At 33.6% G+C, this 140,632-nt stretch overlaps 17 protein-coding genes, 1 non-coding gene and 1 pseudogene across 27 annotated transcripts in view; 8 read left to right on the top strand and 11 right to left on the bottom strand.

Moving 5' to 3' along the window:
* LOC106773821 (metalloendoproteinase 4-MMP) overlaps positions 1–872 on the top strand; it is a 1,200-nt gene extending 328 nt beyond the window's left edge. Inside the window, exon 1 of the mRNA XM_014660577.2 lies at positions 1–872. This exon is cut by the window's left edge and continues 328 nt beyond it. Coding sequence (XP_014516063.1) covers positions 1–826 — 826 coding nt within the window. The 3' untranslated portion in view covers positions 827–872.
* Positions 873–11,265: 10,393 nt separating this feature from the next.
* LOC106773923 lies at positions 11,266–12,299 on the bottom strand. Its single transcript, XM_014660690.2, has 2 exons — positions 12,141–12,299; positions 11,266–11,870 (listed from the first exon to the last, which is right to left on the bottom strand). The coding sequence occupies exons 1-2, from the start codon at positions 12,236–12,238 to the stop codon at positions 11,585–11,587; spliced, it is 384 nt and encodes a 127-aa protein (XP_014516176.1). The 5' UTR covers positions 12,239–12,299; the 3' UTR covers positions 11,266–11,584.
* A 16,519-nt stretch (positions 12,300–28,818) lies between these two features.
* Positions 28,819–31,035, top strand: LOC106773582 (pentatricopeptide repeat-containing protein At2g17670). Its single transcript, XM_014660288.2, has 2 exons — positions 28,819–30,298; positions 30,589–31,035. The coding sequence occupies exon 1, from the start codon at positions 28,913–28,915 to the stop codon at positions 30,293–30,295; it is 1,383 nt and encodes a 460-aa protein (XP_014515774.1). The 5' UTR covers positions 28,819–28,912; the 3' UTR covers positions 30,296–30,298; positions 30,589–31,035.
* Positions 31,036–31,774: 739 nt separating this feature from the next.
* Positions 31,775–33,315, top strand: LOC106773852. The gene is made up of 2 exons (XM_014660610.2): positions 31,775–32,001; positions 32,929–33,315. Exons 1-2 carry the CDS (start codon positions 31,871–31,873, stop codon positions 33,080–33,082), a joined length of 285 nt encoding a protein of 94 aa, XP_014516096.1. The 5' UTR covers positions 31,775–31,870; the 3' UTR covers positions 33,083–33,315.
* A 1,336-nt stretch (positions 33,316–34,651) lies between these two features.
* On the top strand, positions 34,652–55,872 carry LOC106774010 (CCR4-NOT transcription complex subunit 1). 4 transcript variants are annotated; one of them, XM_014660799.2, is made up of 51 exons: positions 34,652–34,867; positions 35,938–36,235; positions 36,494–36,722; positions 37,041–37,377; positions 37,484–37,597; positions 37,696–37,824; positions 37,899–38,090; positions 38,184–38,378; positions 38,618–38,755; positions 38,915–39,037; positions 39,127–39,380; positions 40,206–40,309; positions 40,845–40,939; positions 41,019–41,258; positions 42,645–42,830; positions 43,151–43,235; positions 43,336–43,403; positions 43,611–43,756; positions 44,535–44,643; positions 44,737–44,883; positions 44,967–45,014; positions 45,094–45,222; positions 45,309–45,548; positions 45,635–45,775; positions 45,877–45,962; positions 46,034–46,139; positions 46,358–46,453; positions 46,563–46,715; positions 47,481–47,663; positions 47,747–47,961; positions 48,050–48,179; positions 48,260–48,382; positions 49,175–49,219; positions 49,365–49,442; positions 49,612–49,728; positions 50,207–50,333; positions 50,417–50,517; positions 50,589–50,714; positions 50,844–50,927; positions 51,818–51,964; positions 52,063–52,191; positions 52,275–52,304; positions 52,402–52,548; positions 52,844–52,905; positions 53,836–53,989; positions 54,176–54,367; positions 54,466–54,570; positions 54,789–54,923; positions 55,066–55,302; positions 55,398–55,499; positions 55,589–55,872. In XM_014660799.2, exons 1-51 carry the CDS (start codon positions 34,748–34,750, stop codon positions 55,721–55,723), a joined length of 7,212 nt encoding a protein of 2,403 aa, XP_014516285.1. In that variant the 5' UTR covers positions 34,652–34,747; the 3' UTR covers positions 55,724–55,872. The 4 variants fall into 4 exon arrangements, with proteins under 4 accessions (XP_014516285.1, XP_014516286.1, XP_014516284.1 ...); XM_014660800.2 differs by having other exon boundaries at positions 42,642–42,830; positions 50,589–50,690; XM_014660798.2 differs by having other exon boundaries at positions 42,642–42,830.
* A 3,224-nt stretch (positions 55,873–59,096) lies between these two features.
* On the bottom strand, positions 59,097–62,150 carry LOC106773775 (putative receptor protein kinase ZmPK1). Its single transcript, XM_014660523.2, has 2 exons — positions 60,911–62,150; positions 59,097–60,801 (listed from the first exon to the last, which is right to left on the bottom strand). Exons 1-2 carry the CDS (start codon positions 61,860–61,862, stop codon positions 59,276–59,278), a joined length of 2,478 nt encoding a protein of 825 aa, XP_014516009.1. The 5' UTR covers positions 61,863–62,150; the 3' UTR covers positions 59,097–59,275.
* Positions 62,151–64,992: 2,842 nt separating this feature from the next.
* LOC106774208 (putative receptor protein kinase ZmPK1) lies at positions 64,993–68,638 on the top strand. The gene is made up of 2 exons (XM_014661115.2): positions 64,993–66,305; positions 66,879–68,638. The coding sequence occupies exons 1-2, from the start codon at positions 65,369–65,371 to the stop codon at positions 68,348–68,350; spliced, it is 2,409 nt and encodes an 802-aa protein (XP_014516601.1). The 5' UTR covers positions 64,993–65,368; the 3' UTR covers positions 68,351–68,638.
* A 126-nt stretch (positions 68,639–68,764) lies between these two features.
* Positions 68,765–74,956, bottom strand: LOC106774207 (vacuolar-sorting receptor 1). Its single transcript, XM_014661114.2, has 12 exons — positions 74,272–74,956; positions 72,960–73,658; positions 72,319–72,407; positions 72,160–72,229; positions 71,997–72,080; positions 71,755–71,831; positions 71,568–71,649; positions 71,383–71,465; positions 71,223–71,289; positions 70,745–70,873; positions 70,346–70,452; positions 68,765–69,474 (listed from the first exon to the last, which is right to left on the bottom strand). Exons 1-12 carry the CDS (start codon positions 74,561–74,563, stop codon positions 69,379–69,381), a joined length of 1,875 nt encoding a protein of 624 aa, XP_014516600.1. The 5' UTR covers positions 74,564–74,956; the 3' UTR covers positions 68,765–69,378.
* Positions 74,957–77,396: 2,440 nt separating this feature from the next.
* On the bottom strand, positions 77,397–79,376 carry LOC106772888 (protein ROOT PRIMORDIUM DEFECTIVE 1). Its single transcript, XM_014659509.2, has 2 exons — positions 79,295–79,376; positions 77,397–79,214 (listed from the first exon to the last, which is right to left on the bottom strand). The coding sequence occupies exon 2, from the start codon at positions 79,167–79,169 to the stop codon at positions 77,613–77,615; it is 1,557 nt and encodes a 518-aa protein (XP_014514995.1). The 5' UTR covers positions 79,170–79,214; positions 79,295–79,376; the 3' UTR covers positions 77,397–77,612.
* A 3,252-nt stretch (positions 79,377–82,628) lies between these two features.
* On the top strand, positions 82,629–82,702 carry TRNAT-AGU. The gene has a single exon. It is a non-coding gene; the product is annotated as a tRNA-Thr (tRNA).
* An 851-nt stretch (positions 82,703–83,553) lies between these two features.
* On the bottom strand, positions 83,554–87,321 carry LOC106774308 (transmembrane protein 87B). Its single transcript, XM_014661259.2, has 5 exons — positions 87,022–87,321; positions 86,004–86,943; positions 85,677–85,772; positions 85,394–85,530; positions 83,554–84,160 (listed from the first exon to the last, which is right to left on the bottom strand). The coding sequence occupies exons 1-5, from the start codon at positions 87,186–87,188 to the stop codon at positions 84,004–84,006; spliced, it is 1,497 nt and encodes a 498-aa protein (XP_014516745.1). The 5' UTR covers positions 87,189–87,321; the 3' UTR covers positions 83,554–84,003.
* Positions 87,322–92,689: 5,368 nt separating this feature from the next.
* On the bottom strand, positions 92,690–93,985 carry LOC106773231 (probable WRKY transcription factor 70). Its single transcript, XM_014659941.2, has 3 exons — positions 93,737–93,985; positions 93,223–93,330; positions 92,690–93,134 (listed from the first exon to the last, which is right to left on the bottom strand). The coding sequence occupies exons 1-3, from the start codon at positions 93,979–93,981 to the stop codon at positions 92,690–92,692; spliced, it is 798 nt and encodes a 265-aa protein (XP_014515427.1). The 5' UTR covers positions 93,982–93,985.
* Positions 93,986–99,285: 5,300 nt separating this feature from the next.
* LOC106774373 (phospholipid-transporting ATPase 1) lies at positions 99,286–105,133 on the bottom strand. Of its 4 annotated transcripts, none has more exons than XM_014661351.2 (8): positions 104,967–105,133; positions 103,159–104,863; positions 102,221–102,569; positions 101,261–102,050; positions 100,990–101,113; positions 100,572–100,791; positions 99,679–100,137; positions 99,286–99,594 (listed from the first exon to the last, which is right to left on the bottom strand). In XM_014661351.2, the coding sequence occupies exons 2-8, from the start codon at positions 104,552–104,554 to the stop codon at positions 99,396–99,398; spliced, it is 3,537 nt and encodes a 1,178-aa protein (XP_014516837.1). In that variant the 5' UTR covers positions 104,555–104,863; positions 104,967–105,133; the 3' UTR covers positions 99,286–99,395. The 4 variants fall into 4 exon arrangements, with proteins under 4 accessions (XP_014516837.1, XP_022641938.1, XP_014516839.1 ...); XM_022786217.1 differs by having other exon boundaries at positions 103,159–104,860; XM_014661353.2 differs by having other exon boundaries at positions 104,972–105,133.
* A 501-nt stretch (positions 105,134–105,634) lies between these two features.
* LOC106774104 (serine/threonine-protein kinase STN8, chloroplastic-like) lies at positions 105,635–109,122 on the top strand. 3 transcript variants are annotated; one of them, XM_014660950.2, is made up of 5 exons: positions 105,635–106,328; positions 106,723–106,896; positions 107,098–107,502; positions 107,723–108,090; positions 108,520–109,122. In XM_014660950.2, the coding sequence occupies exons 1-4, from the start codon at positions 105,729–105,731 to the stop codon at positions 108,071–108,073; spliced, it is 1,530 nt and encodes a 509-aa protein (XP_014516436.1). In that variant the 5' UTR covers positions 105,635–105,728; the 3' UTR covers positions 108,074–108,090; positions 108,520–109,122. The 3 variants fall into 3 exon arrangements, with proteins under 3 accessions (XP_014516436.1, XP_014516433.1, XP_014516435.1); XM_014660947.2 differs by having other exon boundaries at positions 108,517–109,122; XM_014660949.2 differs by having other exon boundaries at positions 108,514–109,122.
* Positions 109,090–112,496, bottom strand: LOC106774105 (mannan endo-1,4-beta-mannosidase 6). The gene is made up of 6 exons (XM_014660951.2): positions 111,352–112,496; positions 110,992–111,268; positions 110,574–110,768; positions 110,328–110,450; positions 110,000–110,211; positions 109,090–109,764 (listed from the first exon to the last, which is right to left on the bottom strand). The coding sequence occupies exons 1-6, from the start codon at positions 111,498–111,500 to the stop codon at positions 109,332–109,334; spliced, it is 1,389 nt and encodes a 462-aa protein (XP_014516437.1). The 5' UTR covers positions 111,501–112,496; the 3' UTR covers positions 109,090–109,331.
* A 10,256-nt stretch (positions 112,497–122,752) lies between these two features.
* LOC106773230 lies at positions 122,753–125,918 on the top strand (annotated as a pseudogene).
* Positions 125,919–127,611: 1,693 nt separating this feature from the next.
* Positions 127,612–129,970, bottom strand: LOC106773625 (transcription initiation factor TFIID subunit 11). Its single transcript, XM_014660347.2, has 4 exons — positions 129,639–129,970; positions 129,477–129,564; positions 128,058–128,157; positions 127,612–127,901 (listed from the first exon to the last, which is right to left on the bottom strand). The coding sequence occupies exons 1-4, from the start codon at positions 129,935–129,937 to the stop codon at positions 127,774–127,776; spliced, it is 615 nt and encodes a 204-aa protein (XP_014515833.1). The 5' UTR covers positions 129,938–129,970; the 3' UTR covers positions 127,612–127,773.
* Positions 129,971–130,469: 499 nt separating this feature from the next.
* LOC106773580 (thioredoxin H9) lies at positions 130,470–133,629 on the bottom strand. Of its 2 annotated transcripts, none has more exons than XM_022786371.1 (5): positions 133,320–133,629; positions 132,687–132,753; positions 131,528–131,650; positions 130,986–131,108; positions 130,470–130,756 (listed from the first exon to the last, which is right to left on the bottom strand). In XM_022786371.1, exons 2-5 carry the CDS (start codon positions 132,705–132,707, stop codon positions 130,604–130,606), a joined length of 420 nt encoding a protein of 139 aa, XP_022642092.1. In that variant the 5' UTR covers positions 132,708–132,753; positions 133,320–133,629; the 3' UTR covers positions 130,470–130,603. The 2 variants fall into 2 exon arrangements, with proteins under 2 accessions (XP_022642092.1, XP_014515771.1); XM_014660285.2 differs by having other exon boundaries at positions 133,301–133,623.
* Positions 133,630–134,552: 923 nt separating this feature from the next.
* On the bottom strand, positions 134,553–137,840 carry LOC106773037 (putative uncharacterized protein DDB_G0290521). The gene is made up of 5 exons (XM_014659721.2): positions 137,445–137,840; positions 137,192–137,291; positions 136,522–136,639; positions 135,178–135,948; positions 134,553–135,094 (listed from the first exon to the last, which is right to left on the bottom strand). Exons 1-5 carry the CDS (start codon positions 137,545–137,547, stop codon positions 134,705–134,707), a joined length of 1,482 nt encoding a protein of 493 aa, XP_014515207.1. The 5' UTR covers positions 137,548–137,840; the 3' UTR covers positions 134,553–134,704.
* Positions 137,841–140,632: the final 2,792 nt, after the last annotated feature.

The following is a 140,632-nucleotide window of genomic DNA, read 5'->3' as shown; positions in this document are numbered from 1 at the left end:
GGAATCTGCTCTGGTTAGATACCAAGGAAACCTTGGTCTCCAAGTAACCGGGAAGCTCGACTCCGACACGGTTGCTCAAATGATCACACCAAGATGTGGTGATCCAGACACAAACGCAAGACACCAGAATCATGTCCACAAAGTGCATTCTTCAAAGAACTTCGTGTTTTTCTCCGGGAAACCACGTTGGTCACGTTCAATGCCGATGACACTTACCTATGCTTTCTCACGTGAGAACATGATCCACAGTTTGAGCATGAAAGACATAAGAGAGGCGTTCCGACGTGCATTCTTGAGATGGGCTTCGGTTATTCCTGTTAGCTTTGCTGAGGTGAGTGACTCCGAAGTTTCTGATTTGAAAATAGGGTTTTACAAAGGGGAGCATGGTGATGGTGAACCCTTTGATGGGGTGCTTGGGGTGTTGGCCCACTCCTTCTCGCCGGAGATCGGGCGCCTCCACCTTGACGCGGCAGAGACATGGGCGGTGGACTTTGAGGCCACCGTGTCGGAGGTGGCGGTGGACTTGGAGTCGGTGGCCACACATGAGATTGGACACTTGTTAGGATTGTCTCATAGTTCTGTGAAAGAGGCTGTGATGTATCCGAGTTTGAGGCCAAGAGATAAGAGGGCTAATCTCAACATTGATGACATAAAGGGAGTGCAATCTCTGTATGGATCAAACCCTAATTTCAGATCAGAGTGGTCACTAGAATCTGATATCTCGGCAAATAAAGCTTCCAACTTTCTCAAACCTTTGAGATTGGCTTCTACTTTGATAATTATAATTTCTCTCATGCATAGTTTATGTACATTATACTTCATTTGAACTATTTTGGACACTTATATTTTGACAATTTTTTTTAATAATTTTTTACAACATGTGTTATTATTTTATTAATTTATTTGAATTTGTGTTTAAAAAAATATTTGAAATAGATCAATCACGTCTTACATATACATTGTCAAAAAATTGTTAAAATAGTATTCTTAAAAGAATTTTTTGAACTCTTTTTTTCTCCTTTTCTATGTGCTTGTACTTCTTTCCAACTTTTTATTCCTTTATGGTTGTCAAGTAGAAACTCAATGATGATGTGGGGTCGAGTATGAAGAGGTACGAAGACCCTTATAAGGATGATATATATATATATATATATATATTTGAGTATAGTAGTTGACATATATATAATGAAAGGGTTGTTGTTGTGATGGTAATGATAGTGGAAGAGAAACTAATGTTATAGTTGTTTAACTTGAGATTTTGTGAGTAATTGGTGTCTCCTATTTCTCTTTAATCTAATATTTTTATCTCAATTTTAATCGATTTTATCTAATTGTTATCTATATCACAAATGAGCTTGGAGATCATGATTAATGAAGGATTTATATATGATTTTATATATTATATATATGTGTATTGAAACATTTATGGGAGGTTTACTATATCAAAGTTTAATGACTATATCCCATTAATTAAAGAACTGAATATTGTTTCAAACGAGAGAAAGAAGGAAAACTTAAGCAATTCAATGTTATTCATCTCTAAAAAAAAAGTTGTGAAATTATTAATGAAATTATTTCTTAATAATACACCCCCTTTAAGAGCTTTATATAGTCTTTTATACCTACCAAAGATGGAAGGTATTGAGAGCCATTTGATTTGGCAATAAGCATGTTACTTTTTAGCAAAAAATTCTTTCATCTGAAGGAAATTTCCGAGGATGTTGATGGAAGCTTGGAAGGATAAAACATAAAAAGAGGTCTTTATTATTCTTTTAACAACCGATTGGGGGTCCTCTCATGAAAGATTAATGGAAGGTGGTGGTTGTTAGAATTAAAGTTTAAGATTTTTTAAATACTTTAGCAAACCAGAAATGTATTTAAATCCAAAAAATGGTAACAATATGATCTTTTAAATGTTATGATCTGATATGACTTGAATCATATGATATATATAATGGTACAATTCATATTACTTGCTATATAGTACTTTTGTTTCCTCTCAATCACAACATCTCTATGATCATCATCTTCCTAGATGTGATCACCTATATTGCCTAATATTGTATGTCTTTCACTGGAGATATCATATAACCATGATTTTATATATGTATAGGGCTTCGTCACGATTTTTTTGAAATGATCCTAGCAACATACATGGTTAAAGTTTAGGCAAATTCTTACGTTTAGGGATCATAGAAGACATATTGAAGGTTGAGAATATATTAAGTAACTTTTCATAAGTGAATAAGGATATAAGAATGTTTATAGCATGAAAGTAATACGATTATTAATGTATTTTTCTCTTCATCAACTTTAAGTAAACACTTTTTGTACCGGTTATTTTAGAGATTATGTTATAATTTTTTAATTAAAGTATATTTAAACAAGATAAAAAATATATAATTTTAAGTTTTCAATTCATAATTGAAACTTATTATTTACTTTATGTTTCGATTCTTTTTTAACCAAAGTGTATTCTTATATATTTTTTTTCAAAAAAAATATTGTTTTAATTTCTTTTCAACCTCACTTTTTTATTGTAGAACCACCATAGAACCATGGTGCTATCCATCAACAACAAATAGAGTCACTATTATACCTTTCTCACCACCATATTAAATAGAAGAGATTAAAAAAAATATTAGCATTAGGAAAAAAAGAATTATGAAATAGAAAAAAAAATGTTAGACGAAAGAACAAACCTCTAATCGTTTTCGAAACTGGAGAAAAGGGATGCTGGTAATGATAGCACAGTGACACACTTCACATTGACTATAAGGAAAGGAAGGAAGGAGAGTGAAGAAGTGATAGCAAAAGTGGTAGCGTGGTTCGTGTTTAGCGACGAGGAAGGGAACAAAGTAGCTCTTGCAATGAAGAACTAATGCAGCAGTGCAAATGGAAAAACTGGGTGGGAATGTAATTTTAACTCTAGTAAACGAATAGGTCTCAGTTTTTTAAAGAGTCGAAACATATATCAATATAGACTTCGGTTATTTTAGAACAAAAGCCTATAATTGTACTGAAAAGTTAAAAAAATTTCATTACAATTCATTTTTATTAAAACTAAAAAATATTAAATGATTTTAAAAGTTTTTTTTGCACTAGTGATTGTATATATTACACATATCTAATTTGAAGAATATTAATATCCTATATGTAATGGGTGTATATGTGATAAGTTTACTTTCGTCAACTTTGAGAAAAATTAACTATAACTTGATAGGAAGTTATAGTGGTTATGTTATTTATTTTGTTATTGTAGATCTTTGTATAAGGGTTGAGTATCCCTCGTTTACCTTATATTTTGTTTGCCTTGATCAGAAAAAGAAAAAAAAAACATGTATACATTTGTATATCTCTCTTAATGCAACTCATTATTTTTTTTTATAAAAAAGTCTAAAACATTAGTGCTTCATTGATATCTTTTATTTATATGGTTCAGTAATTAATGTATTTTTTTTATATTTCTCTTTTTCATTATATTTGTTAATAAGTAATAATAAGTTAAGACTATTAAGCGGGATTAGTTTTATATTTTTTTATTTATTTCTTACATAGTTGAAATGTAATATTTCTTCATCGTAAATATATGTTATTTCGCTCTTCACTATATCAACGATATACCTTTCTTAAATTCTTGTGACTTTTTGTTTTAGACAAGCAGTACAAAGATAATAATATGTCTAATTGATAGGCTATCCATTTTGGTGAGTAAATTATAACAACTCATAAACTTTCTTTTCACAATTTCACTAATATAACATGCCTTTATTCAAATTCGATCCATAACTACTTATAACTACTTAGGTTATAAACTTTGTGAACATTAATTATGCAATGCATGATTCTAACTTTTGTAATTCAAAGTAAGGTTTTACCAAAAAAAATATTTTCATAATTTGTTAACACATAAAAATTAAAGTTATTATCTTAAATTTGATACACTTCATGTCAAAATTTACTAAGGATTTATTTTGACATTACCAACGATTTTAACCTAGCTAAATACATTTCTTAATGTTATGAAAATCGTCAGGAAAAATAACGTCGATAAATACTTACTGATAGTTTTTCGTAAAACTGCTGCTACTTTTGGGGGTTTTTAAAATCGTCACTACTTACAAGGGTTTTACAAAATCGTCGGTAGTTGCTAGGGGTTTCTAGAACTATCGCTACTTTAGGGGATTTCCAAAATTGTTACTAATTACAGGAATTTTTCCAAATCGCCAGTACTTGTTGGGGTTAACAAAATCGTCAGGACTAAAAATCATTTTAATAACTTTACATGGGAGTTAAAGGAAGTTATGAGAGTCTTATCCTTCTTTAGTAAGCTTTTTGAGGTCAAAAATTTTATGGTTAGGGAGAATGTAAGAACCTAGAAATTAGAGTATTATAATTGATATGAGTTTTAAAACAGTGAGACCAATTATTTTAATGTTAAAATAATTCGATAATATAAATAGAAATTTATAAACACGTATCATTATCTAAAACATGTATCATCTCTCTAGAACTCTTTCTCTATACTTCCTCTCCTTCCTCTCTAAGATTTCTAACTCCTAAGTTATCTTTTTGACGATCAAGAGGTATCTAGGTAATCACAACAGTGATATGTTCAACTTCATCTAATCAATCTTTTAGAAAGAGTAAGTTAGTATCTACTCTTTTTCTCAAGTTGAGTTTCCTTCACACATGTAGAAAGATTCTTTATTGCATGCATATTCCTAGAGTTTTTGTGTGTTTTATGTTGATCATTAGTCCTAATGGTCTACCATGATCAAAATTGTATGATCTGTAAGTATAAATAGAGTTATCTAAGTTGAGGCATGGATAGTTTGCTTTCTAGAGCTTTTTGTGCCTTCCCACCAAGTAAGGGAAGTTAACATTTCTTTAATCTCATGTTAACAAGTATCAATGTTTGTTTGACAGGCTTTAAGATTTATGTTTTGATGAATATGTTATCTTTACAAAAAACGTGTTGAATACCGAGGGCCTATAACCAACGGCCCCAATGCCTTCGGTAATGATGGAGTGACATAAACTAATGTCCACGATGATTTAAGTCACGAGAATTAGGTATTCCTTCATACCTTCCCCCAAATTTTTCAATTTCTCTCCTTTTTGTTCTCATGTGAAGCTTCCCCCTTTCCCTTCCCTATTCTGCTGGTGCCCTCCATTGTGCCTTCCAATATCGATTTGAAGAGAAATTATGGGAAAAGTGAGGGTTGGTTGGTTGACGCCGGTTCGGGGATTCTTTGGCTAGGATTAAAGACGACGGTTTGGGGGTTCTGCGCCTAGGTTCGTTGAGGTCGGTTTGGTGGTTCTGCGGTTAGGTTGGTTGACGCCGATTTGGGGGTTTTGCGGCTAGGTTCGTTGACGCAAGTTTCGGGGTTCTACAGCTAGGGTTTGCGGGAGATGTCCGGAACGTGGTGGCAACGAGAGTCTCACCGTCTAGGGAAGGCTGGTAGATCTGGAGCGAATAACGTTGCGATGGTAATGGAGGTAACGAGACACGTTACGACTGCTTTCGTGGTGGCTCTGCCATACTGCAAAGGGAATAAGATCGCGATTCGGTGACTTTCGTAGGGGGTGTGCTTTCTGTGTGTTTCGTATTTCTGATCTTGCGAAGTCGGTGGCATAGGGAAGATGACGACTTTGGAGCGACAGCAGCGAGGGAGATTGAGGGTGGAGGGGAGGCACGATGGTGATCCGAGATGCATCAGCAACGTCTGAAGCGTGACAGTGATGACGATGGGTTCACCGGATGGACGTCGATGAAAGGTGCCTTGATGCTTTATTCTGTTTGTTCTGTGCAAGTGGATGATATTGATATCAGATGGGGCTTGTTAAATGGAGCTATGAAACCTTAGAAGACTGGGTTCAGATCACTCTTGGTGCTAAAAAGATTTTAGCACAAGCTGGATTGACTGGGTAGGAGGGGACTTAGTGGATCCAGTGGAGATTGATACAGTGGCTAGGATGGGGCCGCAACAGGTATTGTGAAAGTGAAAATAATGTACACAATCTATGCTTTTGATGCAAGTGAAAAAAGATCTTGAGATAAAATGAAAAGGTTCGTTTTACATCTCATTTTGGGTATCTATTGGTGCTAAAAGGGGTTGAAAATGAAATTTGGTTCATTGTGTATGACAGGTAAGATGGAGCGCATTTGTGTTCTGGAATTATAGAATCCCTCATTTTGTGTTTTGAAATGTTGTAGTATGTACCTTTGGTGTTCTGGGTTCTTATTGCTTATTAAGGATGTTGCCTCTCTGAACTTTTATGTAATGAAATCAGAGATGTCTCCAAAGGTAGCCTCTCCAAAGAAGCTACTGATATGTTTGAGACGTACATATATACCATGGGTGACCGCCCTTATGCATTGGAGATGGCTAAGCTACTTGATCCTCAAGGAGAGTACTTCTGAAATCATTTTATAGAGTTGATTAGTGACTGCATTTTTTATATACTTGCACTATAGATAACTAATCTCTGCATGTTCAGTAAGTTTTACTTTCAATATTCCTTAAATGACTTGAAGATTTCTTAAATTACAATTTTAACAGTGCACAATTGATCTTATGTCACTGTCATTTAATTTTATTTAACAATTGTAATTAAATTTTGTTGCAGGTCTTGTTTGCGGCATGGGTGGAAGGTTAATTAAATATTGCTAATACTTAACTTTATTTCATATATAAGGTTAATAATCAAAATCCTTACAGATTTTCATAGACCAACAAGAGGACTGGAAGCTTCACTTTATGGTTTAGGCACAAAGGTACTTTATTGGCATTTTGTTTCCATTGCTTATGTTATACGTATATCTAATTTTAAAATTTTTTTTCTTTATATTTCACAGCTAGAGTTTCAGAGTCAGTTGCATGAAGCCAGAATTATTTATCTTGAAAATGAATCTTGTACCAATTTAAGTTGGGATGGAAAAGGTGTACCTGATATCATTGTGAAAAATAATATCAGCAGTAAGAATGTAGTGTTGGTGATTTCTCATTTGGGGTGTGGGACTCGAAATAGTTAGAGTATAGGAATGTTGGGATGCTTGGGAATGAAATATTGCAAAGGTCGTCGGTAATGTTTCAGACAAGCAATTTACCGACGGCTTTTTGGCTGTCGCAAGACCGTCAGTAATTACCCTTTACCGATGGCTTTTGGTCATTACCGAGGGATTTAGGTCGTGGGTAAATCCCTTCTTTAGTGTAGTTTTTTAGTGATGTTTGTGTATGGATGAGTGAATGTAGTTTATTGATGAATATTTCTATGTATAATGTTGAATTGGTACTCGTGTGAATATGTTTTGGATAATCTGTTATAGAATTTATAGTAATGAAAAGGGAAGTGTTGTGAGGTTTTTTTTAGTCTAAATCAAGGTTTTAGGGAGGTGAAATTCTAGAAGAGAGACTTTGGTGTGGTAATTGATGTTCGGGATCTATTTTAAGGTCATTTAAAACTTGCATAGAACCTTAGTTAACCCAAAAGAGATTATGTTAAATTGGGGAGTTGTGATTTGGAAAGAGTTATAAGCTAGTTTGGTGCAAAATATGGGTTTCGAAATTCGAAATTTTGAGATAAGGGTTGGATAGATAATCTTGAGGTTTAAAGTCTATTTTTATGCTTTTTAGGAGTTGTTTAGAGGTTGATTTTACTAAATTGTGATGAGGAATGTGTAGGATTGAATTATGAACTGTAGAATGGTGTTTTAGTTTGAGTGAGTTAGAAATTCGTGGAAAAACAAGACTAATGGTGTTTAAGTTGAGTAATAAACAATTATGAGTTCAATTAAGGTTTAGAATAACAAATAAGAGTTGTAAGTGCATATGGAGGTGTGGGAGTTAGAAAATTTGAGGTTGACGGGTGTAAATTTTGCATAATTGATGTTTTGCAGAATTCTGCAAACTAGTCGGGCGAGCTTGAGATCGTTGGACAGGTACATAGTGAAATTTGGCAGTGAGCTTCAGGGGTTGGGCGCAAATTCTCGCTAGGACTAGGGAAGCTCTTTGTTTGTGTTGTCGTTGGGCATTAAGGAGTAGCTTACTGGGTGAGTAGTAATGCGTTGAGCGCCAGAAGTCTGGCACTGGCGCCCCATGTACATGTTTGATCTCTCTTGTTTTCTTTTCTTTGTTCCTTATGGATGAAAATGTTTTGTTGCTTTAAGGTTTGTTTAGCAATATAAATTCAATTATATGATGATTTATGTATGTATTGAAGTATGGTTTGAAGAGAGTTTTTAAGGTGGAATTCTTGATGGTTGTTCAAAGTAGAGTAATGTGTTAATGTAGGGACTCAATCTTAGAAGTTATCCTAATGCTCTAATATCCCATCTCAAAATCTAAAGATGTTATCATCATTAGTTTGGTTATTTATTTTTAAGACACATAGTTTTACATTTTGTTTTCTATAACTATTTAACCTTTATGTTACTATTTGATACTTTTATTTAATATTTGTATAATTATGATTTTCTTGTTAATTATTTAACATGGAAAAAAATATGTATTTTTTTTAATATTAAATACATAATAATATCATAATTTTTTTATATAATGTATATTTTTATTAATTAATTTTGAAATAATAAATAAACATATACAAACACATATATACTCATTCCTTAATAGAAATTATCTATTAAATGCAAAAATAAGTAAGAAAATAAATATTTACTTTCTTACCCTCACATTATCATACCTAATCTAAATCCCTTGGTATATAAATTCTAAATATTATGAATTTTGAAAGTTTTGATGTAAAACTTGAACTCCTGAACTTATATTAATTAACCAAATTATTCAAGTAAAATTAGGTATGCTTTTTTTAACAGAGAAATTATATTCATGACAGCATAAATGAAGCTTCTTCCATGATCTTGTTTCCGGGAAAATTAGGTATGAGCTGTTTACCATGATATCACTCTGACAAAAAAGAAACCCTGATAATTTTCATTTTTGCATGATAGAAGCAATTTATGTAAGTTGGTACCATTGGAGTGATTAACTTTTCTTCTACTCTTATCTGTTGTGTAGGGCTATCTCCAATTACGTGGTTGAAACATGCTGCTGCAATAATACAACCGCATCCACATTAATTCAACAGTTCGAGGCAAAATCATCGGTGATACAGAGGAAGAGTTATAACGTTGTTTCTTCCTCGATATGCTTAAGAAAGCCGTCACCACTGTCAGAACATTTTGGCGACCTTTCCTAGGATGTTGCTTCTTACCACCAAACTCACTTAAATGCTTTCAAAATTACATTCTCCCTTAATACATTTAACAATTTTTTACATAAATATACTGTGAAAAAGTTATTAACATATAAAATTATATATTATATGGACACGTAAATAATGTTCAATTATTATAAATAGTCATGTTTTATTTATTTTAAATTGATATAGACACAATGTTATTATTTATTCTTATACGTCTATCTTTTGAATAAATTCAACTTTGTAAATAGTATTCAAACCAAAAGTTCACACACAACTAAATGAAAGTTATGTTTCCATCACACAAATTCTTCTTAAGGTCACTATAAACTATTGATCCTTTTCGATCTCCATTTCTAACTATAATTTTGAAACAAATATAAATAATATACAGCATAAAAAGACATTTTTAAATAATTACTTTGGTAATTTATGGTTTAATCTCATTAATTCTTGATTCACAATTATAATATTTAGAACTCCCTTTTCAGATTTTATTGCTAGTAAAAAATTTATTTTATTATTGTTTTGGCTATTGTATATATATAAACCAACATTAAAGTTGTAATTGCTCATATTTTAATGTCATTCATGATAGTTATTTCATATCCCACTATACCAAATATTAAAACTTGGTGCAAACTTGTACATAAAATGTTTCTCAAATAAAAATTACAGGAATAGCTCTAAGTTTCACCCTTGTCCTTCTTCAACTTTATTTTCTATCAATTTACAATAAAAACTATCATTGAATAATGGTATATGTTTGATTTTAAAAAGTTTGCTGTAGATGAAAATTTATGAATAATTTTAACAATTAAATTATTAAATTTTCTTTACAAAAAACCTAAATATATGATAGTAAAACCATATGAAAAAAATATTGAAAACTTTTGGTAAGAAGTGAAAATAATAAAGACAATGGAGTGACAAAATGCCCTGTTCAAACAACAATGTCATAGTACATTTGTTTCTCTTCTTTTACTATTTCAAGAAATTGGTCGTAAGACTTTAATGTTTAAGTGTGTATATTAAGATATTTTACACATACAGTTGAACAGTAATCGATATAGAAGATAATAACATAGTTAATGGGAGTTTAATGAACATATATGATGACGATGTTGTCTTGTTTTTTAGTAAATGGTCAAAACAGACACAGTGGATACAAAAGCCTTATCAACTTGTGTGTACTTTGGAGATATTTTTCTCATAAACTTCTACTCAGTACTGTCCAAACTTGTAAGGAAATATCATCGTGATCAAAATGTATGGTCTGAAAACAACCACCACAATAACACTTCATGAATCATCACACCTTTTCCTTTTCTTTTTCGTTATTTTCTCTCTTCAAAATATCAGTAAAACAAAATCCAAAAAGTTCTTGCCTGCATGTATGGCTACCATTTTCTCTCTTCAAATATTACTTCAACAGTGACATAATATTGTATGTAATGAAAGAAAAAAAAAATTGAAGGTACGAGTTCTCCACTATGAAATGGAGACCCTTGATCTTCTTTTGACATGGCCAATAATAGAGAGGGCCTAGCAATTAAAGGTCTTCAATGAATCTGCAAAAGTTTGCAGATTTCAGATACTCTGAATTCTTCTCCCAAAAGGAAAACCAGTGCATTCAATTTAGACTAACTAGGCAAATGGGAGGTTCAATTCAACCCTATCACCATAGTCAAAACTCTCTTTCACATCTATCTTTTATCCAGTTAAAATCAATTTTTTTTTTAAATATATTAACCCATTTTCTTGAATTACTTCCTGATTCTATATTTATTAAAATTACCTTTTTTTCCAAGATAAAAATACTTTCTTTTTTAATGTCTTAGTCCAGAGTACTTAAGTGTTTGTACGTGTATGTCCAATGTGTCAAACTTCATTAATCCTTTCCGTCTGGAATTTGGATTCTATAAAATATAATTTCTCCATCACTTCACAAGTTCCAAATGTCATTCACGAAAGCTACTTCTTTCTTCATGTACCATGCATTATTACATCCGAAAACATGTAATAAGAGAAGGATGCACATGCATGAAAATTACTAGAATCTGCGTTGAAGAAACAATAATAGAAAAGAAGATCAACCCAGAAAGTAGGTCGAAACTAATACATTGAACTTGAAGCTTGATGGTTGTTCTTCTATTCACAAAAGGGACACTTAAAGATTATATAACAAAACAAGTAGAACACGCATAAGCAAAGTCTTTACGAAGCTGCTACTACTACTATTTATAAACTTACTTAACTAATTATTAATTAACCCTTTTGAAAAGCCTAAGAAACACTGATAGTATATATACTCTATTCTCTTGCTGCTTAAGGATGCCTTTGTTTCTTGTTTCCTTTTTCAACACATTACATCCTTCAGAAGCTTGTACCTTCGTGTGGAGGGTCTTGGTGAAGGAATAGGACTCTTCCCTTTCTCCAACCTTGAACCACTCTCTTCATGCTGCTTGATCTTCTCACCGGAATATTCCGATCGAGTGGTCCCTCCGCTGTGAGTTCCGGCCACCGATTTCTTCGAATTCGACCCAATAGTAATACCATGGTGTCTTGTGTAATTTCTCCTCTCACTTTGACACCAATCGCATATTTCTATCTCAACCTGTTCCCGGTAGAAGTTGCTACAATACCTAAAAGATTGATCATTCAGAAGAAGTGCATGTAAGAAGTGATGGGGGATGTATGCGTTTGATGATTATGTATATGAGCATATAAATATATATAGATAGATAGATATATGTATGATGGGATATGTTGAGAATAGGAGAAAGAAGTGATGCAGTTAGATGTAACTGTCAAATTAAAGGTATCTCTTTCCATGAGATGAAAAAGAAAGATGATGCATGTGTATATATGTATGGTGTGTGAGATGATTGAAGAAACTGAGAGAGCACACATACGAGTGTTGGAATCGGTGACGACAATTGCTGCAGCGGAAAAGCTTGTCAGGGAAACCAACGTCACCACACATGCAGCAAACGGTTTGAAGGTCCACCATGGTTGGTGATAGATCACGGAAGATGCAAGATTTGGAAGAGAGAGATGATAAAAGTGAAGCAGAAGATAGAAAGAAAGAGTGTTTATATAGAGAAAGAAGAGGATGATGAAGTCGGTGAATGAATAAGTGATATATAATAATAATAATATTAATAAATAATAAAGATGTTTATCCTGAAATTATATAAAAAAAAAATAGAAAAATGAAATATAGAGAAGGAGACCACAGGTTCTTTGCAGTCGTTTTCAGTTGAGGCAGGGAAGCAAGAGAGAGAACCTTAAAAAAGAAAGAGAGAGGAAAAGACATATATAGTGTTGTGTCCTGTGGCTGAGGTTTGTGTGATGATTTTATGTCCTTGAAAACAGTGTAGTGGTATTAAATGACAGATTAGTTTTCTTTTGTTTTCTTTTAATGTTGTTTATTGTTGTGAGAAGGTGTCATTGTCAGTGTGTTTGTGTTTTGGAATTTGGATATAAAATAGAGAAGTTGGGTATGAAAGGTGGTAGCCATGAGAGAAGCACGGATGAGGAATCAAAGATTCGTGAAGTCTATGGTGACAAAAGCTGTATGATAATAATAAGGCGAAACCCTCCAATCTATGCAATATTCTCAGTCGAGTGTTTTGTACAAAAGGACAGTTTTCTTTTGCTAAATAAGTTTCATTAATAAAATCACTTTTCTATAGCCAAAGTCTACAAAAAAGAGACAATCAATCATGCTTCCTAGTGTCACTTTTATTCATATCATAGGATTTCGATCTATTTAAAAATAAGTTTTATGTTATTTTTTTTTAAAAGATTTTAAATATAAAAATAAATAAACTTAAAAGTAAAATTTATAAAAAAATTGAGACCAATGTGATAAGTAAAAAACATAATAGATTAAGATATAATAATAATAGACATATAAAATAATATATAACATATTTAAAAAAATACAATTTTATACAAGATTATAAACTTTATACATAAAGTTATAAAATTATGGATGGGTCATATGTATACTTTTTTATTGTTATTTTTTTGAATTGTATAGAGAGTTTTTATCAAAATTTATCACTGTTTTTAATAGATGGATGTTAGTAATGTTAATATTAATTAGAATATTTTCATTAACATCAATTTGTTTTTTTATGAAGAACGACATACCAATGTTAATGTTCAGAAGTGAGACTTTTAATATAAAAAAACCATAAATGCTTGTTGTACCATGCATGATAAAGGACTTGAATTAATAACTCAACTTCTAAAAAGGAACTAGAGTTATATCTGATTTATTGATTCTTATATTACTCTTATTTTGCATTTGAATACTAGGATAACAAACATAGTATAATCAACTTCCCATATTTCTTTCATTATACCGTAGTATGTCATTGATCCAAATATAGGATTTTAATCTTTGAATGTGGAAATTTATAACAACTCAACTTCGAGATGGACTCCACTATTTTGTATTGTACTTTTATCATTCAAAGACTTTATATAAAACATGCAATTATTAATTTTGTAGTGTGTACAACATATAACATTAAGCTTCAAACTACTTAGCCACAACAAAGTCTCAAAAGAATGTGAATCTTTCAAAAACCTCTGATTTAAACTAAGACATAAATGATTTGTTATACTCCATCAACTATCATTTCTTATATTGTCTCAAATTTTTATCATTCACAATGGTTTTGAGTGTAGATAAGTAAGGGCTCACCACATTTGTATTGTTCGATATGTATATATGTACTTGCAACAAGTCTAAGCGATTTTTGGTCACAACAGTCACACCTCAGATGTTCTTACTTATAAAATACTTGTTCAACCATGATTTGTGAGGAACTCTTATCAGATTTGCTTTTATTATGTAATTTGAACAAAACTCGATATTATCTTCAACAATATACTTTTCAATCACCGAAGCTTCTGGATGACATTGATTTTTCAAGTACTCTTTCAAAATCTTCATACAACATTCAATAAGATACATCCATCTTAGGTATATTGGTCCACACAACTGGATATCTCTTATCAAATGAACAATCAAAAGAATTAAAAAGGGAGTAATTTTTGGCTTCTGGCTGACAATAATACGTCGAATCCCCATAGAATTCGACGTACTATTGGTGGTTTAAAAGAAAAAAAGAATAAAAGAATGGCGCACTGGTTTAAATATTTACCACCATAGAACGTCGAATTGTGTGGGGCTTCAACGTATTAAATAAAACATCAAACGCCCCAGCGTTAGACGTCAAAAGGTTAGTGAATTAAGTAAAAATTTGAGTGGGAGATTGAAAATGTTCATTCACTTTGTCTTAACGCGCAAGATCCTCTTCTCTTCTCAAACTTTTCTCAAACGAAGTTTTGACAACCATCACATGTAATCTTTCTTTCATTTGATACAAATGCATGTTAATTAACTACTTTATGTATGATTTTCATTTGTTTTGATCGATTATTTTCGTGTTTTTGTCCTTCATAGGCGAATTCTACTTTCTCTCTCATTGGTGGCAACACTTTATTCTGACGAACCCATCTTTTGAATGTTAATTTTTGTTTTCGTTTTGAAGAACTTATTTGTTGAACTTGTCTGTTAATTATTTGTTGAACTTGTTTGTTGTTGTTGTTTGGTTAAACTTATTTGTTGTTGTTGTTTGGTTAAACTTGTTTGTTGTTGTTTGATTAAACTTATCTGTTGTTGTTTGATTAAATTATCTGTTGTTGGTTATTGTTGTTTGTCGTTGATATTACATTTCACTTTCATAGTTCATGTTTTATATAATACCAAAAACTGAAATTTGTTATTTTTTTGCTTTTCAGGTCTCGTAGAGTTGTAAAAAAGAATCACAATTAATTAAAAAAATTTATTAACGTCGTATATTGACAAAATTCGACATTAATTTAATATCGTATATTGATAAAATTCGATGTTAATTTAGCGTCGTATCTTGATAAAATTCGACATTAATTTAATATCGTATATTAACAAAATTCAACGTTAATTTAACATCGTATATTGACAAAATTCGAAATTAATTTAATTTCTTTTAATATGACATCGACCTCGAATTTAACGTGAAAAAGACAAAAAAACACTGATTTATTCGCCAATCATCATTCACATTTATTCGCCAATCTATTTAAACAAACACAAACAACAAAGGAACACAACCTAAAATATGTATATTATGGTGTTTCTGCTGTTTAAGACATATTTTATTGGAATTGAAAGTGTGATGATTTTCTTTCCAAACAAAATTAGTACAGTAAATAAAGAAAGTATTAACCAATTATGAAAATATTATTTTAAATTAAATTTCATTAAAATAATATAATTAGGGTCAATAATTATATATATTTAAGATATTATTCATTTTAAACATTAAAACTTCTGCTAGATTTTTATTTTGAAATATAACTTTAGTCAGGATTTTATTTTAAAATAACATCTTCAAAATTTGTATAAAGAACATATATTTAAATTTTCTTTTACTTTGATTTTAAATTACACTATTAAATATTTTAGAATACCATATAATATGGGTTTGAAGTTGACACAAATTTGATTACAATAATTTGTTTCGAAGGAGTACAAAAGTTTGAATTGGATTAAGAAAATGAGAGATAAATTGGATATTTTCTTTCTTTTTCTAAAGACAATTGTGTTCAAATTTGATATTTTATGACTCTAATTAAGGCAAATATATTAAATTGAGTAAAAATAAAATGAATTCGTGAAACTTTGCAATTTGAGAAATCATTTTAAATCAGAAATATTTCTAATTTAACTAATTATATTATATATATATATATATATATATATATATATATATATATATAATTATTTCTTCTCTTCTTTCCAAAGATAAAATTGTAAAAGATTCATCTTTTTAGGGAATCTCATATTTAGTGGATTATTTCTTTTTCCTCTTTTTTCTTTCTCTTCCATACAAGTTATTCTACACTTTGGAAGAAAGTGGAGAAACAAATTATTTATTAGAATAGTTTCAATAGATTCTTGTATTTGTGTTCCCATTTTTTTTATTTTATTTTATAACTATATATTCATACTATTTTACAAATAATATTTCGTATTTTTCATTTCTTACAAATCTAGTGCAAATGTATGCATAAGTTCCTTTTATTACAAAAATTGTATAAACGTAGCTTTTTTATATAGGATTTAGTATTATTATGGTAAATATAATATTCTTTATTAATTATCAAGTTGAGTGTGCATTCATTTTATTACAAAATTTGTATAAATGTAGTTTTTTTTATAGGATTTAGTATTATTATGGTAAATATAATATTCTTTATTAATTATCAAGTTGAGTGTGCATTCATTTTATTACAAGAAGAAAATGTAATTAACAAATGTTCTTAAAAGAATATCCCACGTCTATTAGTTTGTCATCGTTGAAAGTGATACTGAGTTAAAAAATATAATTTTAGTTTTCAAAAGAATTTTTTTTTATATGTCGACAATTTAAAAATTAATTAAAATAATATACTATATAAGTCATGGTACTATGAAGAATATATTTATGTGGGACATTCTATCTACGGAAAATAAATGGAAATTTAGTAAGTTGAAAATGCATCTAATTTTAAAAGTTGACGCTAATTAATTAATAATATACAAACAAATATATATAAAAAACTGAAAATACTGTATAAATAATAAATATAATTAATATTGGTGGGTCCCTTTGAAGTAATATTTATTCCAGAAAATCACAGAAGATACTGCAAACTAAAAAAGACAAAATCAATAAATGGTTGTCAGAATAATGACAATTTTCTTGAAGGATGGAGCTTGGTGTGCAGAGTAACACAACATGAAAAATTAAATAATTTCATTTGGGTTGAAACATTTTTTACAGCTACTTCATCTTAAAAGAATAAAAAAGCATACAATTCCAAAATAGTTAGTATTATTTCCCTTTCTATTTGAGGAAAAAAAATAATAATAAAAGAACATATTTAACTTTAAATAATTAACATTGTGCACCATGTGATAAATTATTTGAATTTGTTAATAAAAACTGTGAAATGAAAATCTTGAGTACAACTCAACATCTGAAGAACTAATTTTGAATTTTCAGGGGGGAGATACACTCGTTTTAATTAAAAAAGAAAAAAGAAAAAAAAAACTTAATTATGTATTTTTTTCTTATTATATGCCTACAGGATATTTTGTATTTTCAATATCTTTGAGACTTGATATTCAGATATTGCATGTTAGTTGAATGTTCGGTAGTTTTTTCTTTTCAAATATTTATTAAAAGAATTTTCATATTTATGAATGAGTTTTTACTAATAAAAATAAATTTAAAGGAAGATTTTTTGGACAAATTTTAGAATTTGAACTGTTAGTAGATATTTGCATTAGTAATACTCTGTTTATAAAATTTATTAGTAAAATCTTTCAATAAATTTGGATTTTATATTAGTTTTGAATATTTATATCGGTAATGTATTTAATAGTCGAGTTTATCGGTATATTAAGTTTGTAATTTGTTATTTCTATTATTATTAAATATTTTTATTAATAAATTTGTTAATAAAATGAGTAGTGGATTTTCTATTAAATTTGATGTGATTTTTTTTTATATTAAGATAGGACTACCAAGATAAAGAGAAAAAGGAAATAAAAAGGAGGAGGAGGAGGCACAACAATGGTAGTGACATGGTGGTGGTAGTAGAGCGACAACAATCTATCGATTGTAGTGATTAAAGTTGGAGGAGGAACAAGAGAGAGAGAAAGAGAAGGAGAAAAAGGAAAAAAGATGAGGAAAGAGAACTTCAGTACATAAAAACCCATTATACCAATTAAAAACACTTTTTTATACTGATTCTGGAACCAGTATAGAAGTAAGGGATATAAAAACCAATGACTTTTTATATCAGTTCTAGAACCAGTATAGAAAGTTTCACTTTTTATGTTGATTAAAGGTACAATTAGTATAGAAAAACTCAGTCGTAGTTCATCTTCCTCTCTCATCAGCCAAAATCAAGCAAACCATATTCAAACCACTGTTAGCCATTGCAATCCATCATGAGAGTGTCCTTACACCTCGTTCTGCCTTATTGGATCAACGTTGGTGTCTCGTTGGAGCATTACAAGCACATCATTGTCAAGCACTTGAACATGCACGCAGCAAATCACAAGCCCCTAAATCACGCAACCCACAAACCTCGAACAATGACAAATCGATATTCATCGTGCACTTACTATAGCTTCTCAACACAACCACCTCCATGATGAAAATTGTCACACCTCCTTATTGCCTAGTCAGAGAAGGAAATTTCAAAGATCTGCCACCACTAAACACCACTGTTAAACTTGCATCACGCGTCAACAAGAACAAGCATCCCCTTTGCAGATTGTGTAAAACCATTATGAACCCAAAACGCATCTCCATCACAATGCATATCGAACTTCCAAGATGAAAAATGACATGTAATTGCAAATCATGTCACTCCCATTGTAAATTTTAATTATCGACGAAATTTAAAATTTTGAATTACCAACATATTTTAGAATTTTGATTTTCGACGGATTTTTTTCATCGATAAATCTATCCGTAATATATGTTTCATTTATTGATGAAAACAATTTGTGGGTAAATCAGCCGATAATACATATTACATTTATCGACAGAAAATTTGTTGATAGATTCATTGGTTTTATCGACAAAAAAATTCGTCAACAAAAAGAGTGGTAAAATTCTCGCCCAAATCTCATGTTCACAGACAATATATACTGATGTTTTGTTAAAGATGTAGAAACGAAAACTTTCTTCATTTTCTTCCTCGTAGCTCATCACCACTATTGTCCTTTGTCGTCGACGAAGTTCACCACACTGGAGATCGGGGGGGCACCAACAACACTAACAGGATCTTCTTTTCGTTCTACAGTGTTCACATTTTATCTTTTGTGATGAACCCCTACTTTTCTGGCGTTGTAGCTACTTTAACATTTTAACTCCTCCAGCAATTAGAAACACCACTACAGTCTTTATGCCTTGTTTCTCTTTCTCTTTCAGATGTGAGAATACAAAAAATAGGTTGGAATGATAGTTTTCAGTTACTTTTATTCTCTTCGCATGATGGTTGTCGATGATTTTAATTTGCCCAAATAAATACGTTGGATTGATTGAACTTGTTGTTCAAAATTAAAAAATGAAAGAAGGAGTGAAAGGAATAAGGAGGAAGAAAATAAATATGATCACGACATTTACTAATGGATTTATCGACAGATTTTTCTGTTGATTACCGACGAATTTATCCACGAATTTTTTCGTTAGTAATTACCAAATATTTATCGACAATGTTTTTACAAATAGATTTTTCTTACCATCAATAAATTATGTATAATTTTAATTTACTGACGGATTGTATGCATTATCGACGAATTTATACAGTTAGTAATATTTTTTTTAAGTATTAGTTGAGTATTTTTACTCCAAATAATTGTAATAACTAATAGTCACCCGATCTTACGCATCACTACTATAAAATTTTACACATATGTTAACTTTAGATTTTAAAAAGCTAAATTCAATTTTATTTGAATAACACATAATGGTCGGTTTGTGCTTTCTTTAATATATACATACATTTTATGTAATGTAGTGAACCATGATTTGCAATTCTTCTTGTAAATCGAACTAAAGATCAAAAAGCATATATTCTTCTACATTTATAATGTTTGATATTAGTCATAAACTTAATTTGTTTTATCACAAGTTTATAGTAAGTTGCTAAGTATGCTCAAGTTGTAGTAAAACCACGTTCATACCATATTCAAATTACATATCTTATTTTTTGAAGAAAAAATATTTTTAAAATATAAATTTGTATATTTTATATTTAACGGAAGTAAATTTTACCATAATTTTATGGACCACTTTGTTTTATGAATGAAAAATTGTAGATAGAAAGTCTATCATTGATAGCGAAACAAAGAAAAGTTTGGCAGACACCATTTTTGGTACTATTTAAAGAAGAAAAAAGCTTATCTGTAATTTAAAATTATCTTATACTCAAGATAAAAGTATAAATATAGAAAATTCTATACGAATATGATTGAAATTTATTATGTTTCATAAAAGTAAAAGTCAATGGTAATTTAAACAATGTTGTTTTGTTGCATAGATTTCAAAGAATCTGTATTCTGAGTAAGAAAGGTTAACCCATATATTAATAAATCAATTATGACAATGAACTTACTCGTTACCTAACCCTTCAAGAATCTAATTCTTTCTTACATTTACATACCTTATAAAATATATTTATTATTAACTGTTGTGACATTAATGTTATTGTAAGGACAATGAACCAAGAACATTATTAATATATTATTTAGGAATGGAACTTAAAAAAAAAAGGTTTTCTTTTATCTTTTATATATATATATATATATATATATATATATATATATATATATATATATATATATATAAGGATTGAGAAGAGGAAAGGTTACAAACACAAAAGATACAGAAAGGTGAGAGATAAAAACGAGAATACAAAAGAAGGAAAGTAAAGAAAGATAACAGTTGAAAGTAATAGGAAAAGTGGAGTAAAAGCATGAGTACGATGAGGAGAAATAAAAACACATAATTTTCGTAGTTTTGAGAATATTTTATAAATTAATGTTAAGAAATGAAATTTAAATTTAACTTAAAAAATTAATTTGTAAATAAAGTTTTTATTGATTTATATATTATAAATTAGTTTTATTTTATATGTGAGAATAAATATTTATGGATGGTTTTATATTTATCAAGCGAGTGGAACAATAGATTTAATAAATAATAAACTTTACTAAAATATATTTTAATTCATAATTTTGAAATCATAAAAATGAATTTTAAATATAATTTAATTTTACAAAATTCATTGATAAAATAATGGGAGATGTTTTCCATGCACCTCCTCAATTTTATCTTGTACCTCTTGAATCTCATCTTGGACCTCCTGAATCTCATCCTGCACCTTCAACTTTTACCATTTTTTCCTGTTTGACCTTCTGTGCATCTGACAGAGAGAATAAAAATATTAGACTACATAAGATTTTGTTTTCTCATTTAAAAGTTTTTGAAACCCCACACCTTCACCCTCACGCCTCTCCTCTTTGCTTGTTTTTCTTATTTGGCTTTCGCTCTCCCTTCTCCCTTTCTTTATTTCATTAGCGCCTTGCCTTCTCCCTACGCCCCATCGCCATTCTCATTGACGCCTTTCTCTCTCAATTGTCGTTGTTGGATCCAGTGGTGTTGAGCCTCTTTATACAACCAAGATATAAAGTCTTTTTCTAAATCATCTTCCAATGAATCATACACGTGTGCTCATTGAAAATTGTCTTCTCCAATATCTTGAATCATATCTTCCATGTGAGCCTCACAATGTAGATTGGACTCTTGACTTTGAGATATGGTTGGAAGGTTTACAACTTCACTTTACTAGGTCCAAGTTGTATAACTCTTTAGGATACCATCACATGGAAGATATTATCGTATCAACTTAATTTATTGTTGTCTTTTGTTCAAACAGTTAACATAGAGACAATAATACTTTTCATTCAAGAAAGTCTCATGTCATTGAGCAAATTGTGAAAACTCTTCAACTCCATTCTCGTACACATCACTGATTCAAATCACATTCGTTCATTTTTCATTCATTACTACACAACATGAGAACTTGGTTTAACATATCTAAAGTTTTATACTAAAACTATCTCGACTACATCTTAGATTTTTTATATATATCTAAGAACAATATATTAATACAATATCAACCATATTTTATCATTAAAGCCTAATTATTTAAAAAAAATTATAACTCCAATGTAGTTTCAAGTAACATATACAAACTAGTTATTAGATGTAGTCCTTTAAAAAAAATATATTATAACTCAAAAAGATTACAAGTAATACTTTTCAACTCAAATCAAGTTTTCAGTAGAATAGGAACTAATGCAATAGTGATGACAGGGGTAGCGACTCACAAAGGGGAGTGATAAGGTGGTCTCCAAGCTACTTGGTGACCACTAGGTGAAGGAGCTTTAACAAAAGACTCGCCTATGGTGGAGTGGTGTGTGATGCGGCTAGATTGATCCAACAACATAAGTGGAGTGACAATCTAATGCAACGATGGTAGTCCAATAGAGATTGGTGCAAAACAAAATAGGGCTCTTAGGTAGCGATGGAAAGCTTGAAGCCAAAGGGTTTAGTGAAGCATGACAGCAGCGGTGGTGACCGGTGGTGAGTAACGAAGGCACAAAAGAGAAGAGAAGGATCTTCAAGAAAAGTGAAAAAGATCTTTCAAGCTAGGTAAAAAAAAAAAAGGTTTGTTAGAGTGATTGCTTGTTTTAACTTATCTAATACGTGCTTATTGGATTGGTTCCCCTCATAAATGATCTAATATGTGTATATTAGATCGATTATAAAGAGAACCAATCTAATATACTTTCCAGTATCTATAAAATTGTTATCGCTTTTTGCATTACATCAATTCTCCTACAATTGATTTAATAGCTTGTCCTAGTATGTTTATTTTGAACTAATGTTAGTACTTTGATTCCTATATTAAAGGAAAATACTTAATTTTGTTCTATTTTTTTATTTAATTGAGTCTTAATTTTGTTTAAAATCATACAAAGTTGGTCCATCCATTAACTTTACATTTTGTTTTTGTGGATATCACGTGTAAGTATCTTGAGTTTTTTTAGCTTTACTTTTTATTTGTTTGAGTTTATTTATTTTTTAATGTTTGAATTTTTATTCAAAGAAAATAAGTTTAGGAGTTTTCATGTAAAGTACGAATGATATATAGAAAGTGATAACAATTGGTTTTTCTAAAATTATGGATGCATTTAGAGCTTATAAAGATATGAGGCTTGAAAAGTTACATAATTGTTAACAATATTTGTTTGTCAGCCTATGGGTTCTCTTAAAATTGTAGGATTAATATATCTCAACCAAAAGGGGAGTAAATTGGTTTAAAATTAGTTTTACTCTTCTTGAAAAATTTATGGTTTATTATATTGTTTTAAATAAACTTTTCAACCTTTTAAAGAACTAACAGATTATCAAGCAAAGAAAAAGAAAAAACCACACAAGAATTTATATTGGTTCAACTTTTCAAGAGTTTACATCCAGTTTCCTTCCAACAACCTAGGTTGGAAGAAAATTCACTATAAGAAAGTGTCAATATTATAGACTTACAAAATTCCCCTATATAATTTAAATCTTTAACCAAACAAGAATTAACTCCTAAAGATGAGGTTACACACTCACACAATGAACCTTGCCTACATAGCAAACTATACAACAATTCTCACAATCTACAAGAAAAATGAAACCTGATACACTTATAGTGCCAATATTACAAAAAACAAACAGAATCCAGATGTCTCTTAGATCTTCTCTTATTCTTGAATGCTTGCAACCTTGATTTTATTCAACTGATGTTTTACTTCTCCAAGAATGTTCCAAGACTTCTCAAAGGATGTTCTTGTTTCAGAAATGAATGTTCTTAGAATGTTTTGCATATCTGTAAAAGGGATTAACCACATATATATAACAAAGGCACAACACTGTTAGTTTTAATTGATTAGACAAATAACTTAATCGATTAACACAAAGAGTTTGACTTCCTAGTTTACATTCAAACAATTTTAGTCGATTAGATAAGTTGTTTAATCGATTAAAACAAAGAACAAACTTACTTTTATCAGTCTTAATAATCAATTAATAACATCATATATTCAACCCATATTTTAACATTATATTTATTTTAACATAGTTTATCAATTGTTAATCATAAAAAAATATTTAAACATCATTTAACAAAATCAAAAACACTTTAACCAGTTGGATAATTCCCCTTTATCAACATGTTATCGGAAAACAACTTTGATGTCTACTAAGAAAAATGGTTTGACATGGTGCATAATCTATTTAAAATGAGATTTTTGGCTTTTAATTTTTACAAACTCTTAAGACCCATCCAAATAAAGATTTACTAAATTACTATAAATAATTATATTTCATAAGATAAATAATGCTTATTGATTATTAAATCATAATATCTTTAAAGATTGTTTGGTGTTTCCAACTTAAGAGATTTCGATAAAAACAAAACTTTGAAAAAAAAAGTTAATAAATATAAAATCTTAAACTAACTTAAACAAAAACAAAACATCATTGTACTTTGAATGGATGCACAAGCCCATCTCATACTAACGTGTCCACCATCCCTTAAAAAGGACATTTCATGTTGATACCGTACAAATGTATGGAGGGAAAGATTAGTGGTGGGGTCTTCATCGAACTCACCATTGGATTTGCCAATTTCAACATTAGAGTGAATTTTTTTATTTATTAAATATTATTTTTTTACTTTTATTGTTTTAAAAATATAAATATTTATTTATTTTTTAATTATTTTATTTTTATAATATGTATCAAATGTGTCGCTTTACTATTACTCAATTAAGAATGGACACATAATATTTCATACTAAGTGCTATCAACTCAACATCACAGATTTTTATAATTTTTTTTTATTATTACATAGTTACAGTGTCAAATAAATAATATATTTAATAATATGTATATATAGATAGATATATTATGACAGTAGAAATAATGCAAATGGTGAAAGAGAATAAGAAAACCGACCATACTGTAATGGGGGGTCCATCACAACTCACAAGAACGCATTTAGGAATAAAGTTGGAGAGAACGACCTCGAATTAAGAAAATAAAATTTAAAAATATCCATTTTTACTAAAAAAATTAAAATCCAATATAATATTGAAAAACTATCTTCATATAATTATTTTCTATAATTTTATGTTTTTTATTTTTAATGTTGGTGTAACATCTTAAATATTTAGAAGTGTGAAGATTGGGATACAATCTTGGTGGGGGACACAATCACACTTCAAATCTCATCTTATTCCCAATTTAATATTAATTAAACAAACATTAACCACAAAATGAAATCAAATCAAACTTTAATAATCCCACCCATCACCTTCAAATACACCTATCATGCCTTCCATTTCCACCTCTAACTTTTCATATATATACATATCAAGTCATAAAAGAAAAAGTGTCATAAAAATAAGTAAATTTTAATTTTGGTTCTTAGTGTCTAAAATATATTATCACTTTTATTCAATAACTTGTTAGAAAAATAAATAAACTTAATTTATTCTTAGAAAATTAAGTTTGGACATGAGAATTGCATTTATTTATATATCATAAAATTTAATTTTAGTATGTATAGATTCAGACTCCTAATATATTTTTTAAGATAAGTTCCGGTGTTATATATAACATTTTTGTTTTTCTTTGTTTCTTTTAGCATTTAATTATGATAGTATTCGTTATATTTCAGTAATAAAAAACAATTCATTTGGAGAAAGTATATACAATGCTATTATAAATAATTCAAAAATCATTTATAATAACAAATACATATTAAACCTTGATTATTATAAAATTACACTAAATCAAAAGCATAGTAAGATAATTATATTAACGAATGAAACATAAAACTAAATACTTTACTTTACATCTTAGATTCACTTCTTTTTAGCACATGTTAATCAAAGACATCTTCATAAATTCATACCCTTTAGGAGATCATTGCAAAGGAGAATAAGCAAAACAGACAAACATCACAAAGAAGAAAGGATAAGTTAGTTTATCAAATAATACATATAAAATATTTATACAACGTCATTCTTATAATTCAACTATCAACAACCAAACAATATTCATACACATTTCATCATCTAACTCTAGAATGATCATTCGAATAATGTATTGATATCGAACTATAAAGGCCTTGCCTTTGAGGTGGTATAACAACATCAAGAACAACAACATCCTCATCAACCAATCACCACACTCCAAGGTTAATCCTTTCAAGCATCTATGTCTAACGAATAACCAATAGATTATGGACCTCCTACTATTCTCCACTACATAACCATCCTTCTCTTCTTGAGACTAGAGGTTATTGAGAGTGTCAAAATGACCTCTAGTTCTAGCTTCCTATATCAATACATACATCTACACACGTAACCATTTTTAAGGAACTCTCCTGAACTCCTTATAACCATCATTCACATGCCATCACTCCTTTCCATCATGTCACAAAGTATTAAATAAACATTTCACTGAATAAATCCAAACACAAATGAGAAATAGAAAGAAAAAACAACTAAACAAACTCAAACCACTCATCCAGCAAACATAAATAACTCGCCCAACGAGAATCCAAACAGGGAGCCTGCCTAGCCTAGCGATGAAGCTCGCCCAACCCTTAAACTTTACTGCCAAAAACTCCAAAGACTCGTCCAATGAGCAGTTCCCACTCGCACAACGAGAGCCAAAATAGTAAGATCCCTAAGGTTAGCGAGCTGGCTCGCTCAGCCTTTGGAACTCACTATCAAAACTCCTTTAAACTCGCCTAACGAGCCATTCATGCTTGCCTAGCCTCCCTGCATAATTCTCCGCACCAAAATTACAAAATTAGCACTTTAAATCACTCATAACCTATTCTAACCATTTATACTAACTTCTAACACTTCCATTTTGTATTCTAAGCTACAATTGACCTGTCTAAACATGTACGATTCAACTAAAACCAAAAATAAACTCATTTTGTAATGAAATTCTAACTTAAACCAACTAAAACTTGAACCTACAGACCATAACTCCAATTTACTCTTTTAACTCATAACTTGGCCATTTAGGGGTCTCACCAAATAAAAAATGACCTAATAACATTCCCCAAACACTCCATTTCATCTCAGACCACTTACTTTGAAAACTCATTACTTGAAAATTCTAAAATGCACCAAAATTTATTTGAAGACACCACCTATTGTCTACTACACACTTTTAGACCAATTCTTTGCTAATTTACCACACAACTAAGTCTCACATAATCACACAACGATTATTAACTTACCATATCTCCTTCTAGACCATTATTTCTCAAACTCACTTATCAACACCTCCAATTTTTAGACCAAAACTAACCTACAACCAAACTTAACCATTTTTTTCCTAAAATTCAAATCAAATATCATCACTAACTTCTCAACCATAGGAAATTCAACATCAGGATCAATTCCAAACAGATTCATCACATTTTAAAACATTCAATAAAATTCATGTCACTAAATTAACTCAATCAAACATGCATACTACGATAAAACACACAATTCAAGCATCAAGATTAACATACATTCAACTCACATACTATTAACTACCAAAGCACACTTTGTAGCTCAAATTAAAAGAAAACACTAGCTTCCCTTATCTCTTTAGAAGAACAACCTCTTTAGAGATCCTATTCCACTCACATAGCTCAAGAAGCTCTGTCTCTACCTACAGACAACATAAACACGATCAGGGTATATTGTTAGTACCACTGATCAACAGGGAGTCTTATAGAAGACTCAAACATGACATGCAAAATGAGCAGGACCCACATGCAACAGAAGAAAGAAAGGACTAGAAAAAAGGGGTCGAAACTTAACTTACTCAGACAGGGAAACTGATCGTCTGAATTGAAGAACTCGCCATCAAGATTACTCTTACAGTCTCAGTTTTTCAACCAGATGAATACAGAAGAAAAACTTCTAGGGACGAGTCAAAGAAATCTATAAAAGTGATTTCTAAAGATGATATGTTTTAAAATAATGAAACTTATTTATAAAGAAACTATTTATATTACAACCATTTAATATTAAAATAATTGAATTTTACTATTTTTACATCACCACTACTTCTAAAATACCATTTTTAGAATGTTACATTATATTAAAAAATAAATTGAATTAAGTAATTTTTGCAAAATCAATTTATTACATTAAAATTAAATTGATGTAATTGAGAAAATATCTAACAAAAATATAAATTAAATCAGTTATTTTGTTTTAACATTTCTATTAATACTATTACACTTATTAAACTATGAAATGCTTATGAAAGATAGAATAAGTAAAACAATTATATAAATTAATTATTAAAAAAATGAGATAATATTATATATTTTGTACGCATGCAATGCAATAAGTAATTAATTTGTGACTAAGTAATAACTAAATCTCTATCAATGCTTAACTTTTCATTCTAAAAGCTTAGATAATTTCCATACCATCAACTTAAGCTTTCATCAAGAACGGCATGCTATTGCACACAAAATTACCCGCATACAACTTTTTAATATAAAAATAATTATATGCATGAAACGTTTCCTAGTTAAATTAATCAAGTATTTATTTATTTATTTATGAAAGATTAACTAAATATGAAATACCTATAGTTAGGCTAAGCAAGGTTTTTTTTTTTTTTTTTATGTTTGAAAAGTTAACCAAGTAAGAGTAAATCTTGCCTAATAGTTACAAAGTTCACATAACTTTTACCTTGCAAGGAAATTTCATGGATTTTAAATTCAAATGTAATAGCAAATTTGGATGACTCATTTAACCTTAAATCATAAATTCTAAATGTAATGTTTTAGAAGTGTAACATCATAAGAAGTGAAAGAGAAAAAGAAAAAAAAAATAATGTAAAAATGAGTGAAAAACCCTAAACCCTAGTGTTGGAGGTAAACAGTGAAAGAAGCAGAAGAAGCTGCTGCTGCCATGGGGAAAATCCCTCCGTCGTTTCGCTCTGCAATCGGAAACCCTAACATTCGAAACCCTTCTTCTCTGTTCCGCCCTCAACCACCTTCTCCTCCCTCCAAACCATTCCCTCCCACCAAGAAAAAATCCCCAAAACCCATCCCACAACAACCAAACCCTCTCTTCAAATCCCCAAATCTCGAAGATGCCAAGAAAATCTTCGACTCCATCGCCAATTCCTCCAAAGACCCTCGCTTTCCCAATTCCCTCCTCCACTCCTACGCCAAAATCGCCACCTCCACCTCCGACTCCGTCAAATTCCTCCACCACATCACCAAAACCCTCCCTTCTTTCTCCCCCGATCATTCCACCTTCCACATTCTCCTTTCCCACTCCTGCACCAACCCCGATTCCAATTCCAATTCCGCTCTCTCCGCAATCCACCAAACTCTAAATTCAATGCGCGCCGCCGGCGTCACTCCGGATGCTGCCACAGCTGATGTTTCGGTCCGCGCCTTGTGCTCCGCCGGCCACCTTGACCATGCCGTTGACTTGATCAAAGAATTCGCCTCCAAGCACTGCCCTCCGGACACCTACACCTTCAATTTCCTAGTCAAGCACCTCTGCAAAGCCCGCGCCTTGTCCACTGTTTACGCCTTCATCGACGAAATGCGTGAAAAATTCGGTGTGAAGCCTGATCTTGTTACATACACTATCCTGATTGACAATGTGTGTAATGGTAAGAACTTGAGAGAGGCAATGAGGCTGGTGAGTGTGCTTCATGAGGAAGGGTTTAAGCCTGATTGCTTTGTGTATAACACGATTATGAAAGGGTATTGTGTGTTGAGCAGAGGGAGTGAGGCGATTGAGGTTTATAACAAGATGAAGGAGGAAGGGGTGGAGCCTGATCTTGTTACTTACAACACTTTGATTTTTGGGTTGTCCAAGTCGGGGCGGGTGGTGGAGGCGAAGAAGCTGCTGCGTGTGATGACAGAGAAGGGTTATCTTCCTGATGAGGTGACTTATACTACATTGATGAATGGAATGTGTCGGAAGGGGGAGGCTCTGGCGGCGCTGGCATTGCTGGGGGAGATGGAGGGGAAGGGGTGCAGCCCCAATGAATGCACATATAACACACTGCTGCACGGGTTGTGCAAGGCGAGGTTGTTGGAGAAGGCGACTGAGTTCTATGGTGTGATCAAGGAAGGTGGTTTGAAGCTTGATACTGCTTCCTATGGGACACTTGTGAGGGCACTCTGTAGGGATGGCAGAGTTGCCGAGGCTTATGAGGTGTTTGATTATGCTGTTGCGAGCAAGAGCTTGACTGATGTTGCTGCTTACTTGACGTTGGAGAGCACGCTTAAGTGGCTCAAGAAGGCCAAAGAACAAGGGCTTGCTGTTTAATTGGTATGGATGGTTTGTGTATATACTTGAGGATTTTTGTCAAATTTATTGTGTGCTGCCGAGGTTTAAATTTGGTAGTCCATAAACACTTAATTTTGTCAAATATTCATTAAGCTTAATCATTATGGAAAGGTGACCGTTCATTCTTTAGGATATAGTCACTCCTTGAGTGGTCGTCTGGTATTCATGACTCTACAGTCATACGATACATCACTCAAAGTAGTTTCTTACATGTTTTGTTGCATGACAATTTTATGGACGGTAAAAGTGATTCATGGATATATCTATTGCAGGAAATATCTTGTCGGTGCTTCCAAGGATCTTAGGGCAAGTTACCAAGGTTAGGCCCAACTCCATAAGTGCATACCAAAGCTGCAAATACAATTTCTCTCTGTATTTGGTTGCAAGTAATGTAACAATTAGGAAACAAATTTGGTTGCATATATTCGATGGTCGGCATGCAATGCAACAGCACTGTTTGAAGCTTCTTGGTCAGTCCTACTGATGATATTATTTGGCAGTAGCATTCTGGCGGATGTTTCATGCGGTTGACACATCCTTGAAGGAAAACGTGTATTTTTTATGGAAACTATTGTTCATTATTTTGACTCTTATGATTCTCTAATAGATGAAGATAACAAGTTTTGAGTAAACATTAAAGGAGCATTTGATTGTTTCCACTGATAAAGGAGTTTGGAGATGTGGATTTATTCTATTTGTATCAAGATAGTTGGTATCTCTATAAGGTATCGTGGATCCCTGTGTTTCATAGAATTTATTCACATTTTTTATATTTGGAAATGCTTGGATAGGAATTGGATAAACATATTCAGTAATAGCAATACAATAATATAAAAAAGTTGGATAACAACTTTTTAGCTAAATAATAACAAATACTCAATTATTGGGATGGATTTTTTTTTTCTTAAATTAGGGAAAGATGAATAGTCAAAAAATTTATTTGATTTACTTCATTATGTAAGAAACGATTAATTGAGAAGTAGCTGATTAATTTGAAAATTATTAAGGTAAATTTTGAAGGAAATGTATAAATTATTGATAAATTCAAAATAAATAACTAAATTAATCAATTTTCAAGAATAATTTGAATTTGTTGGAAGAGTTCTAAATCACAAAATAGTTCTAAATCACAAAATAATTCAAAAAATAATAATTCATCACAAAATAGTTCAAAACAAATAACTAAATTAATTAATCTTTCGTATCATCTCATTCAACAATAATTCATCTCAAAAGAATACATTGTTAAAGATTTTCTTATATAGAAAAAAAGAGAGTTTAATTTTAAATTTAATAAAATATTTGTAAGATTTTGTATTTTATTTTTAAATCACAATATATTTATATAATAATGAAATATTAGGGAAAGAATAAAAGTATAAATAATAAAAATATATTACTTTAATTTTAGAAATAATAAAAGGGAATAAAACATATGTTTATTTTGAATAGGGTTTTGTCCTTTGTTCAGTGAAGCAATGTCTTTAGGTTTGTGATTTCCTACATTGAATTTGTTTCACTCTTTTTCTTTTGAATTTTTGTTCTCTGATTCTCATGGCGCTGTTGTCGCATTGCACTCGTCGTCTCATCTCACACACTTCCGTAAGATCACCTCTTCGATCCATCAATCATTCCCTTTTTCTCAACCCTACTGTGCCGCAGCGTCCATCCCCATTATTTATCAGGTAAACTCTTCTCACCGAACCTCCAAAGTTACATTCTTTTTGAGATTTTGTTTATACCCAGAAATTCAATCGTTGACAAAGTTTCTTCAATCGTCGTTTTGCTCTGTACTGTATAGTGTAGCTCCAAGAGGGAAACTGAAAATGAATTTTGAAGTAATTAAAACAAGAATGAATATAGGAAGAACTCATGGGCTGATAAAGACAGTATTGGAAAATAGATTATCGCATTCAGTAATCAATAGCACCATCAAGAAGGATAAAGATGGAATCTAGGAGACAAGAATTCGGAGAAACCCAAATATGCAAAAATATGCTAAGATGACAGACAGCTATAACAACTGTCAAAAAACTGCTCATCAGATACAGTGGAACGCAACATTATTTTGTAGACTTCTGGAATTTTAGTTCTGTTGGTCCTGCTGTTCATATTGCATCATGGCCTGTTGTTTTTCTGATTGTAAATACTGTCTTCTGCATTCTGTTATTTCATATTCTTAAGTATTGACAAAGGTTATTTATAAAGAAGTTTTAAATTTTACCAAAGTTAACAGAAGAAGTCCTTCCGGACTAAACTAAACATGTTTATATCTACTTATAAAAGCTTGCTATGTCATTTTTTTTTTTGTGAGTAGGTGTTAGCCTTGTTTGTACTGTATGACTTAATGCATTTTATATTATATTTATTTCCAAAGAAAATAGTCTGTGCACTATTTGTGAACTGATTTTATACTATTACACAATTACAAAATATCACATATAGGTAAGTTTGTTAAGTTTTATACTAATTAGTTCACATATATCTAATTCTTGTTGATCAACTTGTGTGTATACCTTGTAAAATTTTGAAAGCTCATAAAGTTTAAAAACTAAACACTTTTTTTTTTTTAAATGTATTGTGCTGATGTATTAAAGTGTTGTTCTGAACAGAACTTTAGTGTACCAACTAGGAAGTGTGCAGTCACTTTTGCCTCTACATAGTGCAGTGGCTACTTCAAGATTGGTGTCTAGTCTCAGCATTAATTCAAGGAGTTGTGGAGCTCTTTCACTGGCTACCCTCTGCTGCGACTTCCCTGGACCCTGAGATCTTTGTAACTTTGGGCGACTGTCTCCTTTCTTATGTTTCCAACGGGCTCAGTTGAAGAGAATAAGCACAACTCAACATGTGGAGCTCTTATGATTGACCAAAACTAATGACTAGTTTGATTTTCTGATGAGTTGAGCTGCGAAGAGTTTAGCCTAAGTTCATTTTCTTCTTATGGACCAGATGTAACTTTGCTTGTTTATTAATCTTTGTATGGACAACCTCTTTTTGAACCTGTCATGTCATAAATGCCCCCATTGAATCTAGGTGATTCAACCTGCCAAGTGCCAATGCACTTTGTACGAATGAGTACTGCAGAAGAATGTACTGAGCATCTATTAAGGTAAATAGAAAGGTTAAGGCTCACGTTGAAAATTTTTAATGGAGCTTTTTCAGTGTTAATATGAGAGCATCTTGGGTGGATACAGCCAAGGAATTGAATTTGGTTAGAGAATTTTCTGAAACAGTGAACTTTGGGATATGGAGGTTTCAATGTGAAAAAATTGGCCAGACCTTCACTGATATAAGATAAATGGAGAGTCTTTCATGTTAACAATCTTGTAGTTGTGTAAGTTTACTATATTACCAATATTTGAGTGTATTTGACTGACTAGTCAGTACCATGTTAGTATAAAGCTGGTTTGTAAAAAGAAATTAGGTTATGGATCTTTACCTTAATGAAAATAAGAACACTAAATGTAAAAGCAAACAACACCAAAAGAAAATGCAAATGAAACAATTAAACCAAACTAAAAATGTGAATGCATCCTACAATTTAACAACTAACCTAATTACCATGAATGAAGAAAATAGACAAACTATTATCATCATTTAAAGAATTTGCTATATATTTTAGTTTCTACTTACGTAATTTTTCTCTTTTAGAGCTCAAAGATTAAACATAAATCCAATCGCACAAACACATAAAACCAACAAACAAATATCTACGAGACACTATGAACCTGAATGATAATGAGGAAAGGAGATGGAATGAACTCAGATGCAAACCACAATCAAGATAACAGTTCAATCAAAACCATTTGCACATGAAAATGATGATAGGAGATGAAACAAAGTTAGGGTGAAAAAAATACCAATGTTCGCAGACATCAATGGATAAAATCTAGAATATATAGTTGGTACCTCTGAGTAACAGATATTTTAATACTCGTTCATACTACTTGTATCCGTGAAGATAAGTTACAAACAAAAAACTAAAATTAAAATTTAATTTATATTTTATTAAGTTAAATTTAATAAAATTAAAATTAAAATTAATTTATATTTTATTAGATTAAATTTAATTAAAATTAAATTTTAATTTATATTTAATTTAATTAAAACGACTTTGACGAAAATGTCATGTGACATGTTACCATTCTCTAAACGGATACAATATTGAGGGTATTTATGGCCTTTTGGTATTCTATGGAGGTGCGGCAATAAACCATGGGTTACAAGAAAAATTGCCCACAACCAACCAAGAAGGCCCATCACATTAAAAATGGGCCATGGCCTGCAAGATTAGTCTCGTAAGCCCAAGATAGAGGAACAGAAGGAGAGCATGGCTCCTTTCAGACCCAAATCAAGCAGCAAAGTAACCTTCTTCTCACTCGAATCTCACGCATTCTCTTCTCTTCTCTACCATCTCCAGCATTCTCTGTGATGATGACTCTTCCTCATTCCTTGCCATCCATGTCTAACTTTTCCTCCAACCAGATTCGCTTTCTTCTCACCACCTTGAACGAAGTCAACTTTGACTCCGTTTTCCATCAACTCTGTCAGGTCATTCATTCATTCATTCATTCTTTCCCCTTTCTTTTTCTTCCTCCTCAAAAACCCCATCTTAATTTTCACGCTTAATTTTTCTGGGTTTCTCTCAAATTTCGTGTTCGTGCTCTGTGCTTGATAAAGTTTACTCCTTTTTCACCTAGTGCTGCGACAAAATCTCTTTCAGGGAATCCAATTTAAAATTGACTTGACGTTCTTTTGTTTGTTTATGCGTGTGTGTGTTCAATGCTTTAGTTTTGCGACCTTGGTGTGCGGTTTTCGAATATACTGTGTGTTGGAATGATTTTGTGGATTTATGTAGTTTGGTGCTTTTAGGGTTTATGTAGCTGGTGTTACCTTTTCAAATTTACTTTTGTGCGTATGATGTTTGTTGGTCTTCTTTTGAAATGCTATGTTAGATGTTGTTGTCTTCCTGTGATAAGGAGAATAGTCAATCTAGCTTTTTTATTTTACATTATTTTTGCTCACTACGGCGGTTTAGTAAATTGGACTATGAAATGATTTACGTATTGGCTTTGGCCTTTGTAGAAGGTGGTGCCCTGTGTACTGATAATCATTATTTTTGTTGTGTTTTGAGTTTATGCCCAGCTGAAGAGCAGATAGTGTTGTGGAGGTGACTGTAGTGGATAGGATCTGGAGGCTTTTTGCCTTTGGTTTTTAATCATCTGGGATTCTTAAGAGAAATTAATGGTTTTAGTAGACAAAGATAATATGCTACGTTTCATTGTCACTATAATTTGGTAATGGTCCTGTGTCTATATTGCTTCTCCGGTGGTGAGAAGTGACATTTTTCACAATGATTTGTGTGTGCCATTTCTGACCTGTTATTTTTCCGCTGCTTTATGGACTTGCATTTTTGTTTATCTGCTGTCTTGCTCAGTGATCTCTCTTTGCTCCCGTGAACTACTTTAACCTCAGACTAATAGGCAACTATTGTCTTCTGCGCACCTTAGTAGATTTTCATTTTTGTGCTCTTTAATTTTTAATATATTCATATTTGGTACTATCTCTGTATTGGCTGTGTTTTGGATTTGTTATTGACTTATACTTTGTTTGGCTGACAGTTTACTGAATTTGGAACCACTGGATGCATTTTGCTGCTTCAAACTTGCTTGGATCACTATGGTTATGCCAGAAGAGATACAAAAGACATGCAGCACGAGCCAATTCTTGGTGCAGTCATTAAATACCTCTTGGGCAAACCAAACTTCAGTACAGTATTTTCTGAGTCGATGAAGAATATGGAAATCAATGAAAGCTTTTTGGAGAACTTTTGTAATGGATTGCAGTTATCTTTATTGGAAAAGATTATCATCAGTCTTGCGTTATCTGATTCTGAGAATTCTGATTTTAGGCTGTGTGGTAAGTATGAAGTTAGTTTCTAGTTTCAATTCTTTCTTACTGTTTTTCCTATAAACATTTTTCTTGATAAGTAAAATTTATATATTTTTGTAATGTTAGTTTGGTGGTCATTTCTGTTATCTATTGCATCAAGATATTCCCAGAGTATTATGTAGTTTTATGTGTGTGTGTGTCTATATATATATATATATATATATATATATATATATATATATATATATATATTGTTATTTGATCTGAAATATTGCTTGTGTATAGGCAAAACCTTTTGCATGGCTCAGATCGAGGAATTATGCGCCAATCCTGGTTCTTTGAGTTTCCATGAGCAAATTCACGGTGTTATCATGTTCCTAAAGCAGTCCGAGGGTCTTTCCAAGCATGTGGATTCCTTCATGCAGATATTATCACTTGTGGAGTTCAAAGCCACACCACCTTTTGTCCTGACTCCATTGCTTCCTGATGAGATGCATGAGGCTGATTTTTTAAGGTGGTAACTTATTTAGCTATACTTTTTGTATTTGTATGGGTGATATATTTATGGTCAAAAGGCATGGTAATCACAGATTGCTGACTGATTACCATCTATGAAGTTAACTACTCACTGTTTTGTGAATAATATTGAAAACTTATTTTAGCCCTGAAATTAGAAGTTATGTTGAACCGTTTTAATCATTAATTAAATTTTAAATGCTGGTAAAGTACAACTGGTTCCCCTTTTGAATATAACTGTATGTTTGTTTTACATTAGTAATAATAAATGATTAAATTCTGAGATTATGATGTTTCTCTATCTGCATCATTACAGGAATATGGAGTTGTTCCACGACTCTGAAGAAAATGACTTTGATGCTATCTTGGCAGACATACAGAAGGAAATGAACATGGGTGATATTGTGAAGGAGCTAGGCTATGGATGCACTGTTGATGTCTCACAGTGCAAGGAAATATTTTCTCTCTTCTTACCTTTAACTGAACATACAATCTCTAAATTACTTGGTGCTATTGCTTGTACCCATACTGGGCTGGAGGACAACCAAAACACATACTTAAATTTTCGTGCAGCCCATGGATACAATGTTTCTGAGTTGCCGCCACTAAACTCTTGGAATATTGATGTCTTGATTGATACAGTCAAGCATCTTGTGAGTTTTCTTCAATAAATCTTAAAATTTCATTTTGTTATACGCTCTTATTCCTGTTACTGGAATTGGAATAAATGAAGTAAATGATTTCATTTTTCTGATATAGGCACCTCATACCAATTGGGTAAGTGTTATTGAAAATCTTGATCATGAAGGGTTTTTCCTTCCTAGTGAGGAGGCATTCTCTTTTCTCATGTCTGTATATAAACTTGCCTGTAAGGTATGATATCAGAACACTACATATACTTTCCCTTGAGCTTAATTGATATACATGCAAACTCTTATAAAATTCTGAATGAATGGAAATGGGCCTAGCAGGAACCGTTTCCTCTCCATGCTGTCTGTGGATCTGTCTGGAAGAATACTGAGGGTCAGTTGTCTTTCCTTAAATATGCTGTATCAGCACCACCGGAAATGTTTACCTTTGCACACTCTGGAAGACAGCTGGTATGATGATCCTTTTAACGTTTTCTGTTGCTTGTTACCATCTACATATTTTATAGCAATTAATTGCTTTTCAGGCATATGTTGATGCAATTAATGGCCACAAGCTTCAAAATGGACATCCAAATCACTCATGGCTGTGTCTTGACCTTTTAGATGCACTGTGCCAACTAGCCGAGAAGGGTCATGCCAGTGTTGTTCGTTCAATCCTTGATTATCCCCTTAAACACTGTCCTGAAGTCCTACTTCTTGGGATCGCACACATTAATGTAAAACTTAATGGATTCATATTAGTTTGTTCTCAACAGTAATCCATTTCATCTCTTGTCTTGATATGATGTTTTCATTTGTTGTTCATGCAGACTGCCTACAACCTCTTGCAGCAGGAAGTATCTCCAATTGTCTTTCCCATGATTGTTAAAAGTGCTGTAGGCAGTGGGATGATTCTACACCTTTGGCATGTTAATCCTAATTTGGTCTTTAGAGGGATTATTGATTCTCAAAACAACGATGCAGACAGTATTATAAGAATTGTGGACATCTGCCAGGAGCTAAAGGTTGTTCTATTGTAAAGTGTGTATTTTTTCATTTTTATTGTTTTCTTAAATTTGGATTTTAATGCCAGGTATTTTTTTTTTTGTTTAAGTGTAAACTTTGTTAAAATGAGCAGCTTTCACATTTGTTGTGTCCTTTTAGTTATCTTGCAATAAACTTTTAAATTTGTTTTCATAAATACCAATCTCATGTTTCTGTTATTGTTCTTTACCATTTTTAATCTATCATATTTGTTTTGCAGATTTTATCATCTGTGGTGGAAATTATTCCTTCTCATTATAGTATAAGGTTAGCAGCTGTTGCATCAAGAAAAGAATTACTTGACCTTGAGAAGTGGTTGAGTAGCAACTTAATTACATACAAGGAAACCTTTTTTGAGGTAATAATGCCTTCCCTCATTACTTGATTTCTAAATTGTAAAGACAGTAACATTGTAGATATATGCTTTCTGTTGGTTTTATTCATAGACTTTTTAGTCGTTCTTCTCTGAATTTATTGTAGCATGAACATGGTTTACATTATTAGACCTATTCTGCAGGAGTGTCTCAAGTTCATTAAGGATGCCCATTTTGGTGGATCGCAGAACCTTTCTGGCAAATCTTTTCATCCATCTAGTGGTGTTCTGAGTCTATATGCTGAGACAACTGCTACTGTTTTGAAGGTTATACTTTATTCATTTGGTTTCTCTGGCCTCATATAGCCTCATTTGATTTCATTTTTACTGTTGTATCTTACCTTTTTCGACCACAGGTTCTTAAATCTCATAATGACTTGATTGCCACTAGACAACTTTCTGAGGAGTTGGAGAGGCTGCATATATCTATTATAGATTCAAATCCAAGGCTTCAGAATGGCGGGGCAGGCGATTCATCTACTTCTGATGGTTATGCAGATGACATTGAAGCAGAAGCAAACTCTTATTTCCATCAAATGTTCTCTGATCAGTTGACCATTAATGCTATGGTACAAATGCTTGCTAGATTCAAGGAATCTTCAGTGAAGAGGTGGTAACTTTTAAAATTTCCTCTGGTCAATCTGTTACTGTAATACCATCCCAGTGTTGTATTATTTTTGTAGTTCTAGCCTTTTTGTGAATTTGTGGAAGTTTAGTAATCTTTGTATCAAGGTTTTTGGGTCTCACTCTAGCTGTTAATTATGGCTCTTAAAATCTTGCCTGAAGAAAAAGAAAAGTAAACTTTCATGTTTGAACGCATGTGTGTTCTTGTACCTTGTAGGGGGCCAAATTGGTTGGATCAGATAGTTTCTTTTGGATTATAGTGAGTTGGATATAAAAATCCTTCAATCCATGAAAAAGTTGATTGAAAATCTAATCGAATCTGATCCATTTAATGGTAATGCAATGCAATTCATCCATTAATTTTCTTATAGATGAATATCGAATCCATCCATAAAATTAATATTTAAAAAAATTGAAGTTATTTCATTAAAATTTAGAAATAAATTTTGTAACAAATTTAAAAATAAATTTTGAAAACTTTTGAAAAATGTAAATTTAAGATAAATTATGAAAAAAATTAGTTGCACTATTTTTTATCCATTATTGATAGGATGATCTATTGGATATTGATTGATAGCAGGTTGTTCATTAACCATCCTAAAATTAGATGGATGGTGTTGACGTATCCATTTTTTTATATTTTTGTAATGGATGAGTTAGATGAGTTTACTTGTGGATTGCCTGATATATGTTTGATAAATGGATTGCTTTGCCACCCCTGGTCCCTTGACGTATCCATTTTCTATCAATGCATTAACTTTGTGGTGTAAGGTTAAGTGCTAAAGTCCTTTCTCTCTTGGTGAGTTAACAGGGAGAAATCGATTTTTGAATGCATGATTGCAAACTTATTCGAGGAGTATAGATTTTTTCCAAAGTATCCTGAAAGGCAACTCAAAATAGCTGCAGTTCTCTTTGGTAAGTTTCTCTTGTGGTATTGCAGATGGTGAAATCTAACTTCATATGGTCACCAATGAACTGGGGTTTATGATGGTGTTTTGTTTCACCCAATCAACTTTAGATCTGGAATTGGTGAATTTTAAGTTATGGAAAATGTTTTTGTGCAGAGTTGTGCTCATAAATGTTCATCTTGTGAGCACGAGGCTTCAATACTGCATTTAGATTATAATGTACATTAGTAATTCCGTTTGCTGACAAAATTTACTGGGCTTGGTTGAATCTGAGACAGTGCTAGTTACATGCTCTGTTAGAAAATTTATTTCCTTAGGCTGATTCGAACTTGTAAACTTGTTATCCCTGTATTATGTAGTGCATACAAGTTTTTGGCATTTCTTCATCATAGTGTGTGCATTACTAAACTTATGTTTCTGAGTATGCACACTGCTTGCTTTTTCTACCATTAACTGAGCATGGTTACAACAATTTTTCTTATTCTTCGGTACTATTCTTCCATCATTTATGTTGCATTTTTTGTTTTTACCCATTGTACCAGGTTCTGTGATCAAGCATCAGCTTGTAACTCATCTATCCTTGGGGATTGCACTTCGTTATGTTCTTGATGCATTGCGCAAGCCTGCAGATTCAAAAGTTTGTGTTGTTTACAATATTGAATTCCTTAGACATTTTCATTTGATGTAAGGGTTGACAATGCTTCTGAATGTTACAGATGTTTTTGTTTGGAAGTCTGGCATTGGAGCAGTTTGTGGATCGTCTAATTGAGTGGCCTCAGTACTGCAATCATATTCTTCAAATTTCCCATTTGCGTAGTACGCATTCAGAAATAGTTGCTTTCATTGAGCAGGCCCTCGCCAGGATTTCCTCTGGTCATTCAGATGGTGATGGGCAGAGTCATGCTTCCGTTATTACGAACCATCATTCTGCGCAGGCTACATTAGGGCACGTAGAGGTAAACATAACTTTTTATCATTTGTGTTTGTCCCGTAAGTTATTTTCTGAAATTAGGGTCAGATTTAAGATTCTGGTTTTAATTTTATGTTAGAAGTGCAGTTGCACATGGGTAGTCAGTTATTATTTCATTTTATACCTTTTTTAGTTACGTATTATATACTTTTATGTTAGTGGTTTGTTACATATTGTAACAGTTGCCTAAGTTGGTTGTTCTAAACCTAGTTTTAGTTTAAAAGTTTGTTTATTAATGCAGCTATGCTCAATATGGTCACACTTCAGTTTGTGTTTGATTTATTTGATTTTGGGTTGGGAGTGTTGTTAACTATCAGTTATTGTAGTGCAATAACCCCATAGTGTAGTGGGTTTCACCCCGAAATGCAGTCATGGCAGCCTTGCTCCTTGCAGTTGCCTTGCTGGGATGTTGGATCATATCCCAGGATGAGCATAAATAGGTGAGAAATAAAATGGAAGTTACAGTTGATTTGGTGCTCCTGTTGGTGAAGTACTAGAGTGAGAGAGAGTTGATTTGGTGCTCCTTTTGGTGAAGGACTAGAGTTGTGAAGGATGTTTTTGATAAGCAACTGGGAACCCTTAGGGAAACAGGGTCGTTTTCAAAATTTTTAAAATTGGGTGGCAATATAACCAAATTGGAAATCCAAACCGTGAGTTGGGGCAATTGATTTGCTAGCAGCTTGAGCCTGCAAACTAGAACACATCGGGTGGGATCAGCACAATGATATGCTTTGATTTGTGGATTTTAGGAGTAAAATTGTTAGTCCACTGTGATCCCCAATTTTCCTGATCTGCTTCCTGTGTTTGATTGCATGGGTCTGCTCCACTCGCAAGACTGTAGATACTCACATGACTTTTTAACCTCAAAGCCGAGTGTTTTTAATGTTGTCTTTGTTTATTTATTCTATCTAATTTTTACTGATAGACTTGGTTGGGCTTCCGTACTTTTAAGTAAGCCCATAGACTTTTTTATTTGCATTACATGCAACCTTTGCATATCATTCTAATGCAGTTTTTGTCATATCGATCATAATATAGACTACGCTAGGGTTCTGAATAATAGTCATTTGTTCCATTTTTGGGTGGAAGCTCAACTACATCACTTTTAGGTGTTATGTTGTCCATTAGGCGAATCATTAGTATGATATCTTGGTGTTAGTGGTTATTCTGTGGAGACCCATTGCAATAGTATTTTGTTTTACTGAGAGATTTGTGGTGGGGGAAGAAACGTGTTATGATTACTTGCCACTTGATAAGATTATAGCATAAAAACAAGATTATGGATAATAGACATGATATTTCTTTTCCTTTCAATTACTTTTTATTTAATTTCTATTCGGGTAACATTATTAATGCTGTATCCTTATAGCAGCTCGGTGGCTCCACCGTCATACAACCTGGGCAGCAACATTTGTCACTACAGCTTCAACAGAGACGTGAAAATCCCTTGGATGATCGTCATAAAGCTTCTGTGGGTTCATCTACTGATGTAAAACCACTGTTATCTTCTCTGGGGCAATCTTCAGTACTACCTACTGATGCTTCTAATACCAATAAGGTATAATACTTTTATATTGTTGTTAGAGCATTGTAATATTCTGTATTCTTGTATTGTGTAGTGACATACTTGGGTATGGGAAGGCTGCTCGACAGTCAGTAACAGAAGCTGTTAGTTTCTATTGTAACTTGTGGTTGTTGGTTGTTACATAATCAGTGATATTTTTCATATATTGAACTACAAATTTATCAATGATTTTATCAAAGAATAGAATCCAGTTTTTATTTTAAACTGTTTAACTTTCTCAGTTCCCATGTTTTATTGTATTTCTCACTCTTTCCTTATTGTTTTGGGACTTCGTTTTCTTGCTACAATTGCAGTTACATAGCTCCGTCAGCACCTCGTCAATGCTATCTTCTTCTTCTCCTGGTTTTGTTCGCCCTTCCCGTGGACCTACTTCTACCAGTATAATTTTGTTACTTGTTAACAGTTATTGTTGATTAGCATAAAGCCATAACTATTATCCTTTAATTATGCTTTTATTTGGTATGTGCATTTGATGTAGGGTTTGGATCTGCCTTGAACATTGAAACATTGGTTGCTGCTGCTGAGAAAAGAGAAATTCCTATAGAGGTTCTCTAGCCTTTTACAATTAATTTATTTGATTGGCTGGTTTCTTGAGTTTTGTTAATGAATTTGTTCAGGTGTTTAGATTAGATTTTAAATACCTGCTCACAAATAGTTTTGAAGTTTTTCATTGTTTTACTTTAATTCCTTATATGAATTTAAATTGGGTTTCTTTTGCTTGCTGGAATTTAAGCCTCATTTTTTTGCTAACAGGCTCCAGGGTCAGAGGTTCAGGACAAGATATTATTTATTATTAATAATGTTTCTGCTACTAATATTGAAGCTAAAGCAAAGGAGTTCACTGAAATTTTGAAAGAACAGTACTATCCTTGGTTTGCGCAGTATATGGTTATGAAAAGGTTAGGTCTGATCCGTAAGTTATATCATGTGTCATATAATTGCTTAAAAAGTTACACCTTTGTGGGTATATAAACAACAGATAGCGAGTTTAGTAAGGGTTCCCAGGGAAGCTTATGTGGACTATTGGGGCTAATGAATAAAAATGAGTAGGATACCTAAACAGGGATTTGAAGCTATGGAATTTGGTTTTGGATATTGTCTAAGTCCTGTTTTATAGTGATGAAGTGCAAGGAGGTTTAATTCGACTGTTGGGGGTAAATAGAGAATTAAATGTTGTAGAGCACTTTACAGATCTCAGAAGAGAAATTTGCTTTTATTGCATTCTTGACCTGCATAAACCACATGTTGTATTCTTCCATTACGAAGACATTGTGTTCGTACCTATTTTCAGCGTACTCCATTTTCCATACAAAATGAACTGGACCTAGAGTTAATCAAGTTGTTGACTCGGGTTTAACATGGGAATAATGAGTTATTAGATGAAACAAACAACCTGTCGTTAATGTTTTATATTTCTCTCAATTGAATTTTGAGAAAGAATTGAAAGAATTGAAAGATAGAAATTAAGACAGAACAGGAAGCCTTAAAACTTGGGATCTGAAGTGAGTGACTTTGGGAGTTGGAGATGGAAGAAGTTTCATGTTTTACATTATGTTCCTTACTATATGGATTTTTTTTTGAAACTCCGTGTTTTTGGCACATCTTACTCTACAGCTGCTAATTATCTTATCAAATCTAATTTTCGGCTTATAATTACCAACTGATACTTTCTTCCAGAGCAAGCATTGAGCCAAATTTCCATGACCTTTACCTGAAATTTCTGGATAAAGTTAATTCAAAGGCTTTGAACAAAGAGATTGTTCAGGCAACTTATGAAAATTGCAAGGTTTGATGTTTTTTTTTGTTCTGTTCCTTGCTTGATTGAAGTTTAGATGTGTGAAATGTTTGAAATAATGCTTATTGTTTACATAATCTTCAGGTTCTTTTGGGATCTGAGCTCATTAAATCAAGTTCAGAGGAACGCTCTTTGCTTAAAAATTTGGGTAGCTGGCTTGGAAAGTTAACAATTGGCCGGAATCAGGTTTTGAGGGCTCGAGAAATAGACCCAAAGTCTTTGATTATGGAGGTAATTTCCAAATGGAATATATTTTAGGAGTAGATGGCATTTCAAGTTATCATTTGCTTATCAAATTGTTTTCCACATTGTAGGCATATGAGAAGGGGCTAATGATTGCTGTTATTCCATTTACGTCAAAGGTATAATTTCTAGGTGTAATTAATTTTCATTTGTTATATTCAATAGCATTCTACATTATCTTTCAATTTTATGTTATAGGTCCTTGAACCGTGCCAAAGCAGTCTTGCATACCAACCTCCCAATCCTTGGACTATGGGCATTTTGGGATTGCTTGTTGAGATTTATTCAATGCCAAACTTGAAAATGAACCTAAAGTTTGACATAGAGGTTTATTTTCTGTTTCCTTACTGGAGTATCATTCACATACTTTTGTTACTCGTCGACCTATTTATGGGAATAATTGTGCTATACAGGTTTTATTCAAAAATCTTGGTGTTGATATGAAGGATGTCACCCCAACATCCCTCCTGAAGGATCGAAAAAGAGAATTTGAAGGAAATCCTGATTTCTCTAATAAAGATGTGGGGGCATCTCAATCACAAATGATCACTGATATAAAATCTGGTCTTGTACCTCCAGTAAACCAAGTGGAATTGCCACTTGAAGTCACCAATCCATCAAATACGGGTGCTCATCCACATATGCTGTCTCAGGTTTGTCCTTACGTTCTTTTGGTCTATGGTGATAATTTAGTTTTGTTGATTTATAACTATTTCTTTGAATATTTCTGGGTGGATAGTATGCTGGCCCTCTTCATATGTCCTCGGGTGCATTGATGGAAGATGAAAAGGTAACACCTTTGGGATTGTCCGATCAACTTCCCTCTGCTCAAGGACTGTTACAAGCAACTCCTGCCCCAACACCGTTTTCTCTTGGCCAGGTTTGGAACCAAAATCTTGTTTCCCTCCTTTGCTGGATTATTTATAGATTAATAGCATGTTATTTTTAAGCATCACTGGTTGTTACTTCTTCTGGTTACAGATGCAACCACAGATACCTAATATTGGGACTCATGTTATTATTAATCAAAAGCTCAGTGGTTTTGGTTTGCAAATGCATTTTCAGAGGTATGGTGATATCATATGTTGTTCATATTGTTTGAATCTATGTATGACGTGGATCCTATTTTTTATTACAGAGCGGTACCCATTGCAATGGATAGAGCTATCAAAGAGATAGTGACTAGTATTGTGCAGCGTAGTGTTTCCATAGCAACACAAACTACAAAGGAGCTTGTTTTAAAGGTTTACATATTTGTGATGCCTTGCTTCTAACTGCTTGATTTTTGAAATCCCATTTGTTTTAGTTCTGAATTTAATTGCATTGGATATATATCTAAGATGTTTTGGTTTAGAACGTCACCTTTTTAATTGTTTGATATCTTTTTAACTGTTGATTAAATTTGTATAGAAACATATTTTGTAGATTTTTTGCTTGAATTTAATGTGTCAATCATTTGCAGGATTATGCCATGGAATCTGATGAGACACGCATATTAAATGCAGCGCACTTAATGGTCGCTAGTCTTGCTGGGAGTTTGGCTCATGTTACTTGCAAGGTAATGCCCTTAAATATGATATCTTTTCTGTTGCTTATAATTTTATGGTTATATGCCTTTAGACTGCTTTTGTTTTATTTTCTTCTGCCTAATGCATCTCGATTTGTAGGAGCCATTACGGGCATCAATCTCCGGTCAACTGAGGACTTCACTTCAGAACCTAAATATTGCCAATGAAATTTTGGAACAGGCTGTGCAACTTGTAACCAACGATAATCTTGATCTAGGTTGTGCTGTCATTGAGCAGGCTGCTACTGATAAGGTTAGCTGCTAAACGTCTGTGGTTATAGTGATTTGTGGCATAGCTGGGAGCGGGGAAAAAATTTCATTTGTTTCTTTTATTTGGTAATATAATAATTAATTTTAGAGAACATACACTATATTGCTAGATATGGATATGTAAACCACCAATTGGTCACCTCTGTAAAATTATCGGGTTTGTAAGATCAGTATTTATCAAAGTGTAACCTTCCTGGTATGTAATTATTTGATTACTGTGTGAAATGCTTCTTGCGTTATAATTGACTGATGAAACATAAAGGGGATGTAGTAAAAGTACCTCCGTAGGTCACAATTTATATTGGCCTTTTCTTGTTTAATTAACAAAAGAAAATTTCAAGGCTGCAGAAGTATGAAGGTGAAGAATAAACAAAAGGAGTTGCAGTGTAAAATCTACATTGTGTAGGTTTTAGTTTTTTTTTTAATATATATATATATATATATATATATATATATATATATATAAAGGTATTGCTGTCGGGGCCTATGTAGATTTTTTAAATCGTTTACTGAAGGAAAAATAATATTTCATGGTATAATTCATATATAATCTGATAATAGATTTTATTATTAGCCGTTACTGATTTTACATATTGGTTTAGGTGCAACCTTACTTTTTATCAATGATTTTTCAAATCAGTAAAATATTGTTTAATACTGGTGGCTACAACTGCCTTTTCTCCTCTGACTTTGCATTTACACAGAAATCGAATTTAACTGGTTTGTTGTCTGTGATGCTATCTTATAGGCTATAAGCACTATCGACACAGAGATTGGTCAACAACTCTCTTTGAGAAGGAAGCATCGAGAGGGTATGGGTTCTACATTTTTTGATGCAAATTTGTATCCACAAGGTTCAATGGGTGGTGTTCCAGAGCCTCTTCGCCCCAAGCCTGGCCAGTTGTCACTGTCACAACAGCGTGTCTATGAGGTATGCATTTGGCTTTATGCAATGTGTGCTGGGATTTGTGGAGACTTACACCATGGAGTTTAATTTATGTTCATTTATATTAGGACTTTGTTCGGCTTCCTTGGCAAAACCAGTCTAGCCAGAGCTCACATTCTATGTCTGCTGGTGTTGCTGCTCAATCTGGCAATACTGGTCTTCCTAGCACCAATGGTTCTGTATCTGGTCAGGTTAACCCTGGTTACCCCGTGAGCACAGGATATGAAGGAGTATCTCGACCATTAGAAGATATAACAGAGTCTAATTTGGCTCCACATTTTAGGTCCCATCTTTTTATTTTTTATGGTTGGTTTTCCATCTTTATCATCTATAAATCCAAATTTATTCACAATCTGCATTTAATGTTTCAGTGCTTCCTCAATTCACATTAGAGCATCTGATAGTGTTTCACAGCATAGTTTGGAGAAAGAGTCTGTTGCTTCATTTCCTTCAGCAGCTTCCACCCCTGAATTGCATGCAGTGGATTCGTCTGATGTGAAAGTGAGTTTTTTAAATAAAAATCATTGTTTCTTCTAAAATATCATGATTAGAGTCTAAATGTTTTTGAAATTTATGGCCAGGAATCCGGAACTTCGCAGCCACTAGTTACATCAGGTGCTATGGAGCGCCTTGGAAGTAGTTTCTTAGAGCCTTCTCTTACTACAAGAGATGCCCTAGATAAATACCAAATTGTCGCACAAAAGGTTGTTACTAATCTTTACAGATTATTGTGATATTAGACTCTTTGTGTATCCCATTATAGAAAGGTTAATATAGCCAATATATTTCATTTGTAAAAATGAGTGAGAATATTGTTGTGTTTCAAGGAGTGTGTTTCATTCATTTCTACCAGGCTTTTTTTATTTAGTGAATATGAAGTTTGACCACTTGTCATATACATCACGCTCTTATCCAAAGCATGCCAATTAGAGAAGTTTCTTAACATGTTCTGTGTGTATGTTGCTGTTGTGATGGAAGACTGGTCCTAGGTAACTAGGTTTTTGAAGTTATTGGTGAATTGATGCATTTTATAGATAATTTTGGCAATGCCTTCAAATAATTTCTTTCATATTCTGTGGTCTTTTTATGATTAAATGCAAATGCAACGGAGGGTGGAAATTAAGGTGGCCTGTTTGCTTATGCCCTTGAGGTTTTTCTTGTTAGGTTAACCTCTCAGGATAGTTGATATTGTAAATTTAACTTATGGCTGGTAAGGATATTGCATGTGTTTAGAAAGGAATAGGTTTCGCTGCATGGTATACTTTTAAAAATGATACCTCTGCATCAATGGAATCTGCTTATGTTATTCTTTCATTTTTTGTTTTTATTTTCATTAATCTCTGATAAAGCTACAGATTTTCATACTGTAGTGTGGTAAAATAATTTTTGAAGCATGACCATCAATTGAGTCATGGTTTGTTGGTTAAATTAATTAATTATTTGATGCAATATTTGTTTCAGATGTTTATTGACTGCCTTTATGTCATTGGTTTCAGTTGGAAGCTATGGTCAGCACTGATTCTAGGGATGTAGAAATCCAGGTATTTTACTGTGGTTCATATTCAAGTTATACAGTCTGTACTGTTATGCCTAAGATGAATTACTATTACTGGTGTTTTTTTTTTACCTTGATAATTTCTTTTTCACATGTTTTAATATCTGTCTTGGGTTCTTACTTATATTTAGGGTGTCATCTCTGAGGTTCCTGAGATCATACTTAGATGTGTTAGTCGAGATGAGGCAGCTTTAGCTGTGGCTCAAAAGGTGTGCTTCCCCCCACTGAGAATTTTATGGTTCATGAATTTTACTGAACGTCTAATGCTATGTGGTATCATGAATTGATTACTTCAATAATTCGGACGTATTGTCCGTGTCATGTCTGATACCTCCACTTTGGGTTGATGGGATTGACAATTTTTTGTTTTTAAAACAGGTATTCAAGGGTTTATATGATAATGCATCAAACAACGTCCACGTCTCTGCGCATCTTGCAATCCTGACTGCCATTCGGGATGTTTGCAAACTTGCTGTGAAGGAGCTTACTAGTTGGGTATGTTTTGTTGAACTCAAAAAAGTTGCCATGAGTTGAATGTTCTATACATTGTTAGAATTTAATTTTTGACAATTCTTAACTTACATTTTGTAATGTTCTGTATACTTGATAGTTGTTTTATAAAATTGCATATTGTGAATAAAATATTGGTGTTCTCTGTTTTTAAATTTGACAGAGTAGGTAACTTCTGTTGTTTGTTGATAAAGAAAAATTCATTTGAAAATGAGAAACAGCAAATGATTGTTACCAACACTCCCTCCTGTCTCGTATAAAAAAACAAATAATTAATTTACCAAGACCAATTAAAGTAGTGAAGCTAGTTAGTTATAATTACTAATGAAGTATATTTATATTTTTATTCCGAAATCCATAGAATTCAATGATTTAAGTGCTTATATTAAATGACATCTAATATTCAAACAGTTATACTTGCTCTTTAATTTGTTTTAAACTGTCCATTCTTTACTCCTTGTAGGTAATTTACTCAGAAGAAGAAAGGAAATATAACAAAGAAATTACTATTGGGCTCATTCGTAGTGAATTGCTAAATCTTACCGAGTACAATGTTCATATGGCAAAACTTATTGATGGAGGAAGGAACAGTATGTCCGAAGAAATTACTTTTTAATTGCTTTACTTTTTTCTGTGCTACTATAATGAAGCAACTTACTGGATGAATGTGCAGAGGCTGCAACGGAATTTTCCATTTCCCTTCTTCAAACCCTGGTTATCGAGGAACCTAAAGTTATTTCAGAACTTCACAATCTTGTTGATGCTTTGGCTAAGGTTTGTATTTGTACACGAATCTCTACATTCCTTACTGTACCCTCTATTCCTAACAATATTTTATTTTTCAGCTTGCTACAAAGCCTGGATGCCCTGAGCCATTACCACAGCTTCTTGAAATGATCAAGAATCCTGGTGCTTTATCATCTAGCAATGCTGGAAAGGAGGATAAGGCAAGACAGTCAAGAGACATTAAGGTCACAAGAGCAATGTGGTTCAGCTGCCACTATTGTTCATGCACTTTTTGTCTTTTCTTCTGGTTTATTATCTGTTGTTGCTTTTGGTTTTCCTGAAATCTGGATTTTTTGTAACCATGTAAAAAACAGGTTCCTGGTCTGCTACCTGCAAACAGGGAAGAGTTCAACAGCGTGGATTCTATTGAACCAGATCCTGCTGGGTTCCGGGAGCAGGTATCACCTTGAAATTTATAGATAAGTTTGAATTTTGGTTGCTTGGCTATGACACTAATTATGCTAGATACTGACCATAACTGCTCCACAATTTGACTAAGTTATGCTTTTGATGCCTGCTTATTGTAATTTTTTATTGAATATATCATTTCGTCCAGCTGTACCTGAGTTATGACTGATTAGAATAATTCATCTGTGTTAGCTACACCTTAGAATTGCACTCAAAGTTATGATTGTTTTTTTATGCCTTTGTAAGATCTATAAGCTTTGGGAATAAAAGAGTGAGCACAATATGAGAGTTCTATAAGTTTTTTTTTTTTTTTTTTTTTTACATTTTGGATAGTCAGCTTAAAAAAGTGCCTATGTATAAGTTATTTTTATATTTGAGTGGAAAATAAAATTAACCTGTTTTCATATGCTGTTTTGGAGAGCTAATTCGAATAATGAAATCAGCTTAGAGACATATCATAAGTTATGTTATATTTCAAGTCCACATAAACTGTAAAGTAAGTCTTTCAAAACACACCCTTGTAAAGTTATTATGCAAAAATAAATGGAATATTGAGTGGCTCCTTTTAGGCTTAGGAAATGTCATGTGTAGCCAATTGGAAACCCTTAAATCTAATACTATTGCATTTCATAAAAGAAAGGAGAAAATATATTTTGCAAGATATGGTTATTCTGATTTTGTAAGAGCAATATTGTGCGGCAGGCTGAGTTGCATGTAGTTTCATAAGTTGATTATTTTTTTTCCTTTGTTTCTTACCGTTCATTTTTCATTTTTTTAGCAAAGGGTTATTGGCATAAAATCTTTCCTTAATCATGTATGTGTTGGGCCAGAAACAAAATTTGAACTGCTAATGCTTACTTATTTTATGCCCAAATTGTAGGTTTCCATTTTGTTCAAAGAATGGTATAGAATTTGTGAGCTTCCTGGTGCCAATGATACAGCTTCTGCCCACTTCATCTTGCAATTGCATCAGAATGGGCTGCTGAAGGGTGATGATCTTACAGACCGCTTTTTCCGGCTATTACTGGTGTGGCTTTTCTTTCATCATGCTGGTTATTCATTTCTACTGATGACCAGGATTGTCAGTGTAACCTCTTTCCTTGTGCTTTTTTTTTTTTTTTCCAGGAGCTTGCTGTTGCGCATTGCCTATCCACTGAGATGATTAATTCAGGGTCACTACAATCCCAACAGCTGCAGACAATGTCATTTCTTGCAATTGATATTTACGCAAAGCTTGTCTTCTCAATCTTGAAGGTTTTTAACTGTCTATGTTTTTCTTTTCTCGTTTCTTTTTGGAGTTTTTAGCATCTAAGCTGTTCTGTTGGTTGTTGGAACAGGGATCAAACAAACCCTTTCTTTTATCCAAGGTGTGCAATAAACGAAAATTTGAACGCTATCTTTCTATCTCAAGGGCTTTATTAAATGTATAATTTTAGTCTAATACTTCCCATTGCTTTATGATAGATTCTAGCAGTTGCTGTCAGATTCATTATAAAAGATGCAGAGGAGAAGAAGGCATCTTTTAATCCAAGACCACTTTTCAGATTATTCATCAACTGGCTTCTAGATCTTGGTTCACTCGAACCTGTTACTGACGGTGCAAATCTCCAGGTGTTTGTCACTTTCATTTACTTGAACAATTTATTTCTTTGTTTATTTTTTGGGTACAAGCGTGGGTTCAAACTTTTAATAAGCGTTGACATTGTTGATATATGTGTAAATTTGAAACTGTCAGAATTTTATTAGCAGATGGTTTTATTATTTGCTGTAATCACACGTCAATTAAACTGGTTTTGTTTGTGTTGATTTTTATTGCTTTTGCCAATGCATTTCAACCCTCTTTCCATCAACCAATAAGCTTAGAACATGCATGCGTGTTTGACTAATACCACTTCATGAATTGCAGATTTTGACTGCTTTTGCCAATGCATTTCATGCATTGCAGCCCCTCAAAGTTCCTGCGTTCAGGTTAGTAATGCCCACTTCTGATTCATAGTTTGCTGTATTTTGGTTTAAGGATAATGATGTAATGGGATGCTATTTTATTGTGATGTACACTTTTTAACTGTTTGTGTTCCGCTCTTATGGAATTGTTGATGTTGCTGAATTCATTTAAGAATTCCAGATCACATTTTTTTTCGAGAGATGTAAACATTGTTGATTAGGGATCATGTACTTCTAGTTTACTTCGTCAGATATTTGACCCTTTCTCGGTGGAAGTAAAGAGGTTGTATATTTGATTTTCGGGCTATATGTTAAGTAAAATGTTGAACGGGCTCTGAAGACATTAGAAATTTAAAACACATTAACTTTGCTTGTGAATTATGTTAGAATTTGGGTTGATTATATATCGGTTACTTAATGCAATTTCAAAATTGAGGCACATATGACCCAAGAATACATTTTAACTCCAATCTGAGCAGACATTCTTTGACATGCTCCTCATTATTGTTTATGATGACTAATTTTACCGATTTTACTATTGGAAGGTGGATCTCTATCTAAATATAATGTATAGATCTCTATCTTTGGGCAGACAAATATCCACCTGTAATGAATTTACCATATTGTAATATGTCCTCTATACTGGTTTGAATTTTTCCACGTTCTTCCTGTATCATTCTGCTAGACTCTGGACAAATTTTTTGTACCTTTGATGAGTGAAATACAAAATGTATTAGTTTTTTTAGAATGATTATGTATGTTAATTGTCCTGATGCTTGTATTTATCATTTTGAGTGAGTATCTTTATTTAAACTCATTTGGTTGTAAAGTCAACGTTAGCTCTTTTATCAATATATATTTATAGATTCTGTAATGTCTACACAGTCTATCTCTCACACACATCGTTTGATTTTGTTTTTATAACTTAGTTCCTTTGTGGGCATGTTTCTTCAGTTTTGCATGGCTTGAGCTGATAAGTCACAGGAGCTTCATGCCTAAAATGTTGACTGGTAATGGTCAAAAAGGTTGGCCTTATATCCAAAGGTTGCTAGTAGACCTGTTCCAATTTATGGAGCCTTTTCTGAGGCATGCTGAACTTGGAGACCCGGTTTGTGTCTATCTATGCCTCAATTATTTTCTTTCATTGGAAATTCCAAGAAATATCTGATTTCTTTTGTTATAAAAATATATTATCAGATAATTCTTAGGATTTCTAACAGCTTCCAACTGGGTCTATGTACAATAATGCTTCTTACATCTACACTTTTTTTTCTTTTAATTTTGTTGTGATCAGGTCCGTGTCCTCTACAAAGGGACATTAAGGGTGCTCTTAGTGCTACTTCATGACTTCCCCGAGTTTCTATGTGACTATCACTTTACCTTTTGTGATGTTATTCCTCCAAGCTGCATTCAGATGAGGAATATCATTCTAAGTGCATTTCCACGGAGTATGAGGCTGCCCGATCCATCTACTCCTAATTTGAAGGTCTTAGAATCTCTTGTTACCCACACACCCCCAAACGTTTTGTTAAGGTTAAGGAGCATTAAGTTGATGTTACTACTGCCTTGTGCTTTTGTATGCAGATTGATTTACTTCAGGAAATTACCCAATCACCCCGCATTCTTTCAGAGGTTGATGCTGCACTTAAAGCAAAGCAGATGAAGGCTGATGTAGATGAATACCTTAAGGTCCGCCATTCCCTCTTTGAATTTGGTCTGTTTTAATAGTTGATTTGCTATGTTATAATTCTGTAGAATTATCATGTTTGATGCATTTGTTGCTCGTCAACATGTGAATTCATCTTGGTCAAGATTTTCTACTTTTTATTTCCTTAACTGATTCACTCCAATCTATTTTTACTTTGCTACATTTTATTCACAAGCTAACAATCATTTTTTTTTCGCAGACAAGGCAACAGAGTTCTCCATTTTTGTCTGAACTGAAGGACAAGATGCTTCTCGCACCCAATGAAGCTGCCTCTGCTGGGACTCGATACAATGTGCCGTTAATCAACTCACTTGTGCTATATGTTGGAATGCAGGTACTTTAAATGGGAAAATTTTAAGATTGCCATTTTAAATTGGAGTTTCGAAGTTGCTGAGGTTTTTTTGTTCTAAGCATGTTAGATTGTATGTTTATGATCACAATGCAAAGGTCTAAATATTTTTTTTTTGGTATAACAGGCAATCCATCAGCTTCAGGGACGGACTCCCCATACACAATCTTCAGCAAATGCTTTCCCCTTAGCCGTATTTTCTGTTGGTGCTGCATTGGATATTTTCCAGACACTCATTGTGGACTTGGACACGGAAGGCCGCTACCTTTTCCTAAACGCCATTGCCAACCAACTGCGTTACCCTAATACCAACACACACTACTTTTCCTTTATCCTTCTTTACTTGTTTGCTGAATCAAACCAGGTACACCTAAACTTGTGCTATGCCTTTTATCTTTAGCTATATCAGACATACTTCCAATTACTATTTAGTTATATATTCATGTTTTGACATAGCAGGAAGTTATCCAAGAACAAATTACCAGAGTCTTGTTGGAACGCCTAATTGTTAACCGTCCTCATCCCTGGGGCCTCCTCATTACATTTATTGAACTCATCAAGGTATTTTCTTCGTATTTTTGTACATATTGCAGGTTATTAATCAAATTACTTCTCTTATCTCTTTGTAATTTTTTCATGTCATTTGGCAGAATCCTAGGTATAACTTCTGGAACCGGAGTTTCATCAGATGTGCCCCGGAGATCGAAAAACTTTTTGAATCTGTGTCAAGGTCTTGTGGTGGTCCAAAACCAGTGGATGATAACATGGTATCCGGTTGGGTCTGAATGTCTTTGAATACTTGCTAGTTTGTGTAGGTTAGACAGTAGTTAACCCTAACCATGTTAGTTAGGATCATTTCCTCAGTTGTAATCTAACACTCTGTTTCTACATTGTATATCTTGTATTAGTGAAATTTTTTCCCCTGGAATATGCATCTGGTTTCTTCTATACAAAAATTTACATTTATAATTATTTTCAGTAGTTTAAAACTTTTAATAAAAATATACATTTTTAAACTTTATCGTTATAAGTATATACACATTGATACAAAGTACAGAATATATTTTTTATTAACTAAAGATATATGGGCTCTTCTTCAGTGATTCATCACATCTAATTTTGTAATAAAAATGCCGAAAATTTATGCCTGTTTTGTTGCGCAAGATCTGACCCTTTAATAAACATTTTCCATAAAAACTTCTGAGAAAATTTAGTACAAAAAATTTTCTATTAATTAAACAGATTCAAGACCCTGGATCAGTGAGGGCAAACAGCATAATTACACACTCTTGTATTCATACATGGAACCAGAAGGCCAATGTAAGAGGTGGAAAAAGTATCTAAATTTAACATACTTAGTTGTATTTTTAGAAAATTGGAAGTCCTGAGGAATAAGTGAAAAAATGGTTGAAAATTAGTGAGAATTCTTATAAAAAACTTTTTTTATATAATATTTTAGATGTGCTTCGGATAAGTTGTAAATCAACATAAATAAAAGGTCAACATTTATTTGAAGAACAAAGAGAAAAGTTAAAATCAATTGAACCTCACGGGAAGTGATTGAAGCAATTCGTTAACTGGAGAAGAAACATTTTCTATTACGAAAAGGTGAAGAAGCTCTAAAACTATCTCCCTCATCCTCCAACCCTTCTCAAATATATTACTGGAGACAGTTTGGAACTCAGGCATGCCATGAGTGTGGCATCTTAAGCTTTTTTGGCAAAGGAATTTGCACACATAAAAGTTGCCTAATGTGGTCACTCATTTTAACTTCACCTTTTGCATATATAAACTGTAACCAACCATTCTACAATCAATGAGGAACAGAGCTCTAGTTGGAAGAGACAAACTACTGCACAAGAGCTGAATGGATTTAAGAACGCCAAGAATGTTCTGAAGGGGACTGAATCTCAGATGTTTGCATGTGTTGAAATCTTTTCATTGTTGATCTTCTCAAGTTTAGCTTTTGCTTCTCTGCCTTTTCCCTCACTAGGCATATTTTCTTTTGAGTCCTCAGTGAGGCCTTAAATTGTTTCCTCTCCAGATCACTCTGTAATCACAGGAAAAAAAAAGATTAATGAAAAACATGAGGAGATGCTGTTAAACATAGGTTCTTATTTCCTATGATCCTCATCTTGATACATTACCACATAACTAGTACAGTTCAAGTTTGCGTTCTGTTTATGTAAAACAAGCAATTTGATCTTGCACAGTTTGTTTGTTCTTCTACCCTACCAAGGGTATAAACTAGGCACAATCTACATATTTAAAGGTAACATAGATGGAACAAGCTTACATGCCTGAATTTTGTCCATCTTGTCCATAGCTTTTCTTGTTTGCTGCAACTCCCAATCATTTATGGCGTGTTCCTTTCTTCTCATCCTACAAACAGATTTATCTTAAGAACTTGCCTTTTGACTGTCTCAATGACAATCACACCAAGAAAAAGTACCAGGTTTTGAGAAATTTCTGCATAGTTTTCACTCACTTGAGCATAAGTTCAACATGCTTGGCCTTACGTGCATCTCTTTCTGCTTCCTGTTTCCTCCTCCTGACATCATCGAAAAACTCATCATATGGTCCCATCAGTCTTTTTCGTTCATAGCCTCCACATTTTGCTGTTCTGTGAGTGCAGGTAAGGCAGGTCTGGCCTTTGAAAACAGGACTCTCTTCTCTAACGCAGGGTAATGTTATGTTGTGCAGTTCATGATGTTCTGGAGCCACAGGGTAGCTGTTGCACAGTGCTGGGAGCCTCGAGTATTCTTCTTCTTCTTGGCTTCCATTTTGCCCCGAATCAATAGATTCTGATCAAAACAATACAGTAGTGTGTAACAAGTTAGCAGTCAAACTCAGTGGAATCTATCTAAAAACCAATTCTTTCCCTATAAATATTGATCTATAATAAGATATCTCAACTTAATTCAAAATCATGTAAAATGAATCTAAACACACATTAGAAAGCAGGAACCAGAAAGACATGAGATCACATGACAAACCTGTAAGATGGTTAGAGGATCTGCAGAACCTATTGGCATGTTCCAACCATTCATCAATATCTGAGAGGCAAGTGGAGAGCTTGCTGTTGTTGTTGTCGTCATTGTCAATGTTGCAGGCCATGCCATGGCTCTGTGATCCCCAAAAAAAAAAAAAACAACAATTTTGTTCAACGATGACATAAAGCAAACCATTCAACAGCATGCATGATGGTGAATCAAGAAACTTTATATCAATGGCATGAAAAAAGGGGAAACATTTTCAAGAACCCAGAAAAGAAATAGCCAGAAAGAATGAAAAGGAATGCAGGAAGAAAAGGGTAATGCAGAAAGTGATTATTTGGTAGAAAGATTCATTGGAAGGAGTTTCTTGAAGGGTTTGCAGTTGTACGAACGTGGTGTCTTGGAGTGGAGAACTCAGTGGCATGGTGTGTGTTTGGATGAAATGCGGTTGAGGCGTTGCTGCAGATTGTGGAGGGAGATTCTGGCAATGCAGTCATCAGAGAACTCATGCTCCATGCAGAGTTTTTGAAACTTCTTGCTAAACGAGAAGATGAATCAGATTTGTTGGAGCAAAAATGGGACATGTTGGCTTCCTTGTGTGAAGATGGAAATGTGTGCTTTGTTTCCAACATTGCCAATGCCAAATATTCTCTCTCAACTCTCTTTCTTTAAGGAGTTTATCTACTTTACATGACTTCATGTCAAAAACAACTTTTGAATCATTTATTATTTGGAAATGGATTAATAGGATGCAAGATAAATAAGTTTAATATATTTTATGAATTTTAATATTAATTAGGAGCGTTACATGCTAATATTATAGCACAAACACTAATTAAGACTATTTAGAACACATATATAAGATAAAAAAAATTCAATTTTAAAAGGATAAAAAATAGAAGTTATACAAATATAAAGTGGCATTCCTTTTGTTTTACTTGGAATAAAATTATATTTGTTTCATATATAACAATATGTGTAAATTAATGTAAAAACAAAAATTAGTCAATTTAATTTAGTTTGAAAAGGTTTGTAAGAATGTTGTGCTCTGGTTTTGTTGGTACTTCCACTCTCACACAAACACTTTGGTTCATTTTCATCTCATTCAAAGTTCAGTGCAATGGGTTTGAAGTTTCATGAAAAGGTTTCTACTTTTTCACAACCAGAAAAGAAAATGTCACTAATCTTATTCCTTGCCTTTTGGAAGAGTAAAGAAAAAATTCAAACTGGTTTACACACTAATTTAACACAAGAGAACAACATGGTAACAAACAAATCAAAACAAAGATGATCAAGAACAAGAATTGGAGGTGATTTTGGTGTCATAGGAGAGATGCATGGCTATTCTTTGTTGAAAACATCAACAATGGTGTGCATATGACTCTGAAGCTTCTCTGCTACTCGACTCATGCTGGGCCTGGCATTTTTCTCTTCCTCCACACATTCCAAAGCCACTGTTGCCAATATCTCCACTTCATTCATGTCATAGTTTGATCCCAAAGCAGGGTCAACGATTTGATCCACCCAAGATGATCCATTTTCTGATCCTTTCATCCTTTTCTCCCTCACCCATGTCACCAACCTCTCATGATGAGGTGATTCTGCTTCTAACTCTGTGATTTGGACACCTGTTGTTGGGCTCCTTCCAGTGATCATCTCCAAGACAACAATGCCATAGCTGTAGACATCCACCTTGGAAGTGATTGGCAAGTTGAAAACCCATTCAGGTGCCATGTAACCTCTTGTTCCTCTTATCCTTGAAAAGCTTGAATTGTTGAGGTTGTTCCTGTTAAGTAGCTTAGACATGCCAAAATCTCCTACCTTTGGTTTATAATCAGAGTCAAGAAGTATATTTTGGGGCTTGATGTCACAATGCAAAATCCACTCCAAGCATTCTTCATGCAAGTAGGCCAGACCCCTTGCTGTTCCCAGAGCAATGTTATACCTTTTGCTCCACCCAAGTACATTTGAATCTGATGAAAGGTTCTGAGCCAAAGAACCATTCTCCATGTACTCATAAACCAACAACCTATGCTTTCCCTCTGCACAATACCCCAACATGCATATCAAGTTCATGTGGTTAAGCCTTCCAATGATGCTTACCTCAGCCAGAAACTCGCTTTCTCCCTGGTTTGCTACTTCATGCAGACGCTTTATTGCCACCACTTGATTATCTTCCAAGACACCCTTATACACAGTACCTCCAGCACCCCTTCCTATCTCTTCACTGAAACCTTTGCTGGCTTGTTTCAGCTCAGAGTAACTGAATTTTCTGAACCCCGCAGCTGCTGCAAGAACATACCCTTGTCCCTCAGCACCTGATGGTAACGTTCTATTATTCCTAAACAAGAAACACCACACCAGAAAGATGCACACCAGTTCAACTCCTCCCAAGGCGCTTGCAAACCATAGCATGAACTTCACGGATCCATTTTCTCCCCCTTGGACATACAATCTGTCAAGCATCTCTGCCTCCTCACCATCTCCCCCACAAACCAAGCCATTATTTTGGATGGTGTTCTCGAATTCATCACTAGATGATGAAGGAAGTTTCAGGAAGAATGATCCCGTGAAACCCGGTTGACTATTCCCATTACGCAAATGGGTCTTTGGGTAGCACTGAAAAAAAGCATTTTCCACAGAAAAGCTGTGCTGAAACCCTCTGCATTCGCACATCTCCGAGCAGAGATTCTCACACTGTTGATAGGTGTAATTTCCAAAGTAGCCATAGTCGTATCCGTAGAAATCAACATCAGGTATGCGCAAGAAGCGAGACTCGTTCTTGGTTCTGTTGTTGCTGCTGCACAAATGCTCGAAAGTTGGTTTGCAACCTTGAGACCAGTCTTTTCTATCAACCCAAGAATGACCTATTCACATAATTTTTTCATTAAACACTCATGAAAAAAGAACACAATATGTCGTTTTTGAAAACTGAAATCTTGTTTTGGAAAAGTTTAACATGTTTCCTTCTCATACCTGGGAGGCACGAACACTTTCTACCACTGGGAGGGTCGTATCTGCAATAACTGTTAGCCCCACAAATGCCATGAGCGTAGCACGGATGTGAGCGAAATTCCCCCACCATTGTCCACTTCTCTTCCCCATCCTTCTTGCTGTACACCCTCGCACTACCGTCGTGATCCAGAGTCAACCTCCGTTGCAGCACCGTGCCGTAATCAATGGTTCTGAAAGTGAAGTTATCGGAAGAAACCAGGTACCCCAAATCATCAAGCACAGCGACCCTGCTATCGTTGTAAGTGGATCTGCCATTTCCGGCGCCACCGTTCCCGAAGTTGTTGTTCTGAAGCCAAGGGTCCGGCCAATAGACGCTGGAAACTTGAGGACCCTGGTACATGATGCGAAGAACATTCTCGGAGTCGAAGAAGAGCCTGTAGAAACCGGAGGAGTAGTTGCTCCCGCTTCTCGAGGAAACCAAGCTGCCACTCTTAGTCAGAGGTTGACCAGGAAGAAGCGTGTCGGTTGGGAAATCGAAGCTCTGCCATATCACAACTTCAGAAGAACTGTTCCGGCTTTCGAGGAGTACGAGGTTCCCGTTGTCGTACAAACGCAACTGGACTTGGTTGGATTCGGCGGCGGTGTTGGTGGACCACACTTGGAACTGGCCAGCGTCGGTGAGTACGAGGTTACCGGTGGTGAGAAGGGATAGAGTGGAGCGTTTTCCGTTTAGCGGACGGTCCCGGTTGGCCATCCAAACGACGGTGTCCGGGGAGCGCGTGTACCATATTGCGAAGCAGAAAGCGTTTTGTCCGACGGCGTAAAAGCCTGCAGTGAATGTTTTTTCCGGTGATGACACTATGACATCTTCTTTGAAGTTCTCGACGGAAAGAGATAAAGAAGACGAAAGATGGAAATTATGGAAGAATATGAGAGAAAGGAGAAGAGCGAAAGACAGTGTTGAAGGTGCCATTTTGCATGATACTGTGTGCTAATGATGAAGTTGGTGTCATTATTTAAAAGGAAAGAGTGAAAGAAGCCAACATTTTCATCTCCTCCTGTTTTTCTTAGTACTTTCATCTTCTGTTACTCATGAAAATGAGAAGTCAAAGATGTTAATGATAAACAAAGTTGGTTGATTTTTGGAAGGCAAGAAACCAATGAAAAAGACTAATTAAGTGGTTTTTTTGAAGACTGGTTAAGAGCAGAATATTGTTTTGGAAGATAATGTTCAAAGATTTGAAGAAAGTGTTTATTAAAATACGAGTTTGATGATTACTTATAGAATAACGAAATGAGAAGTAAACGCAGTGATCGCCATGTGATGTCAACAGTTGAGGTCGTTCATGAAAGTAAGGATGAAAGTTCAAAAAGATAATCATAGACATCATTTTTTTTTAAATGTATTTTAACACCAATTTTTTCACATTATTTTGACACTGCACACGTGTTAAAATGTGGTTGGGCAATTTCAAATTAAAAAAAAAAAATTAATTTTTCTCTTTCAAATTAAAATCGTCCAACCACATTTTGACACGTGCATAATGTCAAAAGATATGAAAAATTGGTGTTAAAATATCATTTTCTAATTTCAACAACCAAAATTTTACATGGACACTTCTTTACTTTCCAACCCTTTGAATACATTGATTGCTAAGGCAGAAAAAACGACTTAACATGCAATCTTCAGTCATCTATTCACATCAGGAACAGAAAAGTATATTATACTGTTATTCTCTACTTATAAAACCCATTTTCTTTTATTTCATTTCTCTTTTTATATTTTTCATTAAACATTTGTAAATATTACACTTATATTTTACCTTTATCTTTCCTTCCCATCCAATCTAAATGAGTGCATGTTTTCATCTCCACAAATATTTTTTACATTTTATTATTATTGATGAAAAAACATTCAAATTGCAAATTTTTATATATTTTATTTTTGTTTTCTTCTGTTTTTTAAATACTAAATACAATTTTTTTAAGTACACATGTCCTAATTTGAATTTATGTTTATTCTTTTGTATCGGATTAAATCTCAAGACAATTTGGCCTTCACTAGCCTATTACATTAATTAGAACACACATTATAATATCAACATGTTTCTTCTTTAAAAAATATCTCCCAACATCAACCACTTTTTCAACAACTACCATTCATATACAATTCAACAAAAATCAATAATTATTTTTGTCCAAAATTGTTTGCATAAATGTTGAATAATTTTGATGTGATAAACCTATACTATTATACAAGGATGATTATTCTTTTTGATGTTTACATTATTTTTTCAATTTTACCCTTCAAGTCTATATTTTTTTTTCTAATTTTACTTTTCAATTCTATAAATTAAATAAATAAAAATCATCTACAAAATAAATTACAAGTTATCTATAATTAAATTGTAAATATTATTTACATTTTTTTTATAATTATAAATTTATAATTTTTTGTTATTATAAAATGTTTTCACTAGTATTAGAGTAATGGCAATGTAATAATAAATATGAGTATCATCAATATTATGAAAAGGAAATGCAACTAATATAATATAATAAGAAGACTAAGACGAGGACAACCATGACCTATTCTAAAAAAACAACTTTGTGAGATAAGTTTTTATAAATATTTTTTCTTCTAATTATTAGAATATTGTTTACTAATTTATAATTTAAGTTTACAAATTTTTTTAATCTTAAAAAATATGTTAAAAAGAGAACTTTATCATGTCCCTAATTAGCTAAGAGAGATTTCTTAAATTTACAAATTGGTAAAACACTTAACATAACATATTAATTGATTTTCTATTATTTATAAATTAATAAAAAAAGTAATAACTTTGAGTGAGGCCTTGGTTAACAAATGAGTGAGGCCTTCAACAGTTTATTAGTTAATACCAGCAGTAAACCCATTATTACCATGTTGGAGGACATCCTGGTTTACATCAAGCAAATATGAGCAAGAAAGAGGTCAAACATACAATCCTTTTCAGACAAAGAAAAACATTGCTACAACACATAATGAATTTGTCATCCATATTGAAATTACAACTATGTTGATTAGACAAAGAACATAAATCACCCCTATCAACACCTTAATCTACTTTTACTGAATCTTAACTAATTTATCCATATCACTTATAATCTTCCTACCATCTTCCATTTCTTTTCTGTTCACGAAAGAGTAAGTCTTTCTTTTGTACTTCACATTCGTATCTCTTTCCTCAATCACATAATTAGTGCACCATCTGGAGTAATTGCAATCACCATCTTCACTACCATTTTGTAACAAAAAATACCAATTACAACGACTTAGCATTCCAACAATGGCCTATTTTTTTTAGAAAGAAATACCATAACATTCATGTTCTTTTACCTTGTACTTAGGGCAACTCCAAAATTGTTTCCCTCTATTCTTAGGAGTTCTCGCAGTTCTTAAAATCGATTTCTTTCCACAAAGACAAACAGATGATACACCATCAATCCTAGATCCTCCACCATGACGACAAATGAGATTAGGGTTTTCTTCCACCACCCATTACATGTGGAAGACGAACATGAATGTGTCATCTTCAAAACTGTATTACTTCAACCACAACACTGAAAAAGAACGAACAACTACATAATTAAGATCTACCAAGAACATCGAATAATTACATCAACGAAGATCAACACTTTCTCAACAAACGAAAAACCTAACAACCAATATTAAATACCTTTTTATTAGGGATTCAAGAACAACGAACACCCTTGAACAAACACAATGAAAAACATCTACAATCCTCCTTTATTAAGGATTGAAGCAATTAAGGACTCAAAATTATAGATTGCACAAAGTTTTTCCAATCTTTTTTATTTCAAAACAGCTCAAATCTACGTAACTAACAAAATAAGTGAGTCACATCATTTAAAACACTATCAACATGTCAGGTTAATGTTTGTTTAACACTTGATCCAATTCAACGATAATAGTTTAATTGGAACAATTTTACAAAAATAAAAACTTAATTGTGACAAAAAAACTTTGAATATTAAATTGTATTAAAATTTAAATAAAAAATAAACTTTAATTTTATTAAAATTTATAGACTAATACATATTTATTTATTTTTTTCTAAAACCAATTCTCTTTGTGTTTTCTGCCTCTACAGCGAAGAAGAAGAAGAAGGGAGATAGAACTATGGAAGAGGACAACAGCGGTGTTTTGCAAGGAACGATAATATCTTAAGAACAACCACCTTTTCGGGATGGGTATGTGTAGTTAGTGAGACATTCAACACTTTTTTTCCACACCTATTGACTAAGACAACATTCTCTTTCATCCATCTTGAGGCATAATTCATAGCCCAAGCAAGTTGCATCTGTTGTCATGTTCGATTTGATTCTTCCTCTGTTTTTATTTATTATTCAACCACAAGAACCCCACCAAGAAGACATAAAACAGCAAAGCATACCATAACATGAGAAAATTCATCAATGGCAGCTTCAACACTGTGTATCGCTCTTCTCATTCCTCTCATCTTCTTCCATACTTTCCATGCTTCATCTTCCTTCTCCCTCTCCGTAGAGAACTTCAAAGAAGAACTCATACTGTCATCACCCAAACCAACATTCACAGCAGGCTTTTATGCCGTCGGACAAAACGCTTTCTGCTTCGCAGTATGGTACACCCACTCACCCGACACCCTTGTTTGGATCGCCAACCGGGACCAACCCGTTAACGGGAAACGCTCCACGCTCTCCCTTCTCAAAACCGGTAACCTCGTACTCACCGACGCCGGTCAGTTGCAAGTGTGGTCCACTGCCACCTCAACCTCATCCAGACAAGTCCGCTTACATTTGTACGACACCGGCAACCTCGTACTCCTCGAAGATTCCTCCGACAGCGCTGTTTTGTGGCAGAGCTTTGATTTCCCGACCGACACACTTCTTCCAAACCAGCCTCTGAGAGGGAGCACCAACCTCGTTTCCTCGAGAAGCGGGAGCAACCACTCCTCCGGTTTCTACAGGCTCTTCTTCGACTTCGAGAATGTTCTGCGGCTCATGTACCAGGGCCCTCGAGTTTCCAGCGTTTTCTGGCCCTACGCTTGGCTTCAGAGCAACAACTTCGGTAATGGCAACGGCAGATCCACTTTCAACGATAGCAGGGTTGCTGTGCTTGATGAATTGGGTGGCGTGCTTTCTTCCGACAACTACACTTTCAGAACGATCGATTACGGGACGGTGCTTCAACGGAGATTGACCCTCGATCATGACGGTAATGTGAGGGTCTACAGCATGGTAGATGGAGAAGAGAAGTGGATGGTGTCAGGGCTGTTTCGCCCACAACCTTGTTTTATTCATGGCATTTGTGGACCCAATAGTTATTGCACAAATGACCCAACAATTGGCAGAAAGTGTTCCTGCCTTCCAGGTATTTCAGGAAACTGGTAGAGGAAACTTTTTGGATAAACTTCTTATTAAAAGTGGTAAATAAGAAGTTAAAACGCACTGAGTTTCTCCATGAACTAAAAGTTGACTTTGCTGTCTCAGTTTTTGAAGAAGTTAAAAGAAAAGAACTTTCGTCAAAATTGCAGTATGTATGATTATTTTAGCTCAGTTAAGATTTTCTTATTTTCTTCTGTGATAAGTACTTATGGAGAAAGTATTCAAACTTATGCCAAATACTTCATTTTTTTTTATAGAGGTTCTTTCCTTTAACTTTTCCTAAAAACTGGTTTTTATCTTGTGCATAAGATGGTTTTTATTTGACTTTCTTCTGCGTAGGTAAACCCATCAGTTAGTTCTTATGTGAAAAGAAAGTAATGATAAAATAAATTAAGCTTTTCCTATGCATATTATAAAATCAAATCTTGCTATAAAAGTTGATTTGATGTTACAAGATAAGTTTATTTAATTCATTTTACTTCATGTATTCCCCCTTACAATTGTTTATACATATGAATGTCTCCTCCTGTAGTGTTCATTGAGAAATTTATGCTATCAGGTCACAGATGGATTGATAGTCAAGACTGGACTCTAGGTTGCAGACTGAATTTTGATCCTTGGTGCAACACCACTAAGCAAGAGTCTCGTTTCGTGGGCTTAGCTCAGTTTGATTTTTATGGATATGATTATGGCTTCTATCAAAATCACACTTACGAACAATGTGTGAATCAGTGCTTGCAGTTGTGCGAATGCAAAGGGTTTCAGTTCAGTTTTTCGGACCAAGGTGGTTTCGGTAGTCAATGCTACCTGAAGACACAGTTGCTGAATGGGCATTATTCAGTAAGTTTCTCAGGATCATTCTTCCTGAGGCTGCCTTTGTCTCACGACTATGAGAAGCCCATCAGTAATGTTTTGGTTTGCGGGGGAAATAACGGAGGAGTGAAAGAACTAGAAAGACCGTATGTGGAAGAAAAAGAAAATGGATCGGTGAGGTTCATGCTGTGGTTTGCTTGTGCCTTGGGAGGACTTGAGGTTCTGTGCTTCTTTATGGTGTGGTGTTTTCTGTTTAGGAATAATGCTGACAAACAAGCCTATGTTCTTGCTGCGGAAACAGGGTTTAGGAAATTCAGTTATTCTGAATTGAAACAAGCCTCCAAAGGTTTCGGTGAAGAGATTGGAAGGGGTGGTGGAGGTACAGTGTATAAAGGTGTCTTGTCTGATGATCGGGTTGTGGCGATAAAAAGACTACATGAAATAGCAAACCAAGGAGAAAGTGAGTTCCTGGCTGAAGTAAGTATCATTGGAAGACTTAACCACATGAACTTAATTGGCATGTTAGGGTTTTGTGCCGAGGGAAAGTATAGGTTGTTGGTTTATGAGTACATGGAGAATGGTTCTTTAGCTCATAACCTTTCATCGAGTTCAAATGTTCTTGATTGGACCAAGAGGTATAACATTGCTCTGGGAACTGCAAGGGGTCTTGCTTACTTGCATGAAGAATGCTTGGAGTGGATTTTGCATTGTGATATCAAGCCCGAAAATATACTTCTCGACTCTGATTACCAACCTAAGGTAGCAGATTTTGGCTTGTCTAAGCTACTTAACCGGAACAACCTCGACAATTCAACCTTCTCGAGGATAAGAGGAACAAGAGGCTACATGGCACCGGAGTGGCTTTTCAACTTACCAATCACTTCCAAGGTGGATGTCTACAGCTATGGCGTTGTTGTCTTGGAGATGATAACTGGAAGGAGCCCAACAGCAGGTATCCAACTCTCGGAATTAGACGCAGAATCACATAATCATGGGAGGTTAGTGACATGGGTGAGGGAGAAAAGGAAGAAAGGGTCGGAAGTGGGATCATCTTGGGTGGATCAAATAGTTGACCCTGCTTTGGGATCAAAGTATGATAGGAATGAAATGGAGATATTAGCTACGGTGGCTTTGGAATGTGTAGAGGAAGAGAAAGATGTGAGACCCAGCATGAGTCATGTTGTTGAGAGGCTCCAAAGTTACGAGCACAATTCTTGATGGTTTTGAACAAAGAATAGCCAGACATTGCATGGTTTTCACCTACCTTGTTTGTTTATCATCCACGGTTTCAGTTCCTCTTGTTTTTTGGTAGATTCAGCCTATCATAAATTGTCAGTTTGTGCCTCGTGGTAAATCTTCTATTCTTGTGCAGTTTAGTCTTGCTGTTGTATATCATATTCTGGTCCTTTGAAATCGTAAGTTGCAGAATATTTCCATTAATTTCAGCATACTCTTTTGTTCCTTTAACATTATCTCTGTTGTATGATTCCAACTTTATTATAAAATTAGTTACTTATTACATATTCAATCTTAAAATTATGGCAACAATTTTGAAGATATAGTTTTACAATGATACCTAGTTTTGTATTAAGCTCTGAATTGCATATTCTTTCTGGATTACATATTCTTTCTTATAATCCCAATTGCTGTGCCAATGCGGTAGCAACCTTTAGCTAGGGTTAAAAGATACAAAATGAATTATTCCCCTGGAAATTTGAGCTATCAGGACATTTTCCAATCAACCGGCAAGAGCTCTGTTGAAAGTTTAGGTTTGTTTGATCCTGACTCTTGGGAGCTTTGCAATTAATTTAGTAGGTCATTGGCAGCATCAAACTACAGATATTATTCATAAAATTTACAAACTGGAATAAAAAATAATAGAAGAAAGCAAAATTGATCATTTCTACCAAATAATGTCTCTTTCCATGCCGTATCTAACATCCCCAGATGAATAGAAATACGGTGCCAATTTCTAGTTGCCTAAATTAGTAAAAGGACATGACTCTACTCCATATTAATGCTTCCTCAGCAAAACAAACCATCCACTTCGAGGGAAGAAAAAGAGAAAAAACAAGGAAAAGAAACAGAAAGAAAAAGAGATTTGAGGGGTAAGGATGATACTAACTAAGCCTGATGCTAGGAGAGCCTCGGGTTAAGCAGTTTGTCTGTGTTAATAACTAACCAACTGTAGAGAATGTCCAAGATATCAAATTCGTCTTTGCATAGAGATGGGATTCCCATACTTTCTAGACATCTCCTTGAGTTTGAATAGAAGTCTCCGGTTGATTATCCAAGGGCATATATTGGGCCATAATTGCCCTTATCTCAGAGTCCATGTATCTCTGCAGAAAAATGTTTCCTCTTGTAAGTTAAACGAGTTTAGGATGTCAATGCCTAAATTGTGCACTTGTATTATAACTAAAACATAAGAAAAAGTAAGACGGAAGAAACTGATTGTCATTTGAACCAGCAAATCAGGACCAACATAATATGCTGACTAAATGGAATGAGAAAGTATTAATAAAATGAAAAGATGATTTAACAAAAAGTAGTTATATTTTCTTAGAGCTATAGGTATTCTATGTTTTAATTAAAAAAAAAAACAATATTATTGTTGCATTACTATATTGACTGCAATCCTAACTAGATTTGTACCACAATCAGTATTACTTACTCGCAAGATCGAAATTTAAGAGAAAATAATACAAAAGGACTAAAGGTGGTGTGTGACTTCATTAATTCTTTTATTAAACTTCTGATAGTTATTTTGAGACAGTTTTTCTTCTTTTTAGTACTTGATTAGACACTTAATCTTGATGCTGCCTTGACTTATAGCCTTGTCTTAGGTGACCTGCATCTTGTTCCTCCTACATTGTACATCCTTCTCAGAAATATTCTAATGTACCACTTACTGAGTGCTGCATCATCTTGGGGGTGTTCAGTCTTTATTTTCAACTATTATGTTGAATGTTTTGGTATTTACGATGGTGTTTGACCTCGTACATATCGAGTATTGTAGTGTAATCAGGAAGAGTCTTCCACAAATGCAGCATCTTACCTCAACACTGGGAAAATGGATTTTTTATGTTTTGAATACTATAAATACTGAAATAATTCAAATTGACATAATAGCTTTTTATCTAGATCTGCCTTAAGGAATATTATGTCAAAGTCATACTGTTTAAAGGACAATCAAAGGAGTTAGAATTATACCCGGATTCTGTACTTGTAAAATGCATACCCCCCGACACCAGCAACAGCCAATATCAGAATAACCATCCAAACGATGCCCCCACCGGTCACCGAAGCAGCATATTTTCCTGCATATTTGTAAGATATAGCAAATGTGAAAATGAATAAATTATTATTTTAGTCTCAACAACCATGCAAAGATTATCAACATAGATAATTAGAAAGCCCAGAATAAAATTCAGAAACTACATACAGCATGAATAGAAATAAAATGCCAATGTGGCAACCAGTGCAAAGTCATGTTTTCCATGAAGAATCATCTATCGAATTTTAACGAGCGAACAAAATCTGCTGATCCAGTTAGTCCAGCATAAAAAATGGCATACAAACAGTAAGAAAATGTTAAAAATAAAAACTCACCAATGCACATATCATTTTCTCGCGTGTAGAACAAACCATCAGTACATGAGCATTCATAACTTCCCCAAGTATTTTTGCATTGACATTCTGGGCACTGGCAGGCCAATTTCTCCTTGCATTCATCCAGGTCTACAACATAATCAAAACAAGAAATTTTAGGAAACAAATGTCAGATTTCCAGAATAGCTAATGGCATAGCATAACTATTTCACCAAGATTAGTTCATGATTGATGTATTTGCCATTCAAAGGATAGGCACTAGAAGAGTAATGTTATATCTTCATACACTAACCTCCTGCTAATTCTCCTAATATCTAATAATGTATTAAGAAAAAAAAGTAAATATATTTTTATCATGAAAACAAAAACATTCAATGCTCTTTTCATTAGGTTGTAAGTTTTAATGCAGGATGTTGTCAGAAGATTTATAACTACTTAGATTAGAACAGGTCAAACAAAATTTTGAATGTCATAGTACCTTTACAGGAGTTGACTCCATCTCCCTGGAATCCAGGTGGACACTTGCAACCTTTGGTGTGGTCATCCTGCATAGTCATTTAAGAAAGCATATATCAACATTAAAAGAAAAAAAACATACATGCAAGAAAATGGAAAAGAGGACGAAGAGGATTACTTACAATACAAGCAGAGAAAGTCGTGCTACCTCTGGTTTCTTTCCAACAACCTCCGTTGTTGATTGCACACCTCAAGGCCCCTGTAGCTGCTTTGAAATAAAAATGCATGAAGGTGAATTTATATTTTGAATTTATAGCGTGGAGATTATCACATGAAGCAATTGATCTAAATAACGAAAGTAATTTACCTTCACAATGGGTATATCCATCACCAACAAACTGCACATTTTGTATAACTGGGCATTCGCATACTCTTCCTCTGAAAGTGTCCTACAATTTTGAAAGTGAAAAAACCAAGCCTTACTCCACATGTATTGAAGTACACTAATATGAACATTCACAGAAATATGGCACAAGATTGAGTTAACCAAATACCCTGCACGCAGTAATGTTAGCAGCAGCGTCCTGCCAACAACCACCATTGTTCTGCAAACACTCGTTAGTTTCCATGTCTGAAAAGGATAAGCAAAGGTACGTAATATCAATTCTTCTATCCAAAACGACAACATATATTACACATTGCCAGCTGAAAGATTTGATAAGATATAATTTATTGGCTCTTCTCCTAGGATGTTTGGGAGGGGTACGAGGAGAAAAGAAGAAATGCAAAAAGGGACCTGGAGTTAAGCAAATTGATGGCTCGGTAGTTTCTTGGAAGCCTGAACATATTGCCTTGAGTACTGCTGCTTTTGATAGCTTACCTAAAAGTGGTAGAAAATTAAAATTACACAGCAGAACAGGGTTAAAAAGCCACGAAGATATTCAGAAAGGTTATCAAACCTCTATATTGCCTGTTGTTTATAATAAGAGTAGGTAGTATAGTAACATCTCCACGATCGCCGTTACCAATCTGAAACAAAAATTCATTAACCAACAGAAGGGCCTAATTAGAGAACCGAAAAATCCCAGAAGAATGCTATATTCCCTTATAACACAAACCTGTGAATCCTGTTCATTGTTGAGAACAGGGTTGTCGACATTTGCATCAGGATCTCCGACACAATCTTTAACTTTCTTCAAATCAATACCTGTAAAGTATACCAGGAAAGAGTGAACAAGCATGCAACATATCTGTAATTAGAATAATGTAACAAAACATTCCCCCAGAATATTTGAGATGACAAATGAGAAGTTTACTTTAATTTTTGGCAACCGATTTTAAAATGAGGTTTATGTGCAATTATAACTGATGGTATTGATTATATATTAAAATTAGTCTGATATCACATTAAAAAGTAGATAAATCTAATTTAATTTTACAAAATTATCTTATAAATTTATATTTATTTATATATATATTTTAAATTCACTTTATTTCTAGTCCTAGTTCCAACAAAATCATGCAGATATGATAAGTTTGTTGTCTTTTACAGTGACTACCTTTAAAAATCATCTCAAATGTATGTCGATGAGTTGACTGTGCTAATTTTTATACTCAGTATAACTAATAATCTCTTATCATGCGAGCAAAAAGAAAAAAGCCCTATATGAGCTTTACAAGATTGGAGAAGTTCTGGCGTACACTCAAAATCAAACAGCAAAGAGAATCACAAGTCCACTGCAAAGTGTATCCAACATACCAAGAGATTTAATAACTTGGTCTGAGCATTCTTCAGTATACTTATTCTCTCTCATTGGGCAGCGGATTGAAAAGTCAGTCACATAGTCCCACCATTGCCAAGGCTTTCCACTTTCATTTGCCACTTTAAAGAAGCATACTTGACGTAAGTTTTGGATAACAACATCTTTACCACTATACCCTCTTTTGTAATCTAGCTCAGGATCTGGTGCACAGTATCTTCCATTATTTATGCACTGGGACTTGCACTGTTCGCTCAATATAAATGCTTCTGGACAATACCAAGTTATATAGTGAGGTGTAAACTTTGCAAACCCTTTCTGCTCTAGTAATTGAGCTGCCCCTTTAAAACCCTTGACAAAGTTAATTTCACTTTCACACTTTGGTCCACACTCATCATTGCTACTTGTCCAAAACTCATACTCAACTCTCTCATCAGGGTGAGGAAGAGCCTCTCTCCAATCAAGATTCACATTAACCATTTCCCCACTAGAGAGAGAACTCTTGATTTTATCCCCTAGTGATTTGCTGATAAGGGCAGAAGGAATGTTGATCTTCTCAATATAATCGTCTTTGCTGGAGCCAGTTCCTTCTTCAGGTGTGTCCATGGTGATCAATGGTTCTGTCCTATCATCTGCAACAAGAATGGCCGCCGCTCCACCTTTCTGTGCATTCCACGCCTTTAAAGTGAAGTAGCACTCTAACAAAAGTGGCAAAAAGAAGTTATACAAATTTTATCATTATCAACCATTGATATCAACACTTTTTGTACCAATCAATACCCAATAATGTGAGGCATATATAATATGTACCACAATCTTGCACAAGAAGTTAACATTACATTATTTTGAGAATACCTTCCATGTCTGTGATAGCAACGGAAAACTAATGTCAAGATGCATATTCGATCGAGAAAGTTACCACCAACTGTCTAAGTGATGCCATAAATTGCATAAAAGGAAAAGAAATGCATTGCAATGAACAGAAGATTCAAATTTTCCATACGTATAACAATATGGAACTGCATGTCAAAGAGTGAAACATACTCTCACAAATCCTGACAGTTATTCTCTTAATAAAAGCCCATTTATGAAAACCAAAAACAACACTGAATAAACCTACACATTTTACAATACAACAAAAACTTAGATGCAAATCCACTGTGACGAAACTCTAATTCTATTTGAACAAGCATGCTAAAAGCACTTGAGTAACGCCATTTTAAAGTACTTAATGAACCCATCGGAGTCTTATACTTCTTTCCTTTGTTATAATTGACTGAAGACCATTGAAAGGAGTAAAGGGTAGCTAACCTCCTCGATCAATAAGAACAAAGCTGGGGAAGGTTCCGGGCTTGGAACTCAACGAGGAATCAAAGGGTTGACATCCATTCTGATTGGTCTTCGGGTACACCACTGAGCCAATCATGGTTCCTCCATACTTGGGGACCCCAAAATTCCCAATTGCACATTCATATATACCTTTCAATGAATTTGGGGAAGTGATTTTCAAATTGTTCTTCTCCACCACAAACGATCCCAAACAAGACCCACAAAGCAAAATCCATACAAAACACAAAAAACTTTGCTTTATCCTCATTGTCATCAGATGTTGAACACTTCCACTTCAATAGAGAAAGATCTCTATCAACAGAAAAGGCAAAAAAAAAAGAAAAAAAATGTAGTTTTAGTTAACAACACCACTGAAATTGAAATAACATGTTTGAAGTACTGTCTGGATCAAATGGAAAGCTTAGCTAAGTGCAATGCATGCTTTCTGAGAAGGAAACCCAGATGAGGAAAATGAAAATGAAGACCAAAAACAATGGCTTTAGTGGCTGTTACGTGGGAGATGAGAAAATCATCCAAATCTAGAACCAATATGCGAAAGAAATGGACAATGGGGTGAATGGGTTAGTTATATTCAACGGTAATTGCACTCATTGCAATTCATACACACAACTGCAAACAATTACGATGTTCCAAATGTGGTTCAACATTTTTATTCTTTTATGTTCTTTGTGAATATAAAATCTTTACACCTCTATATTTCTTTTCAGACTCTATATTTTGTTTAATTGATACAAATAATAAAAAAAATATTCAAATGCTTTATATTATACACCTTAACATAGTCACTACACTGATATATACCGTATGATTAGATTTATGCCACTAAATATGTCATGATGGTTTATAAAAGTTTTAAAAATTTACAAGTATAAAACTGACAAAATGGAATAATTGAAATAAAATTTAATCATACTTTAATGTATCAAAAAGTAATATATTTAAGGAAAATATATATTGACTACTAAATTTTCACAACTTTTTTACACTTGAGGTGGCTTTCTAGGTGATTGAATACTAGCAGAGAAGTTATTCATTGTTCTTCTTTTTCTTTTTCGAAAACCATTTTCTATACCTTTCTTTTTTTTCTCGAATAACCTCATTCGTATCCTTTTTCTTCATTCAAGACCCTATTCCATTGTTGTCAATGCTGTTAGCAAAATGTTGAAGCTATCTAGTTTTTTTTATTATGACGTCCAAATTCAAGTCTCAAGAATTCACATGGTAAGGAAATCATTATGTATTATTTGTAAAAAGCTTTTTAATAAGTAGAAATTTGTATAGTACTTAGAATAGATTTTGTTTTTATTTATTTTATACTTTAAATTGTTTTTTTAATTCAAAAACACTCAAATAATCAATTAGTTAAAGAAATAATTGATTATCACAGAGGAAGTTTGTTAAAAGTCAAAAACTTAAAAATAACTTCCGGAAAGAATTGATTATGATTTATAATAATCGATTATGGCTAATCGATTATGATTTATAATAATGGATTATCACGACTAGTAATTAAAGTTTTTAAATATTTTTTTGGTCGTTGTACTTTCATTAATTGCAAGTTTTTAAGTATTTTTTTGGCCGTTGTACTTTCATTAATTGCATAATCGATTACTTAAGTGAGATAATCGATTATCACAACGAGAAAAGTCTGACAATAGATTTTGGAAGTATTCTTGAGTGAAGTCATTACATAAAAGTGTTAGACTCTCATTCAAATACATAACATCTCTATTCTGAATGAAAGTGAAGTAACAAATTAGGGTTTTTGCTAGAAAACTTGGTGTGGATAAGAGCGAGAACTTTCACTGTTGGTGTGATTGAGTGCTACTGTTATTGCTAAGTGATGTTTGTCATCCTTTGTGAAGCCATTCAGAGGAGATGTTCATCCCTTATGGTGTTCAGGAGAAGTGAGTATAATTTCTTGTGGTTTCAAGAGAAGTGTTTTCTAAACCTTAAACTTGTTTTTCTGTGTGATTGTAAAGTTTATTGGTTTTGTGATAGTGAAACATCAATCTCGAGGGATTAACAACTAGATGTAGGATTCTTGTGATCTGAACCAATATAAAATTATTTGTGCAATTGCTCAATTTTCTTAGTGTATTATATTTGTTTAAATTATCTGCTAAGTAAGATTAGTTTGAGAGAAAATTTTAAAAGGCACGCGTTTTCGAAAAGAAACCAATTCACTTTGTCTTGGTTTATTGTTAACACGCTAACATTATGCATCACTCTGCCAATTTTTATCCGAGCTTGCTTTGGTAGTAATTCAAATGACAAGGACAACATCAAACCTTTGCTGAGGATGCATCTATGAATAAATTTTCTTTGTTTACCGGTAAAAAACTATGCATTCTAGAAAGTTAAGATGTAAATTTTATGGAATCTATAGTAAAATTTGGGAAACTGTCACAAATAGTTTTTTTGTTGTTAATGTTATTATTAACAATTTGTAGGAACCTAAACCTCGTGATCAATGGAATGTTAATGAAAGAAGATAAACTCAAAATGATGTAAGAGTTCGAAATATAATATCACCTACTTTAACTATTGATGAGTTTTCCAGAATTTTTATCTGTAAGAATGCTTAAGAAATGTGAAAGATATTGAACGTCACTCACGAAAGAACAAATAATGTAAATAGAGCAAGAAAAAACCCTATAATCTAAAAACATGAGATGTTTCGAATGAAACTACAACCCCATTCATAAGAAGACTCTACCTGGTAATCAATACCTTTTACGTCCTCATTTGATTCATTTTTTCCATAATTGGAAACTATACTACTACTTGTAATGGGGACTACAGTACTATGCTTCAAAATGGCTATATGCTTCAAGATATGCTAACATTAATTAGTTAAAGATGTTTTTGTTTCCTATATATAAAACCACTCAAAAGTTAGTGAACACAATCTAACTAAAGAACAGCCAATTGTGTAGCTTTTCTTATAAGCCAATGGAATACATAGTGAAAGATGTGGTTTCTTGAACTACTTTGATTATAGCCATCGTTTTTTGAATGCATTTCAAGATATTTTGTGCATCTCTAGTGTCAAATGTTTACTAAGGCCAAGAAATGCATTTTAATTACTATAAAATAATTTGCTAAACTGCAGAGCTCGCAATTGATATTCAACCTTCTATACAGATCACCTTTAAAAGGAGGATCAAAAAAGTAAAAATAAAGTTGAATACAACAAGCGCAGTGTAAAACATCCATCACAAATCAGCCACAGTACAAATCAAATTTGAAGCCATGGTTTCCTGTATGAAAAACTCCAAGCTTGAAAGGTCTAATGGAGATCACCACTGTTCTCTGGGACGGCCATCGGAGAATACAGGAAGAAGGGCCTCTTCATCATTCTGTCTCGTGTATTTAACTTGTTTATTTGCCTTTCCTTGTCCAATCTCCATTACTTCATCATCGTCATCAAAATCTGGTGGCAAACTGTCATCGTCTTCATCACTCCAGCCATCATCAGCACCATCAAAATCCTCAAATCCTTCGTCACTCACTAAATTATCAACTTCTTCTGACCATGCTTCTTCCCCTTGATCACTTTCCTCTTCTCTGCCACCACCTTCTCTCAAGCTATCTTCAAGGGTCTTGCGAGCAGGTCCCTTGGGGAATCGCGGAACATTAACCAGAACACGAAGCTTTTCCTTTACAAGCAACAACCGATCCTTGTCCACCAACTGAGAGTCCCGGTAAGCTTCCCTCAGAAACACAGAATCTCTATCTCCTTTCAGAGAGACATAAAACATATCAGGATGCCTTATCAACATCCCCCTCAGCTGCTGAGAGAATCTGAACTCCTCTCGAAAATGTGTGAAGTGATCAACAAGCGTCCGCTTCTCAAGTGTGAGACTCAGAATCTCATGAACAACTCCACAAGCATGCTTTTCCTTCTCCCTTGTCCCTGCCCTCAGTGCAGAGAAATCAGAATAAGGCGAAATATAAGGCAAGTCTCTGAATTGCATAATCTTCCTCATCTCACCCTTGGAAAGATTAAGACCCTTAGGAAGCTTCACCCTGTGGAACCTGGGAGGTCTGTCTATGATCAAATTCTGCTCCTCCATTTCCCTGATGCGATTATCCTCAGCCGATAGCTCAGCCGCTGAAACCGCAAGCTCAGGGTCCCAATGAGTTAGTTCCAAGGCAGGGCCACGCTCAGTTGCAACCACTTTGAAGTACTGAGGGTACCTATGACAAATGGTGTCACGAAATCCCAGGGGGAGACCAAAATCAGTCCTGAGATGTGCAATTTTCTCCAACAAAATCCGTTTTTCCAGTGACATCATCAACAACTTCCTGAGTTTGACGACCACCAAGTCTTCCAACTCATTCCTAATCTTCAGCTCCTCAAAATAGAGTCTCTCAGCTTCAGGGGTCATTTTGAATTTCAGAGAGTAAACCCCTTCTTCCATAATCTGAAACACTGCTGGGAATTTCTTCAATATGGCAATAAGTTTCCTCCTTTTATCGAGCCCCAAATCTCTTTTGAACTTGCCAAGCTGCTTAAGCGACATAACCCTATCTGGTTGAGCCACCAGAATATTCCTCACCCTCAGAACGAATTTCAGCTTCTTGTCTCTCTGAATCACGTTGTCAAACGGAATCTCTTTCCTTCTCTTCACCGCCGCTGTTATTATGGGGCTCGCCGCATCAAATTTCGGTCTTCCATGCGGCAATTGTGATGGGACCCAACTCAAATTTCTTCCCCAAAACTGGGACTTTTGCAGGGTGCAATTGAGTTTGACGGAAAGATTGGGTTTTGCATGGAAAGGAAGAGTGTTTGAGATGAAGAAAGGTAAAGGGGTGGATGATGAAGGTGAAGATAGTATGAGTGAAGGCTCCATCTAATCTATCACTCAACAAGAACTAACACAAACAACGGCACCAAACTAGGGGCAGAAAAATGTAAAACTGATTAGAAGAAGAAGAAAACGTTGAAGAAGAGGAAGAAGATGAAGATGAAACTTACCCAGTGATATGGCCTTATGATGTCTGTGTGTGACGATAAACCCCTTTTGCAAACAATATCTTAGGGTTCTTCTCTATCCCTTTGCAAATAAAACATTAACAATTCATTATTTATTACTTCCCTTCAAACTTAATTAAGAAAATTATATTAATTTAATTGAATTCGTATGGCCAAAATTATTATCAAATAGTTTAGTTCTTATAAACATTAGGATTTAATTCTTATCACTAATGTACTTTTAGTTTGTTTTTTATGGACAAAAGCACTCGTGCAATATTTTTTCAAAATTATTAAAGTGATGTAAGTTTAAAAAATATTATAAAAAAAAGGTAAATTGTGTGATTTTGGTACAATTTTAATACTAGTAAAATTGTTTTAGTTTGATTGATTTTAATACGTTGTATTTCTTTCTTAAATTTAAATTGAATTTGTGTCAACTTGTTACAACTTGATAAGAAAAGCTTAGATTTTATACATTTTGATTTTTTATGATGGATAAGTTAAATGATTATAAATGGTTTTAAGTATTCTTGAACAATAAAATGACATAACAAGTGTTCATATCTTTAACATGTTAGTGTTAGATGTTTGAATTCATTCATGATGAGTGAATCAGACCTAAAACATATTAGAAATCTAGTTTTTAGTATAAATAATCGATTACATAAAAGGTGTAATCCATTAGACTTAGCCAGAAAACTAAACATGACTAAATAAGTTACATAATCGATTAAAACATAGATAAAGCCATAATTTGTTATGTAAGTAATATAATCGGTTAAGAATGACAAATTGATGACTAATGAAGTTAAGTGTCAATACAATGAATTATATAAGTTGGATAATAGATTAAAACAGAAAGTAAGGTCTAATCTATTATACAAATAGCCTAATTTGTTAAGATTATTAGAAGAAGCAGTTATAGACATAAGTGTTCAAATAATCGATTATAATCATGAGATAATATATTAAAACAGAGGCAAAAACATAATAGATTATGCAAATAACATAATCGATTATTTTGCGTCAAGATTTGAATTTTCTATATAAACCTGACTTAAGACATGTTTCGTTAACGTTCTAATTTTCATATACTAACAAAGTTTCTGGGTTAAGAATACAGTTACTCTTAAGAATAGTTCTTAGAGGAATTAAAGCCTCATTGGTGATTACACAACAAGATTTCATTCAAGAGTATTTGGACTTAATTGTTTCTGATTCTTCTACACTTTGAAAGTGTGATTTGATCAGGTTTTTCATTAATATGTGATATTGGATACCCGTGCAAATATAGTCAGGGTTGAGAGTTGGTGTTGCTCTTGTGATTTGTAAGAGATTGAATGATTCATCTCTTGTATTTGTTATTTCTTATTTGAGTGGTATGAGGAGTGCAATTGAGAGTTTCATTGTATTATTGTAAACTCACTGGATTCCCTTCAACTAAGGTGGTTGAAGAATGATTGAATGTAGGCTTGTGATAGCCGAACCAATATAACATGTGGTGTTTTGATCTTTCTCTTATCCTTCTTTACTTAATTGATTCATATATATTTGATTATTAGGGTAAATCCAATTCACCCCTTTTTGGATTGAGATATAAGGTCTCTCATTTCTAACCGTGTATTATGATTTAAATTGAAATTTTGTCAATTCGTGTATGCTTATCTGTTTGTTTAGTCTTGATTCATACTTGGCTTGCATAATGCGAGTCAAGCTAGCCTACCTCACATTTGAATTGGCCTGAGAGTCGAGCAACATACTTGATTTGAATTTTTTTTCTCAATTAATAACAAGTTTCCTATTTCACAAAATTTCTTTTTTTCACCTACATATATTGGTTGAATAGTTTTTGTAAATTTCATATTTGATTCAACAATTTTAACAAAATGAAATGGTTAAAACTCTATTCTATTACATTCTCATCAAACTTAAAAGTTGTGCATGGAATAAGGATTTTGCAAAAAGTAAGGTTTTGAATTATTTGCAGACCAACGAGTCAACTTGTCGTAAGCTCACGTGGACTGTGGATTAGGCCATTAAAACTTATATGAACTAGTGAGCTCAGAACATAGCCCACCCTAACTTGATATGACTTCAATATATTGTATTTTTTTTTTTTAAATTATTTTGAAATTGTTTGGGTTTCACACTACTTCAGTTTAGTGAGTTAATTGTGTCAAGTTAGCATGACTCTTTCACATTGTATTAAACTAGCATTGTTATTTTTGTAATTTTTTTAGAATTTGCAATAATTTTGAAAAAATAATTACTCCATTTTAATAATTTTGTAGATTTTTATGTATATAATTGTTATGAATCGGAGATAATATATAGAAATTATTGAGAATTTGGAAATAAAAATCGACTTTGAATATAATATCAATGTGAAACTTGATAACACTCATTTGATTTCTTAAATACTATGGTTTTTATTAAAAAAAATGTAATAAAAATGTGAAAAAAGTAACTTATTTTTAATAAATTATTGAAATCAACCATGAATGTCTTTTATTTGTAGAAATTTGATGCAAATTTTTTAAAAATGGAAAAATTATTAAAGTACTTATATTGTATAAATGTTAAAACCAGGAATCATAAAATGAGTACCATATCGAATTCTTGTTTATGGATTTCTTATATTATGTGTTTGTATTTTTTTTTTAGGTTTAAACCTCTTTTTGGTCCCTAAGTTATGAGCGGATGTTCAGTTTAGTCTCCGCTTTTAAAAATGTAAACCTTTGGTTCCTAAGTTATAAAAAATGTAGCAAATGAGTCATTTTTTGATGTTCATGGTCAAAGTACAAAGAGCAATCTAAAATGCTCTTATTATTAAGAAACAAATCAGAGCAATCTAAAGATTAGCAGTTGTTAAAAAACAACCAAAAACAGTATTTCAAGTCAAGAAAGGATTCATTTGATACATTTTTTATAACTTAGGGACCAAAGATTTAGATTTTTAAAAGCGGAGATTAAACTGAACATCCGCTTATAACTTAGGAACTAAAAAGAGGTTTAAACCTTTTTTTTTATAGATATGTTGCATTGTATATTGAAATGTACATTTATGGTATATTTTAGTTTGAAATATTTTTTTAACCCTTTTTAGTTCATGTATTCGTGGTATTATTAATTGGTGTAATCTTAATTCAAAATGGTTTTTAAAGCAGCACAGTTTGATTCTCATAATTTCATCTGTTTTCTCAGCTGATTGTTTTAATTTTTATACCATTTCATTTCATTGCATTTTCACCCTAAGAATTCATTCATACGAACCAAGAGTTTTATATTTACATTTTATGCTTCATATTTTAACAACTATGGACAATCAGCATCTGCTTTCATAGCTCAGTTGGTTAGAGCACCCGTTTAGTAAGCGGGAGGTCTTGAGTTCGACTCTCAATGAAAGCATGCTGTTTTTATCTTTTCTTCACTAAATTTGGCCTTTTTTTCCTTTTTATGAAATGTTCCAGCAATCAGAGCCATAATGATCAGTAACAAGTGAGGAGGAGTTGAAGAAAGAGTGGTTTTCATTCCGGCCAAAGCAGCTGAAGCAAGGGAAAAGGATGCATCTTTGGAAGGAACTGAGAATGTAAGAGATGCCCAGAAAACAGTGGCAGAAGCAGCATGAATGCAGGAAAGACTGATGCCTCCTTTCTTAGCTTTTGGAGAAAATCAAAACCAGTTGCACCAGTTCATTCATAACTAGAAAAGAGCATAATGAAATATGGCCTTTATCAAAGAAGATTGAAGCTGAATGATAATATCATTTGATGTGAAGAATGAGAGTTAGATTGAATGGGTTGATAGATATAGAGAAAGTTGGAGGAAGGGGACATTCATAATCAAGGACTTGACTTGTGGAAAAATTCGTTGGATGTGATGTGAGCTTCATCAACTCTTAAAACATTTTTTTAAAGGTTAGTCTATTCTTACAACATTGTTCGTTTTACTTATAAACAAATTTCAACTCTAAAAGATTTATTTAAATTTGTTCAAAATTATTCTTATATTTTATTCTAGGAACCATCTTCAATAAAAATAACCATTAGTCAATGTAATCTTATATTTAATGAAATAAAAAATATTAAATAATTTTTCTCTTGAATGGTTTTGCCCCTTTTTTTCTCATTCAATTGAAAGATCATCAGTCCATCTTGTCTCAAATTATAAATTTGATTTTAAAAGAATAATGACTAGAAATCTAAAGAATAATTTCACATCTTTCTTGGGCACTAAGAGTGCAGAAGGAATAACACAATTAGTGCAAGCTAAATCTACTTAAATATATTAGAGGCTGAGAGTCTCAGTCAGTCTCAACAATGTCAGAAATTTTTCTTAAAGTTAACATCCTGGGGCAATGATTTTAAAACTGGGTTTGCTAAGAAAAAAAGCATGAGAGACAGCAATGTAAATTTGAAGGCATGTTGATGGATACATACGGATGATGGTCATCTGAAACCATACAGGGGAATGATTTTATCACACCATCTGTCACGAAAAACTATTCATTCTAATTTCTAATGGCATGGGGTTTGTATGACTTGCAATTAAACCATTTTGATGTATTGAGGAGATTGCCACAGCCTCCCTTGTTTCCCATCACAATTGACACCTGCACCATTCAAAACCGTATCTGCGTATATATGGACATCTACAGACATCCTTGGGAGCAATGATATCATGTGAAACACTACTATACAAGTTTGACATTATTCTCGCTTATCTTCCTCCAGATCTTCTCCAAAGGCAAGATCAGTCTTCCGTTCAAGTTTGGCTGCAACATCCCCAGTTATCTTTGCTACACTGCTTGTCAGAGAGATACCCTCCTCATCAAAGTCATCTCCTGTTTCCTCCAAGTATGCATATCTACAAATGAAGATATACATGCAATCAGTCTATCAAGGAACAAAACAGCACTAAAACAGAAATAAGACCGACCCACCGAGACATGGAGAAGCAGTGTGCAAGAATGAGCAAGAGAAAAAAAGGACTGATTTAATATAAGATTATTGATTTCTTGAATGAGTAAAATGTATAATAATTCACAGCAATTATACAAATACCAAACTAAAAGAAGTGCGATGTTAACATGTGATTGATGGAGAGCAGGTTACGATTTCTCCATCAGAGATAAAGTCAAGTAGTGAGCGCAAGACAAGAATTAAATAGACCCAACATATATTAACAGGGTTAATAATTAAAACCTTTATCATTGTTGAAAAACTTAACTTAAAACAGTGGTTTATAAATCGTATACAAAATATAACCCATGGAGGAGACCAAGTCAGCATTCGTCTACACACACATACACAACCACAGGTCATGCAGCAAGTGCAAGACTACGATTATCTAGGCCCGCTAACTGATTAGCATAGTTAAAAATACTACCTGCAGTGGGTTAAAAGTCATATATAGAAAATAAATAGCATATTGAAACTAATGTGCCCACTAAGTTCTAAACATGGTTTAATTTTAACTTAGGCAACGGGATACAGATAAAGACAAGAAGAACGAAAGTGATTCTTAGGCACTCTCCTTCTGCGAGGGAGTAACAACACTTATGGTGTGTGTGGATGACATATTAGAGACAGAAAACGAAGACATAATATTCACAGCACTGCATGTAAGAGATTCCTACATTTTTTCAATGCTTTTAGGCATAATTTGAGAAGCGACACGTAGTGGCACAACTAATCTCTCATAACATCAAGTTGCAAAGATGGTTTGTCTCATTTTCTACATTAGCACACGCATACACAGATAGAAAATTGAAAGATATAATGAAGGTTAAATGGAATTTAGCATAGGTTAAAGGAAACTAGCACTACCGTATCTAACTAATCTAATAGTATACGATGCAGACAAATAGCCACCTAAATATGCCGTATATAAATGCAAGTTTGCAGTGAAATGAAAAGAAAAATCGGCAAATGAAGACCCGAAACAACTGTTGCTCTAGTAATTAATAATTACTTCTATGCTAAATAATATTAAAGGCATTTCAAATAAAAGGTTAAATATATTTGCATAAAAACTACCTTGTAACTGGCATAAAAAAAACACTGTTCACCACATCAAGGCCATGGAAAGGACAAGTACCTAGTAGGGTTCCGAGAAGGAGCCCAAAGGACACATATCACCAGCAAGAGAGCATATGAAAGCAGACACCAGAAGGCTGGGATAATCCAAGCGATTTGCCACAACTCATTCAATGGATCAGTAGCATTGAAGTATAGCTGGTCGAACACAGAGAACCCAGATCATTAGTAACACTGACTAGCATAAAAATGATTAGACAAATTTTTTTTTGAAACTCCAGCAGAAAGAACACATCACTAAAATTGATAATTTCTGTACATCAAATATATTTTCCAAGAACTACCTCAAAGCCAATCCATGCAATGGACAGTAGCACAGACACCGCGAGTGTGTTTGTAAACTTACGGTAGAGCTCAAGTTTAGCTAAGTTTCTCCTTGTCTGCATCCATAAATGACAACACAATCAAAGAACAATAGGTGCAAACGTTACGAAGCCTAACCATTTCAAGACGGCAAACAAGTCATGCTTGCTGAACCAAACACATTCAACTAGAGTTAACATTTATACACAAAAACAGTCAAAACTCAAACCAAGGCAGCACTCACTCCGTTACCATCATAAACTAAACATAACAACATCAGACTAGAAAACCCAAGGTTTTGGAATTGCCTGCAGTTTCTCCAAGGTTTTGGACAACGATGAGAAAATCCATAGAATGAAGCAGGAGTCAAGGCAAACAACAGGGAGCACCAAAAGCAGCTTGGTCTTCCCGGAGAAGTCATTGATGTTCCCCAGATGCTCAACAAGCCCGAGTGCCTCATAGGCAACAAAATACAGCAGACCAAGAAGCAGCACTCTGTAAGCAATCCTGTTCCCACCGAGCGTGGGGCGAACAACCCCATACCCCATGGACACAACCAGCAGCAGCAGCCGCGACAGCGTTTTCTTCACCGAAGTAAAGGTGACAGCCCAGAGGGTAATCCCCATGGGTCTAGTCCCAGTGGAGTTAAAGTTAGCATACTCGAAATACCACACAGCCATCTCACACATTCCCAGCGCAATAACAGCGGTGATATGATAATGCAAGTGGATAATGTCTTTCCAAAACTGAACAAACCTCAAAAACCAACAAAGACCGAGTAAAAGATAAGCCAGAGACATGAAGCCATATAGGGTCATTAGAGGGGCCATTTTTCCAGGCAGATACCCTTTAGGGTTACGCCACACTGTCCTTCCCTGAATGGTGGTGCCCTTAAGGGAAGGGTCGCAGAACATGAAGTAGAGGTAGTACATACCGGTGGCATTGATGTCAAGGGTCGTCGTATCCATCTGGACCTGTTCATCGGTTCCCTGGAAGAAGGTTTTGATGCGCTTCGGCAACTCGAGGTTGTCGGGGTTCTTCTGGATTATCACTTCACCGAGGTTGCAGATCCGCTCCTTAGCCAGCTTCGGATCGCAGCAGATCAAATCGGATTTCAGGTACGAACCTCCGATCCGGTTCCGATCCCGAACCTCTAGCAATATGGCCTCAACTAACCCCGTGTTCTGCTGCATCCTCCCCTGCGAGATTGCGGATTCACGCGGACGTGTAAACGTGACCGTTTCGAACCTGAATCCAATCAGACGGAATCAGAAAGCATAACTAACCCTAGAAATGAGAGAGTGAGCGAGTGAAGGGGACCTAGACCTGATGAAGGATTTGGCCAAGAGCGCTTCGCTGCCCCCGTGGAAGAAGAAGGCGTCGGAGCGGTGGGTGAAGGCCTCGTTGGAGTAGTCGTGGATAGAGGCATTGATCGGAGTTAGTAACAGTAAGAGGAGGAGAGGAATCGCGTGAGACTCAAACGCCGTCATCATCGCCGTCGTCGCGAAACACGAACATGCAACAAGCAATGTGATGCGATGCGACAGAAGCAATTGAAATTGTGAAGAAACGGAACAACGAATTTTGCAGGTTGGTTTAAACAAAAGTGGAAGTAAAGCTGAAAACGGTGATCATAGTTCTGTTAAATCATAATCATTCCTGAAAACCAAAAGAAAAAAAAAATAAAATTATTAATTAAATTTCAATTTGTGTTTTAGTATAAAATAAATACAAAATTATTTTTACTAAATTAGGCAAAAAAAATTGATAACTTTTGTAATTAACCTGTTTTTTTTAAGTGATGATGGATTTTGAGTTGAAAGATGTTAAAAAGAAGAATGAGCATGACTATGTTGTTTATTTTTATTTTTTTTTTAAATTTGACATGTTACAAGGTTAAGTTGTTATTTTTTAGATTGTAGTGATAATGACACGAGAATGTATATCCAAAACAAAGATTGGTGAAAACAACTTATCAGTGTAGATTAAGAATAAGACAAAGAGCATACGAATATGATTATTTACATTCTCTTAATCTTAATCTTAATTAATTAACCATTCCATTAATCTGTCAACCTCTATTTCCTGAAAAGAGGATGGAGAAATATTATCATAGATTGAAATCAATTTTAAAAGGTTGTTAAACAATTTGAGATATTTCATCGTTGAATTCAAAGGATTCAAACAACCTTTTTTTGTTTTTCAGTGTGAACTCTTGTAAATTTATCAAACAGAATTTTCAATTTGTTTGAAAATTGGTGTGCATGGATGATGATTAAGTCATTGTTTTCCAAATGCTAATATGATACAAATAATTAATATATGCCTTTCATAACATAATAAAAAAGTACTCATATATCCAATGAAATTAATAGGAAAATAAAATATCCATATAGTTTCACATAAAATCTTTAAATTCATGTATGGTTATTATTTTGTCAAGTAAACGTATAAATGTTTTAATTATTCAATATGAATTTGTTCTTTTTATATGGATTTTAGAATTAGAATTTCATCATTTATATTTTTTATAAAAATAAGATTTTTATAACAAAATGACATTGCAATTAAGTAAATTTGACGTTTATTTATTTCATATTTTGATGTTGAAGTGCATAAAACTCTTCCATCTTAATTTAATACAAAACATAAATTTAGAGAAAACCAGGAAAAAAGGTTAACTTCGTACCAACATACATAATTAATCAAGAAAGCTTATTACTTCATAATATTTTAAGCACAAAAAGTTTACATAAAGAAAATTGTTATCATCAATTCTTAGAATACCATATTTTGCATATAAGAAATTAAAAAATTTATGTTACTAATTTTCTCATAACAAAAATTGATATGCTATTATTTTGGTTTGGAATTTAATTAAGATTCAAAAATATGTGTCATGTGAAATAATAGGTCTTAATATTTAGTCAACACTTTATAGAAACATTTGATTTCACATGATTAATTGAATCAAATATATAAAACTTGAGTGACATTTAATCTTATTTCAATCAACATATTTATTTTGTATGAAAAATATGTGATTTCTAATTAAAATATGTGATTTCTAAAACATTTGATTTCATAATTTGTATTTAAATTAGTTTATATGCAATTTATGGTTCAATAATGAAAAATATGTGATTTCTAAATATGTAATATTTTATTGTCTTTTTTCGTTAAGAGTGTAAGGAATTTTTTAATTTAATAATCAATCAAATATTTAGGTATACGTCTTTTTTTATATCGGTTAAAAAGAGTTTTTTATACCCATTCTACAACCAGTATAAAAGTAGAGGATATCAAAAGTATTGACTTTTTATATCGATTAGAAAATGTCACTTTTATATTGGTTAAAAGTATAATTGGTATAAAAAAAATTCGTTCAAATTATTCCAAAATTCCTAAAGTTCACATTTTATGACTAAATTAACCTCATCATAACCTAAACTTTTCTTCCAATTCTAATTTCTTCTTAACAACTCATACAAAAGAACCTCAAATTCACATAATCCATTATCTTTATCAACAACAAAACAATGAGCAAACCCAACAGTCACAAGCACCACTCAAAACGAACTTCACCAATGCAAAATTGCGTATAAATTTGCATTGCGAGCCACGCTAAATGTGAGCTCCACCGTGCCTAAAGCAGATCTCCTACCACGAACAACATATGAAACCAGATTGTCTCGTGCGTCACTAGAAAACGCAACTTCACTAGATCTCTAGCACGCCAACAACCCTCATCGGAGAAGGCAACACTTCCATGCAAGTGACAATGCTTCTATTCAAATATGGTTTATAGTGTGCTAGATGATGAAGGAGAATGAGGTGAGAGCGAGAAAAAGAAAGAGGAGAATGAGGGTTAGGGATTTTGGAACACTTTGTTTACAAATAAACAAAAAAGTAAGAAACTACTTTCTATATTAGTTATGATTAAACCAATATAGATTTTTTTTATTATAAAAATGTCACCACTTCCACTTTCTGTATTAGTCACAATTAGAGCCCATATAAATATTTTTCTTATTTACTACAAAAATGTCACCTCGTCCACTTTTTATACAAGTTACAATTAGAATTGGTATAGAAAATTTTCTTATATATTACAAAAATGACACTGTGTTTACTTTCTATATCACTTATAACTAGAACTAGTATAGATTTCTTTTTCTTTATTACAAAAATGTCACTGCATCTACTTTCTATACATGTTATAACTATAATAACTGATATAAAAATTATTATCTTATTTATAGTTATGCCACCACATCCCTTTTTATATATGGTGAATTATAACAGATATAAATAGTCGTTAAAAAAATGTTTTTTTTTTTTCAATAATAATAGTGGTAGGTTTGTAATTATGATAGCTGTATCATATGACCGTTCGATCAACGTTTCCAAAAGTACGTTGAAGATTTTTCTAATCCCAAAGGAACGTTGTCACAGTCGACCGCTCGGTCAACGTTTCCACAGTTGACATCAATCGGTGATTATACTATTGAGACCATCATCACAAATTCAACATGTTTAAAAAGTAAAAACAGGTATAACATATTTATGGACTTTTTAGGCTGTAATTGGGCTCATCCTAATTAAAAGCTCACTTTAAAGCTCATAAATACAAAAGTAAGATAAGGAGGTATGTGATTGTATTCATTACGAACTTAGGACTTTATTATGATATTCTATTATACATGATTGACTTAAAGGTCAAAGTCTCTTTGGAGAAGATTAAGAAATATTAAACCCTGAATAATGTTAAAAAGACTAATGAAAAAGTATAAAAAAGTAGTTCTCAATCCCACATCCAAACAATAGCTATTTGGTAATTGTTTTTAAAAGTGATAATAAGTTTATTTGAGCAATTCACCAACACCATAATCTCTTGTAAAATGGTGTAATATCCTTTAGGTAATTTATTTATATTTGATTTTTGTTGAGTTGTTTGTTTCTTTCTTAACCCGCAAATGTGTATTCATTATAGGTTTATTTTTAAAAAACTTAAATACTATTTATAAGGTAAATTACAAAGATAAATTAATTTAATAGTAGATACAAATTGGATAAAGTAGCCACTTATAAAATCCTTCAGATAAGCTAGTTCAATAAATAAGCAATATTTAAATTAAAGATTTAAATCAACATTAACAAAAATTGAGTATGTGCAAAGTATTTAGTTTAGCTTCAGGATAAAAACATATTAAATTTTGAGAACGAATACAGTAAATATTGCTGAAAAAAGGTATTTAGCAAAATTAGAATATTAAAAGATGTAATTCTTACATATGATTTGTACTTTATTTTTTTTTTTCTTTATGACGTCTAATGATTTTTATTCCAAGTTAATATTGATGAATATGTTTTTCGCTTCTCAAAAAGTCAGGAAGATTTATACATAAAAAATCAAGATACAAAATTCAAACTCTTAAAATAATATATGTAAATATTTTTATTCGTATATTATTCTTCATTCATGAAAAAACTTTTACAAACTCATTAAAATCCCAAACTCTTACATCCTAACATTAAATCTTAAACCCTAAAAAAAAATTTTTAATTAAAGTTATTATTATTATAGATTGTTTTGTTGAAATAATTTAAGAGAAGGAAACATGATGTTATATCATTGAATTCAAATGATTCAACGAACTTTTTTCTTTTTCAGTGTGAAACTTGGAAATTTATCAAAGCAATTTCTCAAATTTTTGGAAAATTGGTGTACATTGATGAAGATTCCTTGCTTGACCCTTAATTAGTGGTACTGTGGTACCCAGCAGGACCCTTTGTCTCCTTTTGTGTAAGATTATATTCTTTTGGGTTCTTCTTTCTTTTTTACATTTTTTTAAATAACACTTTTGCCAACAAGAATTAACTAAGAAGCATAAAAAAGAAAAACAAATTATTATATGTTATTCTTTTAAAATAAGTTGAATAATAACAAACACAGTATTCTATTCGGATAATGATACTTTTACAATATTTTTTTTGATAACATCTTAATATCATGTACGTGTGATTGGTCTAAAATTACTTCACAGTCAATAATAATAATCATAAACACCAATATAGACCAATCACAAAATGACACGTAAATGATGTTAAAATGTTGTCAGAGTAGCATTAGATAATTCTCATTTAACTACAAGTAAATTTTTTTTATAAAAAAGAAAAAGGTAGATAAATTTCCATATCCAATTTTTGAACAAAGCACTAGTTTTTTAGCAGCCTAAGTAGTAAATTGAAATGGTTGAATGGTAATGGGGTTGTTGGTGCATCGCTTTACATCATCATGTTTCCTATATCTTTATCTTTAAAAAGTACCCTCTTTCCATGACTCTTTCTTCTTTCATTTATTGGTTTTTTCTGTGTCATTTTCTGTATTGTGTTGTGCCACTCAACTATTTATATTTGGTGATAGATACGCATAGTACCTTGATGATCTTCTTTTCAAAGTTTCTAATCTCATGCAACTTGTTCACACACAATCATACTGTCTATAAGTGGTCAAATTAATCTATTCTATAAATGTGCATGTGTATGAGAAAACGACATATATTAAACAATTGTAGAAGATTCCTAGACATCACTTTCACCGTTAGTTAATTGATAAATTTGGTGTTGTTAGATTCTATGTGATGTTAATCTTGCCTTCAAAGGTACATGTTTTCAAAGTATATACTCATAGCACTTGTTCACATTGTCTTTTGTATTAATTTTATGTTTCTTTCATTGGACTTTAATCATGGAGAATACCTAGTTGGGAATAAATTTCAAACAAAATCTATGACAAACGAGATTAATGAAAACTAGTATGATTGAAAATGTACGGTTAATCAAAGATATGTACTACAATGGAGCTAGTTAAACAAAACTCTCCCAACTTTCAAGAAAAGCATGAAGCAACATTTATCCAATAATTGATCTTTCACACTTTACATATAACAAACACTAGTTTCAAAATGATCTAAGAAATTTGCCAACCCAATTAATCATCCAAATCGAACCAACGTTTGATGTCGTCAATGTCAAAATCAGACAAGGCAGAAGACATATCATCCCAGTGATTGTGCATTGAATAATCATTCAAAGTGGGTTCTGAGGATAGCATGTAATCATCATAAAATGATGGAATTGTCTCCTCTGTGATCAGTGATGGTGAGGGGTTGATAGATGATAATGATGATGAGGATGATAAAAAGGGACATTCTTGCTTGGTTGGAGCTGGGAAGCTGTTGTTAAAACTTAGCAGTATGGAAGTGTCAGAAGGAGAATCATTGGAATGAAGTATGATTTCAGAACTTAGCAAGTCATTGCATGTGTGGTGACCAAAATATGTGGTCTTGTACAAGGGAGGATTCTCTTGAATTCTTTGCACTTGTTTTGTTGCTTGACAATTCTGATCATACTTGTGAGTGCACCTGTAATAATTCCTGCACATGTTACAAGACATTAGTTTAAGGAAAAAGATGCAATTTATGTTAATTCAATAATAATAATATATAAGTTTGCTATACCTACCTTGAGTATTTAGCTTTGAGGATATCTTTCTGGCCATACTTTCTCCAGTGATGGCCATCATCAACTGATGGAGCTTCTGAAACCTTCTCCCATTCTTGTGTACTTCTTCTGCATAGACAGCAAATAATGCTGATTAATTTACACTAAAACTTGACCAAAATCAAAAACTAAACTTTAGTTTTGAATAAGCTAGCAAAACCAAAGGGGTAAAAACTACAAACAATCAAAGACAAAACCACCTTATATAGTATTATATCAGAATAGTAATGATGGGGAGCATCAAACAACCACCTTGGACAGAAGAACAATGACCATTTAGGTTCCAAAGGGACACTTATATATGTTATCTTGGAGATCCAACAAAAATGTTAAAACTCAAATTAACAAAGTGAAATTCAAACCTATATATGGCTCATGCACACAAACCGAGTCTATAAGAAGAAATAAATTCTGTGAGTGAAAAGGAAGAGAAGCATTGCAGAAAAAGAAAGAAAAGTATTGCAGAAAGGATTACTTTCTCTTGTAGCAGCCTCTTCTGTTGAAAGTCTTGCAGCTTTCTTGGGAGTCCTCAGATTTGATGGGAGAGAGAAGATGAGAGTCCAAGAGGAAGAGGGTGTTGGTGAATGATCTAAGCACGTTCTTGGCAAGACTTTGAAGGGTTCTTATTTCAGACTCATCTTTTTCATTCATCACTACTCGAAGTTTAGTAGCAGATTCATAACCTCTCAGAAGCTCCTCCAACACCTTTCTTTGATCCATCTTCTTCTTCTTCTTCTTCTTCTTCTTCTTCTTCTCTTCCTTACACTATCTGAATTGCTTTTCTCCAAATGTTCTTCTTCTTGTCTCTTACATTCATATATATATATATATATATATATATTGGTAGCTTTTGTTTTGGTCTGACGTTGTAAAACACTTGTGTTTGGTCCACCACTGTACAAGGTACATTACCGGATGCATCAGGGTGATTGGCCTTTTCATATTATTTTAGGGTTTAGAAATTTATGAACTTAAAAAATTGTTAGGATGTCCTTTTCTAAGATGACAAAATGGTGTTAGTTAAACATTTTTTTAATTCTGCGAGATCCATGAAGTTTTTTAAATTTGAGAATGTGACCCCACTTTGAAAAAAAAAACCTAGGAAAACAAATAGTATTTTGATGAACTGTTTGTATATATCTTAGTTTTGTGCTTTATACTTACGGTGTCAATTTTGACTGATGTGATAAATTGTAACAATTATAAGTGGCAACTTGTTCATGAGTGGAGGAAGCATAATTTTTGCTTTTGCTTGAACGCACATGTTTATATTAAACTTAAAAACAATTATTTTTGTTTCTCGACAATTTTTTTTAGTTTATATAATTAAATTTGTAATTTAGTGATGTAACATCTTATTTTAATAATATACAATTATTAAAAAAATATAATGTTTAATATTTAAAAATAGATAATTTATATATATATATATATATATATATATATATATATATATTAAATCAAAAGCATAATGAAAATTTTTAAAAGAAGAAATCATAAATATTTTTAGTTGTACCATTGGTCCTCTTGCACTAGATCCATTATTACTTCTCGTTTGCTCACACTATTAAGTTGATAATTGCAAACAAAGAGAATACATAGACAAATAAACATAAAAAAAAAAAAAACTAATGTGCAAAAAGAACAATTATACGACACATATAGAGATATTAACATAAGCAAATAATTCATATCAACAATCCTAGCACATATAATTATTCATACTAGACTTAATTATTTGGATACATGTATTAATATCAGACTTTGGTAAGTTATGTACTTGTGGTGACCTCTACGGTTGTACAGAACCATTACCAATGAATTTCACCCTACCAGACATAAGGTTAGTCTCTTAAGATCTTTGTACAAGGTAAACCCTATACTAGGATCCCTTGCTCTTCTCACCACACATATCCCGTCTTTCTACATTTAAGATTGGATGGTTATTAGAGACATAATAACTCATAACACAAAATCCATATTTCAATACATACACTACTGAAATCATCACAAGAAATTTCTCCTTGAAAATTCTTGTAACAAATTTATCACACATATTCACAACAGTGTTATCAATCCAAAAAAAATATTAATACATCTTAAACATACACAAAAGCCATGGTAATTATGTCTTAAACAAGTCAAACATATAAGAAACTTCAACATATACATTATAGCTCAAAAGTGGAGCTTAAGGTCAAACCTTTCGCAAAAGGTGGTGCTCAGTAACAATCCTAGCTCTCTACAAGAAACATTTCGCAAAAAGGTGGCACTCAACTACAGTTTTGATGCTTAACGTCATTCTTCTCACAAAATATCGCACTCACAATACCCTTTTGTCGCTCATCATTCTAGAACTAAAATCACTCCAGACTAGTAATGGACAATGACGCTTAACGATGCCTTAATATCACTCAATGCCAAAGTATTTGTACTTTTTTGCGCTCAGTAGTACAAGATTGACACTCAACAATCCATAGCTAAAATGCTCCAAAACCTTCACAATGAACTGGTGCTCAGCACAAGCTTACCACCTTTTAATGTTATATCAAATATCAAATATCAGCAGATGAAAATTTTGTGATTTTAGAAAATGAGACCTGTTCAAATGGTCAAATTGGTATTTCCTTCTTAGTATTTGAGTCAAAAACAATTTTTAATGTCAGGGCGCATCCCAATTGACTCATTTGATCAAATTCTAAGTTTCTAATTCAACACAAACTCAAACCAAAGAAATCACAAGGAAAACATCCAAAACAATCAAATTCAACCGATTTAACTTCATCATCATACAACTCAATCATGCAAATCACTAATTTAAAAATGTATAAAACTTAAAATAATCCAATTAGCTTCACTTACTTGAAAGATAGATCAACAACTCAAGAATTTCTAAAAACACCTCCAAACGCACATAAAGTTCTATATGCTCCTAGTAACAATACAAACACGATCAAGGCATATTATTAGGAATAGTGATCAACAAAAAATCTTAAAGAAAACCCAAACACCACATACAAACCAAGATGGTCCACATGAATAGAAAGAATAAATAACATAAAACCCAAACACTACTTGGAGAATTCGCCTTAAGGATCACCTGTCTCCCCGATTTTCAAACAAATAAATGAATGGTTAAAAAGTCTAAAGAGAAAAAAGAAAACTAAAAAAAAATTTTAAAAATGATGCAATTTAAAATAGTAAAATTAATTTATAATAATTTTATTTATACTTTAAATTTTTATTATTAAAATAATTAAATCTCATTATTTTAAATATATTATCAATTTAAAAACATTATTTTTTTTTTTAACTTTTACCATTTGACTTATATACAAATTGAACATAAATAAAAAATAGTTCGAATGTGTTTTCAGATTCACTGGTTTCAAGGAAATAAACGTGACTTAGCCAATAGTTGGTTGGCATTTAATGTTATTTTAAATGAAAATTCAGACATATACTACACTTCCTTTGTGAGAGCGGAAAAGTCATGAAATGGAGGACTGCGAAAGAAATAAAAATAATAAATTCTCTATGAAAAAAAATATATTAGTCCTTTACTATAGTTTATTCTTTCTAATTTAGAAAGAAAATTACAATAAAACGATAATAAAAGGATAAAATTACAATTATATTATTTACAATTAAAACAAAAACAAATAAACTAATTATATCTCATTTTATCAAAATCTTATTTTTCATAATTTTCTAGTAAGGGAAAAGTGGGCTTCACATGAGATGTAACAAATTTGCAATTTACACGCACAATATACTCGATTACTTGTATAATGTAAATGAATAGTATTCATTTATTGTATTTCACAATAACAATAATTAAGATATTCTTATTTATAATATTTTAATAAATTTTCCCTATCCAAGTGCTTAAGCTGTTATGGTATTTAATTATTTATCTAATGTGACTTACTACATAGATGTTAGGATTAAAGTGATTTGGTATCTAACTTTTTGTATTTAAATTATCTATTTCTTTCACATTCATTTTCTCGTATTTCTTTGATAAACAAATGTATTGTTGATGATGGTTGGCACAGTGACAAAGAGAGAGAGGTTAGAAATTGGACCAGAAACAGTGAACTGATCTACACATGTAAATTTGCAAAAGTTGCTCATCATGTTAGCAATTATTTATTCTTCGACCCTTCATTAAAATAATCATTATATTATTATTATTATTATTATTATTATTATTATTATTATATGAATGAATTTTGGTGCATGTGTGCCTACCTTAAACATAGAATAAAGAAGCACTTGGTGTTGAATAACATAACTGAGACCCACATTGCAATCGATGGCTTAGGATGTGCCAGGTGTGTGAAGATTGTTGCGCTGATGTCACTGTGATTGTGTCATATGATGACGGGAAGAGACATGTAACATGAGAGTATTACAGTGACTACGTTCGGGTGTGAAAGGACAATGTTACCCTTCCGGATTGTGCGGAGTGTTGCTGTAAACTAGACAAAGGGAATTTACGGATTGCAGAAAATTACATTATTTTATTTTACCTTTTGTTGAGACAGTTTATCTTTTTCTTTCCCGTTTCAAAAAGGATAATACAAGCTTGATTTTTACATGACTTTTGTACATCTTGTTGCTCTGTACAGTAACCATTCTCTCAAACAAGACCGTGGATCATGATCATCATGCCAATGCCCCATTTTTTAGATTTCACCCACAATCAACTGCTGAGTATCTCTTTAACAAATCATTAAGTAAATTTTTATATTTTTAAAAGAAAAAATAATGTCAAATGTAAAAAATTTGTGGGTGAAAGTTTCTCTTTCATTCTTCATCTTCCTTTTACCTTCATTATGTGATTCCCCACGACATACTTGATTACTGTGCAGGATGAGCACCTGTTTTCAGTTGTTGCAATTTGCTGATGCTTCTCACCTGAAGAATTGACCTCACAAAAGATTAGGGCCAAGTACAAACGGGCCTAAACACTTGAAAAGAGTGCTTATTTTATTTCTGTAAAATAAGGGGTCAGCACAACATTTTTCCATCTTCATCCATGTACATATGCATGCATATATCTATATATATATTCTGGTAAAATAACCATAAAAGTCACTCGAAAATAACACAGTAGAAAATAGCAATTGGTGACATTCAATGGTGAGCTTTTAACTCGTTTGTCAGTTACAAAACATAAACTGTATACATGTTTCCTCAACTGCTTGCTAAACCCATGACCATCCAAGGAGTTGGCAAATGTAAACAAAAACCATCACAGAAAGCATCCAATAAAAACCATTCTTAACCAAAATAGCTTAAATAACTGCCCAAATTTCATTGCTACAGGATATTTTAGCAGTAAACATTGCAGGTAGTGTGGATAAGCATTGCAGAGTCACATACATCGAGCATAAATTTGGGATTTATGTTGTCAAAGAACTCAAAATGCCAAAGTTTGGTTTTTCTAGTGCGGGGAGAACTCCGTGCCGTGGGAGGTTCCTATATAAGACTGGCCAACAGTACAGAACCCAAAGCTTTTCAGTTAACAAATTAATAAATTCTCGTATTGCAGAGAGGAATCCTTGTTGCTGCCAAATGACATCCATTCTCCCTTCAGAAATTATATAATTGAATATTTTAAATTTGAAGATTCATTTTGAAGAGAGGGAACCACCCATCAAATCCATCGTTGTTTTTTCATGGAAAACTATTCCCAAGGCAATTATAAAATACTCATCTGACTGTTGCCCAAATCAAAGACTCATTGTGCCATTTGATAGATAGGCTGAGTTGAATGAAGTTGCAACATGCAACAAGAGCTTTTAAACCTTTATCGAAACAAAAAGAAATAAAAAATACTACTTGAATATCAAAAAGTAAAAGAGAGACAATGTAACTGAATTTTAACAATTACATCTTAAGCATCTTACAAAGAGAGGAATATATAGCTGACTAAAAAACAGAGAGGTTGAGCATACTATAAAAGAACACCATTCAAAATATGTTTTGGATTAAACAGAGAAAGCATACACTTGCCTGGTCACTTGTACAGCCAACTGCCAGAAGAATGCAATGTGATGGACAGATACAGTGGAAATCATTCCAATGAGATTTTCTAGTTTCTACAAGATTGATAATAACTCGAGTTATTTGGAAACTGGACACTTTGGTTGCAAATTACCATGCTGTTTTATCATTGTCTCAGCTTCTCTGGCTATCTGGATATCTGAAGGACAAAAGGCTTGATAAAAAGCTTTGCAAGAAAAGCGAGGTAGCAATGCCACGATTATTATAAGAAAAATTGTCATCCAATATGTAGGGGAACTTGCCAAATGATAAATAGTCCTGAAATTATTAGAGGCAAGTTAGCTATATATCCCACAGTACTAATCTAGAATATAGTACGCTAATAGGAAGACTGTGACTGACCCGTAATTGGGAAAGACAGGTATAGAATCCAATATCACCACGCAGCCATATGTAATGATTATTGATCCCCATACGGCAACATGACTAACCAGTGCCCACTGGTTAATGTCCATAGCCAGGTGTACATTTACAAGGATAACAACTGAAATTGTCCATAAACTGCCCATGCTCCATATATCAATTGTGCTGTCCTTATAGATGAATACGGGAATGTAGAAGAGAGCAAGACTCTGCCATAACGTGTCAATCATTGTAATCCAAAATAATTGCAAATTGTAAGCCTCATGCCTGTGACCTGTACCATATAATTTTGGATACAGCAAGAGTGTACTATGACTCAAGTCTTTGTCCATCACACCAATAATGATAGTGGGGATAGATGTGTATATAACAGAATAAAATACACTACTCCACTCTGTCAATGCAGAAGTTGTAGAAAAAGCAGTGCATAATATATACCTAAGGACAAGGAAGACACCGTGATAGAATCAATAAAAGTTTTGTAAAATCTCATAATGTAAAACTAAATGACTTCTACCACCAAGCCCAAGAATTGGCAATACATCCTCCGACATATTACAAATTTGAACATGGATAGCATAGCATACAGCCAGAAGCAGACTATTCTTAATGGGCAACTTCACTGACAAATGTTAACATACAAATGTTGATGTAGGAAAAATAATGAAAAGGACAATTTTGCCTAAAATATTTAAAGAACAAATAACAGAAAATATATATATATATATATATATATATATATATATATATATACACACACACACACATACACATATGTGTGCAGGAATGAATCAACAAGTTAAAGAAAGACTAATTATATTGAATAAATAGGTGGAAGTCAACCAGAGGTATGAAAAGAAAGCTATATATACCAGAATAGCATCAAGACAAAGACAGCATTGCGGTAAAAGTTGTACAGAACAAGATAACCAACACGCTGATAATTCCAGTGTCCGTGAACCAGAAGCAATTTTTTCAAGAACTGGAATTGTGCCATGGCAAAATCTGATGCCATCACGGCTTGGCGCCCTTCCTGCCCACATATTCCAACACCAACATCTGCCATTTGGATCATCGACACATCATTTGCCCCTGTCCAAAGTAGTAAAACACAAACCGAAGAGGTCATAAGTTAGATACTGAAAATCTTCGTTTTAAATGCATCTGATCATACAAATAACAAGTTACATGCAAAAGAATCTTGATGGCCTCAACTATTAACCAGACTCAGGCACCCAGAAAAGTACAAATGTAAAGTATACTAATTTCATATCATTATGAAGAACTTACCATCACCAATAGCTAATGTCAGATCATCAGTGCGGCTTTTTATCAGATCAACAATTCCTGCTTTCTGCAAGGGTGCAACACGGCAGCATAGCACAACGCTACAGGAAGTTGCAAGTTTGAAAAGCTGTAGAAAGGAAAATAGAAAACAGTAAATATTTGCCATGAAATTATTGATACCAACATAAACAGCACTTAAATAAATTAAGCTTCGGTTTTCCAATATATGTAAATATTCCTAATGAAAATTTCAAGTGAGCACGGTTAATCTTGCCTCTGACTCCAGTTCCTTCTCCAAAATATAAACTAAACTGGTTCCATCAATTATGAGTGCCAATGGAGCAGTAGTTCCTTCTTTTTTCCCTGCATTTGACTTGGGCAAGCCCAATGATTTTGTATTATCGTGAATATCAGGGCAACCAAGTCTAGAATCAGTTTTGCACTTCAGATTCTGATGTTCTCTACTTGAAGATTTCACTCCATACTTTGCTATAGCATCAGTCAAGAGCTTTCTGCACTCAACCTCTGAAGTGCCATTTATAATGATCTTCTGCATGTCTCTACTCAGAAGTTTACAAGAAAGACCAATTGAAATTGCAGTCTCCTGCTTATCACCAGTAAGAACCCAGACCTTGATTCCAGCTTGCCGCATGGACTCAATGGCTTCTGGCACACCCTCCTGCAGCTTGTCCTCAATTCCAGTTGCTCCGAGAAGCTTTAGGTTGCATTCTATCAGAGCCGCTGTTTGACGTAGTTTTGCAGCTCGATCAGTCAATGAAGTGCTTGCATCTTCATACATCTTTTGCCACTCCTCAAATTCAGCATCTGAAAGATCCCTGGAGCCAACTACAAGAGTTCGTAAACCTTCCATAGAATATTCACTTAAATGACTCTGAGTTTCATGCTGTATTCCGTTGTTTCCTTCAGTGTCAGGAGCTAAAATGCTAAACATTGAACTGTCAGCGCCTTTAACCAACACCTTAACAACATTATCAGGAAACCGGAGAATAACTGACATCCTCTTTCGCACACTATCAAACTCATGCAGGCCCAATACATCCAACCTATAATAATGCACACAGAAATGATTAATTGAATATAAACCACACAAAACATAAAAGGCTGCATTTCTAAATGCTATGTAAATAAAAGTCAATTTCATTAAATACAAAACCCCAAAAACATTTGGAAAGCAAAACATATAGTTTGGCGCCAAATGGAAGTCGCTATTTACCTGAGTTTCTCACCATTGACATCAAGAACAACATTTCCAGATGTTCTCTCAAATAGAGTATATCCATACGCAGATGCAGCTGAAACTAGAGCTTGTTCATCAGGAGACTCTCCCTGGTAATCAATACCTTCTATTTCATGATTTGATTCATCTTTACCACAACTGGAAACTTTACCACTACTGATAATGGGGATCACAGTATTACAAGCAGCCAATGTGAGGAAAAACTCATGAGCAGCAATTCTTTCATCTAAATTAGAGTCTTTCCGCAACAATGCCATTAGTTCAGAATCAACAGGAGTTTCAGATTTGAGTTTCCATTTTCGTTTACTGTTATTGGCTGCTGCTTCTGCAAAACATTACCAAAATTGGTTTGTGATACACATATTCACCATCAAATTTTCATTGCATCATAAGCTTATAGATGATTCTAATGAGAAATCAAGTAGTCATTCAGCTCAAACATACAACATAATCAAATGGTGGATGATAGAAAAAATTTATTGAAGGGTACGGACATTTCATCAGACAAGTCTAAGACGAGGCGGAAATTTCGAGACAGAAAGTAAGTCCTACATATATACAGATCTATAGATATGAGTGAAACATATTCCACAAGTCAATCCCAGGATTTATTTAGGTAAACAAATAGAAAATGAAAGCCCAAGAGAACATCGTGCTACTGGGAAATGGTGGTGTATTTTACGGGCACCAGTAAAGCACTCATTGTCATATACCAAAAATATCAAAACTAGCACACCACTGAAACATCCATGAAAACCAAAATTTTCTAATGATATCAGTGCAACACACATAAAGCTTTTCAGCAAATTTCAAACTGTATCAGCATGACAGAGATCAAGGCATCGTACCACACCTTTAAGCAAACTGGAATTACATAATGACCTCAAGAGAAGCTCAAATAAAGAAAAAAATACCTGTACTTTCATCATCTGTATGCAAGGAGCTCCCGTAGCTCTTTCCATGAATACTGGCTCTCTGAAACTCCATTTTGTTTTCTGTTAGAGTTCCTGTCTTGTCAGAAAACACGTAGCGTATTTGACCCAAATCTTCATTTATATTTAATGATCTACACTGGAACCTTGATCCAGATTTAGAATCGTACATATCCTTGTCCTCTATCATGAAGTATGACTGACCCAATCGAACTAACTCCATTGTGATATATAGAGATATTGGTATCATTATCTGAAACACAATAATGGAGCTCAAAAAGGAGAAGAAAGTTTCCATTGGTATCCCATAGTACCTGTATTTCCTTCCCTCATTTGGCCCTTTGTTGAAGAATTTTTTTCTGTAGTAAGGCAAGGTATCAAGCTCATGCTCGTGGCGTACCAGCCAGAGACCCATCCCTAGGGAAACAACTGCGCACATGATAAAAAGAAAAACTGACAACCACAAAGTTTCTCTATTCATGTAACTTTCCAGTTTGCTTCTCTTGGAAGGGGAAGCTGCACTGTTCAACATTGCTTTTGTTTGCTGTCCTGCATAGACCACAACACCAATTATCCAATCCGTGTTCTTCAGCATGCAACCACGCAGAACAATGTTTGACTGGTTAAGGGGAATCTTATGGCCATTTAACTCCATGGTGGCAGTGAACTCATAGATATTCCGATTAGGTGGTTCGCATCTAATAACTCCAGAGACAGCACAAACATCTTGCGAAAACGCTGAAAGTGTTTCTTGCTTGGCAAACCGTGTCTTCAAATTCGATTCACCATCCAAATTCATTGTTTGAATATAAGCAACTCCACTAGGATCGCTTGTCCCCAGCAAGACCATGTCAGCAGGAATCATCTCATCGGCTAAGATTTTAATCACATCACCAGCCTGCACATTTTTCCATCTCTTGGAACGGAACTGAGCCGATTGAAGAACCAGACACTCACGATTGTTTTCATAGCAATCTGACCTGTGCCTGCGCCAATCCTCGTAGGCATCCTTGATAGCAGTGACGCAAAGCACAAACAATAGGGGGAAAAGGGACACGGTTCGGCCGAAAACAGCTAGTGGAGGAAGCTGATTCAGGGCAGCAATGGCAAGGAAATAGAGATAAGCAACCCGGTGGAACTGAATGAACAGATTCTTGGGCAAGAAGTTGAGAAGAGTGTATCTGCTGGTTCGGATGTCATTCCCACAAAACTCATACTTTTCATTAGTCTTGGTGGGATCATTGACATAGATGACGTTGCCGCTGTCATCATGAAAGAGGGTGTTATCATCAAATTGGACGCTGCTTTTGGGACGAACCCTGCTGGGGTGAGAATGGGAAGTTTCAGAGGGGGGAATGTTTGGAGCATTACGTTCCATAGCGCTCCACGATCCCCCCCTAACGTGGTGCACTCAAATTCAAAACTTGTTCAGTACATTGGCAAGCCAATCCCTGAACAAGGTTATAGAATTCCAACCAGATTCAAAATAGAATAATATCAACAACAAACCCTCTTCTTGTCTCTTCTTGTATTGCTTGCAATCTAAAAATCAACCAGATAGCAAAAAGGTAAACAAATGATGCAACGTGATGGGCCTTTAAGCCCACATTGGTGGAAAAATCATGTCATTTCATTGCACAGCAATTTGCATCCACGTTGGCGGTTGTTCCTCCCCCTCCCCCTCCTGCTGCAACAACAAAACACCATTCAATGGAAGGATGACAACAACAATCAAACAATAAGCAAATGAACGAAAAAATGTAGAAACCAAAACAGAAAGAAACCCTAACCTGACCTTGAAGAAACAAACACAGTGTGCTATCGAGGAGAAGAGGAAAGGGATTGGGTCGAGGTGAAAATGCAAATGCAAATGATATTGTAACGCAGAGAGAATTTCCCCGCGGAATGGAACGGAACGGCTAAAGAAAACCGTTAGATGGAAGACAATAACTTAAAAAACGAATAGTATAAAAATGTAATAACAAATTAACAAATAACAATAATGATAATAATAATAATAATAATAATTAATAATAATGATACAACAATGTAATAATTAAAATGATAATAATAAATAAATGGTAAGATTAAAGTTTGGCAATTGAGAAAGAAGCGGGGAACCACCGATTCCGTTTCCAAAACTGCTAACAAAAATATTTTTTATTCAAGAAAATATATTTTTAATTAAAATGAATTATTTATTAATGTTTGTTTATATTATTATAAAGAATTTTAATTAAAGTGCAGATGGGCCTTCATACATATAAACAAATGTATATGTATATTATTTTTTACTAAACGTGAATATATTATAAAATTGAGCATATTTTATGGTGAATTAAGATCATAAACTGTATTAAAATAAGTTTAAAAAATTTATTTTCCATAAATCTAAATGAAGTGTGACACGTGTTTAATATTTTTCTGTGGTTCCAAGTATGATGGATGAGGCATTAAATTTGGACCAAGAGAAACAATGGATGAATAGGAAGAAGAAGAAGAAGAAGAAGTGGCAAAAGTGGTGCCTCTGATCTGAGAGACATCATCATCCAATGGCTTCTCTGCTCCCTCCAACTCCAACTGCTACTTCCACGCTCAAACACAGCCAAATGGCCTCTTCCATGAAGCTCACCACTCCAAACAATGCTTATTTCTTGCAAAACTCAAACCACCGTTTGAAGAGCAACTCTACAAAGTGCCATGCAGTGTTTGGTGATGTGGCCAAAGGGTTGGTGGAGAACAGTGTTGGCATGGACCAGTTTCAAAGTATCCAATCAGGAATAGTGCAGTTTGAAAGAGTGACTGAAGGGTTATCTGACCTGCAGAGGTGGGGGGTTCTCGTGTTTGGTGGGTTGACTTGGATTTACTTGACTGCGAGGCCAGGTGTGCTTGTTGGTGCCATTGATGCATACCTTTTGGCCCCTCTTCAACTGGGGTTGGACAATTTGGTTGGAAGGAGGAACTTGAAGAGGAGTGACTTTGTGGTTGGAGAAAAGCTTGGTGAAGGGTCTTTTGGTGTTGTCTATTCGGGTGTTCTGGTTCCGAAGAATGGGAATGGGAATAATGGGAGTGTTAATGTGGTGCAGAAGAGGGGGAGAGGCAAGACAACGCAGGTGGAACCCAAGTCTAAGGATAAAGTCATTCTTAAAAAGGTACTGTTGTAGGAACTTCTGTAAGGAAGGAAAGAACATTGATCTTATTTTGGTGTTTGTTTGTTCTATGCACGAACTTAGACAGTGTTTTACCTTTGGTAAGTCCCTTTATTATGCAGAATCTTGAGTTGAAATTCCAATTCTGATTGCATAGGAATGCTTAAAGAACTATATCTGAAATTTTTTACTAAACCTTTGATGATTAGGATTCCTCATTCATTCTGTCTTTTTTTCTCTATTATAAACTCTTGTTTTCTGATCAAGAGAAGGAAGATGTATAATTCAAATGTTTAAACCAGTAAATTGGGTACTTGATTTGCTGAATATCCATTTTCTGCTTTTAGAATATGTAGTCTATAAAAGGTATTTTGCATCTGACTAATGGGATGTGCAGGTTAAGGTCGAAATTCAAGGCGCTGCGGAGTTTGGTGATTATGAGGAGTGGTTCAATTACAGGCTATCTAGAGCAGCTCCCGAAACATGTGCTGACTTCCTTGGAAGTTTTGTAGCTGATAAAACAAATTCACAGTTTACAAAAGGTGGAAAATGGCTTGTTTGGAAGTTTGAGGTGCTCTAGCTTGTATTTCTATTGCATCAACAATAGCCATAGATGAACTAATCATGCCTATTTAACTGTCAGGAGTTTGATAAAAAAAAAGTTTTTTCCATGGTGTTGAATGCCATCTTGTAAATATAAACTAAATTTGCCATCGTAGTCTCGTTTAGTTCTCCAGTTATTTAACTAATTGGAAGGTTGCTTGTGTCACAGGGGGATCGCACTCTTGCTGATTACATGAAGGATCGAAACTTTCCTTCAAACTTGGAATCTGTGATGTTTGGACGTGTTCTGCAAGGTGTTGACTCTTCAAAACGGAATGCATTGATCATCAAACAAATAATGCGCCAGATCATTACATCTCTGAGGAAAATTCATGATAATGGCATTGTTCACAGGGATGTAAAGCCAGCCAACTTAGTGGTTACGAAACGAGGGCAGATTAAACTCATTGATTTTGGTGCAGCAACAGACTTGCGGATTGGAAAGAATTATGTTCCCAACCGTACCCTTTTCGATCCTGACTATTGCCCCCCAGAATTATATGTTCTCCCAGAAGAAACACCAAGTCCACCACCAGAACCAATTGCTGCTTTCCTTTCTCCAATCCTTTGGCAGGTATACTACTTCACTCCATTCGTGTAGCATGTTGGCTAAGATCAGTTCACAAAAATAGAATTGTTCTGTGAATTAAAATTTGAGAACTCCTAGTTAAGAATCTTCCGATTTAGGAACATTAACTAAAAGATTTGTTAATATCTTAGTGGCATACTGTTTATTCCACACATTTGTTTTTTTGAGGAAGTGCTGAAGTGGAGTTATGTGATTATTGTTGCAGTTAAACAGCCCTGATTTGTTTGATACGTATTCAGCTGGGATTGTACTTCTTCAAATGGCAATACCATCCTTAAGGTCTTCTGCTTCTTTGAAGAATTTCAACTTGGAACTAAAAAACTGTGGATATGATCTGAAAAAATGGAGGGACTATACTCGCAGCAGGCCTGACTTCCAAATTCTAGATGGTGAATCTGGTAGAGGGTGGGACTTAGCGACAAGGCTTGTATCTGAGAGAGGTTCCCTAAGAAGAGGACGTTTATCTGCCGCTGCAGCTCTGAGACATCCTTATTTTCTTCTGGGTGGTGATCAGGCAGCTGCAGTACTTTCAAAACTAAGCTTAAGCAGAAAGTGAGCTGCATAGCAATGAAGGTATACTGTTTCATTTTCTAATTCATTCATTTTTTTAATCACTTGTTATCTTTCAGATTTGTATAGTCAAGTTTGATCTGATAACATTGTTATTTCCTCATGCTGGCGCCCATGTTTTCTTCTGAAACTGTATCTAGAGTTATCTACTGTTTCCTTGGCAAGAAACCAAGCAAGATAGTTTAGAATTAAAGAAAATCACTTTTGTGAGTAATGTGCATTATCTTTTCCTCACAAGGTGATGCAAAAATTACTGGTTAACCTGAAAGGTAGTTTCTCACTGTAAAAACAACAGATTTCTTTAGTTTTTGGGTTACTGGTAATATGACAGGACAGTTCACTCATTTGTTTGTTATTTTGTTGTTAAGAACTATGAATCATATCACTTTTTATTGAAGTCCTCTAAGGTAATATTGTTTTTATCAGCAGCAGGAGGAGGAGGAGGAAGAGGAGGCATTTGAATTCAAAGGTGTTCCACAGCCAGCCAGCCAAACATGTGAATTGAGCACCATCAATTATAAGATTTTGTTCCACTTTCTTTTTTGTGTGTCTGGGTTTTCCTCCCAAGTTTAAATCAAGGGGAAATTTTCTACTCAATTTCAGTCATTCGATAAGCCTGAGGATATCAAAGCATACACAGAGGGAAAAATTATTGCTGCAGTATACATTTATGTCTTTCATGTTCGTATATGACAACAATTTCAAACAGGATCGCATAGTGCTTATACGAGCTTAATCAGTTATCTCCTATGGTTTCTTTCTACAAAAGGTGAATGCTTGAAGATTGGTTGAACTTTATCTCTAAGACCGTAACTTTGAGTTATATGCTGAAACAGGACAAACAGCCAAGTAGAGATGCATTCTATTGACACTTACCAGATGAAGTTACTTACTTACATCCAGGATGATATTATGTATTTAGTTCCATCCCGTATAGTTCTATCATCTGAATAGTAGTATTCTTGTACGAAATTGTGCTTCTTGTTGCTTACAAGAGTTGACACTGATATAATAACATAGTTCTTCACACCAAAATTACTTGCTTATTTTACAAATTGCCACACAACTGTCAGAACATACAAAGTATAACTATTGGCATCAGTACAATGGTATGCTGCATAACTATATATATCTCTTCTCTTCACTTTTCTCTGTGGTATCATTTTCATACTGAAGCTATTATCTTGATGCACCACAGACATGCTTTATACATAGCAGAAGTTTGCAACTTTCCTCATATGGTATTAGAGTTCGTCATGATAGAGTACTGTTTCCAACACATTTCGCTTCTTACAACCCCAACGGCATTTTGTAGAGCACAAGGAATTGAAGAGGGCTAGCCTTGTGGATTGAAGGGATATAATGCTTGATGTGGAAGGTGATTTTGAGAGAACAATTGCATACCCATCATCCATGTAATCCGTTCCATCAGGAAAGAGCTGCCACACAAGGCTTCCAGCTCCACTGCCTCCTTTCTTGGTAGAGTTTAGGATTGTCTTGTACACAGTGTTTATAAGGTTGTCTCTGTATGATGAATTGAAGCCAGGAGCTTTTGCAGACACACCAAACTCACTAAAAACAACAGGCATTCCGAGATACTTTTCAGCATCCTCTATGTGCGCTTCCATCCAAGACTTTATAAATGGGAGGTGGGAATCAGCAATTGATTGTGAAATCCTTTGGCAAGGTAATCAAATCATAGTCAGAAACTCTCACACTCATTTTGGATTTCAGATAATTAGATGAATGGTAAAAGAAAAGAAGACACTTATGGCATAGTACATTAATGTAGTTTATAAGCACTTGAATATGATTATGATAAAGATGAATGCTAAAAGTTTGCGGCAGTTCATTGTTATGATACTGTATATACTATAGCAAATGTCATCATTGAATAAACATAGTAACTTACCAAGAGTCTGGATATATGTGAACAGAAGCGAAGTCAACACCTAGAACCTGGTGGTTCCTGATAAAATCTGTTCCGACCTGGTGAGCATATGCATTTGGGTTTAACTGATATCTCTGAGGTGTCGAGGGGCCATAAAATCCTTCCAGTCCAATCTCCACCAGATGTTTTGTATCAATGCTTTTCACATAGAATGCCATTTCTTTTATCCAATCCTATAATGTATTCAGTTGGGCACAAGATGTGATATCATGGAAGGAACTGATTAATTGAATGCAATGATTTTATGCATTACAAACTGAAACAATAGTTCCACAGGACCTGGGCAAACCTGTAACACATCACCTGTGGAGTCTGAGTTGCACCGAGGCTCATTCATCAGTTCCCAAGCAAAAATGGTTGGATCTTCCTTGTAAGTGATATTTGTGAATGTATTAACTCTATTGAGCACAGTCTACAAAGTTAAAAATAGTACTAAACCCAATTAGTTTTTAGGTTGTTAAGCATTGCAGCAAATAACAAAACAGGCTTTACAAAAGGTGGTTTTTGATCTATTGGATTGCAAGAAGCTACATGCCTTAACATGAGCCTTGTAATAGCTTCTGAGAGTTGGATGTGAAAAAAAGGCATCATCAGAGGTCAGGTTGAGGCCAGCTGCATTGCCCCACTTTACATACTGTGCTTTGCCCCCGTAAGCCTCCCAGTTGTTAACCAGTGATAATATGAGCCTTATTTTGTATTTCTTTGCTTCACTCACCACGAAATCCAAGGCCTATGGTTCAAACAATGAAATGGAATTGCATGAAGATTGATATTTAACTGCACATACAACTAGAAAATTGGCAGTATCGTCACTTAAAACATTAATAACTACTAGCCACAATACAACGGTGAAGAAAAAAAATTGATTATACAAGAGAAGTAATCATGATACTATTTTTAGTAGTACATAAAAAGTGCTGAAAATAACAAGCAGATAAATCAGAAGCACTGACCTTGAACACGTCTTCATCATAAACTGATGGAGATTTCTGAAGAGCACGCCATTGGCCATCATTGAAGGCCCAAGTCCTACAAACTGTCATACCCACAGAGGATGCATGTTTGAACACCTCAGTGACCTTTCCTCTGGTGGACTCATCCGCAGCAAATACCATCAACCAGTACGTGTTGAATCCATTGACATAGAAAGGTTGGTCGTTCACCACAAATTGGTTTGCTTTAGTTTGCACCATCTGCCATTCATTTTCTTCCATGTCTTCCATTTCATTTCTTAACCCCAAAAAATATAGTTAAGTACCAAAAGTTAAAAAGGACAGAAGTAAGAATTAACAAAAGGGTTTTCTAATACATACCCATAACTTAAGATAGAATCTGCTATATCAACGCTTTCCCTATCTTCATATTCACTGACATCAAATGCAGTTGAGCTTAAACTTGTAGTAAGAGTCAGAAAAAGGACCAAGGAAATTGTACGTAATCCAAATCTCACGTGTGTTTCCATGGAGTTGGTTACCTAGGCACGATCTCTTATGATGTTTTGGACCAAATTATATAAGTGATCATCTTAAATTTTGTTACATAGGATTGGATCAAAGACAGAAGAGTGGTGTGCAAGTAGAGACCGTGTCATGTCACTGCTCTAGCTTTAAAGCCAAGAAAAGCTTCTATTCTATTATATTATCTTCCATTGCTTAGCAATGTATAGCAAAGTCAGGTAGGAGTAAAGCAGCAAAAAATGTGTGTCCTAACTCCCAAGGTACGCTCATGTGAAGTGGGCTCCACAAACCATAATACATGAAGTTTTGTTTGATTTTAACTTTAAAGAAATCAAAGTTAAGGAATCATAATACAGTCACTTCTCAACACAAACATACAAAGTATAACACCAGGAACTTTGTTCTAATTGTATCTTCTTAAGGTCTTCAGAATCGATTCTTTCAGATAGGTATATAATGACCAGAAGAATTATTCCAAAAGAAAAATTAAAAAGAAAATCATATATACCTGTTTCTGTGTGTGGAGTCCATGTACCTGCTATTGATCCCTTGATAGGGAGAAAAATAGAAAAGATAGATGGAGAAGAGACAGGCAATTGGCAAAAGAAGAAGAGGGTATCGGTTGGAACTGACACTTCTAGCATTGTTTGTGATATTTGCACTTTACCAGCAACATATGATTTATGTTTTATGAGAATGGCAATTAGATCTATTAATGCCTGTCTCCAAAGTCAACCATCATCTTTTTCGGACTGGTGTTTGAGCTTGTTAATGGTTCTTGTTCCATACAATTTATTTTTGCTTCTGTACCAAGGCCTGCTTATATATGATTCTTGTTAACTCCTTTATTTATGTTCTTTACCGAAAAAATAGAGTGAATCTTATAAGGTGGAGAGGTTAGTGCTTCAAGGTGCCGAGTTGATAACAGTTGCTAGTAAGATTAATGTATTTGATTATGTCTTTATTAGATTATTATTTTTCACCTTTGATATATTGCCGTTGAATAGGAAATTTCGTATAATCCTTCCCATTATTACATATCTCTTGCAATTTCCAATATTGATGTAAAAAGATTTTATGTTGCCTATTTAAGAGAAGAGGGCGGGAGAATACAAGCAAGCAATTCTAAGCAAAGAAATCTCTCATGCTTTCTCTTGTTTTGATATTTTGATATGGCATCAGTGTTAGGAAATTATGCACAATTCCTCTTAATCAGATTTGTAAGAGAAATATACAAATGCAGAATAATAACACTCAAATTGAACTTGTGAAATTATACTGCAAATATATTATTGATAAAGAAAAATTACAATATCACTTTTCTCTCTTTCTTTATTTCTACTCTACGTTTCTTGTTTTTCTTCTCTACACCTTTCATTATCTATTTCTTTCTCTTATATATATTAACTTATTTTCTATTTAATTTGTTGATTTCCTTAATCTTCTCCCCTTCATAGACTTTCATTGGATAAAATCCTTTTTGACCAATTCTAACAATCTCCCATTTGAAGACTGATTTTAATTTGTCTTCACACCTTGATCATTACATCGATCTTCTATAGTTTATAATTGTAGCAAGCCAACTGAAGTTGAGCACAATTTCAGTTTGTCAATGGTTACCACTTTTGTTAACATGTCTGTTGGATTTTTACTTCCGAGAATCTTTCTCAATGTTAGCACCCCATCTTCAAGCAAAGATCTAATGAAGTGATAACGAACATCAATATGTTTTGTCCTAGAGTGAAATGCTGAATTCTTTGCCAGATGTATTGCACTCTGACTATCACTGTGCAAAACACTCATCTCTTGGATGAATCCTAACTCTATTAACAATCCCTGAAGCCATATTAATTCTTTACTAGCTTCGGTTACTGCTACATACTCAGCTTCTGTAGTGGATAAAGCAACTATCTTTTGCACCTGTGACATCCAACTAACAGTTGTAGTACCAACAGTGAAAATGTAACCAGTAGTACTTCTTCTGTGATCTACTTCACCTCCAAAGCCTGCATCTACGTAACCCTGTACTTTTAACTCTCCTTTGCTAAAGTACAAACACTTCTCTATAATGCCTCGTAGATATCTCAAAATCCATTTAAAAGCTTCCCAATGAGCTTTACCTGGATTTGACATAAACCTGTTAACAACTCCCACTGCATGACCAATGTCTGGCCTTGTACAGACCATCGCATACATTAAACTTCCAATAGCTGAAGCATATGGAATTTCAGCCATGGACTCCTTTTCCTTCTCTGTCTGAGGAGACTGTTCCTTGGATAGACGAAAATGGCTGGCCAAAGGTGTGCTAACTGCTTTGGCATCTCTCATGTTGAATCTCTGCAAAACACGGTTAATGTACTCTGCCTGAGATAGCTGCAAAATACACTTTTGCTTATCTCTTGTGATTTGCATTCCAAGGATCCTTTTTGTTGGACCCAAATCCTTCATATCAAATTCTTTTGATAGTTGTTGCTTCAAACTTCTGATCTCGTCCATATCTAAACCAGCTACTAACTTATCATCAACATAAAGTAGCAAAATGATATAACTGGACTTATATCTCTTGAAGAAACAACAGTGGTCGGCATTACACTTCTGGAAACCTTCCTTGTGCATGAAGCTTTCAAACTTCTTATACCACTGTCTTGGAGCTTGTTTCAAACCATACAAGCTTTTCTTTAATCTACACACCATGTTCTTTTCTCTTTCTTCTATGAAGCCTTCAGGTTGATGCATGTAAATCTCCTCATCTAAGTCTCCATGAAGAAATGCAGTCTTCACATCTAGTTGCTCAAGGTGTAATCCTTCACTTAAAACAAATCTGATGGTATTGAGTTTTACAACTGGAGCAAAGATTTCAGTGTAGTCAACTCCTTTCTTTTGCTGAAATCCTTTGACAACTAGTCGAGCTTTGTATCTCTTGGACCCATCATGATCCTCCTTCACCCGATATACCCATTTGTTGTGAAGTGCCTTTTTCCCAACAGGTAACTCTACTAGTTCCCATGTTTTGTTGGACATTAAAGACTTCATCTCATCTTTCATGGCAAGCTCCCACTTACTAGCATCTGTCATCTGACATGGTTCCTCATAATTTTCAGACTCTCCTTCATCAGTTAACAATATATAATTCAGATATTTTCTATTAGGTACATGAGGCCGAGAAGACCTTCGCAAAACAGGAGCTGGAATAGAAAGTTCTGGTGTGTCAAGTTCTTCATTATCATTATTTTCACATGATCCCTTTGACTGAGGAGTCTCAATTACAGGATTTTCTGAGACATCATCCATCTCCACATACACTGGTCTACTCTGTTCTGAGTTGTTATTGCATGTGTTGTTCCTGTCCTTATACACCACCTTTTCATTGAATATCACATCTCTACTATGAATCATCTTTTGATTTTCATTATTCCATAACCTGTAGCCAAACTCATCTTCACCATAACCGATGAAAGTACACTTTTTCGATTTAGGATCAAGCTTATTCCTGCCTTGATCACTAATGTGCACATATGATACACAATCAAAAATTTTGAGATGTGATAGTTTTATCTCTTTACCACTCTATACCTCTTCTGGTATTTTGTGCTCCAATGGAACTGACGGACCTCGGTTGATTAAGTAAGTTGCTGTGTTGACTGCTTCTGCCCAAAACTGCTTTGGTAAGCCTGATTGCAAACGCAAGCTTCTAGCTCTCTCTGTCAACGTTCTATTCATACGTTCTGCCACACCATTGTGTTGAGGCGTACCTGACACGGTCCTCTCCATTCTAATCCCGTGCTCATAGCAAAACTTCTTAAATCTAGTGTCTTCATATTCACCACCATTATCCGATCTAAGCTTTTTTATCTTTAGTCCTGTCTCATTTTCTACCATGGCTTTCCAAATTTTGAAAGCTTCAAATACTTCTGACTTATTTTTAAGAAAGTATGTCCATACCTTCCTAGAGTGGTCGTCAATAAAAGTCACAAAGTATCGCTTACCACCAATGGATGAGACAATAGTTGGACCCCAAACATCAGAGTGAACAAGCTCAAGTCTCTCTTTCTTTGGGATTCTTCCACTTCTCTGAAAGCTTACTCGTTTCTACTTTCCAAGTATACAGTCTTCACACATGTCAAATTCTATTTACTGGAGACTTGGTAGTTTCCCCTTTGAGTGCATGATCTTCATCCCTTTCTCACTCATATGACCTAACCTCCGATGCCATAGGTTAGGATTTCCATTCATTGCAACTGCAATCAAATGACAAGCTCCTTCTGTCTTGTAGAGAGTACCACTCTTCCTACCACGAGCAATTGTCATTGCACCCTTTGAAATCTTCCAATTATCACCATGGAAGACTGTTGTGTAGCCATCAATGGCCAACTGGCCCACAGAGATTAAGTTCTTTGTTAGGTCGGGAATATGTCTAACATTTTTCAATTCCCATACAGACCCATTTAACTTAATCTTCACCACACCTTTACCAGCAATCTCACAAGACTGCTCATTAACAAGGTAAACTTTTCCAAGGTTTCCAGGAACATAGTTCTCGAAGAATTCTTTCTGTGAGGTGGCATGAAAGGATGCTCTAGAGTCTAACACCCAAGACTCTTCCTTGTTCTCTAAAGAACATATCAATGCATCTTCTCCTCCTGAGGTTGAAGCAACATTTTCTTCTGTTTTATCCTCGTGATTCTTCCGTGCACTCTTGCACTGGTTTTTGTAATGTCCTACCTTTCCACAATTCCAACACTCAATGGTCTTTGAGTTTTGGAAACTACGATGATTCTTAGAATTGGACCTTCTTTCTTTGGATCTTCCACGTCCATATCCTCTGTTCGAACTTCTTCCTCTTGACTCTGTATGCAAAACTAAAGAGGTTGAAGATTCTCCAGACTCTTTCCGTCGAATCTCTTCACTAAGAATCAGATCATGAACATCATCAAACTTCAATTTATTACTGCCTGATGAGCTACTCACAGTTGTGACTATAGCATTCCAACTTTCCGGTAGAGAAGACAAAAGTATCAAGGCTCGTACTTCGTCATCAAATTCGATTCCAACTGAACTCAATTGAGTTGTGACTATATTGAGTTCATTAAGATGTTGCGCTACCATTGCGCCATCTGACATCCGCAAATTAAATAACCGTCTCATCAAATGAACTTTGTTTGAGGTTGACGGCTTTTCATACATACTTGAAAGAGCTGTCATAAGACCCATTGTGGTCTTTTCTTTTGGAATATTAAATGCAACATTGCGGTATAATGTTAATCGAATAACTCCGAGAGCTTGTCNGTCGAGAAGAGTCCAATCTTCATCCTTCATGTTTTCTGGTTGATGCCCTGAGAGAGGTTGATATAGCTTTTTCTGATACAAATAATCTTCAATCTGCATCTTCCAAAAGCCAAAGCCCGTACCATCGAACTTCTCAATTTTTATTTTTCCTTCATCTACAGTCATTTCTCCCACTTAAATCTTACTCCTTTTGAACCGTTGATTATAATAATAGCAACCGGCTCTGATACCAGTTGATAGAAAATTATGTACAATTCCTCTTAATCAGATTTGTGAGAGAAATATACAAACCCAGAATAATGACACTCAAATTGAACTTGTGAAATTATACTGCAAATATATTATTGATAAAGAAAAATTACAATATCACTTTTCTTACTCTACGTTTCTTGTTTTTCTTCTCTACACCTTTTATTATCTATTTCTTTCTCTTATATATATTAACTTATTTTCTATTTAATTTCTTGATTTCCTTAATCTTCTCCCCTTCATAGATTTTCATTGGATAAAATCCTTTTTGACCAATTCTAACAATCAGAGCTTGGTCTCTGAACCGTGGTCTTTTCTTGTGGGTATCTTAGAGTTGGAGTAAACACCCCTAAATCATGGTCTTTTATTGGGTTCTAGTGTTGTTTATTATGGGTATCTTGGAGTTGAAGTAAACATCTCTTGTGGATGATCAAGATCTTCTATCGTCATCTGTTTTTTGTCTTGATCCAAAAGGTTTTGTGAATTCGCTATGTCGTCTAGATATGCAGCACACATGTTTGTGAGGTGTCTACTAGGCTTGTCAAGCTACTTTAAGGAAAACCAAGCTCCTACCCAACAGACGGAGCTCTTTTAAAGAAACTCGAGCTCCTACCGCTGAGCTTCTAACTTGGTAGGACGTGCTTCAACCCAGAATCTCGGTAGGCCGAGCTTTAACCAGACAGCACACGATTTTTCTCTCTTCTTTCATCATCTCTTATGATAAATCCGAATCATATCTTGTTTGTTTTAATGGCAAAAATTATGTTGCTTGGGACTTTCAATTTAAGCTTTTTGTCAAGTAAAATAATTATGCAGTCATATTGATGGTTGAGATCCAACATCTATTAGTGTAGCGGATTTGGCGAAATAGGAAAGCAAAGATGCCTAAATCATGTCCTGCATTCTTAGCTCAGTTGAGACAATTTCACAGGAATCTATCGATTGAGGAATATTATTCCGGTTTTCAGAAGTTGTTCTTCAAACCGTGCATGAGACTAGCAAGCGAGATCAATTTTTGATGAAGCTGTAATATGACTTGGAAGTTACTCATTCCAATCTGATGAATCATTGTCCTATCTGGATGTTTGCTTGAGTGATCTTCTCCGAGACGAAAAATGAATTAAAATCCCCAAGTGATACAAGAAGGCCTAGCACCATAGGACCTATCACAAGAGGGATGGCCAAAAAGCTTCAAGATGAGTATTCTCTACAAGGTCAAATACTCTTTGCTATTTTTGGATGGAAGATTGGAGACCAAGGAGATGCTATAAATGTGCCAAAACATGGAGAAGGGTAAAGTGGACTTTTGGCTACATAAAGAGGGGTGTGCATAGCATAGGAGGGGCGGCATTAGTGATTGTATTTGCTGCATATGCGCATAGTTTTTCACATGTGTTTCATAAGGCTTTCTAGAAGTCATACACACTTTGCACATGCGTAATGAGTTGGCCTAAGATCCGTAAATTGTGGATCTAGGCATTTCCCATGCATGGCCTTGAGATTGATCTATAAAATCTCATTGGCAAAGCTTGTAACTCACTTTTGGATTAATATTGATGAAACTCTGCTGAAATGATTAGGAAGTTCTTCTCCAAGAGTCACCTTCCTAAGCTTGCTCTCCATTGCAACTTTCTTCCACTATAGGGAAGCCTTTTGAGTTGTGAATCATCTCTCCAAGCTAGCCTCCATTTCAATTCACTTTAAACACTTCTATTCCGCTACAATTCACTCCAAAATACCCAACCAAAACTACTCCAGCAGAACTCCAGATCTGCCTCTGTTGCCGGTTACTGTTCTATTGGTTCCAGCAGCCTTCCAAGCCTCATTTCATCTCCAATCTCACGGCACACCTTCCTCACATCCCCCTGGATGTATCAAGTGGTATCAGAGCTTAGGTTCTAGCTTGAACCGTGAGATAAGTAGCTCTTTCTTCCATTTCCATGCTGTCAACAAAATTCTGCAATGTCTTGTTCTGTTTCTGGTTTTTCAACTCTGTTCAACATCTTTGTTGTGGTTTAAGTTCTGTTCTGAGTTTTTTCTTGGATACTAGCTGTGTTTGCTTGAGTCTCTCATCATTTTATTCGGTTATTTCTTGCTGCTTTGAGTCATTTTAATCATTTGAGCATCATTTCCAGTTTGTATTAGTCATGTTTGGTTAATTTGCTGTTTTTGTCATCAAATCTGGTTTACAACCAAGTTTTACGGTTCTGAAAGTGTTTGGATGTGGCTACACCAATTAAGAGCAATGAACAATCAAGAGATGAGCTCAGGTGTTTAAATTTGCCAACCAAATTCAGATTTGCATTGCCTTTCAGTTTCTGTTTCTGTTTTTCCAGAAAGTGTTTCTGCTGCAACGAAATTCCACTGTTCATTTGGCATTGTGCACTGTTCTATTGAACAACAATTGATTGAGATAATGTCTGAGTCATTTGGAAGATGAAATTGATTTGATTCCAAGTGTTTCTTATGTTGCAAGCACCTAAAAGCAGTAAATCGAACTGCTACACTTCGTTGCATTCAAAATTCTGAATAAATTGAGTTAGATTGGTACTAGATCATTGTCAATCATCTTCAACTTGTTTCTGCTGTTTGAGCAACTTTCAAATACCATTTCCAAACTATTCTTGCTGTTTTCAAACCAGAATTACAGTCTACGTGCATCTTGACCATGGTAGTTGTGAATTTCAGTGGAAAATTAGTACTGCAGTAGTGAAATTCTGATATATGCTGTTTCGATCCATCAAATTAGATTCAACAAGTCTTAATTCATCATTGAAACATGTTTGAATCATTGGAAAAAGCATAGAGGCAGTACCGTTCATTTGGTCAATTTTTCTGGATTGCATTTTTTTGTTGTTGCCGAGAGCTATGCTATGTAATTTCAAAATCTGCATTGATTAGCTGTTTGATTCAATAAGAGTGGATGTAGCAAAAGCCATTGGTCCATAAAATATCAAAAGTTCAAGTTAAAAAGAGTGATTAAAACATTAAAAGGCATAATAGGACCAGTACATTTTGATTTCGAAATTCTGGTTGCACCTTTGAACATTGCTGTCAAAATTTAATGCAAGTTCACTGAGACATTTCATCAAACAGTTTAGTCCAATTTCTTTGCATAGCTATTTCGTGCTTGATTCTGGTTTATGGTCTTTTATTGCGTTTTAAATCTGTTCTAGAGCCATTCTTAGGATCCATTTGAGGTGTCATTGTGTTTGTTACCTACTTAATTGCTTGCTTTTCGAATTTTAAACATTCTGCACACCAACTGTTTGAAGAAATTCCTAGTGTTGTTGTCCATTGGCTGTGAAATTTCTAGCAATTGTGGAGACATTTCCCGTGACTAATTGGCTTGTTGGATAAGTGATTTGTACCTCAGAAGGATTACCACGAGTGGAAGCATCAAAGAAGGTTCAATGATGAGAAACAAATGCAAGAAGATGGCTCTTTGGGAAGGAAAACCGTGACTGAAAACTGCACCAACAACAACAGTCACTGTTTTGCTGCAGAATTTCGTTTCAATTGAGTGATCACCTGTAGCTGAGAGATTTGTGTGAATTAAGCATAGTTCACTCCTTGTTTTGAGAAGCCAAAGCTGCACACATCATTCCTTAGTCTATTCTAATTTTTCCTTTCCAATTTACCAAGTTTCTTTGTAATTTTTTCATTGATTTTTGGTTGTAAAGGGCCAATTCAAGCAAGTGAGGTGGTAGAGTTCATAAGTGCTCTTCCCTCATTTGTTAACTTGACTCAAGAAGTCTCACAACCTAAAATTGGGTAGTCGGTGAGTGTGTCTTAGATCCAAAGTCTAAGCCTCACCTTAGGAGACCTCACTTTTACTTTTCCGTTTTACATTCAAGCTTTCATTGTTTTTCATTTGAGGATTAGGAGCGCGCCTAGAGTCCGAATTTTAGAGTCCCAACTTTTGTTTTCTTTTGTTTTTTATTTGCTTTTGAATCTTCTTTTGTAATTTTAGAAGTAATCTTTGAGTTACAATAACTAAGTAGCCTAGAACACTTTTGGCAAGGAAAAGGCTTGGTACTTAAGCAACCCTAGTGGTTCACCTCCCTTACCTGGAATTTGTTCTTTGGTGAAATCTAAGTAGTTGTAACATAAGAAAACTTTTAGAAACAAAAATGTCTTTTTATTCATCTAAGTTGTCTAGTTCATACATTAAGGATGATTTGTGTACTAAAGCTAGAAAAATTCCCTTCTTTGGTAAAGATACAAATGTCTTAACATATTTAGTTTGGGAAAAAGAAATTAATCAAATGCATCCTGTTCTTCTTAGACAAAGTGAACTTGACATATTTTGTACACCTTTTGTACTACCGTTGTACAAAATTTGTACGTACTATCTTTGTACAAAATTTGTACATCATTTGTACCTTTGTACAATATTTGTACACCCTTTGTACTATTTTTGTACAAAATTTGTACACTTTTGTACACTTTTTATAGACCCTTTGAACATCTTTTGTACATCTTTTGTACACCTTTGTACATCTCTTGTACTCTTTTTATACACCATTTGTACATCCCTTTACATCCTTGTACATCCCTTGTACACTTCTTTACACCATTGTACACCTCTTGTACATCAATTGTTTGCCATTTAAATACCTCAGCACTCCAATTTTCAGTCTCTTCTATTGTCCCTTAAAGGACGAAGAAACTCATTTCTTCCACCACCTCTTAAAGACCAAGAGATAGAAAAGATAAAACCGAATTATACATAAAAGTATAGATAGAAAACATAATAATAACCACCACCATTGTTATACCAGTATAAAAGTCAACCCTAAAATAAAAACAATACATGCTTTATACACCACCCCTTTTTATCACATACAACTTAATTCATAATAGTTTTTCATACCACATCAAAAGTGGTCCCCACATCAACACCACTCTCTCTCCTTATTATTAATTTACTTTCGTCACATGCCAATACCATGTATCTCCCTAGCCATCCCATAATTGCTTTGCTTCCATAAGTAAATTCATATATATATATATATATATATATATATATATATATATATATATATATATATATATATTTAACAACTGCACTATTTTTAAGAAAATGTATAACAACTTTTTTGATAGTTTTTTTATAGTTGTTTATGTGGCAACTTGTGATTGATCCGTTTCAAATATACAAACCAATAAAACAGTATCATATAATCTATTGTGAAAAAATTGTTAAAATATCATCATCCAATGCACTTAATATATTCAAACACAACCCATACCCTTATTTTTCCTCATAACAAAAATGTAATAACATTTTTGAATATTTAACTCTATATCTTTCAAAATAAAAGTATCTTAAACTAAGTACTCAAATAGAATAAATATATAAAATTTTGTAATTGAAATATTAGTTACATTTTTTTAATGTGAAATTATGTTTGATAATATGATTTCTTAAAAAACAAATGGTATTAACACATAACTTATCCATCTCCTTAAATTTCTAAAAATCTACTAATTTTTTTTTATAAATTTTATTAAAAATTATGTCAAACTGATAAATAATAATATAACAGAAAATGAATGAGATAATAATGGATGTTCTATCAACAACTTTATGTTAACTAAATAAAAAAAATTAAAATGACTAAAGTTGAAATATTTGTAAATACTCATTATTTCTTTCAACTACTAAAATTAATTTTGTTAACAAGATATGTTATTATAAATACTCATTACAAAACTTCAAAATTGATAGAATGGAGAAAGGAAAAATGTTGGTGTTTGTTGTGTTGACACTGTTGTTTTGCTCTTTATGTGATTCTTCAAGGTTGATGAAGAATGTTGAAAGCCAAAATAGGAGAAATCTTCAAGCAGGTATCTAATTTTAGCAAATGAAACCATAAAGAAAGAATTTTTTAGTGAAGAAAGTAAAGAATTTTTAAGTGAAGACAGTAAAGAATTGTGGTAAAATGTAGTATGTTTGAATACTGTATATCTAGAATTTTCAATTCAACATCACAGTCTAATTGCAAAATTGTTCATATTATTTTGCAGCTGATGTCCTTGTTTCTTCTGGTCTTTCTGAGCTTGGCTACATTTATGTTAACATAGGTAAATGAAAACATTTTTTTTCAGTTGATAGCCAGTTTTATTTTTATTTCACTTCATTTTAGTTTGCAGAGTGACATATGAACTGCAAGTAACCTTGATCAACAATTCTTTACAGATGATGGCTGGGGTGAAATGACTCGAGATATCGATGTATGGATTGTATTGATAGTATAGGTTTTGTTTCTTCATCTCTTTAAACCAAATTAAAATAATTTCATTGAAATTAATAAAGTATTTCACCCAAATTGTCTGTGACAGGGTAATTTGGTACCTGATAAAAAAACATTTTCCTTCTGGCATCAAAGCCCTAGCACATTATGTTCATGAGAAGGGTCTGAAGCTTGGCATTTATGCAGATGCAGGGTACAAGATATAACCAAAACACATGCTTCTCATAATTTAAAAAAAAATGCATATGTTCAAATTTTTCATTGTTTAGGTTTATGTAGAACTGTGCTTGAGGGTAATTTTGCAGGTACTATACTTGTGCAAAACGTATGCCTGGTTCACTTGGTTATGAAGAGCAAGATGCCAAGACTTTTGCATCATGGGTATATACACATATTTATGACCCTGATTATTTATTAAGCGATGAATGTCAACAACACTTTTTTCTATAATTAGCTAAAGTTTATTAGAAATTAGAAATTTTGGCATGTTCTACTAATCATTTAACCATCCCCTCTTGATTTAGCAGTAAAGAGTGATAGAAAGAATGTTGCTGGCATTCTCTATTTAATTTGCTTGACTTTATCATGTTAGTTGCTTGTGTTGGAATAAACTTAAATGGGCAGCTTTAATGGATAGATAATGTTTTAGAAGTTTTGTAAAGTGCAAAGGTCGGAAGTTTATTGTGTTGTTAAATGTCATTAGTGTGTCATGTTTTGTGATGATTAGCAGACGTGAAGGCTTGAAGATGAAAAGCCAAAATTGAGAGTTATAGTGTTTGATTTATTACAACAAGTGTATGACAAGTATTTGAATATAGAAAACTTGACGTCAATTGAACAAACTGTTATTAATATCATTGTTTCTTCTTGCAGGGTGTTGATTATCTCAAGTATGATAATTGTAACAATGGTGGAATAAAGCCTCTTCAAAGGTAGCAGAAGCTAGTTACATATTTAATAGCACTTTTATGGTTATTTTTCAATCTTTTCTTGGTACTTAAAAGTGAAAACTGTTGTGTTCTTTTGATATTCATAGATATCCTATTATGACTCGAGCTTTGATGAAGGCAGGCCGTCCAATCTACTTCTCATTATGTGAATGGTAGTTTTGTTTTGTTTACTTTTAGAATGTTGATTGTCTTCAAAGTTTTCCCTCTGACTACATGTGCTTTGTTGGTAGGGGAGACATGCACCCTGCATTATGGGGTTTTCCAGTGGGAAATAGCTGGAGAACTAGTGATGACATTGATGATAACTGGGAAAGGTAAGCAAGAAATTGTAACAAAGTTTGGTTTATGTTTAGTGGTTGTAGAAAATATATGTAAAAATGTTCACTTTTGGCAGAATGGTTTCAAGAATAGACATAAATGATGTTTATGCTGATTTTGCAAAACCTGGTGGTTGGAATGGTATGAATTTCACTGATGACTCATGAGAGAGTATCTCTTTTATATTCATCTTACTGTGCACCATTCTTTAACAATCCTTAAAATCAACAGATCCCGACATGCTGGAGGTAGGAAATGGAAAGATGAAGAAACATGAATACGTTGTTCACTTCAGTTTATGGGCCATCTCCAAGGTACCATCCATCTTAAACATTGTCTTGTCATGCTTGTCTGTAACTTCTATGAAGAGACATATACTTCAGATTACACTGTTCATGCACTGAATTGCAAGTCGTGTGAATATTGTCTTCTAATTAGAAATATATATATAAGTTTTGTAAGAGCTATTTAAAAGCCATGCTTAAACACTGCACTTTGTAGATTCTGTTTTTTCATGCAAAGACTTATTGCAGGCTCCTCTTCTTATTGGCTGTGATCTTGGAAAAATGGACGATGACACTCTAGAGATACTATCAAATGCAGAGGTTATTGCAGTTAACCAAGGTGAAGAGATACTATACTATCAGTTCTGCATTGTACATTAAGCTATAATGACCTTTTGTGACATGTTTTTGTTCCAATTTCAGATCCACTTGGTGTACAAGCTAAAAGGGTTAGGATGGAAGGAGCACTAGAGGTAAATTGCACTTGTTATTATATTATATGTTAGGAATAATCCAAATGTGAATTTAAGTCCTCTGGATAGAAATGATAAAATGAAACATCCTATAAGAAAAAAGACTCATAAATTCATTGTCTTGAGTTTTTGGATTAATTATTCCATGCATGCATGCATGTTGAATGAGAAATAAAAGAAAGAACAATGATAATGAAAATGTGTTTTTTGATCAGGTTTGGGCAGGTCCTCTTTCAGAATACAGGGTGGCTGTTCTCTTACTGAATAAATTCAGTGATCGCCGATCAGAGATAACTGCAGAATGGGAAGATATTGGCCTTGACCCTTCAACTCTTGTTCAAGCAAGAGATCTTTGGAAGGTAAAATACAATAATTTAGTCACACATTCTATGTTGTTTTTCAATGGATACTGATGCTGTAATAACACATGTTCTTTTCTGATGTATGCAGCACGAGACATTAGAAAGACAGTTCGTGGGCAAAATGACTGTCACTGTTGAACCACATTCTTGCAAGATGTATGTGTTGAAGCCAATAGCTTGAATTTCAGAACATGTTCTTAAATTTTTATTCAGAGACATCATTCTACCTTTTTGTTACTTTATGCGATGTTTAGATTCGTGTTTTCTTAGTTATATTTATGTTGTTTTTTGTCAGTGTATGTGTTTCTTTAATATCTTGAGTGATCATGGTTTCAACAAGGAAAAAGTCTTTTTAACAATTTTTTTTACAACGCATACGTGATAATTTGTGATTGGTTCATTTCAAATATTTTTTTAAAATAAATTTAAACAAATCAATAAAATGATGATACATTTTTTGTTGTAAAAAAGTTGTTAAAAAAAAGTTGTTAAAATATGATTGTCCTTTGGATTAACCATATAACTATATTTTTCTATGAGAATTTGAGATAGAGAAAAATAACCATAATTATTTGATAACTATATATAATATTTGAAACATGGATATTATATATAATCAAGTCACAATTCGTTTTGGTGTGATAAAACTGGTTTTAATTTTAGTTTTTATTTTTGGATCAGTAACCAAAATGTGTTATACCAATTATAATAATAAGAATTGATTCTGAAAATAAATAATTTTGTTTGGAAAATTGATTTTATGGTTATTATTACACCTTAACAACCTATTTTACTTTTATTTAAAAAAGAAGAAAACTACAAATATAAAGATGTTTTATGCTTGAAGAATTGAATCATATTTAATTAAAACTGATTTTAAAGGTTAAAATTATTTCTAAGGACTAAAATCAATTACTGATCTAAAATATTTAACTGTCAAATTAATACTTGTGGAAAACCGATTATGGTTTTGTTATAAGATTAACATATCAAATATGATTAATATTTATAATCGGATTCTTCTTTTTTCTTATACACATTTTCTTTCTAATTTTTTACCTTTTTTTATGAATATTCTTTTTTTTTTCTAATACACTAGAATGATTACTTTATTATTTTTACCTAAACCATTTTTTCAATTTGATCATTTAGCTATCAATAATAAAAAAATCTACAAAATAAATAAAAACTATTTAGTGTAAATATTATTTATATTTATTTCTATAATTACTAGTAGAAACATGTTCTTTTTATAAATAATTAATTAAATTTTAAAAAATAATTAAATTTAAATAAACAATTTTTAGAAGGATAAAATAGTAAAATCATTATTTTAATTTAAAATGTAAAAATGAAAACACAATTATTTTAAAGTATAATTAGAAAGAAAGTGTACACAGTAAAAAAAAGGGTCCATAATAATAATTTTATTATAAAAAAGTACACATGTGCCTATTACATATATTTTTTTATTAATAATTACTAGTGAAAATATTTGTGAATGTATCTTTCTTTTTTTTATTATAAATAATTAATCTAATTTTAAAAACAATTAAATTCAAATAAATAACCATTTAAAAGGATGAAAAAAACAAGTTAATGATTATCATTTAGTTTAAAAAAAAGTTATTTAAAAAGAGAAAATCCTCCTTATCTTTGATAATTATCATCAAACCATTTAAAAAAGTTGAATACCTATTTAGTTTTAAAAGTGATACAAATGTATTACCTCAAAATAAAGATAAAGATGAATAATAAAACGTGGGACAATAAAAAGAAAAATGATTTGCTAAGTTAAGGGAATTAGTTAAGTTTATGTAATGAAAACAATGTGCCATTATTGGAAATAATGTGATTTTTCTTTAGATTGTAAATCATAGCGAGATATCATATACAGTATTCATATTTATCAGAGATCATGTACAACATTCACATTGAAAATATTTGTGTAATATCTTTTCATTTAAATCAGTGTTTAAAAACCCTTCCAACTTTTAAAAATATCTTTCGATACAACTTCCTCCATATATCATATCTTTCATATTTTCAAAACATATTTCCAAAACTCTCAAAATCTAAACACATATTTGGTCCATCTACCGGAAGAGCCTTGAGGCTGATCTCTTAAAGACTTTTCCTTCAAGTTTTAGCCGTCTATATGCTTCTCTCAGATGACAAGGCCGAATTGGTCCAGATTCCTTCCTTTCTTTCATAACTATTCTAGCTGCAAAAAATAGTACAATTCATTAACATAAACAACTGGAATTATGCAAAATGTGTGCTTGCACTAAATAAAACACAACAACATCGTTAAAATCTGTAGAAATAGATACTATGATTTTAGAAGTGTCTCAAACTTACAAAGAAGAACTAGCCTTACCTGTTTCAACAACTTCACCAACAAACATTTTTGCAATGCCTGATACTACAATTGTCATTGGCACTGAAATCTTCTGGGTCCCCGTGATACTAGCCAATAACTGATAGGGGGAGGGAGAGGAGAAAATTTCAGCAAATCTTGTTATAGTATATAAATTACTGATGCAAATTTGGATATAGAGAATGATAATCCATAAACAAACGCAAAATCATGAGTTGAATCCAAAAGGAGTAGCATGCACACACCCAGCCAATAATCAAGGAGAAAATGCAAATGTTGCCTCAATCAGTTAAAAACAGGACAAAGTCCAGCAGTAAATAATTTGACAATTTTAACTTTTTACATTTGACAATGTCTTGTGTCTAAGGTGGTGGTGTAATATAATCCTTTATGACTGTTGACATTAAACTTAATTTTTTCTCAATCAAGAAATAAACCAGCCTACTCGGCTAAACCATAAAGCTTCAATTCAGATACATGATCAATTTCAGTATTTACAGCAGTATATTGATCTCTTTATGAATGTTTGATGCAATGATATTGATAACCTATCTGATGCCCTTATTCTTTTTCTCCCATCATATTTTCATTGCACCTATTAATTTCCCGTGGAAAATTTCCTTAACATCAACAAGCCACCAATCCAAAACCATACTTGTTCTTTATTTCCAGAGTAAATTACACAGCCCTAAGATTTTATCAAATATACCCTCTCCCTTTCTAATCCCTACCCTACACCAACTCTTCTTGTGTATAATTGTTTAAAATACATTACGGTCACTTACCAATAGAGCACATTACACAGATCAACAGACGTTAAACAAATCATCGACATAATACTCAGGAGGAAATACATTACAAGGTGCAGCTCTGTAGGAAAGATCACTAAGGAACAATTACACCATGCAACACTGCAAGAAAGGTTACTGTAAACGTTGAAGAAAAAGAAAGAAAGAGGGCTCATGTACAATTTCAAACAAGAAACCTCAGGATTGTCAATGTAATTTGCTCTTGGTTCAATCTTCTATCAAAAGAAACGAAATTCAGATCCAAAAAGTACGTTAACAGTAAAAATCAGTATGATGTTTTTATCCAACACAAAAACCAGTGAAGTTGCTTCAACTCGAAATTCATCAATGTCACAGTTCCTCAAAGCAAAGTCAAACAAGTGTACATTTTCCTATAATATCAAATTAACTGGATTAACTCAAACAGGTGAATATACACCTAAGATAATATTAATTGATGTTACATCAAACATGTGAATACATATATAGCTGAAATCACATTAACTGGTATTTCGACGTGAATACAAACACGCTTCTTGAGAAAGTGAGCAACCCAAAACAACAGCAGCTGTTAATTAAAGCAAAGCAATGAAACACAAATGGAGTAATATAAGAAGAGAAGAGCAGATACCCTTTTCATGTTAGCTCTCTGAAACCCGGCCCTCCGGAAGGACTCGTATCTACTCATCTGCTCTTCGCTGAACTGAGATAAAATTGTCCTGAAGAAGAAAAAGGGGAGAAATTGGTAAATGTGGAAAAAGGTAACGAATTTGAAGTGAAGTGATTTACGAACTGCATCTTGGCCATTTTGTGAGGGTCGCCGGTGGAAGGGAGCTTGGAAAGCTCAACGTCCATGTTGTCTTCTTCTTCCTCCTCTTCATCGTCCTTGTCTTTGTCTTTGTTCTTGACCGCCGCACTGGCCTTCTGCGGAGGCCCTGGGTTGAGGGGTAGAACAGAAGGAGAAGGAATAGGGTTTTGGTTATGATTATGGTTATGGCTATCGTTATGGATTGCGTCCGCCTCTATCTCCGTCGGAGATTCTGGCGGCGATTCCTCGAACGCTGCTTCGAACGGATCCTTCGATTGCTTCATCCCGAACACACTAAGGTTTTGTTTTGAATCTGATGTCTCAAACGCTATATATACAGTTACAACCATCTCTTTATTTTTTATTTTTCAACATTTTAAGAAAAACTATTCGTTATTAGGAGATTCTTATTCTAATGTCCATAACTCTTATCTATTTGGATGGAAAATAGTTAAGACATAAATTTTTTATATTTATTTATTTCATTCTATTTTTTTATTATTTATTTTTTTAAAAAAATACGTAAAATAATTTTATGAATTAAATATGTTTTTGGTCCCATAACTTTCATTAAAAATTAGAATTAATTTTCTTCAAAACTTTGACCTAATTTAGTCTCTTAACTTTAAAAATGCATGAATTTAATCTTTTTAACTAAATTTTGTTAGATTGATTTAATGTTTCAAACAAGTTTCATGATAGCAAAACACAATACTAAAAAATCCAACAGAGAATCCTGTGACTCCTGAGAAACATAGTTTGGATAGTTTTAGGAAAGTGATGGAGAATTGTGACTTGTGAAAGGACTGGTAACAATATATAAATATTCTGTAAAGCATAAAGCACTCATATATTTACATTGAAGAAAAATACAATGAGTGTCACATGAAAACATGTTCTGAAGAGAGAAGGGAAGAGCACAGGTTCTACAAATTGACATGAAACAACAATCACTGTCGATAATGAGGAACTCCACCAGTAATCGCAGCAATCCTCTTCTCCAGCTCTGGCTTGTTGGCTCCTACAAGTTTGTCAAACTCTTTTCCATTTTTAAGAAAGAAGAAAGTGGGTGTGGCTTTGATGTCCAAGGAAGTGCTGAAGTCCTGCAACATACAAAACCATGTTCATTACTGTCACACGAGTACAAGACAATTCGCATAACATCCCAGAAATTTTCATCTTTGATTATTCATTTTCCATACAAACTAATCAGTGGAAGAACTTCTAAATGTTTTATGTTATATAACGGCAGTACTAGTCAATATATTTTTGATTCACTTCCAGATAAATAATAATAATAATAATAATAGTATATGCAACTTCTCTACTTACAGTCATTTCATCCACATCCACTAATAAGAACATGATGGAGGAGTGCTTCTCGGACAAGTTGCAGAAATATGGAGCAATCATCTTACAAGGACCACACCAGGTTGCACTGAAATTTGCAACAACCTGTTAAACATGAAGCTTTAGAATTAGATACTGCACCCAAATGATATAAAAGGGGGTCTTGAGATGCAACAAAAGTTAGAGTGAAAATACAAGCTTATAATATCCTTTAGCAGAGTTTAAGATTAAATCATAGGATCTGCCCATGACATTCAATGCCTCCATACTCCCACTTTCCCACCCAGTCTCAAAAAGTTTCGAATCATCAAGAAGCATGATAGTAACTAAAGAAATTGAAAAGAAAAACTAGGTGGAAAATTCAGTTTCTGTAGTGGATTGAATGAGAACTTTTTCCTAATGTTACTGACAAAAAGGTTCACAAAAGGATTAGGGAGGCTTTGCTGTCAAGAACTGGATACAAAGTTTTACTCGCTACACACAGTTATAATTATTGTGCTATGAATTAAATAAGTAGAACTTACAATTTTACTATCCCTATTTGCTTGTTCCAAATGTTGGTCCCAAGATTCTTTGGTAGTAATAAGTTGCACATTCCCAGAAACAAAATCCACATGATGATCAGAATCACCATCACTATGATAACCCTGCAAATGTTAGAAACATGAAACTAAAGTCAGTCTAAGTATTAATGAAAGATATACAAAATTATTTTAGAAACATTGAGGTGCCATGAGGCTTGCAGAACTATTACAGAATTCCACTGAGGAGGAAAGAAAAGTTAGGAAGATACCATGCTGAAAGAGGCTACAGTTCAAGTAAAATTGCATTGAAGGAAAAAAAAATGCAATCTCAGAGACATCCTTTGAGTAAAGATGAGAGCCCTTCAGTAACATTAAAAGCATATGGAATTCAAGAAAAGCACGAAAAACAGAGAGAAACAAGCCAACATTGTATGGATAAGCTATTAGTAAATGCAGCTTAATAGACCAAGATTAGATTAATTAGAATATTACTGCCAGATAGCATTGGTTAATGATATTCCATCATCAATAAACCATTGATTGCGTTAGAAATGCAAAATCATTTCTAGGCTTCTACCAAAAAGCTTAAGCTCTAAGCAAAGTAGGTCTTCTACACAGTATTAGAGCCTCTATAACCAGATGCACAAAAGTTCAAACCTTTGCACCACCATTCTTCTAAACTAAGTTGAATATCACCAGTATAAGAATTGCACAAACTTAAACTACAATAGGATTTTAATGAAAATGTACCAGAATCTAAAACCATTCAGGGTTTCTACCTAATAGCTTTAACTTTTAAAAATATAAGTTGGATTTAGACAAGATGTAACAAATCATCTTTTAAATAAACACGTTATTTATTGTTAATCCCATTGTTGCTTGTTACCTCATGTTAATATCGTTTTTATTCTTGTAGCTATCCATATTCACAAGTTATGTCAATTTGACATAGATTGGCCAAATAAACCACAAATTTATGACTTCACTGCGAGGAGCTTTGGTTAAGTTACATTCCAAACTATAACCTACGCTGGAAGTGTATATGATCTGTTTTAAGATAACACTTCAAAAGAGAACAGCATGAAAACCTTGGGCTTTCAAGTTCTTATGGAAACAAATAACTAAAAAAATTCCAATAGAAGCATTCAATTATTCTCACCTTATGCAAACAATTGCCCATGTAATTGTTTCAAAGCCACGACACTCCAAATCTTCAATAATTAACCCTGCAAACAGAATTTCGGCACAACAAAGCTCAAAATCCATAAAACTCGAAGAAAGGACAACAAACAACAGTAAAGTCAGAGACTAAACAAGGAAATTAGTCTGGCAATTACGGAAGAGTAAAAATGACAATAAAAAGAGGAGGGGATACAACATGAGAATTACAATGCCTATTTAGACTCTACCTTCCTACTTAAAATTCTAAAAATGGTTCCAAGCATTCATTAGCAAAATGAGGAAATTAAATGACTAAAATGATATGATGATGATGTTGATGGTGATGACGATGCAAGTGGGGTCCCATCATTCGTTCAGAGAACTGATTTAGAAGCTGAAAACACAAGATTTATTGCCTCCAATAGCACAACTTCTATATCTGGGAATAAAAGTAACCAACTTTCCATCCATTCAGAAGCAGAAAAAGAAACCCAACAAAAAATTAACCAAAACTGAGGGGACAAATTGTGGAATTGGATCAGGAGTCTGATTGAAAGAAACCCCACAAATTCAATTTCAGAGAAACAAACAGAATAAAAATAAAAAACAGACCTTTAGGGGGGAAAAAAACCTAATTTGCAGATTGGGGGCAAAAGCAAGCGCTCCTTCAATTGAATCCGTGAATTGGGACAGTGAGTTGAGGTATTAGCTAAGAGAAGATAAAACGTTTCGATGCTTGCCAGGTTAATAAATAAAAGTCTTTTTGGTTCCCAACACAGAAGGTTTCTATTTCATTTTCAGACATGAGTATTTTATTTACAGTAATTACTTAATTATTGATAACTAACTCCTACTAATCAATTCATGCTATAAACAATTACGACAAAGACTTTGAAAAGTTTCGAAATTTCGCATTTCTCATGTGTGAAATGCTAATTATTAATCATTAAAACCGATTGGTTCCTTAAAGAGAAATAAAGGAAACAAGGTATGAAAATGGAATATGGAATGGTGATTCAATTTTGACCTCTGACCTCTGAAGACGACTCAATACCAAGTTTTCCACGTTATCCATTATCATAAGTGTGTATTGTCCTTTATTTTATTTTATTTATTATTGCATTTTTCCTTTTTTAAAAAATTAATTTTATGGTATTGCTTTTATGAAATATCTTTCGTTAGACACTTTAGAATAATTCTTTTACAAAATACACTGTAGTATTTCATATTTAAACAATTCAATAATTAATATTTCAAAGATACATGGATTATTTTATTTAAAATAGCTAATGTACTTGACTAAATATTTATTAAAAGTTCGATCATTAAATATATTACTTTAATCATCAAAATAAAATAGAAAATAAAAGTCTTGCTCTAATTTTATTCTCTAGTTTCAAGAAGAAAAATGGTTGACCCGATTTGTTTCTTGCTTCTGCCCATTGCAAGCCAATTTTTGTTGGGCCAATGCGTTCTAATGAGTGGACTCCTTTTATGGTTTTTCTTTCTGCACCTCCATTATGTCATTTTAATACAAATGTTGTCCTCTATTGTATAAATCCTATAATACATATGAATTACATAATCTAAAAATTCAAAAATGTATTTTAAAAATGTATTCTGGATTAAGGAATTTAAAATATATTTTCAAATTACACATCTAAAATACATTTTTAGAATCCATAAGTATATTATGGATTGAATAATCCTTAATATATTTCTACCATATAATTTTTTTTCTAACTAATATAATTTGGATTTTTCCTTAATATATATATATATACACACAAACACTATAACATATATTTTAATCTAAGTTTTATGTTTGTTTTATTTCATAATTTGACTATACATAAGATGGATATTGATAATTTTTTGCATGGTATTCACTTGTATTGTAAGGTCGAAGTTAATCCATGCATTTCATATACACCATGTTCACTTCCCCGGCTCTGAGACACGATAATGAAGAAGTAAATAGCATATTACAAATTACTGTGAGAAGAAGAAAGAATGCTAGCAGAGTCCAAAGGGTTCTGGCAGAGACTCAAATCCATTGTCAAAGATATCACATTTTTCATCAACACTATGCAGCCAATTTGTGATGTTTAAATCTTCTTTAAGCAACAGTGAATCATAAGGATAACTCTCGTACAGATCTACCACTGCATTCAATTTTCCCAAGCACTGTTTTTGCTTTTCACCTTTTTCTCTGCCATTTTTCCTGTTAGTGTTGTTTCCATTGTTTCTGCTTTGGAGGCTTCCATTAATGTTCATTGAAGATGGAACACTCAAACCTCGAGCGTGGTGTGTCTTGTTGGGAGTTGAAGAAGTTCGAATACTCTGAGGGTAGAGTGTGGCACTTGAAAGTGAACGAAGAGTTCCTGAACCGTTCCTCACAACATCCTGAACGAAAAGGGTTCATTGCACCATTATGATACAAGATGGTTAAGTTAAGGAGCAAACTGTGATTGCAGAAATGGACTTACCATGTGTCTGATAGCCATATCCAGTGATTTCTTTGAGATGGTTCTTCCCAGACCATTGTTGTCTGTGGCAGGACTCGAAGACTTCACAGATTTCCTTGCAGATACATCAGAGGCATCACCGGCATTTGCATGGCCACGGCTTTTTGATGTGAACTCAGAGAGCCTCCCCCTGTTGGCAATAGGAGATTGCTGTCTCCTTGACATGGTAGTAACAACTGGGGTTTGCATTTCAGAGTTTGGTTTCAAAGGAAGAGTAACAGCGGCACCAGGACGAGACCTTCCTGCAGAAACAGGTCTATCAGAAGGCAGTGTTGTTCTGAGGTTTGGTGGTGTTTCAAGAGGAAAATCAGGTGGAACTATTGGCTTGCGTGCAACACGCGTGGCTGAAGGTAATTGAGATGGCAGAGAATGGCGGCGAGAGGGAGTAGAGGGCCGTGAAGGAGACCTTGAAGTGGCAGCAATGGTTGGCCTTGGAATTGAGCTTGGAGTGGATGGCCTTGAGCCTTGTGATGTTCTAGTTCTGTTGGTGTCAGATGATGGTGATGAGTTGGTAGAACTGGGAAGTGAGCGTGGTAAAAGTGTTCTTGGTGTTGTAGTTTGGCGTGAGGTTGGAGTGGAAGGCCTTGCTGCAGATGGAGAGCGAGTAATGGGAGAAGATGGCCTTGTATTAAGTATGGAGGAGGATCTGCTTGGACTGCGAGTCACTGAACCACTTCTTGCTGGTCTTGAGTGAGAGTGAGTGTTGCTGTTCTCTGATAGTGAGACTGAAAGCTGAAACACAAACTGTTATAAGAATTTATGCATAAAACTCTGGCTGAGTTATTCTTTTGTGCTGTGTTCATATAATGTTAGAATACCAAATTGTGTTTCAAAGCTGTAGAAAGAAACAGTAAGTGGATATAGAATTCAGAAGGAGCCAACTTTACTTTCTTATCTTCTCCTATAAATGTTTGTTGGAAAGGTTATGCAAACAAGTCTGAGTAATCATCACAAATGATGTACTATCTAGTTCTTTTGAGAGATTGAGTGTGCTTGAATTTAATTTTTATGAGTTGAAAGCAAACATAATCTCAATGATAGCACATTGGAGTGCAGTTGAAGTTACTCAAAGGGAGCGCTGAAAGGCATGTACAGAAGCTGCACTAAGTAATAAGCATCACTCTAAGAAAAAGCCAATGCTTAAGCTTGGGATCTAGTATCTTGCTGCAATGGCAATTACTTCATCTTATTGATAAAGCACTAACAAATTCTGAAGCAAGAAAAAAGAGCACTGAAATAACTGTGAGCATCAGTGTGCTTGTGCCTATGGAACGGTTGGAAATGAGAATTTATTACAGGACATACCCTTGAGGCATGAGTTTTTGACATTGGTCTACCCAAACTGCTTCTTGGAGGCACCAAAGCTGGTTGGTGTAAACCTTCTGATGATGGTAAATGGGGGGTCTCCGGGGGAGTAAGGAGCCTACAACACACAATAGCAATGGTTACAAATCCAGTAGAAAAGATTGCAAACGCATGTGCCAACATTGGGAACTATTTGAAGTTGCAGTGTGTCATTTCAAAAGGTGAGGAAACATGAAGCCAATCATGTCGGAAGTTTAGATCAGAGATAAAACGAATTAATCAAGTTTAAAGTTTATTTTTTAACAAACCATAAAATCAGACCAAACAATTTATGAGTGGAGTTGACATGACATTGAAAGTGTGTTGTTGTACTAGGTAGCAAGATTCAGGACAATTGGACATCAAGCTTTGGTTTTGGTATGCTTTTGATTGTTGATCTGTGACATTGAATTGCAACTCAGTAATCTGAGTCTAACATGAGACTGAATGAGAATGTGATTTTGTTGATCTATCACAGTAATTAATCAGTGCACTCTTATGGTATTGGTAAACAATCTTCTACAATGAAAATAACATACAAGTTACAACCAAAAAGCCTGATTAACTGATTACACACATCTAAATGAATATTATCCAATGTCTGGTATGATAAACAGTGACAGAATGTTACCAATCATAGTCATGCTTTCCTCCTTCGGTGGATGACAATAGATCATCAATCTCACTTGTGGCCAGTTTTGCTGATTCAAACGAAATTTTCCCAGGTTTCCCTATCAAGAAATAGCTAAGCAGTGATTAATGACATTAAATTGCAAAGTGATAGAGTGATTAAACTCAGCAAAGTTGAGTTTATGAGTGCAAGAAACAAAAAACATGATAAATGGAAGAGAAAGTGTTGAGGATAATAAGGAGTTGGTTAGGACCTTGGGAAGAACTTGTGTTGGAGAAGGGATGGATGTTGGCAAAGCCATTGAAGCTGTGACCTCTTCTGTGATGATGGTGATTCACGTTCCTGGTGTTGTTCATGATGCCAAAAACTCAAGTATGCATTTCATTCATCCCTCATAGTCACATGTGTTGATATAATAATATGGTATGAGAATGGATTGAGAGAGTGCATTGCAGTGTGGTAGATGGCAAGCAAAAGCATTCACTTGTTTGTACGTCAACACACAAAACTGAAACACAAGCAGAGAGTGAAGGAGGGTACAATTCAATTCAATTCAATGCTCTAACTTTGTGATTTCATCACACTTCATTCAGTGCTTCTTTCTCAAGTTTAGTTGGCTTCTGTTGTCCATTGGGTGGGATGAGGTGTGTCAGAAAATGTTCAATGACAGATCGTGATCAATTTCTGGACATTGTCACGTGGTCACTTCCTACTGGCCCACGTGTCCACTTCTTTGTTTCATCCTTCTCACTTCATTCACTCATGGCAGCTTTGAAATTGAGTTTGAGACAAACAAATTGGGGTTTACATGTGCCCCAATTGCACATGGTATCATATAATTAAAGGCCTTCTTTTTGGAGTTTGCTTTGGACCTTCTCCTTATGCTCATTCATTACTAAAGAATCAATCTTCAACTACTTCTACACACCTTGCAATTTACATTCTTAGGTTTAGGTTAATTTTTTTTTTTATCTTGATAAATAATTCAAATTTATAGTTTATAAATTAATATAAATCTCAATTTACAATTTAATTTTATAAAAATAAAATAAAATTTGAAATTCAGTTCTTAAAATAATATCAAAATTATCTAAAATATATTATGATAATATTTGTTGTTTGTTGTATATATTGAACTATTATTAATATCAAATTTTAAATATGTATATTTTTCTATTGTAAAGATTATATCAAAATTTTTTATCAACTAGAATAATTTAATATATGTAAATAAGTATATATTACACCTTTCAAGTCAATTAAGTAAAATTTAATTAGATAAATTCAACAAATAATATAATTTTTCTCCAATAATAAAAATATGTTATTATAATAATATCTATTCATTATTTGTATCATATCTCTTTTAAATCACATGTCAACTTTATATACCAAGTCTTTTTTTATTCACAATATGTATCATTCTCATTCTAAATTAAAAAATAAATTACAACAATAAAAAAATTAATTAAAAAATGTGTTTTAACAATTTTTTTATAACCTTTTTACACTTGTTTATGTGACAACTTTGTGATTGGTTCGTTTTAGTTATACAAATTAATAAAGTAGTGACACATAATTTATTGTCAAAAATTTGTTAAAAAAATTTATTAAAATATCATGATCAAATTAATTACTAACTCTAAATTTTAACCATAAATAGAGAATGAGTTAAAAGTCTAGTACATACACATCATTCCAACCATACTTTCTTCAAGTGTAGTATTTGGTTATGTAAAGTGAAGGAGACTCTTAACCCACTTCCAAGGCATTGTGTTGTTATTATTATTATCATTGTTTGGGAGTTATGTCAGTTCCTTAAGATTGGGTATTAATTGATGAAGCAACCATGAAAGCTTTCAACATCGGTTAAGCTCCTTAAGTTACACCCTCTCCCTACCATTCAAACATTATTACATTATCATCATCATGCTCATAAATTTTGTTTTAGTTCCACCCAAAAAAGTTAACTTTAAATTTTCGATTTTTTTTTTCTAAGACTTAATGTATAAAACAGTTTAATTTGATAAACTAATGACAACTGGAAATTTAAATAAAATTTATTTTGAATAATAGTGTATATTAGAATGAAAAAGATTATAATTACAAGATAAAATTATGTTCAATATAAAAATATCATGCGAAAAAATAAAATAAACTGAAAAGTTATCTTATTTTTAAGAGGAAAACATAAATCTATAGTATAAAATTAAATTAAACTAAAATTCCAATATACTATAAGAGTATTTATAAATAAATATATATATATATATATATATATATATATATATAATTTCACAATGAGTATTAACTTCAAGTTAGTATTTTAGTTGAATTTTTTTTAGTTGTTCAAATAACTCCATTCGATTGATTTATGTGTTAAAAATACTTTAATGTTTAAGTTAGTATGATATTTAGCAATTAATATTATACTAAATGTGTTGTAAAAGTCTTTATAATCATAATTTTTGACTTGTTTTATAAGTTTTTTCATGAATTTCTGATTAGGATAAGTCTAATCACAATTTAATTCTATTAAACATTATTTTAACTTAATCAAATGACTAATTGATCTAACCGACACCAATCAATTTCATCTTAGCTTGGAGGTCGGTATGTACTGATTGTACATATACAATACACGGGCTCCTACGCCTTGAGCTTAGACTTAAGTCAATAAGAGTAAAGAGTTTGTTTATACAACCATTGGTAATGGAAGATTGTGCTACTCTACAAAACGTGTTGACGCCTCCTTAATCTCTACATCAACTCGGTTTCTCCCTCATGTCTTCCACTTGCATGAACTGACCACTATCTATGTCAACTCATCTATGCTTTTGGCCGACCTCATGGACATGCTATCAACAAACGAACTCAGTCGTAACACTATTATCAAGTGGTGCATGGTCACATCTAGAATGAGGTTTTAGATTCACAAAGACATCTTCCTAAACACCTTCATGAAAGTCTGAAGAGATTCGTCGTTCTCTTGCTCGACTTTGATGTGAGCAATCAACATCAATTGATATGGTCGGCTTGTTGCAAACTAAGTTCCAAACTTCACTCGAATGGTCGCGAAGCAGTTTATAGCCACTAACATGGAAAACTGGGACATGACTTATCCCTTCAACGAGGTGGAGAAAACTCGACACCATATGATGTCACTCATGAAGATCTGGATGTGCTTGTCGAGGTCTGTAGATCTATCATACTTGTCAAGCATCGACATCGTCCAGTTACTAGGCAAAGGGGCCAATTTTGATTTCGGCAACGAGTGACAACATACCAGTCATGTTGATTATTGGGACAAAATGATGATGGTCCTTGCTTGCAACAAAGCTACTAGCTTGGACTGCTCGATCCGGCTCATTCTGAGGTTACTTAGGTGGTTTTAAGAGGGTTGAGGTGGACGACACAGGATCTTTGCCATACTTCTCTTAT

The sequence above is a fragment of the Vigna radiata genome, chromosome 9, assembly GCF_000741045.1.
Source record: "Vigna radiata var. radiata cultivar VC1973A chromosome 9, Vradiata_ver6, whole genome shotgun sequence".
Lineage (NCBI taxonomy): Eukaryota > Viridiplantae > Streptophyta > Magnoliopsida > Fabales > Fabaceae > Vigna > Vigna radiata.
The sequence above is the reverse complement of the archived record's forward strand: the minus strand, read 5'-3'. Positions and strand labels throughout refer to the sequence as shown.

Coding starts and splice junctions, on each gene's coding strand:
- LOC106773923 (XM_014660690.2), bottom strand. CDS start 12,238: ATGGTGGACCTTCAAACCGTTTGCTGCATGTGTGGTGACGTTGGTTTC. Junction 11,871..12,140: donor CGTCACCGATTCCAACACTC/GTATGTGTGCTC, acceptor TCAATCTTTTAG/GTATTGTAGCAACTTCTACC.
- LOC106773582 (XM_014660288.2), top strand. CDS start 28,913: ATGGGGAAAATCCCTCCGTCGTTTCGCTCTGCAATCGGAAACCCTAAC.
- LOC106773852 (XM_014660610.2), top strand. CDS start 31,871: ATGGCGCTGTTGTCGCATTGCACTCGTCGTCTCATCTCACACACTTCC. Junction 32,002..32,928: donor CCATCCCCATTATTTATCAG/GTAAACTCTTCT, acceptor TGTTCTGAACAG/AACTTTAGTGTACCAACTAG.
- LOC106774010 (XM_014660798.2), top strand. CDS start 34,748: ATGATGACTCTTCCTCATTCCTTGCCATCCATGTCTAACTTTTCCTCC. Junction 36,723..37,040: donor CATGAGGCTGATTTTTTAAG/GTGGTAACTTAT, acceptor GCATCATTACAG/GAATATGGAGTTGTTCCACG. Junction 47,962..48,049: donor AATTTGGCTCCACATTTTAG/GTCCCATCTTTT, acceptor TTAATGTTTCAG/TGCTTCCTCAATTCACATTA.
- LOC106773775 (XM_014660523.2), bottom strand. CDS start 61,862: ATGGCACCTTCAACACTGTCTTTCGCTCTTCTCCTTTCTCTCATATTC. Junction 60,802..60,910: donor AAAGTGTTCGTGCCTCCCAG/GTATGAGAAGGA, acceptor TTATGTGAATAG/GTCATTCTTGGGTTGATAGA.
- LOC106774208 (XM_014661115.2), top strand. CDS start 65,369: ATGGCAGCTTCAACACTGTGTATCGCTCTTCTCATTCCTCTCATCTTC. Junction 66,306..66,878: donor AAAGTGTTCCTGCCTTCCAG/GTATTTCAGGAA, acceptor TTATGCTATCAG/GTCACAGATGGATTGATAGT.
- LOC106774207 (XM_014661114.2), bottom strand. CDS start 74,563: ATGACAATGAGGATAAAGCAAAGTTTTTTGTGTTTTGTATGGATTTTG. Junction 73,659..74,271: donor TGTTCTTATTGATCGAGGAG/GTTAGCTACCCT, acceptor CACTTTTGTTAG/AGTGCTACTTCACTTTAAAG. Junction 69,475..70,345: donor TTTACAAGTACAGAATCCGG/GTATAATTCTAA, acceptor ATTTTTCTGCAG/AGATACATGGACTCTGAGAT.
- LOC106772888 (XM_014659509.2), bottom strand. CDS start 79,169: ATGGAGCCTTCACTCATACTATCTTCACCTTCATCATCCACCCCTTTA.
- LOC106774308 (XM_014661259.2), bottom strand. CDS start 87,188: ATGATGACGGCGTTTGAGTCTCACGCGATTCCTCTCCTCCTCTTACTG. Junction 86,944..87,021: donor TTGGCCAAATCCTTCATCAG/GTCTAGGTCCCC, acceptor GATTGGATTCAG/GTTCGAAACGGTCACGTTTA. Junction 85,773..86,003: donor AAACCTTGGAGAAACTGCAG/GCAATTCCAAAA, acceptor TTATGGATGCAG/ACAAGGAGAAACTTAGCTAA.
- LOC106773231 (XM_014659941.2), bottom strand. CDS start 93,981: ATGGATCAAAGAAAGGTGTTGGAGGAGCTTCTGAGAGGTTATGAATCT. Junction 93,331..93,736: donor AGAGGCTGCTACAAGAGAAA/GTAATCCTTTCT, acceptor CTGTCTATGCAG/AAGAAGTACACAAGAATGGG. Junction 93,135..93,222: donor CTCAAAGCTAAATACTCAAG/GTAGGTATAGCA, acceptor TAACATGTGCAG/GAATTATTACAGGTGCACTC.
- LOC106774373 (XM_014661351.2), bottom strand. CDS start 104,554: ATGGAACGTAATGCTCCAAACATTCCCCCCTCTGAAACTTCCCATTCT. Junction 102,051..102,220: donor GTCAATGGTGAGAAACTCAG/GTAAATAGCGAC, acceptor GCATTATTATAG/GTTGGATGTATTGGGCCTGC. Junction 101,114..101,260: donor AGAAGGAACTGGAGTCAGAG/GCAAGATTAACC, acceptor TCCTTTCTACAG/CTTTTCAAACTTGCAACTTC.
- LOC106774104 (XM_014660950.2), top strand. CDS start 105,729: ATGGCTTCTCTGCTCCCTCCAACTCCAACTGCTACTTCCACGCTCAAA. Junction 106,329..106,722: donor ATAAAGTCATTCTTAAAAAG/GTACTGTTGTAG, acceptor TGGGATGTGCAG/GTTAAGGTCGAAATTCAAGG. Junction 107,503..107,722: donor TTTCTCCAATCCTTTGGCAG/GTATACTACTTC, acceptor TTATTGTTGCAG/TTAAACAGCCCTGATTTGTT.
- LOC106774105 (XM_014660951.2), bottom strand. CDS start 111,500: ATGGAAACACACGTGAGATTTGGATTACGTACAATTTCCTTGGTCCTT. Junction 110,451..110,573: donor ATTACAAGGCTCATGTTAAG/GCATGTAGCTTC, acceptor TTAACTTTGTAG/ACTGTGCTCAATAGAGTTAA. Junction 109,765..109,999: donor CACATATATCCAGACTCTTG/GTAAGTTACTAT, acceptor ACCTTGCCAAAG/GATTTCACAATCAATTGCTG.
- LOC106773625 (XM_014660347.2), bottom strand. CDS start 129,937: ATGAAGCAATCGAAGGATCCGTTCGAAGCAGCGTTCGAGGAATCGCCG. Junction 129,565..129,638: donor CACAAAATGGCCAAGATGCA/GTTCGTAAATCA, acceptor TTTCTTCTTCAG/GACAATTTTATCTCAGTTCA. Junction 128,158..129,476: donor AGAGAGCTAACATGAAAAGG/GTATCTGCTCTT, acceptor TCCCCCTATCAG/TTATTGGCTAGTATCACGGG.
- LOC106773580 (XM_022786371.1), bottom strand. CDS start 132,707: ATGGGCAATTGTTTGCATAAG. Junction 131,651..132,686: donor TGGGCAATTGTTTGCATAAG/GTGAGAATAATT, acceptor TAACATTTGCAG/GGTTATCATAGTGATGGTGA. Junction 130,757..130,985: donor TGGATGTGGATGAAATGACT/GTAAGTAGAGAA, acceptor TGTATGTTGCAG/GACTTCAGCACTTCCTTGGA.
- LOC106773037 (XM_014659721.2), bottom strand. CDS start 137,547: ATGAACAACACCAGGAACGTGAATCACCATCATCACAGAAGAGGTCAC. Junction 136,640..137,191: donor GGAAAGCATGACTATGATTG/GTAACATTCTGT, acceptor TGTGTGTTGTAG/GCTCCTTACTCCCCCGGAGA. Junction 135,095..135,177: donor ATATGGCTATCAGACACATG/GTAAGTCCATTT, acceptor CTTTTCGTTCAG/GATGTTGTGAGGAACGGTTC.